The sequence below is a fragment of the Chanodichthys erythropterus genome, chromosome 19 (genome assembly GCF_024489055.1).
Source record: "Chanodichthys erythropterus isolate Z2021 chromosome 19, ASM2448905v1, whole genome shotgun sequence".
NCBI lineage: Eukaryota > Metazoa > Chordata > Actinopteri > Cypriniformes > Xenocyprididae > Chanodichthys > Chanodichthys erythropterus.
The window spans coordinates 26,517,513-26,621,168 of NC_090239.1; the positions used below are offsets into that span (position 1 = coordinate 26,517,513).

General features: G+C 38.8%; 3 protein-coding genes across 3 annotated transcripts; all 3 read right to left on the bottom strand.

The window, feature by feature from the left end:
* Positions 1-1,303: 1,303 nt before the first annotated feature.
* LOC137007550 (carbonic anhydrase 4-like) lies at positions 1,304-3,682 on the bottom strand. Its single transcript, XM_067369089.1, has 8 exons — positions 3,610-3,682; positions 3,462-3,488; positions 3,161-3,331; positions 2,580-2,731; positions 2,360-2,461; positions 2,169-2,241; positions 1,640-1,806; positions 1,304-1,510 (listed from the first exon to the last, which is right to left on the bottom strand). The coding sequence occupies exons 1-8, from the start codon at positions 3,680-3,682 to the stop codon at positions 1,304-1,306; spliced, it is 972 nt and encodes a 323-aa protein (XP_067225190.1).
* A 22,290-nt stretch (positions 3,683-25,972) lies between these two features.
* Positions 25,973-37,646, bottom strand: LOC137008060 (sarcoplasmic reticulum histidine-rich calcium-binding protein-like). Its single transcript, XM_067369854.1, has 6 exons — positions 36,389-37,646; positions 27,467-27,567; positions 27,127-27,195; positions 26,884-26,938; positions 26,665-26,701; positions 25,973-26,509 (listed from the first exon to the last, which is right to left on the bottom strand). The coding sequence occupies exons 1-6, from the start codon at positions 37,170-37,172 to the stop codon at positions 26,488-26,490; spliced, it is 1,068 nt and encodes a 355-aa protein (XP_067225955.1). The 5' UTR covers positions 37,173-37,646; the 3' UTR covers positions 25,973-26,487.
* A 16,156-nt stretch (positions 37,647-53,802) lies between these two features.
* Positions 53,803-56,818, bottom strand: LOC137007984 (carbonic anhydrase 4-like). Its single transcript, XM_067369755.1, has 9 exons — positions 56,771-56,818; positions 56,601-56,673; positions 56,418-56,444; positions 56,117-56,287; positions 55,610-55,761; positions 55,378-55,479; positions 55,217-55,289; positions 54,629-54,795; positions 53,803-54,312 (listed from the first exon to the last, which is right to left on the bottom strand). The coding sequence occupies exons 2-9, from the start codon at positions 56,671-56,673 to the stop codon at positions 54,112-54,114; spliced, it is 966 nt and encodes a 321-aa protein (XP_067225856.1). The 5' UTR covers positions 56,771-56,818; the 3' UTR covers positions 53,803-54,111.
* Between the last annotated feature and the right edge of the window lie 46,838 nt (positions 56,819-103,656).

Here is a 103,656-nt window from a genome sequence, read left to right on the forward strand (position 1 = left end):
GATATATTTTAAGATATTTCAGTGCAATACTTTCAGTTAAAACAGCTCATGCACTTTAATCTAGGACTATCTTAAGCCTTGTCTGTGAAACCGGGGGTATATGTTTTATAAGATCATTACTTCACTTTATATGATTATACTTCAAATAGTTTTCTAAAATTGATAAAGCATACATATTAAAAAGAATACATTGCCTACATGATGTAGGCATCATATCCCTGGTACAATGGAGAGGTTGGCACATGTTAATGATAATATCTAAACTGTGAACTCACATATAGACTTACAGTGTCATGTGCTCATATTGACCAAATCATACCATCAAAATATGCTGTATTTCTAGCAAAATTATATACAGGCATGCCGATTTTCAATCTAAACAGAAGAAAAACTAAAATATGTGGATAAAAAATTTGGACTAAACTCGATTCATATGGATTAGTTTTATGATCTCTATGAACATTTGAAACCTCAAAGTGGTAGTCATGTGGACTGTCAGCTAAGGGACAGAATAAATCTCTCAGATTTCATTTAAAATATCTACATTTCTGTTCTGAAGATGAACAAAAATCTTTTGAGTTTGGAATGACATGCGAGTAAATGATGACAGAATTTTAAGTTTAGGTGAACTAACCCCTCTAATTATAGTACACACACACACACACACACACAAGCACTTTGACTGGGAGACATTTTGTTATTGAACTGAAAACATTTATTGTTTTCATTTTAATAACTGAGGTCCGTCATTGCTGTCAAGCTTTAAACATTTAAAACATAAGTCCTCTTAAATACTACATGTCATCTAATCATCTAATGTTGAATATAATTACAGATACCATATTATAAGCTTAAAATAAAACATTAGCATTCTATAGGCCCGGCTTCACAGACAGAACTTAGACCAGAATTAGGGGCATTTAGGTACCTTTTATAAACGTGCCCTAGAAAAAAAACATGGTGTACTGGTGTGCATCTTGAGACAAAACAATGGCACTGACATATTTTAAGATATGTCAGAGCAAGTTACTTTCAGTTAAAACAGCTCAAACATGCATACATTTTAATCTAGAACTAGCTTAAACCTTGTCTGTGAAACCGTGGGTATATGATTTCAACTGTTTTAAACTAAGCGTTTTGGATCATGTTATTGTCACAGATAGGAAATTGTGCGTTTAAAAATACAATAAGAACAGCTAAGTATCACCAAGATAAGATACACAAATGACAAAAATCAATGTACAAGAGAAATCAATTGAATTAAACACTCCTATAGCTTATAAATGTGCACAAATGTTCTTTTTCAAATGTACAGCCAACACAAAGTTGACAAGAGAAGTACTGTGATAATAGATGAAGTGGATGTGGTTGCTGATGAAGGCATTGTGGATTTTACCACCTGTGATGTCACAACTCTGCCATTCAAGGGCTGAACTCCTCTGAAGTTGTTGGTCACCAGAACTGAGGTGCTTGCTGCTTTGAAATAGGTAGTTGTGCTGAAGCGGTTGATCTGTTTGGAGGAATAAATTCAACTGAGTGACTTTTAGGGTTTAACTCAAAATATGAAAAATGCTGTCATCCAGTAATATATGAATATGATTTTTATGAATTACTCTACCATAGAGTTGCCTTGACTTACCAAGTTCTGACTGACTTTGATGGGCTCCTTAAAAACAGTCCAGATCACAACTTCATTGCAGTTCGGTGTGGTTAGGGAGCCTTGGTAACGGTAATATTTAGTCCTGTCCACCCCTTCAAGCAGACTGTCCAGTGTGATTTGATCCATGATGTCTGTGGTTGTATTACCTAGAGATACCAAATATACCACATGTTTAATGGTTTGAAGAGCACAGAAGATCCTCCATATACTGAAAAAAAAATGTTTCAAGATTCACACAAAAATGAAAAATCTGTCATCATTGTTGTTCCAAAAACTTTATGACTTTCTTTCTTCTGTGGAAAACAAAAGAAGATTTCTCTGCGATTTGTGTCAGTGTTGTTTTGGACCCCACTGACTTTCACTGTATAACAGTTGAAACGTTCTTCAAAATACCTCATATTGTGTTCCAATGGGGATGGACAGTTTTGGAACGGCATGAAAGTGACCAGTTAATGATGACAAAATGTTCATTATTGGGTATACTATCAACAAAGAGCTATTACTTTACCTGAATTAGGTATGCTTGTCAAAAAGGAGGTTAGTGTATCCCAACCTATTGGTTTGCTTTGTTCACTCGTTCCCTGTTGGTTAAATAAAAAATAAATATGTAATACATAGACATGAGCACACAACCAAAGCCATTAATATACTTTTAGGTTTGCGTTTCCCTCTAGGTTTAACAAATGTGGTCTTACTCACCTCAATGAAGAACCCAAGAACAGCCAATCCTGTGCTGTCATTAGCAGCTAGAGCAGCTGACACACTCCCGTTGTATTTTGAATGGACATTCACAATGTGCAGCTGAAGGGACAGAATCGGATGTAGACAGAGAATACAGTGAATGGTCATATATTAATTCTCATGCAGGTTTTGAGGGGATATATTTGTGCATTTGCAGGGAAATCTCATTCATTCATACCTCCATTGGGTATTGTTTGCCATCCACAGTGTGTTCGGAGCCAGATGAGGAGCTGCCGTTACCCCAGTGGAGATGGAATTGTTTAGTGTTGTACACACCTGGAAGATCACCTCCTTGCACAGTCATTTTATCATCATCCAGGTTGACCACCACTGTGAAGACCATGGACATATTAGATACCAGATCCAGGACATACAATACATTGATATTGTGCATCACTGATGCTTGATCTGCACCCTGTACCTCTTTTGCAAATTTAAGTATCCTCTTTGTAGTCAGTGAGTCTCGTGATATGAACAAAAAAAGAGGAATCAAATCACTTTTGTCCTCCTATTGTATAACAGTTTATCGGCTACATCTCTGTTTTGTACTTTTCTAAACAATCCTAGACCTTTTTAATGTGAAACTTCTCATGTTACTGTCTCCTAAGGATTGATTGCTTTTGTTAGCCTATTCCTCATTTTGAAGCCACTTTGAATAAATCTGCAAAATAAATTTAGCAACTATATTTTGTAAAGAAAAACAAATCCTGTAAAAAAAAAAAAAAAAAAAAAAAAAAAAAAGTGTGCAACGCTTCTTACCAGAATCGCCTATGTTTGCAATTGAAATGAAGGTGGAGTTGTCATCGAAACCAGTGAAGTTAAATGAGGTCAGCTTAGAATTTTCCTGAACACTTGCAGTCACAATATTGATGGGAGATTGCTTGGATCCATTACAGAATTGTGAAGCAATTTTGGGCCAGGTGGTAAAATCTATTACAAATCAGGAGTCACAAAGATCCACTTCAGAACAAGTTTTAAATATATTAATTTTAAAATTTTATAATAAGATTAACTTTCATGCAGTGGAATATTAAAAAAAAAAAAACAATAAATAACTTACTGCATGTTGGCTTGTGATAGCACCAATCTGTTTCGGATTAAATGACAGCATTAATAAATGAACAGCAGAATTTACATCAAAAGAGACTTTAGTGTTTAAGGGGAGTCATATAAAATTATAAATAAAGTTGATCTTCAGTTACACTCACCCACTGAAGAGCCCGCGCCATGGACGGAATGACTCAGAAGAGCAGCAAGGCAAGTTACCAGCAAGACAATCATCTAAATCAAACAAGAGTTCATTACAATGAATAACAACGCCGCTAACAGAATTGAAACTTATTATACGTTAATTAAATTTGATGTGAGAAACGAAATCAATAGGGCAAAATAGTTACGGTCTTACTGTACCTTTTCGACTTGATACACCTGTTCAGGAAAATGATGAACTGCCTTCATTCCCGCCTTTAATACCCTTCGTAGCTAACGTGTGGTGGGTGTGTTACTTTCATCCGTTCATCCGTTTGCCTAAGGAAAAACTACATTCCGGTCAAACGCATGTGATCACATTATCCATTATCCACATATCTTTATATCTCTATTCGATAGTAATCTCCAAGGATAATGGAGCGCGTTCCTGTTCACTAATCCTCTCGTGATGAGGGAAAAAGCACAGTTCATTGTCGCGCCTTAGTTTGTAAAACGTCGACTTAAAATGGTTGTAAATAGCACCAAAGTTTATTTTGATTATATAAACAGAACCCTTCATAGGCAACTGAAGAACCGATATTTTTGGTAGGCTATCATTCGAAACTTAAATGTCATCGAAAAAAATTCATTAAAGGGGCAGTTTACTCAAAAATGAAACTTTTATTAATTCCCTCATGTTGTTTTAAACATAAGTAGGCTATCTTTCCTCCGTGGCAGGCAAAAGCAAAGAATATAAACAGAAAACATTAGCCTGTATTGCTGCTGTTAATCATCTTTATTCTTCATCAGAGGTTATTGTAAAGCGCGTTTCAATCTAACGAATGGTCAGATGAATGACATAATTTGATTTATGTCATACTTGTCTGTCTATTTTTTATTTTATTTATTTTTTATTTTTTTACTTGAACTCTTTATTGTTAATCTTTTGATCTTTTTTTTTTTTTTTTTTTGGCCCATTCAGTCAATATCCAACCCGATCTCATGAGAAAACTTATTAAAAATTATTTCACGATTCGATTTTTAACTTATGTGATTCAAGATCCATTTTACATTAAAATATGGGTAAAATTTATAATTTGCTATTCATATGTTTCTTGCAACAAAAAAAATCAGAAAACACATAGTTTTTAATGGATGTCAATGGTGAAAGATGAACCAGTGGAATTCAAAACATCTCAGGGGTTAATGGGAACATGCAAACCAGAAAAACCTTAGTTAACAATAAAATACAGGTAAAAGTCATGCAAGAGAAAGCAGTGCCTGTCCGAGAAATTGTCCTCCTGATCTTATGAAAATGTACAAATAAGATCTTACAAATTCATATGAATTATCCACCAATTCATCAAAACGTACAGTACCTGAGGAGTAGAAAGAGAGATAGGGAGGACAGATGTGACGATGACAATGGTCAAAGTAATTTGAAATATTGGGTATACATTATGTACATCCAGAATTCATCTGACCACTTATTGCTTTTGTATGAGCTGTATGAGATACAAAAGTGGGATAGTATTATGACATAATAAAATAATTATATGAAAGGAGGTTTAATTGATCAAGGAATTAACCACCTTGTCGTTATTACTGTGTACACAATCCTTTAGCAGTAATTACACCTGCTAATTTTAAGGATAGGCAAACATTTCATAATGCAAATGTGTCCAACCTCAGACAAATCAGATGTGTGTCATAATTTCAACTCGATTCATGTTCAGACTTGGATGCTGGGATATTCCATGAAATAACTTCCTAAAAAAATGAATCATAAATCCAGGCTCACTCAAGTCAGCCTCTGCTTGTTGATGTCAATACAAGACCAGCCATGCAAAAGTAGCAGTGTATTCTGATGATATATATATATATATATATATATATATATATATATATATATATATATATATATATATATATATATACACAGGTGCTGGTCATATAATTAGAATATCATCAAAAAGTTGATTTATTTCACTAATTCCATTCAAAAAGTGAAACTTGTACATTATATTTATTCATTACACACAGACTGATATATTTCAAATGTTTATTTCTTTTAATTTTTATGATTATAACTGATAACTAAGGAAAATCCCAAATTCAGTATCTCAGAAAATTAGAATATTGTGGAAAAGTACAATACTGAAGACACCTGGTGCCACACTCTAATCAGCTAATTAACTCAAAACACCTGCAAAAGCCTTGAAATGGTCTCTCAGTCTAGTTCTGTAGGCTACACAATCATGGGGAAGACTGCTGACTTGACAGTTGTCCAAAAGACGACAATTGACACCTTGCACAAGGAGGGCAAGACACAAAAGGTCATTGCAGAAGAGGCTGGCTGTTCACAGAGCTCTGTGTCCAAGCATATTAATAGAGAGGCGAAGGGAAGGAAAAGATGTGGTAGAAAAAAGTGTACAAGCAATAGGGATAACCACACCCTGGAGAGGATTGTGAAACAAAACCCATTCAAAAATGTGGGGGAGATTCACAAAGAGTGGACTGCAGCTGGAGTCAGTGCTTCAAGAACCACTACGCACAGACATATACAAGAAATGGGTTTCAGCTGTCACATTCCTTGTGTCAAGCTACTCTTGAACAACAGAAGCGTCTCGCCTGGGCTAAAGACAAAAAAGACTGGACTGCTGCTGAGTGGTCCAAAGTTATGTTCTCTGATGAAAGTAAATTTTGCATTTCCTTTGGAAATCAGGGTCCCAGAGTCTGGAGGAAGAGAGGAGAGGCACACAATCCATGTTGCTTGAGGTCCAGTGTAAAGTTTCCACAGTCAGTGATGGTTTGGGGTGCCATGTTATCTGTTGGTGTTGGTCCACTGTGTTTTCTGAGGTCCAAGGTCAATGCAGCCGTATACCAAGAAGTTTTAGAGCACTTGATGCTTCCTGCTGCTTCCTGCTGGAGATGCAGATATCATTTTCCAACATGACTTGGCACCTGCACACAGTGCCAAAGCTACAAGTACCTGGTTTAAGGACCATGGTATCCCTGTTCTTAATTGGCCAGCAAACTCGCCTGACCTTAACCCCATAGAAAATCTATGGGGTATTGTGAAGAGGAAGATGCGATATGCCAAACCCAACTATGCAGAAGAGCTGAAGGCCACTATCAGAGCAACCTGGGCTCTCATAACACCTGAGCAGTGCCACAAACTGATTTACTCCATGCCACGCCGCATTGCTGCAGTAATTCAGGCAAAAGGAGCCCCAACTAAGTATTGAGTGCTGTACATGCTCATACTTTTCATGTTCATACTTTTCAGTTGGCCAAGATTTCTAAAAATCCTTTCTTTGTATTGGTCTTAAGTAATATTCTAATTTTCTGAGATACTGAATTTGGGATTTTCCTTAGTTGTCAGTTATAATCATCGAAAATAAAAGAAATAAACATTTGAAATATATCAGTCTGTGTGTAATGAATGAATATAATATACAAGTTTCACTTTTTGAATGGAATTAGTGAAATAAATCAACTTTTTGATGATATTCTAATTATATGACCAGCACCTGTATATATATATATATATATATATATATATATATATATATATATATATATATATATATATATATATATATATTTTTTTTTTTTTTTTTTTTTTTTTTTTTTTGTAGCCAACATATAAATCACAAGGACTTGAATGATGTAAAAAAATAAATACATTACCTCACACATCTTGAAGAGTTATCAGTTGGCTAAGGTTCATTTATTTAAAATTTGTAATACAAGTTTGAACACATTTCTTTCATTTTGCCATTCATACAGGAAGTAGAAGGATAAAAAAGGGAGAGGAAAGATACCTGCATTATGTCACAAGTGCAACTCATGATTTAAGCCACACCAGTCACCCTATCCATATCAGTTTGATCTCTTTCAGTCTCTTGGCTTACTGACTACAGTTTCTTCTGACACGTATGACTGACTATTTCAACTCTTACATTAGATCTTTATAAACTACCTGCCGCACTGGCACTGCCTTCTCTTAACTGACTTTTATTGTTACTTCTAAGGTTCTTCTGCTTAGAATGGTCACGACCATTCAAAAGTATTTGTGTATTGTGATTAAATAATCTTTTTTTTTTTTTTAAGAAAAATATAATTTGCAAATATTTAGTCATTTTATACAGATTTTTTTTTAAATGTAAAATGGACCTATATTTTTTCTGTCTGCTGCCTTATACGTCACAGCTCAAAATAGGCTCTAATCTAAGGTTTATGCATTCTTGTGCTGCTATCAGCCAATCAGTGTAGTCATTTTCTCAACAAAAGAAACAAACAAAAAAAAAAAACAGAGCAACTGCTACGAGATGAAAATGTGCGATAAATGACCTCAGATTCACATCGAGCTCAAAAGAGACAAAAGTGAGGCTTCCCTCTGAAACTATATCCACCTGTGTCACTGTTAGGCACTTGATGAGCGCATAACACGCTATGTAATCTTATATCTTGTAATATTTTGTTTTTTTAGTTATCCTAAATGTATTTTCTCACTTTCCAAGGTGTCAAATACTGCCACTTGTGTAGGAGGCCTATGCACCACTATACAGATGCCAAAAACGCCATTTGGCAGCAGCAGTTGCTCTAAGTGTAAATAGCAATAGATGTGATTTACACTAAGTTTAAATACCAAACACATACCTCCCTCCCTTGGGAAAATTCCACAAGGTACATTTTCAACAGGATATTGAATCATCTGAATCTTTCTGAAGGCCATTTGAAGACCTAATGTATGTGATCACGTTTTCTTTTCTCTATCCGTTTCTGTTTCTATTTCTGTTTGTATTGTATCCGTTGGTGTCTTCTTTTCTTTTTTTGGCTCTAAAAGAGCCAATAGAACTGCTTGAGGGAAAGTTATGAAATTTGTCGCACTGATAGAGGCCAGTCAGAAGTATAGCAAATTTGGAGTTTCCAACTCAATCCCTCTAGTGACGCCAACTGAAAAAACATTGAGGAATTGGATTCAATTTATCAAACACATTTTCAAAAAACATGTGAATTAATTTTACATGTAATAGATTAAAACATATATATATATATATATATATATATATATATATATATATATATATATATATATATATATATATATATATATATATCCTCAGCAGGTTACATCCTGCGTTTTGGCGCAGCGCCACAATTGTCTCGTTTGATTCGGGGCATCAGGCCGAGCTGAATGATATTCAATTTTCCCATATCGGCCATTTTAGGCATCTGCCATTTTGAATTTAGTAAAATGATGTATTTTGCGAACACATGAACTTATCATTACAAAACTCGGTATGGGTCATCGGTATGATGCCCTGAAGGAGTCTGAGATGTTTCAGACCAATGCCACCTAGTGGTATTTTTTTTACATGCTTATAACGGAGTCCAACGATACCAAATATGCTAGGTGTCGCCTTATGCTAAGTGCAATGTTGTGATTTAGTGTTTAAACAACATTCACAAATAACTTAGAAACCGTTAGTCCGATCGAGACAAAACAACAGGAAACAGGTCATTGACCATATGCTAATTGGCAAATGTCAAAATTTTGATAGTGAGTGGCAAAAAAAAAAAAAAGTCAGGTGTATTTTTTTATGTGTTCATATATATAAATATCTATAACACCTAAACGAAAAATGTAATATTTTCACTAAATTTGACACTTATGTATGGGGCACTCTGAGGACACACACAAAAAGCGGTGGGACTGTGCCACTTGTTGGCGATATAATTGAACAAAAGATGAAATTGGCTCTAACTACTGTTTGTCTGATTGACGTCAAAATTGACATGTAGTGTCTGTCTCAGTTGCTATCATAGTCCATTATGGCAGTGTTGGTCTGATGCTAGCTTCTTTGTTTGCTTCTGTTGTGCTTGGCCCAACGTTTAATCTAAATTGTTGTGGATGTAGCAAAACTAATGAATGAATACATCAGAGGAAACTAGTCACTCCCATTACTGTACTCAATCCTGTTACTTTATATATATATATAATTTCTTTAAAATAAACATCTCCTTGAGGGGAAAAAAAAAAAAAAATAATTAGTTGACATGTTTTTAAACATGACATGCTTTTTAAAAAAGACACATGCTTTTTCTGTGAGTTTTGTTCACAGAACTGAGAAAATTAGCTTCCACTTAAAAACCTTCCAAAAATGAAATAAAGATAATAGAAGTTTTTAAAATGATAAGTTGAAAAATGAAGTTTCAGTTGGAAGAATTACAAGCAATTATCACCCATTCGGTGGAATGAACCATTTATACTTAATGCAAATAGTGTCAGATATTCAGTGCAATAATAACAACATATTCAGTGGATATGATTACATTTATTAAAATCATAAACGGATGCTGCCTCATTGGGACATTACTTGCCCCTCTCCCTAAAGCCCTACCCTAACCCTACCCATTCGTTAGGCCCTTCATTTCCACTTTTAGAATATTTTCCTAATTTTTATTTAAAATAAACTTCTCTCCAAGTTGATATGCAATGGGAAAAGGGAGAAGAATGAGTTTGGGAAAAGGCAGATTTGAACTCAGCTGGGTTTTGTCACATCAAAAGCTAACGGCATACACCTTGAGCTCCACGCAAATCCTGTTATCAGTGGGATTTCTTTTGTAGTTTTGTATGGCTCAATCAGACAATTAGGGTGCGTTCACACTTGTAGTTCGTTTGGTTCATTTGGTCCGGACCAAAGAAAAAAACATTTAGTCCTGGTCCGACTAGCATTCAGATTGGCAATTTTATCACCGAACCAAAAGATACCGAACCGGCATAGGGATACATTCACAACGTGATTGGTCGGATTTTATGACGTATTGCCTATTTTGAGACGGAACTTACTGAACATCCAAAACAGTGCTGTTTGCTGAGGTAAATGCGCTCGTTGTGTGTGTAGCGGTGCGTAGCCTGCATGTGATGGTATTTTGGCCAGCTGGAAACTGAAGAGCTTATAAAATGTGTAAAGTAGTAAACAGCGGCGGAAATCCATCCGTCATACACACAAATGATCTGCTGCATGGAGACGCGCGTCTGATGCCTGTGATGGGCAAACTCGCGTCGATGGCCCTGTCCCAAATGGCACACTCCGGACTTGTGGACTTCCTCAGAGTCCACACTTTGGTGACGTCATGTAGTGCAGACCTATAGGGCCCTTGGCGCGAGTCCACGAGGGTGCATTGAGAGGTATTTTTGGGACAGACTCGATTGTCACGCCGGAAATAACGGTCTGGTTGTTTTTTGACAGGAGCTGCAGGTTCGGGGAATATGCGGCCTATTGTTGTTGTTGTTTTTACCATTTTACCTCTCCATACAGAGCCGAATAAACTGAAAGATCATCTCATCAGTCCCTTTATTAGATAAATATCACAAATATCTTATACAAATATTATAATATTTAGCATTGAGAACAGGGTTTTTTTTTGTTTTGCAACATATCTCCATGTCAACTACACAGCCTGCTTTTGCTTAATATATACATATTTAAATAATATATACATATTTAAATAATGTATACAGTTGTAATAATACATAATAAACATGTTCGTGAGTTTCAGATGATTTTACAGGTTTAAATATAAATACTAGGTTTACATATGACTCAGTAAAGCCCTGAAATTCGGTTCTATTTATTTAATGAATCCTAATGCGATCGTATTATTAAACGTGCTATTATTATGTTTGAGATATCAACCACTGGTCGATGACCATAATGTTTGTATAAACTGTAGGTAACAACTGGTAAAATGTACACCTAGGTCATAAAAACCGTAATAATACCTACACTTAAATATTTTCTTTCCATGTCATCAATCTCCTCCCATCCGTTGTCTGATTGGCATTTCGCAAGGATTCCTGGGTAGTTAAAGTGTGCGGAGCCTGCATCTATGTGAGCTTCGCTGAAGACCGTTTTAAGGGTACAAAGGAGGCGCTGCTGAGCACACTTCAGAGTGTTAAAATGCTGAATGGGACGGCCTACAGACCCGTAGACTCGAATTTAAGTCCACGAGACCGAAAGTCCACATGAAGTGCGCCATTTGGGACAGGGCCGATGACGAGAAAAACCGACATGCGTAAGGATTCATTAAATTTTAGGGTCTTGTCTTCCTGTTTTTGGTTCGTTTACATGTCTTTGGTCCGCGTTGCGTTCATATATCAACCGCACCAGAGTTCGTTTGGAAACGGACCGAGACCCATCTTTTCAGCGGTCTCGGTCCGCTTGTTGGTGCGCACCAGGGTTCGGATGGCAGCGTTCACATATGTTCAAATGAACCGCACTAACAGAGCAATCGCACCAGGGTTCGTTTTAATCGAACCAAACATGACAAGTGTGAACGCACCCTTAGTGGGTGGAGTTAGTGTAAATGTGTCAAGTCCATTACTTTAAACAAAAACCCAAATGACCTCAAAAAACTGATGTGAAGTGCATCAAAATTTTTTGAAATTATATGTTTAATTCCTCTGTGTATTCATGTCTTCCTAGTCAAACCGATACAAACTGCCACAGACTTTCATTTATTTTGTGACCGATTGTGGCCAATGCTAAACTTTGGGTTTATCTTTTGAATGAGATGTGACTGTTTTCATGCAGGGGGAAAACACTTTTCAGAGATTTTTTTTTTTTTTTTTTAAAGAACTAATTATCAAGCTCATCCCTGCTGAAAAAATCTGCATAAACCAGCTTGAATTCTATGTTGGTCCAGGCTGGTTTATACTGGCTCAACAGCTCTCCTGACCAGCAAACCAGCTGGTCCCAGCATGCAAAACATACCTCATGCTGGTGACCAGCAATGCTGGATTTATCAGCAGGGGTGTGAAATAATACACACCTGATTTAACCTCTTCTTTCCACGGCATTAGAGATCATCAGTGGAGAAAGTAAGGCACAACAGTGGCATTTTCAAGAACAGGGTGTCCCTACTAAATTCACTAGAAGACAAAGAGAAAACCGGTCTGGGAGGCTATCAAAGACCTACAGCAACATAAAAAAAAGAGTTGCAGCTCTTCTTTGCAAGTACTGGTTGCTCACTACATGTTCCTTTATTCTCTGTCTGGTGTATGTGGCAGGGTGACAAGTTCCTTCCCTAAATGTGTCCCTTTGGTTTTCAAAGGCATGGCATAGGTTGTAATTTTTTTACATTAAATGCAAAAGTTCTGATATGAATTATCTTTTTAACAGGGATGTGTAGACTTTTTTTTTATATCAACTGTACTCATGGTATAACAGGTTTTCCCATTTATGGAAATTTAAATCTTAGTTCAGATTTTGGATGTAATTTTTAAGTAAACTTACAGACATTAATTTGTTGATTGATGTATGTTGGAAAGAATGGAATATGTTCTTAATATGATTAACCCTTTGCTTAACTATGTCATCAAACAGCTAATGCTATTGCTAATGTTACACAAACCATGTTCCCGTTAATATCAATATCCTTAGAAAACACTTTGAACACCTTAGAACGTCAATGGAGAAAGGCATATAGTTCATCATAGCATCGTAATACACCTGCTATATTGCTAAATCTACCCGATTTTTCATATTAACAGAAAAATAAACTGGGATAACATGGCTTCTTTTGAGACATTTGACATGATTGGTTACAAGGTAGTTTGTCACAAACACCAGCGATTTCAAACATGTCTTTAGATCACTGCAGTTTTAAAGAGAAAATACTCAGCAATGGTGCTGACTTATGAATTTACACATGGTTTGTCTTTATGCATATTAAAAACACCACATATACATATAAACAACATTAAAAACTTGATTTTCACCACAGGAGGTCTTTAAAATATTACAAGTTGTGAAGGAATTCCAGTGATGAAAAGAAAGTCATGTCTATTCTCATTAAAACATAAAACAATCACAACAGAACTATATAAAGGATATTCACACGAGCATGTTTAAACTAAAAGATTTATACTTTCATTCATTTGATACTCTAGTCCACATAGGAAGAACAGACATGCCAACTAGTTACTGAACTGATGCAGACTAATAATAACATAGCTGAAGCGGATTGATATCGTTTGGTCTGGAGCAAGGTTTATGTAAGGTATCGCCCCTTTTTGGCAAATGCTATTTACGTTAGCTCCGCCCACCAATGCCTGGTTGGGCCACTCAAGTTTTAAAAAAGACGCAGAGAATTCAACGTCTTCAACAACGCTGGTAGTGACCATTCTCTATGACCAATTAGTGATCTGCAGTGTTTACACGTCACATTTAGTATCGTTTCGGCTTGCTTGGTACTATTTAAGTGAGTCGTACCGTGCCGTACCGTTCCGTACCGAGCGGTCCCATGCAGTGGAAAAGTGCCAACAGTGAGTAAAGGCTGATTTATACTTCTGCATTGGACCTACGCCAGAGCCTCTATGCGTTGGCTATGCAGCTGTTTTCATTTATACTTCTGCATCGTTGTCTGCTTCGACGTGCATGCAGACATCTAGGAGGCAATGTACACGGTCATGTTGGGTATCAAGGCAAAAGCCGAAGAAGAAGCAGCAGCTCGTCATGTACGTTGTCAGAAAAGCTTACAAACAGAAACGGCAGAGAAGCGGCAAATGACTTTTGTTGCAGTTTGACTGTATGCGTCCCCTGAAACAAAGCGTTTTTTCATTCATATAAGTTGAAAGTGCTCGCTCTTCTCTGATTGCTCCGCGCCAGTTTTTTGACCCGAGGGAGGGGTTCTAGCAGACCACTTACGGTCTGCGTAGAATTGATGCATTGTTACATTTGTGAAGAGTTGCATTTCAGGCTACATCGTAGGCTACGGCATACACTCGGGTGTGCCTCATACGTCCGGAAAAGTAAAGCTGCGGGCTCTTTGATCGCCCCCTGGTGGCTGGATGCAGTACAGGTAATAAACCCTGCCCTCTCAATGCAGACGAATGAGACTTAAGTGAAAACATAAAAATAAATTATGCTTCAAATAAAATTTTCCGAAAGATGGTTTTGGTCATTTAAGGTAGTTGTTATCAAGCTGATTTATATTAAATTGTTCGTTTTTGTGATAAGTTTGATTTTAGCTAGCAATTTGGTGCTATAGAAACGGGGCGTGTCGTCATGATTCACAGTTGATTGACAGCTTCTCTGAGGACTGTCGGAGCTTCGAGGGGAGATTGAAGATATATAACTAACTATTAACTATCAATTTCTGTGTTCACACCGACAAAATTAGCTGTTCAGCAGTAAACTGTACTGACCTACAGGATCTGACGGATCCTGAGCTTTTCTCTGTAACGTTAATTGTGGGCATTATAACCTAATTAATAAATGTTATTAGCTAAGATAACACGCCTAATGTTAGCCATGACGGGAAAAAAAGCAGGTGATCGTTATCTGGCAGTTACTTATTATTTTTATGGGTATAAAATAATAATTAGCAGGATAAAACTAATGATAGCCTACTCTAATTACAGCAGTCGACCTCCTGTAATGTTAGTTTAACTTTATTTAAAATGGCTGGACTGTTTCTGACATTTTAAAGTTGTTTATAGTGGCATATTATATTGAGTTTATCTACTGAATTTGCTGTTTCAAAAATATTATTGCTCTAGAAAAAGAATAGCCTATTATTTTATAGGTAGAATTTTAAATTGTGTGTAATTTATATAGCCTATTTAAAATACATCAATGATGACGCAGTCGTCTGGGCGAAAGTTTAATATCGCGACTCCGCCTCGTCAGTGGAGCCCAGAGGCATGTGCAGAAGGAATCTCCAGGCTCCACTGACGATTCCTTCTGCACATGCCCAGGCTGCAAACTTTTTTTTTTTTGCGTAATGCGTCAGCACCCATCGCCGTCCGTTTTGGCTTCAGTTCATTACAGTGGAAGGAAGCGGCGTTGTTGCGTCCATCTTTTTTTACAGTCTATGCGTACACTCGACACAGAGGTATAAATCAGCCTTTAAGCTTGCAAAACTGGCTTTTAACACGATCAATGTGGGCTCGAATCCGCCTTTTGCTGAGCTTGCATTTATTTTCAATAAAAATAAAAATAATGTTCTAAAAGTGGAAATAAACTGCGAATTAATGTTTAATAATATTAAAAGTGTTTATTGGGTAGGGTTAGGGGAACATGTAGGGGGGAGGGTTTTTATTCTTCCAATAAGGCAGCATCCATTTAATAATTTTAATAAATATAATCATTTACACTCTATGATATTATTGCATCCTGTTAATGTATAAAGATTGTAAATAGAATATATTGCTATCTTCACTTAGTGTAAATAGAATTAGCTATTTGCACTTAGTGTAAATAGTAAGTTAGTCCTCTAATTTATTTCTTCAAAACTGGTCCTAACTTTTTGAAAGTCAGTTACATAAAAAAGTAGATCAGCCTATTGTGAATTGGAAGAGCAAGACTGATTACCTCTTGTCTAACTGCTAGTTGGTCAAACTTGTTCTTAAGACACAATATTAATGTAGTGGCTATGTTTATGCAACTGGCCCCTGTTCCTTGTTTTACCCTCTGTGTATGTAAAGCCCTCACTTTCAGTTGTTTGTTGTCTTTTCATATGAATGTATGATTTGGTTTTCCATGCTTCTAGGGTTTCCAGTGTTCCCTAATATTTAAAGTAACCACTAAACAGAACTTTATAATATGGTTCTATCAGTGGTTCATCTCCTCCTCCTCACCCAAGGGTGATCACTTCCTGTGCGAGTTTGTGGACCTGGTATTTCAGATGCATTACCCTGAACGTTCCCCGGTTTTGTTGTACATGAGCCAATGACACATTAAAATCACTACTCCCCTTCGATTGTCCTCGAGGGACTTTTTGTGAGTTTGTAGAGCCAGGCACTGATTTCACAGTGGGTGAGGTGGAGGACGTTTCCAACATTCCGGTGGTCTTCGATTACCCACACTTATTCCTTGTTTTACCATCATTTAGTCTGTATTTACAGTCCTCAGTTTTAGTTGTTTATCCGTTCAGGTCAATGTACAGTATGATTTGGTTTTCCGTGCTTCAATTTCCAGTGCTCCCAGGTATTTTGTTTACTTTTAAACTAACCACTTGCAAACAGATAATTTCCTCACCTTGTTTGGGTCAATACTTGACACATAAATAGGTATTGCCAAAAATATGAAAGAAAAAAAATTAAATCCTATAGATATAGAAAATCTGTGGGAGACACGATGAACATGAGATGCCCTCGTGATTGAACAGATCTGAAATGTTCTTGCAAAGAAGAGTGGAAAAATGTTACCAAGTGGGGTGTGGTGGAGGGGGGCATTCCAGACTGCATGTTATGTGACATATCCAGGTAAGTTTACGGATAAGTAAACGGATAACCTAAACTAACCACTTGCAAACAGATCATTTACTCACCTTTTTTTGGGTCAAACCTTGCCAAAAATATTAAAGAAAAAAGATTCAATCCTATAGATATAATAAATCTGTGGGGGACACGATGAACATGAGATGCCCTCGTGATTGAACAGATCTAGACAGCGTTTCCCAAAAGCATCGTAAGCCTAAGTTGATCGTAGCTCCATTGGTTTCAATGGAGCTACGATCAACTTAAGCTTACGATGCTTTTGGGTAATGCTACCCTGGAATGTTCTTGCAAAGAAGAGTGGAAACATGTTATCAAACTCCAGAATGCAGGTTATGTTTTAACCTGAGGTAACGTTCATTTCATAGCAACTTCCTTTCCAGGATTAGTTTACTTCAGAGGTATTCAGCACATACGTATATTTATTTATTTATGTGCAATGTCAACTGTCATTTAATCATGTATTCAGCTATAAAAGCACTTTCCCATGTCAATAAAAAATAAAAGTATGTAATTGACACAACATGCTGTTTTTATGTAAAACCTTATTAGAGAATACGAGACATTATAAGGCCAGGCAAATAACAAAACATTTAATTATATTATATTATAGAAATGTTATTTTGCTTATAATTTATTACATTTATTACTCATCTCTTAAATAGATTTTGAATAAAAAATGGGAGATTTTCTATATAATGTACAGTGTTTCTATAATAAAATACTGTACAAATGTGGAAGTAAAATGGCTAAACAAAAAAATGTAAATAAAATTTAAATTTAAAGCACAGACTTTTTTTTTTAGTTCAATATATTTTTCTTTTTATAATTTTATTATTTAGCATCAAACAAACCATATAAGTCTTGTTCAGAGAAATAAAAAAAAAATTATTAAGGATTAGAAGATAAGATTGTTTAAATGATTGCACAACTGCCCAGTAGGAGGCGATATGCAATAAGAACGTAAGTCACAATTAAACAAAAGAAGAAAAAAGGACACTGGGGAATGAAAGAAATGAAAAAAGTGTGGAATGTTCCTTTATGCAATCAACTGTCACAGCTTTGATTACATAGCGGAGGGTGAGGGGCAACCAGACTCCAATGTTGAATGACAAAATAACCTTATAAAATTTAAACGCAACGCTGTTGAGTACATAGTGCGCAAGTACATAGTGTATAAGTGCATAGTGAGTCCTTTGGGTCACAACTAATATCTTCACTGTGAACATACCCTGGGTTGACTGAACTTACTTCCATCCACGTTTTTGAAACCAGCATAAGTAAGCAAGGTTTGGGTTAATTAATGAGAGGTCAGGGTTAATGTAAGGGTAAGCTAACCTTGCTTTCTGGAATACATTCCATAAATTTAGTAGCCCCTCACTGAGGAACACACGAGATCCAGGGAGCGGAGACGGGTATGGTTAATGTATATATAAAGTGGGAGGAGTTGGATCTAGATCCATCCCCTGGATTTTGTGTTCTGCAGTGAGGACCATCTCGGGTTGCATCTCAATTCTTATTTGTGCATCCTCGTTTCTTTTCCTCGCTGCCTTTCCTCGCGTCTTAGCTCCACCCCTTCAGGACTCGAGGGAAGGAAACAAGGAAAAGAAGCGAGGATGGAGGAATTGAATAAAGTAAAATGATATATCCTCACTCCCTTTAGCGTCATTCCAAAGCGTCATCAGCTGCGCATGAGGGATCTGACCATATGTTGTTAAAGTTTGGTTATTAAAAAATATAATAAATATTAATAAAGCAAGATGCCCCATTGAAATATGTGACATGTAAAGTTTATTTAAACTGCATACATTAAAGCATACATTTAAATTCTTGTGACAGATATGAAGGGGGAGGAGAATTTATGCGTGCATCAGGTTTCTCGACGAGAAAGACTTCCGCAAAGGATGCACCTGTGTATCCTCGCTCGTGACTCCTCGGGAAGCTTCCTCACTCCTCGTTCCGCACCTCCTCGCGGTGCAATTAGAGAATTGAGATGTCCTTCAAGATGGCTGAGCTCCATCGGTTTCCGGGTCATAGGATGGAGGACGGAGGAGCGAGGAAACGAGGAGGGATATTGAAAAGCACCCCTGGTCTTGGAGTCTCTACTAACGAGCTGATGATCTGAATCAGGAGTGTTAGATTACAGAGACTTGGAAAACATGCAGTGTTGGGGGTGCTCCAAGAAAGTGGTTGGGAACCCCTGGTTTACACAACACTGTTTTCAACTAAAAACACAAACCTTTTAAATGCAAAAAATGCAAACTTTTGTGTGTACAAAGTGCTGTTTTTTTTTTTAAACAATACTGTTATCATCTCTGTTTGAGCTACAAAAACGCTAATTTGTTAAAACGGTGATGACATCGCCAACTACTGGCTTGGCATGAATAATACAGCTTTTTGAGTTGCTTCCGTGAATCTGCATGAATTATTTTGACAATAATGTAATCTGCAGTGTTGGGGAAAGTTACTTTTAAAAGTAACTAATTGCGGTTTAATGAAAAGTAATCCATTACATTACTTTTGCATTACTTTTTCTCACCTGGGCTGGGATTGCTTGTTTGTTTTTTAATAACAACAGAAAAAAAAGTTAAATTTTTGGCAAATGTAAAGGCCCTTTCACACCAAAAGTGAAATTAATAAGCCTCAGGCTGAAGGATATGTACCTGTACAGTAGAGGGCACGGCTCAAACAAATCTTTCAGCTGTGCTTCCATTCTGGATTAAACAAGAACAGGATACAGGAGAAGGAAGTTCAACGGTCTTATTTCTAAATGTAAAGTAATTTTTGCTTATTAGTATGGTTGAATTAGATCATTGAAGATCAGCAAACAAAAACATTGGTTAATAAAGTGAGATTAAATGCATAAAGTATGTGTGTAATTTAATATAGTTAATTATTACAGGTTTGCATACAATTCTGAGATTGCATTTCACTGTTTTTATTCATTTTGAAGAATACTGAATGTTTTAGTGCAAGTGAGATGAGTAAATGCATGTTCACATTTAGTCTAGAACTACAATAACCATCATGTTCACACAGCGCACACAACACCTCTGACCTTTATTTCTCTCAACATGGGGACAGGAGAGCTGTTAGTCAATAAATGGGAAAAAGTAACTTGCATTACTTATTTGAAAAAGTAACTTAGATATTTTGTTGTAAATTGAAAAAGTAATGCTTTACTTTACTGGTTACTTTTAAAACTAATCCGCTTACATAACTCAAGTTACTTGTAATGTGTTACCCTCAACACTACTAATCTTTATGCGACAAGCACAACTTTTCCATTCCAAGTTTCCTTTGTTTCTGTGTTTAGTTCCAGTGTCCTTAGAGCTATTTTTCTGATTTGTTCCATGTTTTACCCTTGTTTAGACTGTGTATTTATAGCCCTCACTTTCAGTTGTTTGCTGTCTGTTCAGGTCAGTGTATGATTTGGTTTTTGTTTAATAAACATAATATATAATATTATCAAATAATATTTCCGCTTTGTTTTCAACAGTCCAATCCGGAAGCCCAGTGATTATTAGAGCATGTAGTGCACTGGAACTGCATACCATTGTTGCACTCATAATATCACATGACGTCATGGCATTTTAACTAGGATCATTAAAAATGCCTAGTTTGGCTAGTGGCATCACTAGCCCAAATCTTCTTAACTATTTAGACTGTCTTTGTCATGAGAGTCATGTGAAAAAGTGAAAAAGTCATGTGATGCACCATCTGTTTCATCTGTGCATATTTTTAGGGCTGTGCTGTGACAGCGGTGTCATTGTTATGAGGTTCCTGCCTCATAAATGAGCACATTAATTTCTTTTTTTTTTTTTTTTTTCAATAAATGACCCTATGACCCTAAAAAGGACAGGCAGCTTGAAGAATGGATGAATGAAAAAATCGGTAATTAAATTATACTAATTATATTAGTTACGTTTACATCATAAATTTACATGATCCATTATAAACCAGGATTATTGCATGCATAATGAATGCTTAATTATTAAATATTTGAGATTATATATTAACTGTCTCAGTATTGTTGTATTGTCAAAAAGATTGGTTGTAATTTTTTATTCTAGCCATTTCCGTCACAGACACAGTGTTTTAAAACAAAGTTTAGTCTGGTGAAGTTGAGCTGTTATCAAACTCACAGCTTTTCCCGAACTTTTTTATTCTCCTCGTCTCCTCTTTCATTCTTTTCATTTAGCGTGTATATGCGCATACAAAGGAAATAAGGTCATGTGGTTTCACTTTGTTTTGCACAGTGGAACGCAGGTTTTATGTGACCCATAAATGCACTTTTGGGTGTGTGACCTGTCATTAAACCTTTGCTTATTCAACTTGTTTTGATTAAACATACAGTTCCCTCCAAAACATATTGGCACCCTTGGTATATGAGCTAACCAGGCTGTGAAAAAAAAGTCTTTGCTGTTTATCTTATTTGTCTTTCATTAAATAAATAAATAAAATTTATAAAAAAAAAAAAAGTTATTTTCTCCAAAACGTAGCAGGTGGTCAGATACAGCAGCTAGTCTCTCATCAAGCTGGTGTTTAGCTTGTATAGTTGGTCAACCAGCAGAAAACCCCTCTAAAACAAGCAAAACAGACCAGCATAACCTGCTTAGGAGTTTGAACATATTGTAGACATGTATAACTACAGTAGATGATAGTCCTTTTTTGTCAATAATGTACCATTAAATAACCTTTTTTTATGGTGGCATTAAATTGCATTGTTGTTGCCAAATGACAACAATTAAAACAGCAGCTTTTTATGTGCACCAGCAGTAACATAAATCATAAATCAGTGCCTGTATACTGCATACATTTCAAGTGAACAATTACCTGTAGGCGATGAAACGTCAACTGTGAGATTGTGATGGCTGATAAACGTCAAAAGAAATTTTTGTCAGGAATCTGAGCAGCTTCAGAGAAAGAAGAGAGTCACAATGAAATGATTTAAATGAAAAACGATAAGACAACTCGCATAATTTTACTGATTGTACTGATTTAGCAGAGGCGCGTGTGTATGTGGATGTGTATGTGTATGTGCAGGACGCTGTAAGAGATGAGTGTGGTAAGAAAAGACACAGACTGCTGTAAAGATACAAGAGGAGATAGAGTGAAAATGAAGGAGGGAGATGCGGGAGATGGAGGGATAAATAATATGAATAGATAAACAAATGATATACATATCACCTGAGCAGAGTTAAACACACAGATATCCTATAGGGGCAGTGCTCAAATTGACTCAAGTACCCACTTGAGGGGTTGTGGTTATCTGGCAATATACAGTGGGTACAGAAAGTATTCAGACCCCCTTAAATTTTTCACTCTTTGTTATATTGCAGCCATTTGCTAAAATCATTTAAGTTCATTTTTTTTTCCTCATTAATGTACACACAGCACCCCATATTGACAGAAAAACACAGAATTGTTGACATTTTTGCAGATTTATTAAAAAAGAAAAACTGAAATATCACATGATCCTAATTATTCAGACCCTTTGCTGTGACACTCATATATTTAACTCAGGTGCTGTCCATTTCTTCTGATCATCCTTGAGATGGTTCTACACCTTCATTTGACTCCAGCTATGTTTGATTATACTGATTGGACTTGATTAGGAAAGCCACACACCTGTCTATATAAGACCTTACAGCTCACAGTGCATGTCAGAGCAAATGAGAATCATGAGGTCAACGGAACTGCCTGAAGAGCTCAGAGACAGAATTGTGGCAAGGCACAGATCTGGCCAAGGTTACAAAAAATATTCTGCTGCACTTAAGGTTTCTAAGAGCACAGTGGCCTCCATAATCCTTAAATGGAAGACGTTTGGGACGACAGAACCATTCCTAGAGCTGGCCGTCGGGCCAAACTGAGCTATCGGGGGAGAAGAGCCTTGGTGAGAGAGGTAAAGAAGAACCCAAATATCACAGTGGCTGAGCTCCAGAGATGCAGTCGGGAGATGGGAGAAAGTTGTAGAAAGTCAACCATCACTGCAGCCCTCCACCAGTCGGGGCTTTATGGCAGAGTGGCCCGACGGAAGCCTCTCCTCAGTGCAAGACACATGAAAGCCCGCCTGAAGGACTCCAAGATGGTGAGAAATAAGATTCTCTGATCTGATGAGACCAAGATAGAACTTTTTGGCCTTAATTCTAAGCGGTATGTGTGGAGAAAACCAGGCACTGCTCATCACCTGTCCAGTACAGTCCCAACAGTGAATCATGGTGGTGGCAGCATCATGCTGTGGGGGTGTTTTTCAGCTGCAGGGACAGGACGACTGGTTGCAATCGAAGGAAAGATGAATGCAGCCAAGTACAGGGATATCCTGGACGAAAACCTTCTCCAGAGTGCTCAGGACCTCAGACTGGGCCGAAGATTTACCTTCCAACAAGACAATGACCCTAAGCACACAGCTAAAATAATGAAGGAGTGGCTTCACAACAACTCCGTGACTGTTCTTGAAACAAAACTTAAATTTTAGTTTAGTATTTATAGTATTTTTATGATTTATAAAGCACATTTCAAAACAACAGAGTTTGCAACCAAAGTTCTGTACAGAAAAATTAAAACACACAAATGTACACACACTCACACACAAAAAGAACACACTGGATCAAAAACCTTGAGGACAATCGAAAAATTCACAACCTCAATTAAAACAAAGAATACAAAACAGAAGGGGAAGATCTAATATTGAGAGGGAGAATGTTCCAAAGTCGAGGAGCAGCCACCGAGAAAGCCCGATCACCTTTAGTTTTGTAACGTGAGCGGGGAACAGAAAGAAGAAACTGATTCGATGAGCATAAGGATCTTGGGGCATTGTACACGACAAGAAGATCACTGATATACTGAGGAGCAAGTCCATGTACCCTGATAAGCGCTCATTGTCACAGTTGTAAACACAATGACATTGTGTATATATTGAAGCAGCAGTAGATTCAAGATTTAGTGGATTCCCTAGGCATGACATCTGAGGCTAAGACTGGAAGGAAGTGGAGACATGTTGAGCATCATTTTTTACATGTTCTGCAGTAGCAGTCTATGAATGCATGTTTCTGCCATGAAAAAAAGTTTAAATCTTACAATTATGATGTGTGTTTTTTTTCACAATTCTGAGTATATATCTCACAATTCTAAAAAAAAATTGAATTGCTGAATATTAACAATGCCATTATTTTTTTCTCAGAATTTTGAGTTTATATCCCACAATTGCAATAAAAAAGTCTTGTGAATTGTGAGATTCCATGGATCTTGCTTTACAGAAGAAGAAGAGTTGTTTTAGTCGAGTGTTGTTGCCATGGCGTCATTTTACGCCGGACTGCTTCACAAACGAGGATCAATTCAAAGCTGGATTTGCACAAAAGATTAACATGACGGCACATGCTAGTGGATGAGTTGAATCAACTCCACAGCAACTACATCAATTTATCCACTAACCATTCAGAAACATCCAGCTTCATTCTAAAAGTTGTAACTTCTTCCTGAGTCTCTCCATCAGTGTCAATTTCGGTTTGAACAATGTAAGGCTGAACAACGTTAGTTACAATCCTCATTTTGGCTGCGTGAGATTCTCCAGCTTTGTTGTTGTTGAGCAACCAAAGCGTGAGCTGTTAAAGCTCCGCCCTCTTCTGGAAAGGGGGTTGGAGCAACAGTCATTTGCATTTAAAGGGACACACACAAACAGCATGTTTTTGCTCACACCCAAATAGGGGCAAATTTGACAAGCTGTAATAAATGATCTCTGGGGTATTTTGAGCTAAACTTCATAGACACATTCTGGAGACACCTAAGACTTATATTACATTTTGTAAAATATATATATATGTTTGTTCTGAGCAGTGAAACAGAGCTCTGTTCTTCAGAAAAATACTTCAGGTCCTGCAGATTTTTTATTTTATTTTCCAGAATCTTTTGCATATTTGAACCTTTTCCAGCAGTGACTGTATGATTTTGAGATACATCTTTTCACACGGTGCATTAAGAGCTGGAGATGTAAACTTTTTGAATTGAATGAACAGGATAAATATTACTTTTTTGTCTTCTAGAAAACATGTAAGTATTTTTTGTAGTTTCTGAAGGCCAGTACTAAATAAAAAATATGATCTTTCAACAAAATAAGAAAAACTTGCACATCATCTTCCTGTTCAAAGGTTTTCACCCCCCGACTTGTGTTTCCTTCTGGAATGAATGTTTGAACCTTTTTTATTAGTTGTGTTTGAGTCCCTCAGTTGTCTTCAGTGTGAAAAGATGGATCTCAAGATCATACAGTCACTGTCAAACAACCAGTCGTGGATCATCCAGGTAACCACACAGAGGGTCATTTTTATAAATTCAGCTCTTTTTTTTTTTTTTGTCTCGTGGATTTTCTGTAAACATATTATGTTAAATAGCTTAATCAGGACAGTACTAAATAAAAAATAATGTGCAATTTTTATTATCCTTCTTATTTTGTTAAAACGATTAGCATTTTTGCAGGTTCTGTAAACTTTCGAGCTCAGCTGTAAGTTGAGTATGGTGGAAGTTTACCATTAGAATATAAAATAAAATAAACAATAAAATAATAAAATAAACTTAAATTGTATTGTTTTATTATTATTATATTGTATTATTTTAGCCAGTTGCCAAAGCAACATTTTCCATTACTTTCTAACTAAATTGTGAATTGAAAAGTTAATACTGCCCTCTAGTGGATGTACACTGCAAATGGAAAAGAAATTACAATGAAGCTGGCTGGAACTTTTTTTGCCATGCTGTCTGTCATTATCACAAGTTTTTCGGCTTGCAATGAACAAACCTGACAACAAGAGTCTTTTTCAGCATTCACTGGCTCTATAATAACAATAAACAGCTTATTTCAATGCACTATCCATTACATGACTTTCAGAGAAGGCTAGAGCTCAGAAGTTTCATACTTCAACCAAATTTCCATGCCTTTAAGACAGAGGATTCTGTTGTATGAGCAAACCATAGAAAAGTGTGGGTGTCATTAGTTTTAATAAGAACTAGTGTAACAAGTGTAAACAAAAAAAAAAGTATGAATATAATATGCTGAGGTTTCTGCACTACACTCTATTGTGTTTATTTAATACCGTATTGTGTTTATTCTGTTAATTCACACACTCATAAATTGTACCCATTTACTGAGATTGACACTGATTAATCTGAAACCAGGATGACACTTTCAAATTTTGGGTATAAGACCAGACGGAACTGATACATTACATTTTCCCTATTATTATGTTGTTGCTGTTGTTGGGTTTTTTTAAAGAAGAATCTTATGTTCACCAAGGCTGTATTTATTTGATCACAAATACAGTCAAAAATAGTAATGTTGTGAAATATTATTTAAGAACCTTTGCACTTAATCATATTTAATTGTTATTCATTTAATGCAGCATGTAAAGTCACCTTTAGAGTTTCATTAAATGGTAAACATTAGGGTCCTGGCAGTTCCTCAATTATATCTAAGATATAGTAGATTGTCCACTCCCATTATTGGCCTCAGTGTGAAAATCCCCAGATCTGGTCTTCAAGTGAATTATTTGACCATGAGTCTGTAATTCCTCTTGTCACCAAAAGATGGCGCTGTGAAGAACACCAAACGTATTCAGAGTAATGTCTTCACCGTCCTGAAGGTGAAGTGGTGGGCAAAAAAAAAAAACAAAAAAAAAAAAAACACACAAGTAAGGCTCAATATGAAGTTATGCTGATAGCTGGTATGAATATTGAATATATGAATGTGATTATACTGCAAGTAAATTTTGGATTAATGTTGCATCCTTACTGGTAGAGAGAACCGCTTATTACATCAAGAATTCCACCTAAAAACAAACATTGAATAAAATATAATCCAAAAGGACAGAAAGTAATTACATAAAATATAAAAAGTGCTGAAAATGTATTTGGATCAGCATTAGCTAAATATATACATTCAAATTTTCCAAAAATTTGAAAATCTAGCATTAAATCGAGAGTGTGCATCCTATTCATAGCAGTGTCCTACCTGGCTGGCAGACTGTCTCACAGATCACAGGACAAATGTAACAGTAGGAACAATCCTGGAAGGAGAAATGAAATGTAAGAGGGTAGTTGATACATAAAAGCTCTCAGATTTCATTAAAAGATCTTCATTTGTGTTCTGAAGATGAACAAAGGTCTTACAGTTTTGGAACAACACGAGGGTGAGAAAATAATGACAGAATTTTCATTTTTTGGGTGAACTAACCCTTTAGCCTTTAACACTTACCTCACAGTGATGGCAGTGTGCTGATGTGTCTCCTTCCTCACAGGGACATTTGTCACAGGTGCTGCAGTGCTGAGAGGAAAGGGAGAGGCAGACACAGATGGAGTAGTAAGTTACACCTCTGCTCTTTACTGGGGAAATTTAGGAAGGGATCTATACTTCAACACACTAATGGGTCATGCAAGTGGGTTTGGCACATGCTAAAAATAATACCTCATGGACTGATCATGGTGACATGTCATGATCTTTTTTCCAGAATTGTTGAGTTTGTTTGAAGCTCCTTAACATATGTTGGGCTGTGGTATGCATAAGTCAGTAAAAGTGTGGTAGAAGCATGATTTACCTCACAGACTGAGCAAAGGCCACAGAAAGAGCCTGATCTATACTGTTCATCCTCCATGGAGACCACTTCTTCTGACTCTACATTTTCCTCCTCAGCAGTTTCTACAGCACAAGGGAAAGATGAGGTTTAACAAAGTCTTCATTAGTAAGGCACCAGATTTATGTTCAACAGTAAAGCTAAGAGTATACTTCAATTTAGTTGCACATGGGGCCTGTACCATGATGGTAGTTGAACAAACTCAGGGTTATAGGATTAGTTTCAAGTTGACAAAACCAAACCACTCCAATCCGGCTTTGTTGGAACCATGACGCTGATCATCAACTTTGTCTGTCAACTCGGGCTTTGATCCTGAGTTTGTTGAGCATGTGCACGACTGTGTGACATCTGTGGCAAACAGCCAATCACATGTCTTGCAACAGAGATAAACTATGATTCACTTTTCATGAGAGAGTCAGCGTAATTCAAAACTCTTTTGAGTTTTAAAAATGAAGAATTTAAATGCATTTACACTGACAAAAATACTTGTCCATGAAAGAGGACAAATAAAAGAAATTATCTTGCTCTATCAGTGCAAGTGAAACTTGTGAAGTTAGTTTATATAGTTGATTATATATGGCGATAGAGACTCAAACATGTAAGGTCACATGTAGCCATTTTTAAAGAGTTATCTATTGATTCTACAGCTTATTTATATTAAATATGATCTGTTTATACAAACCCGATCTCAAAAAAGTTGGGACACTGTACAAATTGTGAATAAAAACAGAATGCAATTAAAGCTGCAAGCAGCGATGAAAGGGCCCTCGCACCTGGGCTCACCGCCACCCATTGGCCTTAGGAAAACAGTGAACAGTGGGCGACATGCATGTAAGCGAGAGAATACAGGACAATTATGCCAAAGTCATTTCGAAATGCCACACTTCCTGTGGCCAACAGGTGGCGCTTTGACCGTCACTGAATATTGCCATGTTGATGTCTTCAGGCAAGGACTATCGTCGAACATGTGAAGTTTGAAACAGATCAGACATTGTATGCCTGAGTTACAACAACTTCCTGTTTCTTTCGTGGCGTTATTTGCATACATTAGCACTCAGCCAAGTGTTGCATAATTTAACATGTTTCTAGCATGTTTGGTACTTCGTGGCATAATGAAACGTGAATCTGGTAGTGAATTACAGTGTAAAGTATGCCATTTCCTGTTGCCAGCAGGTGGCGCTATGGCTAACTGAATATTGTCATATAGATGTCTTTAGGCCAGGACTCTTATCACACATGTGAAGTTTGGAGCAGATCAGATATTGTATGCTTGAGTTACAACAGCTTCATCATTCTGGCGAAACATCAGAATTTGTCAGGCCACCACGGACACGAACTTCAACGAAAACTATAGATCTTCACAATTTAACGTCTCAAAGGCCTTTAGATTAGACTGGCCATATATGATGTGTTTCTGGTTTAATCTCTATGAGGAGTTAATCACAGTGTAAAACATGTCATTTCCTGTTGCCCCCAGGTGGTGCTATGACTGTAACTGAATATTGTCATATAGATGTCTTCAGGTCAGGACTCTAATAAAACATGTGAAATTTGGGGCAGATCAGACCTTGTATGCCCGAGTTACAATAACTTCCTGTTTCATGGCGAAACATCAAACTTGGCCAGGCCGCCATGGACACATCCTTCAGCGAAAACTCTAGATCTTCGCAATTTAACGTCTCAAAGGCCTTTAGATTAGACTGACCAAATATGATGTTGATCTGATTAAAGCTCTAGGAGGAGTTCGTTAAAGAACAACATGTGGAAATGGCAAAAACTGCCAAAATATTGTGGAGAAAATTCAAAATATCTCACTTCCTGTTGGGTTTACAAACCTTGCACCCAGGGGCTTTTTTGTAGGTACTGGACTGTTAAATCTGTCTACCGAATTTCATAACTGTACGTGAAACGTAGCACGAAGGGCGCTTAATTGAAATTTTGTAGGTGGCGCTGTCGAGCCATTTTGCCACACCTAATTCTGAAACCCATATCAGATGTAAATTTTCACCACTTCTGATGTGTGTGCAACGTTTAGGCCCTCAAAAATGCGATTCATTTTGGAGAAGAAGAATAATTGGCTGAGCAATTCCAATAGGGTCCTCACACCATCGGTGCTCGGGCCCTAATGATGTGGCACGAAAATATTGTGTGTATATGTATATGTTCCTTATATGTATATTTTATTCACTATACAACATATATGACATATCAAATGTTTAAACTGAGAAAATGTATCATTTTAAGGGAAAATTTTTCATGGCATCAACACACCTCAAAAAAGTTGGGACAAGGCCAAATTTACCACTGTGTGGCATCCCCTCTTCTATTTATAACAGTCTGCAAACGTCTGGGGACTGAGGAGACAAGTTGCTCAAGTTTAGGAATAGGGATGTTGTCCCATTCTTGTCTAATACAGGCTTCTAGTTGCTCAACTGTCTTAGGTCTTCTTTGTCGCATCTTCCTCTTTATGATGCACCAAATATTTTCTATGGGTGATAGATCTGGACTGCAGGCTGGCCATTTCAGTACCCGGATCCTTCTTCTACGCAGCCATGATGTTGTAATTGATGCAGTATGTGGTCTGGCATTGTCATGTTGGAAAATGCAAGGTCTTCCCTGAAGAGATGACATCTGGATGGGAGCATATGTAACTTGGATATACCTTTCAGCATTGATGGTGCCTTTCCAGATGTGTAAGCTGCCCATGCCACACGCACTCATGCAACCCCATACCATCAGAGATGCAGGCTTCTGAACTGAGCGCTGATAACAACTTGGGTCGTCCTTGTCCTCTTTAGTCCGGATGACATGGCGTCCCAGTTTTCCAATAAGAACTTCAAATTTTGATTCATCTGCCACAGTCCATTTTAAATGAGCCTTGGCCCAGAGAAAACGCCTGCGCTTCTGTATCATGTTTAGATATGGCTTCTTTTTTGACATATAAAGTTTTAGCCGGCAACGGCGAATGGCACGGTGGATTGTGTTCACCGACAATGTTTTCTGGAAGTATTCCTGAGCCCATGTTGTGATTTCCATTACAGTAGCATTTCTGTATGTGATGCAGTGCCGTCTAAGGGCCCGAAGATCACGGGCATCCAGTATGGTTTTCCGGCCTTGACCATTACGCACAGAGATTGTTCCAGATTCTCTGAATCTTTGGATGATATTATGCACTGTAGATGATGATAACTTCAAACTCTTTGCAATTTTTGTCTGAGAAACTCCTTTCTGATATTGCTCCACTATTTTTCACCGCAGCACTTGGGGAATTGGTGATCCTCTGCCCATCTTGACTTCTGAGAGACACTGCCACTCTGAGAGGCTCTTTTTATACCCAATCATGTTGCCAATTGACCTAATAAGTTGAAAATTGGTCCTCCAGCTGTTCCTTATATGTACATTTAACTTTTCCGGCCTCTTATTGCTACCTGTCCCAACTTTTTTGGAATGTGTAGCTCTCATGACATTTTGAAATGTCTCATGACATTTAAAAATTTCTCACTTTCAACATTTGATATATTATCTATATTCTATTGTGAATAAAATATAAGTTTATGAGATTTGTAAATTATTGCATTCCTTCTTTATTCACAATTTGTACAGTGCTTTATTGTGTTGAATGTGTCTGTCACTTTTCTCAAATCTAATTGGTCCAATTTTTCGTATATCTTACCCAGAACAAAACCTGCCCCAGAGCAGGTTAGCCGTGGAGCGTAAGCTACTATGGCGATGAACACCGCTAAAAGTCACTTTCATGGTCCTAAAACACAGGATCGGCGCAAACTAATCTAAAACTTACCTGGTTAGACAGCTAATCTGGCTTCATGGTACAGGCCCCAGGTTAGGACAGTGTTAGGTTTACTTGTAAATAAACAAGTACTAGTAGTTGATTCTTAAGAGAAAGTTGTTGCCCTCATCATGTCAAAACCTGCAAATCAAAATACATTGCTCTACCCAGCAATGGTGCTGCCTACAGCAAGGGGTGTCCAATCCTGTGCCTTTCAGCAGAACTTAGCTCCAGCCCTGATTATGCAAGTGATGCAAAAATGTTGGGATTGGGACAGGCCCACCAGAAATTTTCAGGCAGGCAGATGTATTGCAGCTAAAAGGTGCAGTATGGAATACTGACAGCTGGTGGTTGAAATGGGTACTGCAGAACAAATTAAAAATATTAGTGAGAGTCGTTTCCCCTTCTCCTCTTCCTCAGACTCGATGCTCACGTGAGTTGCCAGATTGAGAACACACAATAGTGCAATTAACAATGGAAGGCGAGGAGACTTACATACTGGGTGTTTCTCATCTCTTATTTGTGCATCCCCGTTTCCTTTCCTTGCATCTTAGCTCCACCTCCTTAGGATGCGAGGGAAGGATACACCCTGTGTATCCTCATTCATGACTCCTCAAGAAGCTTCCTTGCAGGAAGCAATACGTGTTTCCCCCAACTGGCAACCCGGTGTGTCAAAATACTGTTGGGTAAATTGGCAGTGGGCGGAATCACACAGACCAGAACAAAAACAGACATTCCGACACATTTGAAAGTAAAATAACTGGCTGTAGCATAAAATAACTCATGTAGCATGAGTAGAAGAGAAATGAGTAGGTGAATGTAGCATGTTCCTAAATATCATATTGGTACATATGGTATTTTTTATTTATTTTATTTTTTTCCTTTAGTACATTCAAAAAATTACATACAGCACCTTAAACCAGGGGTCTCCAAACTCGGTCCTGGAGGGCCACTGTCCTGCAGAGTTTAGCTCCAACTTGCCTCAACACACCTTCCTTGAAGTTTTCAGTATGCCTAATTAGACATTAATTAGCTGATTTAGGTGTGTTTAATTGGGGTTGGAGTAGCTCTGCAGGACAGTGGGCCTCCAGGACCGAGTTTGGACACCCCTACTTTAAACTCTCCAGCTAAATGCTGCTCCAAGCAGTGTGGGAAGCTTTGGGATGTTTGCTAATATTAAAGGTTTTTTTTAAAGTTTTAATAAGAACTAAGCGAAGAACAAAAAAGAACATTGCCATTAGTATATTGGGGCCTTTACCCATAACTATATCCCTAACATAATCTTGTAACTTTCTTGTATTTCTCTGACCACCTCTTTCTCTAGTTGTCTGTCATCTCCCTTCATTATTGCAGACTAATGCAACTAATGTAAATATAAATCTCTCATCTCCTCCTTCTCCTCCTCTTGTTTCTGCTGCCAAGGTCAATTACTACTGAAACAAGATCAGCAGCACTTCAGACACATGCTAACTAATCACAGGATCTTTAATGAGATCTCTCCAACTCCACTCTCTCACATCAATGCATCTCTTACTACTGACTACTTTCCCACCTCATTTCGGCAGGCTCAGCTACAACACTCAACTCTACAGCAGTTGAAAGCTACAGAATAGTCCTGTCAACTTTTCTATCACAAGCTTTACAAAAAGAAATTGTGTTCAGTCAACTCTCAGGTTTCCTGGAGTGAATTTGTGTCCAAGTCATATCAGCTAACCACTGAGGTGCAAGGTTCAGTGCTTAGACCTTTCTTCTTCTTGATATACACTGATCAGGCATAACATTATGACCACTGACAGGTGAAGTGAATAAAATCTTGGTGTCAGATACCACAGCACACCTTCAGGGGTCTAGTGGAGTCCATGCCTCGATGGGTCAGAGCTGTTTTGGCAGCAAAAGAGGGACTAACACAGTATTAGGAAGGTGGTCATAATGGGGTTAGTTCACCCAAAAATGAAAATAAGGTAATTTATTACTCACTCTCACTTACTCTACACCCGTAAGTCCTTTGTTCATCTTCGGAACACAAATTAAGATATTTTTGATCAAATCCAATGGCTTAGTGAGGCCTGCATAGACAGCAATGGTACTTCCTCTCTCAAGATCCATAAAGGTGCTAAAAACATATTTAAATCAGTTCATGTGAGTTCAGTGGTTCTACCTTAATATTATAAAGCGACAAGAATGTTTTTTTGTGAAAAAAAGAAAAAAAAAATGATATTGCCATCACTAGATATTGTACTTTTTAACAATATCTAGTGATGGCAGATTTCAAAACACTGCTTCAGAGCGTTATGAATCTTTTGAGTCGAATCAATGATTTGGATCGCGTATCAAACTGCTGAAATCCCATGACTTTGGCGCTCCGAACCACTGATATGATTCGTAAAGCTCCGAAGCTTCATGAAGCATTGTTTTGAAATCGGCCATCACTAGATATTGTTAAAAAGTCGGTATTTTGTTTTTTTTGCAGCACAAAAAAATATTCTTGTCACTTTATAATATTAAGGTAGAACCAGTGTACTCACATGAGATGATTTAAAGGTGTTTGTAGTGCCTTTATGGATCTTGAAAGAGGAAGTACCATTGCTGTCTATGCAGGCCTCACTGAGCCATCAGATTTAATCAAAAATATCTTAATTTTTGTTCCGAAGATGAACGAAGGTCTTAGGGGTGGAGAACGACATGAGGGTGAATAATAAATGACATTATTTTCATTTTTGGGTGAACTAACTCTTTAATCTAAACCATCAGTCAACAATAACATTATTGTACAGCTGGGTTCAACAACTCTAATGCCAGCCTGTAGTTGATTTTATTTCTTAAACTGCCAATTAATTGCTATTAAGTTTGGCACAAAATATATTCATCCAACAGTAGTTAGTTTAATAGATATGGTTGCTTTGTTCTAAGTTAAATGACAGCCAAAACTGAAATGTACTTTGTACTTGTAAATTGATAACAGATCCTAGGTTTCACTGCTGGCCATACAGTCATGTGATACCTTGTAACATATATGCTGTGTGTTAAGTTCATGTCAACAGCATTCAACCAGAAAGGACATAAAGTGGTTGGAATATTTCAGCTGCTGTAGCTGTTCAGATATAGTGAGCTATTTTAGGGCTGATGTGTGACTTCACAGACTCACTGAAGGGTATGCACAGGACTTTAGACAGCCAACAATGGCTCTGTTCCAAAAACCTAGAGAAATGCCTATGTAGACAGCATAACCCTATAAAGCCTACTGTATCATATTTGATACACACATTTTCCAAGACCTCTAAATTATCAACAAGATCAAACACTGCTGAAAAACATTGTGTCATCTGATAGTTCTTATTTTAACAAGTAAAAGGCCTTTTAGTATAATTCATGTTCATCTTCTGGCCGTGGTTCACGTGTCTTTTTGCTGTAAAATCTGAAGTGATTTTTATAAAGTAAGCATAATAACATTTATATTGTTAGTAATATTTTAAGATAAACATTTACTTGACTGAAGCAGCTATTAGATTATCCATACTTAATTTTTTAGATAAATATCAAATAGGATACAAGAGGCTTTTGAGGATTTGTTCATCTCTCAATCATCATTGTGTTGTATTATGTTTTGCCCCCACAAAAAAAACTATAGAGCTTTGATCATAAACCCAAGCATTTAAATATCATTTTAGTAGGACATTATTGGGAGATATACAGTGACAACTGATATTTATATGCATTTTAAATAAGTAGTTTGCTATATTGTTATAAAAGATCTCACTGATTTACATTAAAAGCTATCAGAATTCAATCTTTCAGGTCATAAAAATAACAGCATCTTCACTAAATTTCATATTTTGTGTTTTATTCCACTCGATTGTGAGCTCCATATTTTTACTATGCGAGACTCAAAATTAAAACAATATAGTATTTTTCTCAATTTTTCTGACTATTACTTACAAAACGGTTAGTTCCTGTCCTTGATTCTGATTCACAATAAAACACGGCTATGACCGCTTCACCCACCCGTTCTGTGTATCACTACACAACACCCTTAGCAACCACTCTTCGCAACGGATACTGTTTATTCTCACTTGATATTGTTCATTGAAGCTTACTGTATTATGTAGAAGAGTGTTGTGAGAAAGAGATGGAGTGAACGAGTTTATTACCTGCATTCAGATTTAGCATTTTCCTATGTTCATAATTAAAAATATGTTTAAATGTCTGATGTATTATCTTGTCCTTTTAACAGTTAAAGGGTTTTCCTATGACTGACAGCTCTAGTCAAAGCAGTTGCGTCTTGTTCCGTGTTCACAACAATTCAGTCTTTTCAATGTAAAAGTCTTCGCTAATGACTGACACACTCAAAGACGGTGTTGTAATGGCGTAATAATTTAACTTCTGTTGCTGTTCACGGTCAGGGACTATTTTTTCAGGCGGAAAAACTTTACTTGAAAGTTGTATTGATACATATTTTTGGCTTTAATATTTGTACTGTGTGGAAACTGTTTTATGAAAAGCAATAAGGTACTCGAGGCTAATGCTGTATCGTGAATAAGTCATTGTTAGGCATGACGCAAAACGAAGCAGCACAGCCGCAGCGCAGCCACTCATACCTTATTGCTTACATATATCAGGCTTTACAGGGTCAAGTATATGCCCCAAAATGTAGGCTCAATAATTATTTTGCCTTCAAGTTAACTTCCTTTGGCCAATCCTATTCAAACTAGGTGAAAAATCCTTTGAAGATAGTAGATTGTAAATATAGTCCATTAAATAATAAAAAGCATTGATTTTTAAACTGAATAATTTGATTACAGTAACCGTGTTATCCAATATTCATGTTTTTAGAGCCTGTTAGAGTATCACATTGTTAGCCTAACAACATGTTAATGGCAATTCAAGAGTGCTGTTTAGCTGCTGTCTATGCAGAGCATTCCAAATCAGTAACTTATAAGGTTCAGTTTCAGTTAGGATGTGGCCTTGTTAGGCAGCTCACTAAGAGCCAGTGATTATTGTGATATACAGAAAAAAACTCTGCTTTTTCCTTTGACCTAAATTGCATGCATATGTAAGATCACTTGACACTGATTCTCTGTAAAGGCTAATTCTGTAGTTACCTTCAGCATTATCCTCAACTACAGTCTCTTCATCTCCAGCCTCCTCATTATCTTCATCAGCAGCTACCGTTTCCCCATCTGCCTCTTCCTCATCTTGTGCTTCCTCTTCTGCTGCAGTTTCTTCTTCCTCTGCTGTCTGTTGTGCTGAATTATCATCTTCTTCTAATGCTTCTACATCTACCTCATCCTCTGCTACTTCATCTGCCTCTTCCTCCTCTTCATCTTCTTCTTGTTCATCTTCTACTCCTGTCTCCTCATCTTCCTCTTCTTCTTGTTCATCTTCTACTCCTCCTGTCTCCTCATCTTCTTCTTGTTCATCTTCTACATCTCCGGTCTCATCATCTTCTCCTCCTTCTATCTCATCTTCCTCTACTGCTGCTTCTTCGTCATCTGCTCCAGTCTCATTATCTTCCTCTGCAACGTCTTGTTCATCTTCTACTTCTCCTGTCTCATCATCTTCCTCTTCATCTGCTCCTTCCTCCTCAGCTTCCTCCACTTCAGCCTCAGTGGCTTCTTCCTCCTCCTCCGTTATCTCCACTTCTGGTGACACTTCTTCCTCAGGAGCTCCCTCTGCTTCCCCATCTCCTCCTGCGTCATCAGCTGTGTTTCCACCTTCCTCATCATCAGCCACCTCCTCTTTCTCACCTCCAGTAGGCTCCAGACCTCCCAGCTCCTCGGCTTCCTCACTTTGCAGCCTTTCTTCGGCCTGTACAGAATCCCTGAAAGCTCCAGTGCAAAGCAGAGCTACGATAAGCCCCAAAAGCCAGCTGCGTAAAACTGCCATCTTGCAGTCACTACCTCACACAAGAGCAGCAGGAAAAACCAGACAGTCCACTCTATAAAAACGTGTTCGTATCCACCCAAGATTCACAAGTCAAGATCACACAGAGGGACACCCTTCAAACCTACTTGGAGCTGCAGTTGCCAGATCCACCAGAGTTAGCTGAGTGAAAGAGAGGGGCTGGTCTTTGTTGTGCGGTCACATGTACACTCACACCATTCTCTGCATGGTGTAGCACAGAGGAACATACTGAGATGATTGACAGGGCCACATGCACGAGACACACTTCTAACACCCTGTATTATTACATCTTTGTCTATGTGAATGTGTGAGAGAAAGTGAGGCAAATAAAAGGAAGATTACAGGGAAGCACAAATTAACTTTAGAAACCAACTTTTTTCAAACATTCACACAACTGAGTGAAGCCAGACCCATTTCGACTCTCCTTAGGCCTGGAGGGTGGGAAGCTATATAAAGAGGCTCTCAATAGCAGCAGTACACTGCATGATCTGACCTTCAATAGATCACTCAGCTGGTGAAACTCCATCCGTTCCTCACTCGCTCTCTCTTTCCCTATACCAGGTCCATTTCTAAAGGTCAACTCCGTACTCTATACTATATCTTACAATCTCCACTCTCTGCACCTGCTACCTTTCAGGTGATGAAAATTAAATTAATTTGTATTTACTTTCCAGAAGATTTTCACATCTAAAACCCAGCCAGTGGAGTTCTCCACGGGTTCCTCTAGTATACTGTACCATAAGATCGAAGTTTAACTAAAAGGGTTAGTTCACACAAAAATTAAATCCTACAATTGTCCTATAATTTGCTCACCCTCAAGTCATCCTAGGTGTACATGACTCTCTTTTTTCAGTCAAACACAATGTGAGTTATATTAAAAAGTATCCTGGCTCTTCCAAGCTTCATAAGACCAGCTGAACGCAGTTTATACATTAGGTCAGTAGGCGGAGAGTAGACAGTCCTTAGTCGCGGTTCGAACACATTCGACCACATGAGCACAGTCCACTATGAAAGCAGTCCAGTCAAATGCATTTTCAAAAACCTCTGGAAGTGGTTGAAAGTGAACAAACTCAAACCCATTTAGACCTCATTGTATTTTAGTGTCATCCACTTCAGATTAGAACTTCTTAACACCAGGTGGAAACAGGCCCACAGTCTGCTTCTGGCAGTGGAATGCTCTCACCCAAAAAGTAACTATAGCATTACTTATAGTGTGGAGTTTGAATGCTTTTGTTATCAATGTATGTATAAGCATTTGACTGATTCTTGATTCACCACTAGGTCTCCAGATCATCATACGGCTGCGCTAGAAGAATGTAACGGCTATTGTGAACACTTGTATTCCTTTTCTGGCCTGCTTTCTGCCATCTTTCTCTCCCTGTAGGAAGTCGAGTGAGTTTCTTTGAAGACAGAACATTTAAGGAAAATTTACCTACCCTCTCCCTGGATATAATATATAATTAAATGTTTTGTTGAATGCAATTGGTTGCCTTGTATATTTTTCACTGTTGACCAAACTTCTTTCTTGACTTAAACTGAGCAGCTTCATTCATTGATATTAAATTGTTGTGCATGTTTATGTGAATGTATCTTAACATAACGCAACATTAGGATGTTAGTAATATTTATGACCATAGAAGCATGAGAAAAATATATACAGTACATGCTGTAAATGTATACCTTATGGGAGCAGCCCCCTTTAACACTCACAAAAAATTAATTCAATTCAAAAGGCTTTATTTGCATGAAAATAAATAAATAAATATATCATATATATCAATTAAAAATGTATTCAATTCAAAGGGGCTTTATTTGCATGGATATATATATATGTATATATATATATATATATATATATATATATATGTGTGTGTGTGTGTATATATATATATATATATATATATATATATATATATATATATATACACACACGTATGTATATATATATATATATATATATATATATATATATATATATATATATATATATATATATATATATATATATATATATATATATATATATATATATATATATATATATATATATATATATATATATATATATATATATATATATATGTGTGTGTATATATATATATATATATATATATATATATATATATATATATATATATATATATATATATATATATATATATATATATATATATATATATATATGTGTGTGTGTATATATATATACACTACATACATATGTTTGTATGTATTTGTGTGTGTTCTGATTAATGGTTTAGCCTATGTTTAGGGAAGGTCATGATGAAGGGGTACAGTAGCCATACTGAAATGAATCTAGTTAACAGAAATGTTAACGTTATGGATCGTATTGTTCCTCCATAGACAGCCTACGCAACTGCAACTTTGATGCTTCAAAAAGTTCATGAAGAGATCTGAAAAACTAATCCATATGAATTGAGCAGTCTAATCCAAATTTTCTGAAGAGACGTTTTAATCACTTTTTAAAATGAACAGATTTAATTTAGGCTTTTACTCACATATAAACATTGATCAGCAAAAATAAACAGAAGCTCAAATGAACCTGAATGATGTGCAAGAACAAACCTCTTTTTTGTTGTTGCTCGTGTGCTAGGCAGCATGTTTGAGCTTCCGCAAGAGGTTTGTTCTTGCACGTCATTTAGTTTTCAGTCAGTAATAGTTTCTCATGGGGATGTAAGGTATTTTCAACATGAGCAGTATGCGTGTTCCTGGGTTCGCAGGATCACAAAACTCGCACCTCCACCGTGAATAAATCCCCATCAGAATGCATGTGTTTTACATTTTTAATCATTTAACAGACACTTTTATCCAAAGCAACTTACAAATGAGGAGAGCAACAGAAGCAGTCAAAGCACCAATAGGACTTTAAAGTACACATTTTTGTAGAACATATCACATAACATTTCACAATCCAAACTGATTAATCGCTGATTCAGACCTCTTTCAACACCTGTCGGGGCCTAGAAGGCCTATATACTAGAGTGCAGTCTGGATGGTTAAAAAGTTTCAGAAGTCCTGGTCAGGCCAGTGTGCACATGACAATGGAAGTAATCTTTTGAGAGACCCAGTTCCCTTTCGTGGGAACTATCGACGCTGCGTGAAACGCATTGGGAACCTTCTGCGTGATATCGTCATTGAAGCACTCCTGTTTCCAACCAATCGTGTAACGAGACGTCAGAGACCGGTGACGTCACGGACCAGGAAACTATAAAGCATGCCCGGATGCAGAGAACACTAGCTTCTGCTATCTTCAGCAAGCGCTCCATGTTATCCCGTGTGTCTTATTTAGTGTTTGTCTGTCCCTCCATTATTTTGGTTTCACTCTTCGTCTGAGGACAAGAGTCTCAGCAACACTTGTGTATATATTTGTGATCGCTGTTTGTGCGTCCTATTTAGTGTTTGTTTGTCTTCTCTTTGTCTGAGGACAAGAGTCTCACAACACTACATACATATACACAATAAGACACAATATATATATAGGAAGTGTGCTTCTCCCTGCACTCGTTACATTCCTGACGGGGACACACACGAAATCCCAGATAGCAGACCAACATTGATTCAACGTTGAATCAATGTTAATGCCTTAACCAAAATAACGTTGAATCAATGTTGATCAACGTTGAATTTTAAGTTGATTTTTCATCAGGTTTGCACCCTGAAATAATGTTATTTCAATGATGAAAAATACCAATGTTTTTTCAACCTTAGTTAAATCACCTATTTAACATTAAATTAACGTCAAAACAATATAAAATCAATCTTGCTTTATGTACAGCAAGATTCTAATTTCAATCAGAGACAATGTAAGGGCAGCAGTAAATATGGTTTTAATGAAAAATTCACAACTTCCTTCAGTTTACATACAAATGTATTCATTTATGACCACACACTGTTTGAACAGGAATTAACATCACATTCAGGAAAAAGTGTCTGTAAAAATGGCATTTCATGGTGACTAAAACAAATAGACCTGGTTTCACAGACAGAGCTTAGGCTAAGCCAGGACCAGACCTTAGTTCAATTATTTAAGTAGATTTTAGAGACATGCCAAATTGTTTATCTTAAGACAAAACAATTGCAGTGACATATTTTAAGACATGTTTTCAGTTAAAACTGCTCAGACATACATTTTAGTCTGGGACTAGATTTAAACCTTGTCTGTGAAAGGGGTTAAGCAGTAATAATAAAAAATATATAATATAATAATAATAATAAAAAAACATTATTGGCATTCATCTTGAGACAAAACAATAGCACAGACAAATTGTAAGATGTCAGTGCAAGTTACTTTCAGTTAAAACAGCTCAAACGTGCATTTTAGTCATTGGAAAGAGCCTGGAAAACTGTGACAACAAATGCAAACTGCATCTGTAAATTTTAAGTAAATACAAATGGAAACTCACCAACAAAGACAGAAACACAGTACTACAGACTGAAACACTACCACAGTTCACTGTTCAGGACTTGAAGCTTTAAGGATTGAAGCTCTTCTGATGCAAAAAGTATGTCCTTATTCATTAAATGGATACTCTGACGAACACCACGAGCAATGCCCGAAAGCTGATCAGGAGGATAAACAGAGCCAGTTTTGCAGAAACAGAAAATACAAACTTTGAGGACTCCTTTTCTCAGCCTTCACTTGTTGTAAGGCATCTAAAGAAAACAAAAACCAACAGGAAGTTAGAACTACACAATGTAGTGTATGACTGTCAGAAGGTGGGTCATATATATTTGCAAATGTGACTGTTACAATGTACTAAAAAATTAAGTGAAACTTGAAATATGATTTAAAAAAAAAAAGGTTTAAGTTAAAACACGCTGAATTCAAATGTATGACTATTTAATATAAACCATTATAGGTTGATGTATATCATACCCAGAAGCAGGGCACAAGCTGATGTGACTGAAGTGAATTGATTCAAAACTTTCTCTCCCTCGATCACAATGCCAAGGTTAGCAGGTGGTTCATGAAGTTCTCCAGCTCCTTCAGAATAATGAACATCACCACGAAGAGCTGCTCAAGGTCACCCTCACAATCATCTGTCTGGTTACCCTAAAGTTGTGCACATAAAACAAACCAGTTTCATCGCCTTTTGCTAGAATGACTACAAAATAAACAAATTTATACTTTTTCTGAAAAAATAACATTGGAACACAGGCAAAACAAAACACAAAAGTCACATGAATCTGGGTGAGTTAATGAACATCTGGTTTGGACATTAGTAATTCATTATCTATTAACAACTATATCAGTTTTTATAGAAATTACTTACCATGTATTGTAAAGTGTCCTCAGTCATCAAACATCATTGAAAAGCTTTAGCCCTAATTAGCGGTCGATAGTTGTTTGCCAGGTCAATTAATTAGTTGTGCAAATACTATTATTATAATCTACTATTTCTACTACTGCTATAAAAAAAAAAAAAACATGATCATGATACTAAAAAAAATCCTAACATTTTTCCCTGGGCGAAGCAAAACACCAAGTTAGGCAAATGTAACGTTAGCTCACAATGTCTTTACTTACAGATTTGGATCATCATTTTTGGGAAAACATACATGAAACTCAGAGCTAACATGTCAAAGACAAATAAAAGTACAGACAAATATTAATTTAAAAACTTAACTCAATATTATAACGCAGGAATCTTCACAGCCTCGGGCGTTTTCTCCCGCACCACGCGCACTTCCCGCCCACAGCATTTCAAATATCTCACGCTGCATACAGGATAAAGGAGGAATTCATTTTAATTACGATTCTGTTAGGATTCATGTCCACAAACAACGTTAATGAACTATAAAACTAGTGATGGCCGATTTCGAAACACATGCTTCATGAAGCTCAGAAGCTTCATGAATCATTTGTTTCGAATCAGTGATTCGGAGCATGTATCAAACTGCCAAAGTCACGTGATTTTAGTAAACGAGGCTTCATTACGTCATCACTGTTTCGAAACATTTCAAAACAGTTCGAAATTTCAGTGGTTCACCGGTAGAGGGCGATGATAAAGTTAACCCATGAATCATGCAGATTCACTGAGAAGCATTGAACAAGTGTCTATGGGTTTTACCTGATCTCTGATCAGTTTTATAAATTTGTAGATGTTTTAATTAGACATTAGAATAATTAAAATGAATAATGGTAGTTATTAATCTCTTATTGGCCTGTTTAGCTTGAGCCATGGAACAGAGAAACAAGCCTTGAAAATTGATAAAAGAACAGATATGCAGTCACTCTATATGTAGCCTAATCTTATTTGAGAATTAGTTAATTGCATTTAATAGATTTTACTTTCAATAAAACATTTGCAATAGATTTGTAAAAAGTGTTTTTACTGCATGTTTAGTTTGAGTTTTGTTGCATTTACACTCTTTTGACCACTAGGGGTCACCGTGGAGTCAAGTGTCAGATTGTTTCGAAGCCTCGAATCATCACGGCACATTTGATTCAACTGCTTCAGTGTTTCACGAAGCCTCGCTCTGCCCATCACTATATAAAACACACATTCAAACGCTGCATTATCGAATATATAGAGTAAAACAAATTTCCACCTACCTTTGAGTCCGAGAAGACGCTCGTGCGTCGTGACGTCAGAAAAACGTCTGACGCGGGATCCTTAAAGTGCAGATGATGAGATGTTTGAGTAGTTGTGATATTAGTGTTTAAGTTGAAAGATTGTAACGTTATTAAATTAATAATGTCCAGCTTTTTCATCTCACTGACTTCCAACCGGTTGGAGTTTATCTACACTTCAGTTGGCAGGATTTTTTTGTGGGACTAGAGGGAAGGGTCATGAGGAGCATGAATGCTAATGTGAATAAAGTGTTGTATGAGGGGACAGATGGATTGACATAGTCTAAGTTCCTCCAGTGATGAAGCTGACCAAAAATCAACGTCGATTCAATGTTGTCTTTTTCAACCCTGTAAAGCATTGAAAGTTCAACATTGATTCAATGTTATTTAGCATTGAATTTTCAATCTCAACCAAAATGATGATTCTGATAGAATTTCAACATTGAATCAATGTCACCTTGCTATCTGGGATGTGTGTCGTTTGCCTGGGGGTTGAGCACACGCAGGCAGCACTCGAGGGAGCTGTCTGCGTGTACTGTGAAAAGCTCACCCTTAGAGTGTTGAGATCTCGCCGGGCACTCTTTGATAATAAAGGGGGTGCCTCGGTCGGTGTTCCCCGCGGATCGGGACCCGCTGCTGCCGAGGCGGAGCGGGTGGGGTTCACAGATGGATCTGGCGGCGGGGGTTGAGACGGGCCCTGCCCTATCTCTCCCTTTAGCCACCAGACACAGTGTCTCTCCTGCCGTGGTGGAAGCACGCCCAGCGGTTTCTTCCCCGCGGGGATAGACATCGGCGCTTCATCTGTCTTCATCTGAGGATGTTGATGTGATGAGCGTCGAAGCAGGGGAAGAGGAACCGCCATCCTCTTCCCCCGCACATGAGGAGCTCTTGGAGGTAGTGACCAGAGCTGTAGCCAAATTGAATATCAGCTGGCCAGAAGCAGAGCGGGGAGATGTAAAACCAAAAAGCAAGCTTGAGCAGACCTGCTGGGGGAAATTGATACCAGCGGGGAGGCCACATTCGAGTGCATCCAGGAACTGCGCAAGGCGACAGACCTGGCTCTCCGTGCCACCAAGGAGACGGCTAAAGAGGTGGGCCATTCTATGGCAGCCCTGGTGGCCACGGAGAGGCACTTGTGGCTGAACCTCTCTGACATAAGGGACAGAGACAAAGCTGCCCTTATGGATGCGCCGCTGTCTCCTGCGGGCCTCTTCGTGACGCAGTTACAACTGTCGTCGAGAGGTTCCAGGAGACCAAGAAACAATCTGCGGCGTTTCAGAGGTTCCTCCCCCGCCGGTCTAAAGTCCGCAGCGAGCTCCTCAGCGCACCACAGAGCGCAACAGAAAATAAGTGTGGCCGCCCGTGTTCCCCCATGTAGATTCTGGGGAAGCCTTCCCAGGGCAAAACGGACCTGCAGGCCGTCATTGTAGTGCGGAAGGCTGGAGTTCCCAATGCGTTTCACGCAGCGTCGATAGTTCCCACGAAAGGGAACGTCTCGGGTTACGATTGTAACCCTGGTTCCCTGAGTAAGGGAACAAGACGCTGCGTCTCTTGCTGTACCCCTGCATGCTTGCAATAGTAAAAAAGTAAAATATACTTTTGTCCACGTCCTTCAAAGGATGCAACCTCTGAATTGGGACACAGCTTAGGTTTCCTTACCAAAAGTTCTGAAGATCAAAATACAGCCTATATCACGCGAGTCAACTTACCACACATGACATGATATAGATGTTTTGAAAAAAAAGAAAAAAAAAAAAAACGTATGTAAGGAATGGGCCGTTGAATTCGCCGTGGCCATTACACCTTGGGTGTGCATTATTTTCTAAGAATTTAACGAGAGTCTTTTTTCTAAGAGTCAATTATTCCGCTTATTCCACCACGGTTACCACACCTCAAGACACTGTGAGACAATTGTCAGTTTTTTGTCCCTAAAACACTCTTGTGTATGTGACTAATTTCTTACACATATCATCCCAAGCCTCCGTTGCCAATTCCAAAACGTCATTTCAGATCTAGTAACGAAGGCTTGAGCCTTGATAGCAGAATTATACCATTGATACAGTTGGGTCAAAATCACTATAAAGTGCCTTTGAGACTTCACAATTTCCAAAATAAAAAGTTCAAATTTTCCATTTAACTTCATATTTGTTGTATTAAGGAGATGTTAGGATGTTAGAAATGCATGTTGGTCAAGCTCCAGAACTTTTTGTAAATTAACTGTAAGCAGACAATGTACGAGCAAACCACAAAATATGTCCACCCTGTCATGGACAAAATCAAAGCAGTTTAAATATATTTTCATTGCATAGTGATTTTAAAATGTAGATTTTCCGTAAAATAGATGGTCCCTTTCTCAACAATAAATTTTAGTTAATCAGAGAAGTCTTTTGATAATAATGGAACTGCAGAAAATTTTTGTTTCCCTAAAAAAAATGCAATACTTGCAATTTACTTTCTAAATAACATCTAACAACAAATATATCTGGTCAAACTTTCAAACAATATTAACTGGCCCTCTTTTCTTTATAAAGAAATCAAAAAAAGTTTTCATAAATTTTCATAAAAGATGAAGTTGACAGGGTGGACAATGACAGGGTGGACAAAAATATGACAGGGTGGACAAAGACTTGAATGGGTGAATAAAACAGGAATATCAGAGAAACAACAGGAACAAGAAGAAACCCTTAAGCAATATATGATATTCTATATATAAAACTAAAACTGCTCACTTGATTCGTTTAAAACCGTGGCATAATTCTTAACAAATCACCCCTTTGTGTTGCTCAGAGATGCACAACAGTTCCGCTGTGGCTTTGTTTGGAACTATTTTTGATTGCAAAATAGAACAAAAACAGACAATATTGACGATATTGTGTTTATTAACTTGTTGTTTATTTTACTGTTGTATAAAATAAAAATCACATTTTCAAATCGAGCAGATATTCAGGAAAACAGCACTTTTTCTTGTGTGATTGCTTAACTATATCATATGATATAAATATAAGACAAAACCCCATTTGGGGCATTTTTTACCCTCATATCTTGAATTTAGGCACATTTTAACTACATTCTAACAGGCTACATCACACAGTGAGTCATTGTCATACATCATCCTCAGTCACTATGAAACTGCATGCCATGTAAGATGGTGCACAGGTCTGGGCCGGAGCAGGGTGCACTAAATGTGTTCATTTCAACGTATTATTTTTTCCATAATTAATCACACCAAATCAACATGTTAAATCGACAGCCCTAGTGGAAATATTATCATAATGTGGCAAAAACTATGCACATGTCCACCCTGTCATGTACCATGTCATGGAAGAAAGACCAAATGGGGGTGATGATGATACTGTCAACATCAGGTGGTTTCTTAAAGGGGCGTTTACTCCAAAATGACAGGGTGGACAGCAATTTCAGGAAATGCTTAATATTATTATGAAAATAGAATATAAATGATAAAAAATTTCTTGTTTTATTAAATAACTTGTTGAGGACAATTCAAAAAAATTTTGAATTTTATGTCATGTACTCACTTTTTACACTCATTGGAGTTAGCTGAGCAGTGTCTGGGACACGCCCAAACTGCATACATCCAATCAAAGAAAATGGTATAAAATGCGAAAAAAACATTTCAAGAGATTTATCAATGTACTTGTATGTGTGAAAGTGTTTGGCCATTTATAATAAAACCTCCAAATTTCATTATTTTACATTATATTCATGATGACTGAGCGATTCTGATGAGGACACCAAAAGGCACATTATAATTATATTGACCCAGTTATTAACACACTTAGAGAGAGAGAGAGAGAGAGAGAGAGAGAGAGAGAGAGCAGCATAAGTGAATTAGCCTACCTGATCCGTGATGGCAGCAGTGTCTCTAATAGTTTTATCAAGTTTATCTCAGGAACCGCACTCGCTGGTGAGTCATGCATCTAAAGTTGCTAAACTATTTTACTCTGATTAATTTGTCAGAGCAGCTCTGATCAAACATTTCCGTGCAAGTGTGTGTATACAGTAGCCCACGTACGTTTGAAAGAGAGAGAGAGCGCGCCCGAGAGGTTTCAGGACACAATAAAATGTATTTTGTGGCAAAAACCATGATAATAATTTATCGGTATCATCCTCTTGTTTTCTATAATGCGAAGTGATATGGAACTGCATGCGATCAAGACCTTTCCCTAAATATAGGCTGCGTCCGAAAACCTAGGTAGCTGTCTTGCTGCCACGCTATCTTATAAGAGAATGACTTGTACGACAGCATTTGTGCATGAAGGCACCTCACGAAATTGATTTCGGACAGACTTCTGAGGCAGCGTAACAGTTTAATGATCTACAGCAATATAGCCCGAGCTTTGGTGAGAACTAAACAAGTATTTAATTACTACAGTAGTAATTTCTCGATAGAAATGATATCAAAATTGAAATATGTTGATCAAAATCGTACGTTTAGCCTATACACAAACTGAGCAGCAAACGCAACTTTCGGACGCCATCTTTATTTTTCTAACTCAACTGTCACAGAATGGAAAGCACAGGATTGTGGGATATCAAAGGCAGCTAAGGATACATCTATGCTTCCTTCAAAAATCGATCTGAGGAAGGTATCTCATGAGAGAGGAAGTAAAGCTAACATTGGATTCGGACGTGCCTTGATGCCTTACTACCTTGAAATATGTCCTCGGAAGGCAGCATTTTCCAGTTTTCGGACGCAGCCATAATTGCACGCCTTATAACGTTGGTCAACCAATCAGATTTGAGCATTCAACAGCCCCCTAGTATAATTAACTATATTTCAACATAAACATACGCTACATAGGTAGTGAACATAATCTAGAGAACATAGAATTAATTATATAAGATACCATAGGGAAAACTAACATTGATATTTTTTCTATTATCTCATAATTGACCGTTCACCCGCCTCCTTAGTTACTGTTTCTATGTCCGACATGCCATTCACACCACACATCATGTTCTCACAGTGAAAAATACATCGACAGACAACACAGAGCAGGTTACTTTTGATATGAAAGAAAGTCTCAAATTTCAAATTTTTTAATTTTTAAAGAAATTTATACAATAAATACCGTTTTGTGCCTCTTATGTGTTGTGACAGATCCGCTGTAGCGCCTCAGCTCAAGTGGCTCATGAAACGATCATCTATTCTTACTAGTTAATTTATATAATCAAATAAACATGAATGAACCACATTTCAACCACAGAAAGACGTCAGTACACATCATTTTTCAAGTCTACCAACATAAGATATGTTAATCTACTAACTCCCCTGACTGCTTTGTCAGACAAAATGGCAGATTCGGTGTTATGATTGGTTAGATTGCCTGTCAATCAAACTCCAATCAAAGCATTATTAAGGGGGTTGCACACCAGACGCAAAGCTCAGCGCCGCGGCACGTCTTTAAAATTCAAACACATTGTTTTCTATTGTTTTCTGAATCGTAGCTGGGCAGGCGGCAAATGTCGCCACCGGTGTGCGTACACTCATAGAAAACAACACATTCGAATTTTAAAGACGTGTCGCGGCACTGCACGGCGCTGAGCTTCGCGTCCGGTGTGCGAGCCCCTTTAAGCCCCGAGTATACTTCACTTACCGCGCCCGGACGCTGTCACGCGCGCAGTCCTGTCCGCGCGTCTTTCCAAGTATACTACACCACGGATGTGCGCGGGGTGTGCCGAAGTATACCCGGGACTTTAGGCTGCTGTCATTTTAAGACATGATGCACGGATCCATTATACAGTTACACCTTTTTCTCTCTTAACTGTTTACGTTTACTTAAAACATAACTGACTGTATGTATGTGAATACATTCACTGCGTACTGAAATTTGAATTTGAACTTACTTTGTAATGGGTAAAAAAGCATGTTTTATATAGAACGGAAAAAGGTAGATTGAATTAAATTCCAACGTACTACAATCGCATTGTTGTTGTTGTCACGTGACCTACCAATGTCAGTTGCATCACTTTACTGCCATTCATAAATCTTATCTAGTGGCCTCTTGGGATAGTAAAGTGTCATTCCTTACCTTGCACACTTCAAAATCTCGGAAGCAGTAGGTCATCTGTGTATATTTTGGTCTATGAATACCTTGTATATCGGGCACACCACTCTGTTGTCCTAATGTTGTGTATAGTAGGGAAGTATTATGGATGCAGCAATTGGCTCGATTCATTCAAAAATGCTATTCATTCAATAACACAACACCACTGTTGCTTGGAGATGCACAAAGGTGGCTTTGTGGGGAACAATTTCATTGGTGAATTGGATCAAAAAACAGACAAAAGTATCTCAAAAATTTAAAGCACTCAAAACCTCCAAGACCAAATATTGACAGGTGTTGCCCTTTAGGGCAGGGGTGTCAAATTAAGCACTACTGTAGAGTTCAACTCCAACCATAGTTAAACACACCTGAACCAGCTAATCAAGCAGGATTACTGGAAACTTCCAGACAGGTGTTTTGGAGATGGTTGGAGCTAATTTGATAATTAATTATCTTTTCATAATTGAATAATGTTCAATTATTGCAAAGCTGCTTTGAAACAATCTTTATTGTATAAAGCGCTATAAAAATAAAGGTGACTTTACTCTCTGACACTCTGCAGGACAGTGGGCCTCCAGCTTTTTGGTGTCATGTAATTAAGGCCAGTTTGATTCAGGTGTAGCAGGTCTCCACCCGCTAGAAGATGTGAAGCTTAATAAATAGCCTTCCAAATGCAATTAACATCAGTTCATAGTTTTTGGACATGGAGCCCTGGAGGGTAAAACATCCACAGAAATGCATTACAGGTGTTGAAAAGTCTTAACTCTTTTTCAGAAAATCTCTCAAGTCAGGGAGTTCCAGATGCCATAAATCAGACTATTGTTTCAGTCAACAAAGCCAAGATCCCAAATGAACATCTAACAAACTTACTTGCAGTACCCTATTTTATACAATTCATAACCAATGATCTCAGATCACAGATGTTTTCCTCCCTTTCCTTTTTGGCTCATCCTCAAACTCTCACCACATCTTCTTTGCATGGCTATCTTCTTTGCACTATTTGCTACCAGATTATTACTTCACTTTATATGATTATACTTCAATGATTTTCTAAAATTGATCAAGCATACATATCAAAAAAATAATACTTTGCCTACATTATGTAAGCATACGACTGAGAGACTTGTGCATGTTAGTGATAACTAAACAGTGAGCTCACATGGACTTTCAGTGTTTTTTGATGCTTTTAAACTGCATGGTATGGCTCACTTTAAATAGTACCACCTCGTTTGAGGTTCCAAGCGAGCCGTACCACTACTAAAATGTGACGTGGAAACACTGCAGATCACTGATTGGTCAGAGAGAATTGTCACTCGCAATGTTATTTGATTTTACGACATGAGATGCCAAACCAAATGGCAGTAGCGGCAGTGCAACTATAACGATATGTCTATATTCCCACCCACTTTTTAAGTGGTACCAAACTGCAGTGGAAAAGTGAGCCAAGCCAAGTTGAAACCAACACTCAGTGGAAAAGTGCCATTAGTTCCCTTTCAAATGGGAACTCAACACTTCTTCAGACGCAGTGCATCATGTGCTATATCTTGCATCATCTGATCCACAGATAGAGCTCTTCTGGTTTCCAGCCAGGAAGAGCAGGATATGGCTGTGGAGGGTGAAGACGCTGGTGAGCCCTCCCAGCTGGTTGTGGCTAGAAGGGATACAGCAACAGTGGGAAGTGAGACAAAATCTCACGCTAAAGTAACAAATTAAATTTGCTATTTATCAGATTGTGTTTTATTAACATCTACACCTACCCCAACCCTAACCCTAAACCTACCTTTACAATAATGCAAATACTGTAATTATATGACGCAATATTAATGTGCGCATACCTCGTGGCCGTAGCTCTAAGGCCCCGTCCACACGGAGACGCGTTTCTGTGAAACCGCACAATTTTTTTTCGGATAGGCGTTTCGTCCACACGGATCCGGTGTTTTTGAAAGGTGAAACCGCTATTTTTTTGAAACTGGGTCCCAGAGTGGAAAAATTTTAAAATGCCGTCGTTGCGTTATCATGTGGACGGGGCAATCTGTATATTTTCTGAAACGATGATGTCATCACCCCACGTGTTGACCCCTGGTTGACCCTAGTCAGACGCGCTAACACCACAAAACAGCACCAACAACAGCAATAGCAGACTCTACATGCTTGTGTTCGTGCTGCAGAAGCTACTGAACCAAAATAAAGTGTTATTTTTAAGCTTTGATATAGTTTGTATTCAGCGCGCAAGGTTTATGCGCATGCTCCAAGTCTTCTTCGCTGTTTTAAGTGCATTTCTGCGGTAGAATTACAGCGCCACATAATGGTCTGGCATGTATACTACATCATTTTGAGTCGTTTCAGTGGTTTCGTGTGGACGCAGAAAATTTTTGAGACGAGAAAAAAAAAAAAGATCAGTTTACGGTAAGCCCCGGCTTCGTGTGGACGTAGCCTAAGCCTTCTAGTCTTTACCCTCCTAGACTGCTTGCCCAACATATGAGGAGCTTCTCGAGATTATGGCCCATGCTACAGAGTGGCTAGATCTCCCTTGGAGGCGCATACATGATGGATATTCAACAAAATATAGAAATGAGAAGATTAATAATTAAAGGAAAACAAACTTGCTATATCACATTAAGCAGTAAAGAGTTTTATCTGCAACACATAGTTTGTCAGCGGTGCTCTGTCTGGACATGTTCCACACACATGCACATTAAGTTGTTTACAACTTTAAAATAGCTTAAAACAAACACTTTGACAAATAAATTGCACTGAAATACAAATGAAATACTGTATACATTAATAGCATCAATATAAACAACTAAGCATAAAGATATGTATATATAAAGCGACACCATTCTAGACATGATAATTTCCTTTCATTAGCCTTAACTAATGCATGTTGTAACATAAAAAAATATATATTAGGATGAGACACTACATTTTGTTGCCATACTTCAGGTTCCTTCAGACAAAGAAGTGTATGACATGTATACAGGTTCCCTTTTATACTCATGATAGTGAGTATAAAAGAGGTAGTGACAATACGTTTAACACGTTTCAAACACTGGTCACGCTGGATGCAGTACCCAGACAGTGTCTCGTTGCCCTTCTCACAGAACCGGGGTTACATTTGTAATCAAGATATTCTGCTAAAAAATATACTGTATTTCTAATTAAAAATATACTATCTGTCAATTTCGGCCTGTCAATTTTCCATTTCAACAGAAGAAGAAAACGTGAACAAAATGCAAGATTTGTGCACTTGTGATCTATATACAACTGCTGCAATAGCCTATTTCAAACACTAAAAACAGCTTGACACTTAAAGTTCACATTAAACAGTTACATTAAAAGATCAAATTCAGTATACACCTTTTTTATGATGCATACAAGCAGATGCACTCAGAATAGGAATGCAATGCACTAAATGGTTAAGCATTTTCTTATGGTTTTCTTTGGGAAAACACTTAACGATGCGTTTATTTTCGGTGTTCATCTACATAAAATGTATCATCAATAAGGTCTATCCTGGACTTGGTCTTTTCATTTTTCATTAGTACTTGGCACAAACTTGGTAAAAATGACTGGCAGGCGATGGAGGAAAGCCTCCAAGTGTTTTGCCCTCCAAGTGGGCATTCCTACAAGGATGTGACATCACAGGAAAACTGAGCGAGTTTTTGATGATATTTACATATACATATATAATGTAGAACCAAAAGTATTTTCAACATCAATAATAATAAGGAATGTTTCTTGAGGAGAAAATCAGCATTTTAGAATAATTTCTGAAGAATCATGTGACACTGAAAACTGACACTGAGTAATGATGCAGAAAATTCAGCTTTGCAATCACAAGAACAAATTACAATACCCCAAGTTGGCAATTAATGGGAGACATTGTGTCATTAAATAGTATACATTTATTATTTTCCTTTTAATAACTGAAGTCTGTCATACAGTAGCTGTTGTGCTTTAGATATTTAAAACATAAATCCTATTAAATATTACAGAATCATCTAATGCTGAGAAAAAAATATACTCTAACTCTATGCCTCATATTATCATCACAGATAGCATATTGTGCATTTAAAAATACAATAGATAGAATTAAGAACAGTTAAGTATCGCACTTAACTGTACACAAGTGACAAAGTTAACATATTATTGAAAAAAAAACATGATCAAACATGATCCATAAAGCTGACACATAATGTACAAAAAAATCAATTGAATTAAAGATACATGTATTGCTTTTAAATTTGCACAAATTATTTTTTTACATCCCACACAAACTTGACAAGAGAAGGACTGTGATAATAGATAAAACGGATGTGGCCGCAGATGAAGGTGCTGTGGATTTTACCACCTGTGATGTCACAACTCTGCCATTCAAGGGCTGAACTCCTCTGAAGTTGTTGGTCATCAGAACTGAAGTGTTTGCTGCTTTGAAATTTGTGGTTGTGCTGAAGCGGTTGATCTGTTTGGAGGAATAAATTCAACTGAGTGACTTTAGGGTCTAACTCAGAATATGAAGAATGTTGGACAAATGTTTTTTTAAGAAAAAAATATTTGTCCAACTTTCCTGTAGCCCATGCTTTCCTGTAGCTCAGTGGTTAGAGTGTGGCACTAGCAATGCCAAGATCATGGGCTCGATCCCAGGGATTGCACATATTCAGATACAAATGTATAGTATAATGCAATGTAAGTCGCTTTGGATAAAAGCGTCTGCCAAATGCATAAATGTAAATGATAATGTAAATGAATTACTCTACCACAGAGTTGCCTTGACTTACCAAATTCTGACTGACTTTGATGGGCTGTTTAAACACAGTCCAGATCACAACTTCATTGCAGTCGGGTGTAGTTAGAGAGCCTTGGTAACGGTAATATTTAGTCCTGTCCACCCCTTCAAGCAGACTGTCCAGTGTGATTTGATCCATGATGTCTGTGGTTGTACTACCTAAATATACAAAAAAAAAAAAAAAATCAAGAGGGTGTAAGGAAACTACTTTGTGCTAATTGGTACAGAGAGATTAACAAAATATACCGCTTTTTTTTTATGAAGTGCACAAAAGACCCTCCATATTGATAAAAATGTTTAAAGATTCTATCAAAAGTGAAAAATCTGTCATCATTGCTGTTTTTCTAAAACCTTTCTTTTGTTGTAAACAAAAGAAGATATTTCTCTGTGATTTGTGTCTGAATGCCAGTTTCATTTTGGACCCCATTGACTTTTACTGTACAGTTGAAACATTCTTCAAAATACCTTATTTTGTGCACCAAAGGGGATGGATAGTTTTGGAGCGACATGAGGGTGACGAGCAAATGATGACAAAATGTTCATTTTTAGGTAAACTGTCAACAACAAGTGATTTCTTTACCTGAATTAGGGATGCTTGTCAAAAAGGATGTTAGGATATCCCAACTTTTTGTTTTGTTTTGTTCACTGGTTGCCTGTTCATTGAATAAAATATACACATATAATACTCAGACATGAGTATTTGGTTTTCCCTTTGGGTTTAATAAATGTGGTGTTGCTCACCTCAATGAAGAACCCAAGAACAGCCAATCCTGTGCTGTCATTAGCAGCTAGAGCAGCTGACACACTCCCGTTGTATTTCGAATGGACACTCACAATGTGCAGCTGAGAAACAGAATCAGATGTAGTAGGATTACACACAGTGACATGATCACATACACTTTCTCAAGCTGTTTTGAGAGGATATTTTTGGGATAATGCAGTGCATTTGCAGGGAAAACTCATTAATTCATACCTCAATTGGGTATTGTTTGCCATCCACAGTGTGTTCGGAGCCAGATGAGGAGCTGCCGTTACCCCAGTGGAGATGGAATTGTTTAGTGTTGTACACACCTGGAAGATCACCTCCTTGCACTGCTACTTTTTCATCATCCAGACTGACCACAACTGTGAAGACAATTAACATATTAGATACAAGGTCCATGGCATACAATACATTAATGTTGTGCATCACTGATGCCTGATCTGCACCCTCTACCTTTTTTGCAAATTTAAGTTCCCTCTGTATAGTCATTGAGTCTCATGGTATGAACAAAAAGAGGAATCAAATAACTTTTATCTTTCTGTTGTCTAACAGAATATCACCTATCTCTGTTTTGTACTTTTCTGAGCAATTCTGGACCTCTTTAATGTGACTCTTCTCTTGAATAGCAATTGTATTTTGTAAAGACAAACAAATCCTATAAAAAAACAAAAACAAAAAAAGAAACAATCAAAGTTCCAAGTGTGCAGCACTCCTTACCAGAATCGCCTGAGTTTGTGATTGAAATGAAGGTGGAGTTGTCATCAAAACCAGTGAAGGTAAATGAGGTCAGCTTAGAATTTCCCTGCACATTTGCAGTCACGATATTGATAGGAGATTGCTTGGATCCATTACAGAATTTTGGAGCAATTTTGGGCCAGTGGGTATAATCTATAACAAATCAGGGGTCACAAAATTCACTTCAGAACAAGTTTTAAGCATATCAATTTTAACATTTTAAAATAAGATTTATATTAACTTTTATGCAGTGAAATGTTGTCTATACCTAAATCACACTTACCGCATTCTGGCTTGTGATAGCACCATTCTGTTTAGGATGAAATGACAGCATTAACAAATATAACAAATGAAACAGCAGAATTTCCATCCAAAATGAGCCTTTAGTGTTTAAAGGGAGACATAAGAAAATAAAAATAAACTAGACATTCGTTGAGTCATAAAGTTGACCTTCAGTTACACTCACCCGCTGAAGAGCCCGCGCTGTGGACGGAGGGACTCAGAAGAGCAACAAGGCAAGTTACCAGCAAGACAATCATCTAAATCAAACAAGAAATCATTACAATGGAAATCAATGCCGCTAACAGAATTTAACCTTATTATAAGTAGGAAAAGGTAGTTACGGTCTTACTGTACCTCTTCGACTTGATTCACCTGTCGATATTCAGAAAAATGATGACTCGGCTTCATTCCCGCCTTTAATAGCCTTCACAGCTCACCTGTGGGTGTGTCACTTTCATCCATTCATCTGCTTTCCTGACGAAAAACTACATTCCGATTAAACGCATGTGATAACATAAACATTTATCTTTGGACATTACTTTCGAATTGCAGTCAATGGGCTCTTTCAGTTAAATTATCGCGTCCCTATCTCTCAGCATCACTTCTTCATGTCTCTAATCCTCTCGTTTTTTTTCTCTCTAATCGCCTCGTGATGAGGGGAAAAGTTCACTTTTTTATTTTCTTTTCCAGCCTTTTAAAATGAGCCGTCGACACAAATATTGTAAATAAGTGCACCAGTTTTAATTTATTTCGATTAACAGTTAAACCCTTCATATTCATTATTTATAAATCTAAATTTAAATATTATTGTAAAAAAAAAAAAAAAAAAAAAATTATAGGGACAGTTTACTCAAAAATTAAACTCGTATTACTTCCCTCATGTTGTTCCCAAATAAGTAGGCTCTCTTTCCTTCATAGCAGCAAAGCAGAATATTAACAGACAACAATAGCCTGTATTGCTACTTTCAATCATCCCTATTCTTGATTAGAGGTTATTGTAAAGGGCGTTTTACAATCTCACGAATGTTCAGATGAATGACATCAGTGAATCTATACCCTATTTTTTACTTTAACTCTTTAATGTTCCTCTTTTGATGCTTCTCATTTTTAACACATAATTGGCCATTCCTCTCGGCACATCAAAGAAGTAAATGTCAAAGAAAAAAACGTCATCGAAATGTGTACATTGTGATTCAAGATCCATTTACATTAAAAAAAAAAATGAATTATTAGCGATTCATATGTACCTTGCAAAAAAAAAAAAAAAAAAAAAATCAGAATACACATATAATAGATGTCAAAGGTGAAATATTTCAGAACCAAATGTTGGGATTCGCGTCATTTCAGGGGTTAATGGGACCGTGCAAACCTGGAAAACCTTATAGGTAACAATAAATTACTGGTAACAGTCAAGGAAGAGAAAGCAGTGCCGGTGCATGTGAGCTTACAAAGATCTTATGTAAGACTATTAGAACAAAATTAAAGTAAATCTATCCAAAATTAAATAAAATCTATTCTACAAATTAGATCTTATGAATTTAAGTGAATTATCCACCAATTCAGCAAAACTTACATGAGCCAGAATACGCAGACAGATAGGGAAAAAAGACGTGAACTGACAAAAGTGAGATAGTATATATTATGACATAAGAAATTACTCATATATAAAAGGAGGTTTCATTTCTCAAGGAATGAGTCATTATTACAGTACATGTCCTTTAGCAATAATTAGCTGCTTATTTTAAGGATAGGCAAAACATTTCATAATCAGATGTGTGTCATAATTTCAATTCGATTCATGTTCAGGGATGGGATGGGGTGTTCCGTGAAACTAACCTCCTACAAAATGAATCATAAATGCAGGCTCACCCAAGTGATCAGCCTCTGCTTGTAGATGTCATTACGAGATCAGCCATTCCAAAGTAGCTGTGTATTCTAATGATTTTTTGTTTGTTTGTTTGTTTTGCAGTCAACATTTACTGTAAATCAAATCACAAGGATTTTAATAAATTTGAATAAATTTATTCCATTTTGCCTGTTTTAGTCATACACATACTGAACAGAAAATGGAAAGATACCTGCATTGTCACAAGAGTAACACATGATTTTAGCTACATGAGTCACTCATATCAGTTGATCTCTTTCAGATTCTTGGCTTATGGACTACGGGTTCTTCTGAAATGTATAAATGACTCTTTCAACTCTTACATAATATCTTTGTAAACTATCTGCTTCACCGGTACTGCATTCTGTAACCTGACATTTATTGTTATCTCTAAAGTTTTTTTGCTTAGCATGATCCCATTAACCACTGCTGGTAGATGTAGTAAGTCCCACAATTTTGGTTCTGAAAGCATCTTTCACAACCACTTTTTTGCAGATTTTTATTTTTTTTTTTAATGTACAATTGCCCCCTATTTTCTCAGTCTGCTGCCTTTCATGTCACAGCTCAAGATAGGCTCTAATAAAGGGTTTGGGACTGTGTGCATTCTTGTGCCGCTATCAACCAATCAGTGAAGTCATTTGCTCAAAAAACCCACCGAGCAACTGCTATGAGATGAAAATGTGTGATAAATGACCTCACATTGACACCAAGCTCAAAGGGCACAAAAGTGAGGCTTTCCTCTGAAACTTTATCCACCCGTGTCACTGTTAAACACTTAATGAGTGTGTTGCATGCTATGTGATCTTATAACTTGTATACTGCCACTTGTGCAGGAGTTGGGACACCGTATAAATTGTGAATAAAAACAGAATGCAATAATGTGGACTTTTCAAATTTCAATATTTTATTCAGAATACAACATAGATGACATATCAAATGTTTAAACTGAGAAAATGTTTCATTTTAAGGGAAAAATAAGTTGATTTTAAATTTCATGGCATCAACACATCTCAAAAAAGTTAGGGCCAAGGCCATGTTTACCACTGTGTGGCATCCCCTCTTCTTTTTATAACAATCTGCAAACGTCTGGGGACCGAGGAGACAAGTTGTTCAAGTTCAGGAATAGGAATGTTGTCCCATTCTTGTCTAATATCTGTTCTATCATTCTTGTCTAGAATCTGTTCTAGTTGCTCAACTGTCTTAGGTCTTCTTTGTCGCATCTTTCTCTTTATGATGCGCCAAATGTTTTTTATGGGTGAAAGATCTGGACTGCTGGCTGGCTATTTTAGTACCCGGATCCTTCTTCTACGCAGCCATGATGTTGTATTTGATGCAGTATGTGGTCTAGCATTGTCATGTTGGAAAATGCAAGGTCTTCCCTGAAAGAGACGACGTCTGGATGGGAGCATATGTTGTTCTAGAACTTGGATATACCTTTCAGCCTTGATGGTGCCTTTTCCAGATGTGTTAAGCTACCCATGCCACACGCACTCATGCAACCCCATACCATCAGAGATGCAGGCTTCTGAACTGAGCGCTGATAACAACTTGGGTTGTCCTTGTCCTCTTTAGTCCGGATGACATGGCGTCCCAGTTTTCCAAAAAGAACATCAAATTTTTATTCGTCTGACCACAGAACAGTTTTCCACTTTGCCACAGTCCATTTTAAATGAGCCTTGGCCCAGAAAAAACACCTGCGCTTCTGGATCATGCATAGATATGGCCTCTTTTTTGACCTATCCGTTTGTTAAGTTGTGACGTAAGGAACGCCGTTTCCGGGTCCAAGCCTTGGCTCATTTCACTTGAGAATGCCATCAACGGCCGTTTATGAGTGTAACACAGTTCGTAAATGTGGGAAGAAGGAGGCGGGAACCGGCGAACGTTGAACCAAACTTTAATATAAAATAAACAAAGAACAAAACGAAAGTAATGCCGGCAGACCCTCGCGGACGTCTGCCGGCCACACAAACATAATAAAACATAAAATAATATCCAGGCCTGGTCCTCTCTCGTCCTCCACGGTCGTCGCTCCTCCTTTTATGCTCCCGGAGCTCCTCCGTGAGAGACTCAAGGCCGGTGCGCCTCCCAGGTGATGCTTGTTATCACTTGCGTCACCGGCCTCGCGCCGTTCCCTCACGTCTCTCGCCCGCCCTGGTCGCCACAATGAGCACTATTTATTCATTTTAAACATCAATAATTTTAAAAAGTTAAACATTTTAAATACTTACAGTCTACACAACAGTCTCTGTGATCACAGCATGACAGATATTAATTTACCTTTCGAAAGGGAACTCCACTCTGCGCTGACTGCGCTATGGGGAACGTCCTCCGTGACCCGTGCTCGAAATGCCAAAAATCACCACACTCCTATCCTATTGGCTGGCGACAGCCTATCACGTCAAGCGGCGTGAACCGCGACGTATAAAGGGAGCGCCTGGGGAAACAGCCGACATCCTCTTGTCTTTTCGTGACTGCTTTTGCTCGTGCCATTTTCACTCTGCCAAAAGAAATTAGGTCTGCTAAATCATTCAGGAAGTGTGCTGATCCTTGTCCCAGGTTTCTTACACCAGAGGACACACACAACTTGTGCGTTTTCTGTCTGGGCGAGGAGCACTCACGGTCAGTACTCGAGGGTGCTGCCTCTGCTAACTGTGAGCGTTTTCCTATGAAAACGCTCCGTTCTCGTTTGGCCCTCTTCTCGAGGGGAGAGGTGCCACCACCGCTGCCTGGTGGTTCTGGCCCCGCTCGTGCTGAGGCTCAGCGGCGATTGTAATCATGGGACTCGCAGGTGGAGCTTGCTGAAGAATTTGAGAGGGGTGTCAATCTTTCTCAAGCTGAAGCGACTGACGAGGACGCGCTTCTGGCGGATGATGTCGATGTTTTATTTTTAACATCCTCGGACTCAGGAGCGAGTGCTCTCTCGGTCCAAAGCCCCGAAGAACAGAAGATGGCCGAGGCGGGAGAAGCGGGCCTCCCTGCGCGACGTTTTTCGGAGTTGCTGGAGGTTATGGAACGCGCTTCGAGCAGACTGCAGCTGCCCTGGGAGCGCGTGAGGAGGGAACCCGCTCGCAGCAGGTTAGACGATCTTTTTCTCTCTACCCATGGCCTGGCAACTCCGGCGAGGGCCCTGCCATCCAAGGCCGCTGCAGGTCAGGCTGGTGTGGCATTGCACACGATGACGGTGCTTCTGGCTTACCAGGCTGATCTGCTTACGGATCTTGTTCAGGGAGGCGAAGACGCGCTCTGCGGCGTTTAGATCTTGCATCCTGCTCAGATCCAGCTCTGGGCCCAGACAGCCGGGAGATCCCGGGCCGCCTCGAGCCGAGGCTCAGAGGCAGGCCCAGAGGGAAAGTGTCGCCGCTCGTGCGCCTCCTCCTCCTCGGAATAAGTCGCAGAGACGGCGAGATGCTAGAAGGAAGAAGCAAGATTTGCCTTTTAGCCTCTCTGTATGCAGCTTGTTTGGATACAGCGCTGTTGGTCTACGATGCTGGTTACGCTCACGCTGTTTAGCATTTTAACATTGCCTGCTGGAATGTGTATGCCTAGGCTCAGGTTGTGTAGCTAGTTCCCTTAAAATTATCATTTTAGGTTATACTGGCCCTTCCTTGTAGCTAGGGCCCTGTCATGACCACGGGCTGGTGCCACATGGTTCTTTAAGTAGCAGGCCTTTCCAGGCCTCTCTTATAACCTTTGTATGGGTTTCTGTATGTCTCATCCCCCTTGGGTGTTGTATAAACGCACTAGCTATCACCGCGTGCTTTTAAGGTTACAGGCCACTTTTAGGCCTTCCTTTGCTAGCATGTCGGAGTTTAGCTTAGTACTCCTCTCGCTGAGAGTAAAAAATGTTTTTACTGAGTAAATTGTGCGTTTATTCCCTTTAGCTCTAGTTGAGCTAAAATATTTTCTGTCTATCTAACAAGTTCTATTTTTGCTCCTAGAACTTTAGTGGCCGCTGGCTGATGTCGCATGTGACAGGTAGGCCGTAAAGGCCTCCTGTGGAGCATGCTGACCTTTGACAAACAAAAGGGATGGTTTCGCCGGCTGGCCGGGTCTCAGGTTGACTATGACCTCCTGTGTAGTCGGTCTGTTTAGCTTGAACCCTGATAACACTGCCACGAGCTGATGCCACGTGCCTGCTGGGATTATAGTATGGGATATACTGTACTCCTCTTGCTTAAAGAGTAGAAGGTACTTCACCGAGTGCACTGCTCATTGGTTTGTGTTGGACGGGCTATCTCGTGGGCACTTGCAGCTGTTATGTCTTGGTGTTTGCTCCACCTTGATATGCAATAGGGTGTGGCCCTACAGGCCATCCTGGGCTACCGCCATCTGCATTCAGTTCTAGTTCTCTGGTGAACTCTGGTTATGTTGTAGGCCCTTTTCCCGGCCTCCATGACTATGTGCCCGCCTTACAGTCTGTCTGTTAGGTTGAGCTTTGTACTTCCCTTCGGGGTTAACTGCGTAATTGTGCTTAGCTCCCTAAGCTGGTATGGTTGTAGATTTCAATGAAGTCTCCCGTTAGACCGGCCCCCAGGCTGGTTTGTGCTCCCCTGGGTCAGGGGTCTTTAGTGCACAGCCTCCTCAGCACCTTGTTAACGGCTGAGAAGATCCTTGGATGAGTGGTTGTACTCCCCTCATACGAGGGTCCAGAGCGTTTAGCTGAGTTCCGCTCTCTAGGATGCCCGTCTCTGCATGTGGGTTTGAGTTGCTTACTGCCCTTTCGCAGTCGCTCTTTCCTGCTCTCCTCTCTGGAGTTTGCGTTTGGAGATTCTGTATATCAGACAAGGTTGGCTAGGCCAGATTTAGCTTTGCTGGATCTGGCTAGGCCTCCTTGGTGGCAGCGGGATGGATTTTTCCCCCCGAGTGACTGGCCGAGGTTCCTTTGGTTCCTTGGCCACATTCCCTTAAAGGGACCACCCCCTCTCGGGCTGTTGGTTCCAGATGCTTGAGCAGCCTTGGTAGGCTTTTTTCGGAAGGCCTCTTTTAGGCTCAGCTTGGGCTGTTGGCTGTAGGGAATGCTGTCACTGACAGCCTTGGAGTTCTGCCCCCGGTTTTTCCCTGGAACTGCCGGATGTGTGTCAAGACATTTGGACTGGCATTCTCCTCTAGCATTGCAGCGTGGGTATATCGTTCCCCATAGCGCCGTCAGCGCAGAGTGGAGTTCCCTTTTGAAAGGGAACGTCTCAGGTTACGTGTGTAACCATGGTTCCCTGAGAACAGGGAACGAGACTCTGCGCTTTCATGCCATGCTGTGGGATGCCTGCTACAGTCGCTCAAAGACAAGAAGATGTCGGCTGTTTCCCAAGGCGCTCCATTTATACGTCACGGTTCGTGCCGTTTGACGTGATAGGCTGTCGCCAGCCAATAGGATTGGAGTGTGGTGATTTTTGGCATTTCGAGCACGGGTCACGGAGGACGTTCCCCATAGCGCAGTCAGCGCAGAGTCTCGTTCCCTGTTCTCAGGGAACCATGGTTACATACGTAACCTGAGACGATTTTAACGATTTGTAAAAGATGAATCATTGTCTGGCCATCTGGAATTTTGGTATGGTGATAAAGGTTATAATTATATATTTTTTCTAGTATTACACCACATAGTGTATGTATATTAGCACCATTTGTTGCTTTCTTGTGGTATGAGATAGAGCGTTAGGACCCGAAGCGCTGCCGCGTAACGTCAGACTTAACAACTGAATAGAAATTTAGCCGGCAACGGCGAATGGCATGGTGGATTGTGTTCACCGACAATGTTTTCTGGAAGTATTCCTGAGCCCATGTTGTGATTTCCATTACAGTAGCATTCCTGTATGTGATGCAGTGCCGTCTAAGGGCCTGAAGATCACGGGCATCCAGTATGGTTTTCTGGTCTTGACCCTTACGCACAGAGATTGTTCCAGATTCTCTGAATTTTTGGATGATATTATGCACTGTAGATGATAATAACTTCAAACTCTTTGTAATTTTTCTCTGAGAAGCTCCTTTCTGATATTGCTCCACTATTTTTTGCCGCAGCATTGGGGGAACCGCATTGGGGGCGGTTTCCCAGACAGGGTTTAAATTAAGCAAGGATAGGCCTTAATCCAGTATAGTTAATTGTGGTTTAAAAAATTGCTTTCTGAAACAAATATTAAGTACAAATTACTAAAACCTGGACTATGGAGTCTTGAATTAAAATAAACCAGATTAATTTAAAACCAACTGTGCAAATATGAATTAGCATGAGAGAGGTTATCTGTAAAACATGGAATGAACCAAGAAAAGCTTAAAATTCCATGGAACTGAGAAGCAAATCCATGGAAAACAATGGCAGCAAAAAATATATAATTGTTACGATCCCCATCTGCTCCTGTCAGTTCCCGGACTACACTTCCCACAATCCTCCCTGTCAGTCACATGTTCACGTCACACCAATCACCCTAATCACACTGATCACCACACCCAGCTGCAGCTCATTTACAGGACTATAAAGGATTGTCACACACACCACCTCACTGCGAAGTCTTGATTACTACTGTGTCATTTCTGAGCGTTTATATCCTGGCTGCCTGCTTGTTATCGTTCCTGCCTGTTTCTCATTATTGACCCATTGCTGCCTGTCCTGATCATTGCCTGTCCCTTGACTACGACTCTGCCTGTTCCTCACTGTTCCTGTTTGTTCCTGTTTTGACCCTGCTGTACCCTCGAGGCCCATATTCAAAAGTTCCTGGAGATTGCTCACCTGTCTGATCTGCCAGACTATGCCCTCATTGACTTTTTTGTTTATGGATTAAACTACTTAAGGACTATGTACTCACCAATGGTCCCCGAGGGTCGTTCGTGGAATTCCTGGACTTTGCCCTGCTCACAGTTGGTTCAACTTTTACTGTGGGGGTAGCAGAGGAACGCGACGCCACGCTGAACCACATAATGGCGGCCGCTACAGACTGCGCACATAAAATGGCGGATGCTACAACGCCCCATCATGTCTCCGCTGATCACCCACTGCAACGCCACATCTCCGCTGATCACCCAGAGCGACGCCAAGTCTCCGCTGAACGCACAGAGCAACGTCACGTCTCTGGATCAATCAGAGAACGGCAAGGATTACGTTCTGGTGTGGTTGACCCACCGCTGATTTCAGCGCGAGCGGCTGGCATTCCCAAGCATCAGCCGGCCGCTTCGCACTCAAGCCCGGTGGCCACTCCGCTCTCAAGCCCGCCGGCCGCTACCCTCTCAAGCCCGGTGGCCGCTTCGCTCTCAAGCCCGGTGGCCGCTTCACCCTCAAGCCCGGTGGCCGCTTCACCCTCAAGCCCGCCGGCTGCTTCACACTCAAGCCAGCTGGACGCTCCGCTCTCAAGCCCACCCGACGCTTCACACGTGAACTTGCTGGTCGCAACGCACTCAAGCGCCCTGGACGCGATGGACAAGATGGCCGCCCCTGCAGTTTCAGTGAACAAAGGGGTCGCTCCAGCCGTTGAGTCCGCTCCAGCCAGTGAGTCCGTTCCAGAATCAGCATATTGGTGTCATCTACGCCGCGAGGACGCGCCTTCCGGGAGGGGGGCGTTATGTCACGATCACCGTCTGCTCCTGTCAGTTCCCGGACTACACTTCCCACAATCCTCCCTGTCAGTCACAAATCACCTGTTGCCACATCCACCCTAGCACACTGCACTGATCACCACACCCAGCTTCAGCTCATTTACAGGACTATAAAGGACTGTCACACACACCACCTCACCGCGAAGTCTTGATTACTACTGTGTCATTTCTGAGCGTTTATATACTGTCTGCATGTTTGTTATCGTTCCTGCCTGTTTCTCGTTATTGACCCATTGCTGCCTGTCCTGATCATTGCCTGTCCCTTGACTACGACTCTTCCTGTTCTTCACTGTTCCTGTTTGTTCCTGTTTTGACCCTGCCTGTACGACCACTCTTGTTATTAATAAAACGCTGCACTTGGATCCTCTGCCTGATCCCCCTTTCATAACAATAATATCGGTCCCACTTTATTAAGTGGCCTTAACTACTATATACTTACATTTAAATTAATAATTTGATACAATGTACTAACTTTGTACATACATGTTTTTACATTGTACTTATATTTTAAAAACACCTGCATGTAATTACATTTATAATTACACTGTTGACCCATCCCTTACACCTTACCCCTACCTTTAAACCTACCCATACCACCAAACCTGTCCCTAACCTTACCCTTATCCCACCTCAATAGCAGCAAAAGTGTTTTTAGAATTCAATATGTACCCAATAAGTATATAGTATTTATTTTTTTGATGTAAGTACTTAGTAGTTAAGGCCACTTAATATAAAGTACTAAACTTTTAGTTTAGTAAACCAAAAACTAAACAAGAGAAATGTATTTTAAAGCAAGCAAAATATATCAGCTGTGAAAAAAAGAAATGCCTGGAAATATGTTTGATATGAATTCCTTTTAAATAGATGAATTCTATATATAATAATAATCATATGATTATTAATGCTTTTGTTTTGTCCTTTACATAGCAACAAACTAAACATAACTATTTACACGTGATAATCGGTGTTGGCAGTCTAGAAATGATACTGGTTTGATCCAAAGCACTATCATAGTGGTTGCTTTATTATATATAAAAGAAAGTTCTTGTTAGCAGGTCCTCAACCCAAGCTCAAGCTTAACACTTCACCACAGCGGTAATCTCCAAAAAACACAAACATAACAAAAACTTTTACATAATAGAACATGAAATAGTAAGAAGTCTCTCCATATTCTCATCTTTCTAAAAAAAAAATGCATAAAATAACACTTTTTAAACATTTACTCTTCCACTTAAGCCCAGTGCAAAGCATGATGGGAAGTGAAAGTCCTGTTTGATTGGGTTACTTGACTGAAACATGTTATTTCAAAATGAAAATATCAAGTGAGTTCTAGTAACCGTTTCAAGTCAATTTAACATGAAGCAATCACATTTGAACCAGAAACAATGGTGTTCAATCAAAATAAATTGTTTAAATAAAGTGAACAGCACCAAAAAAAACAAAAAAAAACACAATGTTAATCTGAAATTAAACCTGCCTCCTGGTAGGTTTAATTTAAACCTTGGAGTAGCTAGTCTTCCTCCAGAAAATCAGCTTATTAAACTCTGGACTAGACTAATTCTAGGACTATTTTAAACCGTGACAGATTTCTGTTATTCTGGTTTAAAGGGCCATTTTATTTTAGGACTAGGCTTAATCTCTGTCCAGGTAAACACCCCTAAATGTACAAATGAAAATGTACAAATGCATGAAAATGAACTCTAAAATTCATTTTATTATTAAGTTCTGAAACTGTGTTACAATACAGATGGCTCAGAGACAGAAGATCACAGTTAAGGTATTTATTTGACACAAGCAGATGAATTGTCGAACACAGGTGAGTGAAACAAACGTTGTATAAGTGACTGAGTGATGGATGAGATACTGTCCTTTGTGAGTTGTAGGTGGTTATCCGTGGAAGATCGCTGGAGCAATGGAGAGTTGGAAGACTGGCACACTCACACACACGATGCAGACACGCTAGGAGATCGGGAAGCACTGGAGACGGGTAGGTATCAACAGGAGTCCTTGAGGTAAGCATTAAGGAAGAGTCCATTGTGCGAACGAGACCGGACAGTGAGTTTGTGTGTGTGAGTGTCTTGTATGTGCGTGCTGATTGCAGAGGTGTTTATGTGCAGGTGTGAGTGATCAGTACTCGGGAGAGGGAGTGCATTGTGATTGGCTGATGATGGAGCCTGGCGTTTCTGTGACAAACTGCAAATGTAAATATAAAATTTAAACATTAATAAAAACTACATAAAATACTGAAAAAAATTATTTGTTAACTGCCCCAGCACTCATTAATACACATTTTAGTTGTATCCCCGGGACTTCTCTCAGTCCTGTTTCCCTACACATTCCCCCCTCTGAAAAACTGGGAAAATTCCACAAGACACATTTTCAACATATTGCATCATCTGGATCTTTCTGAAGGCCATTTGAAGACCTACTGTGGTCTCATTTTCTTTTCTGTATATTTGATATTGTAACTACTACTGGGAAGGTCAATCTTAATTATTAAAAATATTTCTTAGATGTTGTTTGTTTATTTAAAAAACAATTACATTTTTGGTAAATCACTAGAGATTGCTCAGTGTCCTCACAATATTAGCATGTGCCGCCATGCATAACCTGATATTGCTGAGGTCAACATGTTCCTGGGTCAACATTTTTGTTGATCCTGGAACAACATTCAAATCAACCAATCAAATTTACAGATTATGTCAAGTTAAGGCTTAAAATCATGAATTGGTGCTTCTACATCAGTGTTATTCATCTATCATTTCCCTCTGATTTTTGGGATAGCTTATGGGTAGGATTAGGTTTAGTATAAAATATGTTGACCCCAGGAACGCATCTAACTCAGCAATATCAGGATGTGCTGTACGCCATTATTTGAATTTGCTGCTGCACAATTAATCGAATTGCTAATCGCGATTACGATTACGGATGCCTCGATTTCTTAATCGTAAAGGCGCAATTACAAGGAAAAATATCCACTTACATTATTCTGCATGTTTAAGAGGTGTGTTATGAGCATGTCATGTTGTGAGAGGCGAATCACGACTACTTCAGAGTGTAAAAGGTCTAACCCAGCACAAAAGGAGCTACCTGTGATGTAGGTGTAGGCCTACACTGATATGTCGAACGCACACGGAACACCAGGACTTGCCATTTTCAAAAAGCTGTGTACACAGCCTAGTGCTGTCAAAAATATCTATATTTCTATATGTATCTATACTGAAATATCAGAAAGGATACAATACTCCTTTCTGCAGTATCGATACACCGATACCAGCTGCGCGTTCTTGCTCTCCTCTCTGACAGCGAGTTGAGACGCACGCGCTCTTCTCATTCAATCGTCTCATGCTCTCAGGTTTAAAGGAACACTCCACTTTTTTTGAAAATGGGCTCATTTTCCAACTCCCCTAGAGTTAAACAGTTGAGTTTTACCGTTTTCGAATCCATTCAGCCGATCTCCGGTTCTGGCGGTACCACTTTTAGCATAGCTTAGCATAGTTCATTGAATCTGATTAGACCGTTAGCATCGCGCTTAAAAATGACCAAAGAGTTTTGATATTTTTCCTATTTAAAACTTGACTCTTCTGTAGTTAAATCGTGTACTAAGGCCGACGGAAAATAAAAAGTTGTGATTTTCTAGGCTGATATGGCTAGGAACTATACTCTCATTCAGGCGTAATAATCAAGGAACTTTGCTGCCGTATCATGGCTGCAGCAGGCGCAATGATATTACGCAGCGCCCGTGAGCCCCTGCTTGCACAGGGAACGTGCCTTGCAACCATGGAGACGTATGTGAGAGACGCTGCTTAATATCATTGCGCCTGCTGCAGCCATGATACGGCAGCAAAGTTCCTTGATTATTACGCCTGAATGAGAGTATAGTTCCTAGCCATATCAGCCTAGAAAATCGCAACTTTTCATTTTCTGTCGGTCTTAGTACACGATTTAACTACAGAAGAGTCAAGTTTTAAATAGGAAAAATATCAAAACTCTTTGGTCATTTTTAAGCGTGATGCTAACGGTCTAATCAGATTCAATGAACTATGCTAAGCTATGCTAAAAGTGGTACCACCAGAACCGGAGATCGGCTGAATGGATTCGAAAACGGTAAAACTCAACTGTTTAACTCTAGGGGAGCTGGAAAATGAGCCTATTTTCAAAAAAAGTGGAGTGTTCCTTTAATAGTGTTGGTGTGACCGTGTCTGAATTTCGGCGCGGGATTGCGCTTAATTCTATTCATTCCCGCAGATTTCGCACCCACACGAAGCGCAGACACATAATAAAGCCACCTTTGACATACAAGCGCCAAAATAAGCTCTTTTTCGCGGATTATTAATGGTTAAATACACTCAGAAACAATGTCACAATGCCCATCATGGTGAGTATTAACGTAAAACAGTTCAGGAAGAATGTGTCTGTCAAATCTTAAAGGGACAGTAGCCGGACAAACATGCCGCTCTCTATGTTGTTAATGCTTATCAAACAACAAAAGAATCAAACAACAACAACAACAAAAAATCACTTACTGCTCTTGACTGATTAACTTCTGTCACTTTAATTGATAAATCTGTATTAAGTTTTTACAATGAAGATTATCCAATGTTATTTTACATTTGATTAGCCTACTTTTGTTTCTTTATTCAGTTTCTTACCCGATCACTACTATTATATGGGCAGTCCATTTAATTCCTATCTTTAATCTATTGTATTTATTTGTGCTATTGTTAGTAATTTGTTATTTTTTTCTTATTTTATTACTGTTAAATTGTTTTGTTTTTTTAATTCAATTTACCATTTGAAATCTAGCAGAACAAGTAAAAAAATATTATTGCTTCGAACAATGGTATAAAGCTATTCAAAACATCATTCAATGTAAATTGTGATAATCGTAGTTAATAATCGCAATTACAATTTCAAGGGAATAATCACAATTATGATTTTGTCATAATCATGTATCTGTACAAGATGCTCAGGATCTCTGACAGAAAAATAGGCCCATAACATTAAAGATTCAGCATTATATTTCATTGTACACATGGGGTACTTTTTACCCCTGTGTGCACCAAACCCATCTTAAAAGTTCTCTAAGTGATCCTGGGCGGAGTAACTTCCTGTTGACGTTCGAAGTGTTGTCAAACAAATCAGAGGCTAGCTAGACCCTCCCTCCTCCTCCTCCTCCTCCTCCTCCTCCTCCTCCTCCCCCTCCGTGCTTCCTGAAACAGTCATGAACGCGCATTTAAAATCATTCTTGTCGTTATTGGCTGGAGCATGTTTATTATGTTGTCCAGGCTGCACCAGTCTGTTTTTATTGCTGTTTTCAGAGCTTGTGGCGACTACAGAGGCCGTGTTTTTTTTACAGTGTGTTCAGGGGACAGGCAGCTAGCGGATAGTGAGGAGATGTTTGCTGTATGTGACAAAAAATGTTTTGGCCTAAAAACATGTGACATCACTTAGCGCACCTTTAAGTGTTTCTGCTAAAAAAGCAAATTGTTTTGTTTGATATTAGCGTGAGCTGAGTGGAATATAGAAAGTGATCATAATGATATTCAAAACGGTAAGCAAGCGCTGCTTTTTTTACGTTTGTGTATCTACAGACTGCAGTGCTGGTCTCCCTTTCTTAATTATGAATATAAATGAATATAAAAAATAGTCAACGGTCTCCTTGCACGCGGGCGCAGAATTCGTGTGCTGGCTGACAGTCGGCTGTAGTTCTCAGTGTGTTCAAAAGCAGTTTTTTTGCTCCGAGGCGACTTCACAGTCGGCTTTTATCCGTGCTAGTTCTTATCATGGTTTCATTTTTTTTTTTTTTTTTTTTACATGAAAAAATAGCTGTTTAGGGGTGTGTAGACAATTTAAATACACTGTACTCATGGTATAACAGGTTTTAATTCTTAGATCAGATTATGGGTGTAATTTTTAAGTAAACTTGCAGACATTCATTTGTTGAAAGAAAGAAAGAAACTCTACAGGAAAGTGTCCCTTGAAGAACAGGAATCCTAAACTCTGCTCAATAACGAACCTATACTTAACAAAACAAGACACACCTGGAAACCATGGCAAAACCAAACAAATGAACAAATGAACACACAACCAAAAACTCCTATAACACCCAGAAAAAAAGAAAAGAAAAAATACAGGGGAAGACATTAAAGACTGGAGACCATGAAGTGACACCCATAAAGATTTTGTCCTAAATCCAAAACAGGAATAAGCTGGTTAGCATTTCCCTTAGACCCTGCTTGTAGATTTTAAAACTACACCAAATGATAGCACAAGCTTGTTTGTCCTTTTAACTAAATTTAAAGGTGCCATCAAACGTTTTTTTACAAGATGTAATATAAGTCTAAGGTGTCCCCTGAATGTGTCTGTGAAGTTTCAGCTAAAAATACCACATAGATTTTTTTAAATTAATTTTTTAACTGCCTATTTTGGGGAATCATTAAATATGATATGAGCTGATTTATGCTTTGCGGTCCCTTTAAATCTCATGTTCTCCACACACGGAGTTCGCGCTTGCCTTAAACAGTGCCTAAACAAAGTTTACACAGCTAAATATACACAGCCATATAACCCTCAAATGGATCTTTATAAAGTGTTCGTCATGCATGCAGCATGTATGCATTGGATTATGTGAGTACTGTATACTGTTATATTGTTTACATTTGATTCTGAATGAATTTGAGGCTATGCTCCGTGGCTAACTGCTAATGCTACACTGTTGGAGAGATTTATAAAGAATGAAGTTGTGTTTATGCATTATACAGACTGCAAGTGTTTAAAAATGAAAATAGCGACGATGGGAACTTTAACCACATTTAACCCTCTGGAGTCTGAGGCTGATTTGGGGCTTGGAGAAGTTTTGACATGCTCTGACATTTGTGCTTTTTTCAGTTTTTCATAAACATATTAATGGAAAAAGTGTCATTACACTGTATTCAGCACAAACTAGGCTACAATAATATGTGAGGAACATGTATGTACATGTTTGTGTTTTTGAAGGAATAATGTTTATCCGTGGTTATTGAAAAAACAAAAAACTTAAGTCACTGAAATAAGGCCAAAAAAAAGTATATTAAATCTGTGTTCACAAGACTTCTGGTTATTGCGGGTTGTAGACTAGAGTTTTTGCTTAAGAATTATGTAAAAATTATGCTGACTACTCTTTCATATAAAACAATAGAGAGATTTAAATTTTGTAAGACACTTTTTGTCAAGAAACACAGTATGGGAGAAGGCGTGAATCTGCATAAATAATTGTCCATTTACACCTGAGAATACAAAAGAATCACATAATAATGACCTAAAATGACTTGCATATTAATGAGGTCTTTCAGTCAGGTAGGCTGTAAAAAAACCCTCTGTAATAATGTCTAAGCTCATCATAAACAGCAATATTGTGAAATATTATTACAATTTAAAATAATGGTATTCTATTATATTCTTTAAAATATAATGTATTTCTGTGATGCAAACTGTCTGAACAATTATGTTACCTCTGTGGCATTTCATATAGGCTTTTAGCTTAAAAGCATGCACATTTGGAGAAATATTGATGGATTCTTATATATTTATGTCAATTTTCTATACTGAGAAGTAATATTTATTGTCATCAATATGAGTGCTGGATACTGTGTTTTTAATTCATACTTGCAGCCGGAGGGCGCTCTCTGTGCACATTTAGTCCACAAATTATTCTAATGAAGAAGAGGAAATTTCAGGAATGGTGTTTTTAATTCATACTTGCAGCCGGAGGGCGCTCTGTACACCTTTAGGCCACAAATTCATATAAAGAAGAAAAGGAACTAGGAACTAACGGCATGTCTTCTACAGATCGCTAACCATGGCTTTACCATCCAAATAAACACTTTTCAAGACAATAAATACACAATTGAGACGATGAATGCATGTATTGCCTCTGAATTTGCGTCTGAATAGCGCTGGCTCTGTGGGCGTGGCCGCATTAGTGGATAATGAGCTGAATCACAGACTTCTGACACGGCTCTCTTTTCATACAGATTACATAAACACAGAATGTTTGTTTTCGATTTGACTTACATGATTTAAAACCTGACATTTCAATGTTTCTTTAGACGTAAGTGTCATTTTTTTGTCATTAGTATTCATAAGTTACAGTTCATTTTCTGAGAACTATCAGATTGGAATTCGTTCAGAGGGAGAGGAGAGATCACGCATCATGTTAGTTTTCTTTATTTTACAAAAGCACAACATTGTGTTTTTACTCTGAGTGTACACAAATAAAAGAAGATATTCTATAGTTTCAGTTGATATATTACTTATGTCTCTATGACAAGAAATGACGGAGTAATTTAAGTCTGTTTTGCTGCAATGTGAAAAAAATCCTACAAAACGCGCCGACGTGTTTTTCAGACCTCAGGGAGTTAACAGTACATAAGGAACATGCTAACGAAACATTTAGAAAGACAATTTACAAATATCACTATCACTATTGTCCTTGCTTACTTACCTAGTCTGATGATTTGGCCGTGCACATCCAGACGTTAATACTGGCTGCCCTTGTCTAATGCCTTTCATAATGTTGGGAACATGGGCTGGCATATGCAAATATTGGGGGTGTACATATTAATGATCCCGACTGTTATGTAACAGTCGGTGTTATGTTGAGATTCGCTTGTTCTTCTGAGGTCTTTTAAACAAATGAGATTTATATAAGAAGGAGGAAACAATGGAGTTTGAGACTCACTGTATGTCATTTCCATGTACTGAACTCTTGTTATTTAACTATGCCAAGATACATTTTTAATTTGAGGACACCTTTAATATTTTTCCCTTTCTTCTTTCTTTGACCAATAATCTGATGTGATTTTGGAACTAAATGCTTGCAAAGATTAGGTTTGTTTGAGATTTGCACAGAACCGATCACCAGTGATTACCGTGAGATGAATGCCGGTGTCTTGCTGACATATGTAAAAAAAGTCTCATGATGGCGAGGCGGCCTAATCGAATTCACCAGTAAGGCGCAGTTGCTCTCCACCGACTTCACTGATCAAAAGCACATTGGTTTGCTCATTGGTTTAAACAGCTGTGATGTATTGTTCTCTTTTAAAATGTTTGATTTGAAACTCTGATATCATGTTTTTATGTGTATAGATTATGTGTGAATATTCCCAAACTCTCTGACAGTTCAATATGGGTTATGTGATTGTTGTCATAATTCTAAAAAATATATAAAAACATTTCTGTATTAAAGTAAAAATGATTGATGAACATGTCTTTCAAATGGAATTAAATACCAAGTACTTTGGGTGTCTTTTGTATCAAACTTGCTTAGACAAATCAAAATTAAAACCTGCGGCTCTTGACGGCACATTGATGTCCTAAGACACGAAACGATCGGTTTATGCGAGAAACCGAACAGTATTTATATCATTTTTTACCTCTAATACACCACTATGTCCAACTTCGTTCAGCTTCCGGTTAGTGAGGTCTGATCGCTCTGACAACGGAAGTGATGTCTCGCGCTCATTGAAGTATATGGGCGAGACATCACTTCCGTCTTCAGAACGCGTTTTTTGACCACACTAACAGGAAGCTGAACGAAGTTGGACATAGTGGTGTATTAGAGGTAAAAATTATATAAATAATGTTCGGTTTCTCACACAAACCAATCGTTTCGTGTCTTAGGACATTAATGTGTCGTCACGAGCCGCAGGTTTTAATTTTGATTTGTCTAAGCAAGTTTTATTTACTGTTATAGTTGAAGTTCCCATCTACTGCTATTATTTGACTGACAGACGGCAGCGGTTGCAGTTAAAAATCATAATTTGCGTTCGACTGAAGAAAAAAGTCACCTACATCTTGGATGCACTGGGGGTAAGCAGATAAACATCTAATTTTCATTTTTGGGTGAACTATCCCTTTAACTACTATAGAAACAAGCTTAACTAATCAGTAAGTAATATCAAATTTAGAAGATAGTTCCTTATTAGCTAATCAATAAGTACCTAATGAGATTACCATCATTAATAACTATTAACTAACGGACAAATTGTAAAGTACATTATTGTGTGTCATTAACTCTGAATATAGTCATAAAATGCATCATTACTCAAGTGTTACCTAGTCACTATGGTAACTATTACCTATATTAGTTAATAGAAGTAGCTAAAGTGTTAATGTAGTACTACTCATTAGTCCTGCATAAATTCCTACATAGTTACTTATTAATGACGGACCATTATTCTAAAGTGTTACCCTTTACTGTTATAAAGCAAATAATTACTTTATTCACATTGTAAACACAGTGCAGTGCTTCCAGGTTCTAATGCTAGTGGCTGATGCTGTACACATGCGTGTGATGTTGACATAGGAGCTGGACAATAATGAGCTAACGTTCTGACATAGAACCCCGGGAGCACTGCACTGTGTTTACAATGTGAACAGCGAAGGAGACTGACAGGGAAGAGAAGAAATTGTTGAATAAAGTAGTTTTTTGTTGTTGTTGTTTTGTTTATGTGCACAAAAAGTATTCTCGTCACTTCAACAATAAGGTTGAACCACGGTATTTATGTGGACTATTGTAACAATGTCTTTACTAGCTTTGAAAGTGGTAATAATATTGCAGTCTATAGGGGAGTCCGAAATATAAAAGTATCTGTCACAGACACGTCAGGTTCCAACATCCACCAATCACAGCGCACACCTTCACCAGAGTACTGATCACCGCCACCTGCACCTCATCATCTCACTCATCAGCAGCACCATGAAGGGCACACGCACACAGCACTCCATGTCCGGTCTCGTTTGCATATACCTGTGTTAATGCTTACCTCAAGGACTCCTCTCTCCATACCTACCAGTCTCCAGCATGTCTCCTTCCCTCTGTGTGCCTTGTCTACTGTGTGTGTGTGCTTCAGCCAGCTCCAGTCACCTCCAGCGATCTCCAAGCTATAGTGTATTCATTCATCTCCGCATCTGAAAGAAAAGGACAATAACTATCTCCATTATTATCATCATAACATCCATTGACTCACCTCTGCTTACCTGTTGAATGCTCCTTGCTCTACTGGTGTCAATAAAAGCCAAGTTACCTGTTTACATCTGTGTCTGCCTTCTGTGTACCGTAACAGAAGACCGGACCAACACCGCAGACCCAGTATGAGCCGGATCCATTCCAGGCCTTGGTGGATGCGCTTCGGCGAACCCTCACCACCAATCCACCGCCACCATCTCCAGTCACTTCTCCCTCACCTGCACCAGCGAACACCACTGCCAGCACCATAGGACCTTCTTCACCGCCGCCGTACGCCAGTCCCATGGCCAAGCCGGCGCCCTACTCAGGATCGGCGGAGGATTGCAGCGGATTCCTGCTGCAATGCGAACTGGTCCTGCAGATTTCTAAACTTCTAAAATTGCCTTCATCATCTCTCAGTTAAGTGGCAAAGCATTGAAATGGGCCGATTCCATCTGGTCACAACATGGTGCCATAACACAGTCCTATCTGGCGTTTATTTCCCATTTCTGGGAGGTGTTCGGAAAACCGATTACAGATTCGTCTGCTGGTGAGAAACTCTACAATTTAAAACAAGGATCAATGTCTATTTATGATTATGCTTTGCAATTCAGAATGCTTGCTGCAGTTAGCGGATGGAACGAACAAGCTCTCATCACTACATATCGTCAAGGATTGGAACCTCGGGTACGGCTGCATCTCGCTGCATGCAAGGACTCCATCGGCCTTGAGAAGTTCATCCAGCTCTCCATTCGTTGTGCCACTCGCATGCAGGTGTGCCTCCAAGAGCACCAGGACCCGTCTCTTCCCAACATGCTCCTCTGCCGATCCGAACCTGTCAGCTCCCCAGAACCAGCCAACGAATCAATGGAAGTAGAAAACTCCCGTTTGTCTCCCACTGAGCGCCGCCGTCGGCTGACCCTGAACTTATGTTTGTACTGTGGCGCTCCTGGGCATGTGATTGCGGCGTACCCCAACCGACCTTCTCGACCCATGGTGAGTGCCATCATTCCTTCTACTCGTAAGATGAAACCACTCACCACTATCATCAATCTTACTGCCGCTGATATCTCCCTTACAGTGGTCGCGCTCCTCGATTCAGGGTCAGCAGGCAACTACGTCTCCTACGTCTCAAGACCTCTCCGTCTCCGACGATCTACCAGATCAACTCCATAACAGGCAAGCCTCTCAGCCGCAAGAGTGTTCGTACAGTGGCAGGACCTCTCAAGCTTCAAGCCGGTCTACTTCATCAGGAAGAATTACATCTGCTGGTTCTGGAGGATTCCACTGCTGACGTGGTTCTAGGGCGCCCCTGGTTGGAGCAGCACAACCCGACCATCTCCTGGAAGACGGGCGAAATCCTGAAGTGGGGCGACACCTGTTTCTCTCGCTGTCTAACTGAACTTCCTGTGCCATCTTCTCCATCTTCTGATCTCTCCCTCTGTGCAACTTCCATCGAGAGTCCAGTTGAACAACGCTCCATCGACATCCCCAAGTGTTACGCCCCCTTCAGCGATGTCTTCTGCCAGCAGAGGGCTTCCAAGCTGCCTCCACACCAGCCATGGGACTGTGCCATCGACTTGCTTCCGGGTGGACCAGTGCCGAAGGGTAAGATCTACCCATTATCCATCCCGGAGGAGAAGGCCATGGAGGATTATATCAAGGAAGCCCTAGCCCAAGGATACATCAGGCCGTCTACTTCCCCTGCTGCTTCCAGTTTCTTCTTTGTGGCTAAAAAGGACGGAGGCTTGCGGCCATGCATAGACTATCGCTCACTCAATAAAATCACCGTCAAGTTCAGGTATTCCCTTCCTCTCATCCCAGCGTCCCTGGAACATATCCGTGGTGCCACTGTGTTTACGAAGCTGGACCTCCGCAGCGTGTACAACCTCATCCGGATACGTGAGGGGGACGAGTGGAAGACCGCCTTCATCACCTCTACAGGGCACTACAAATGTCATGCCGTATGGCCTGGTAAACGCCCGACACGTTGCGGAGGTCCTCACCTGTCTACGCCAGTTCCATCTATTCCTCAAAGCAGAAAAGTGTTCCTTCCATCAACCCACCGTCTCATTCCTCGGAGATGAATCATCATAGACCACAGTGGCATCCGGATGGACGAGAGGAAGGTGGAATCCATCACCAACTGGCCAGAACCCACTACCATCAAAGAACTACAACGCTTCCTTAGATTCTCTAATTTCTACCGTCGATTCATCAAAGACTACAGCTCCATCACCCATCCACTCACCAGCCTTCTCCGTAACAAGCCCAAGTCTCTGTCCTGGAACCCAGCAGCCACCAATGCATTCAACCGCCTCAAAGAAGCCTTCACCACCGCTCCCTTGCTCGTTCATCCCGATCCAGAACAACCCTTCATCGTAGAGGTAGACGCCTCTACCACCGGAGTGGGAGCGGTGTTGTCGCAGCAGCAGGGGACACCAAGTAGACTCCATCCATGCGCTTTCTTCTCCAGCAAGCTCAGCCCGGCGGAAGTCAACTACTCCATCGGTGACAGGGAACTCCTAGCTGTAAAGCTTGCCTTGGAAGAGTGGAGTCATTGGCTGGAGGGAGCCAAACATGCGTTCCTGGTGCTAACCGACCACAAACCGACTGTCTGCCTCGCTGCCTCTGCCTCGCTGCTGGTGTTTGCGTCTCCGTCTCTGTATAGCTTTGTTTTCTCTTACTTTTATTGAATCTCTTCCTTTTATTCATTGCTGCTTATATTATTATTGCCTACCACATTAATCTGACGTCACTAGCCTGTAATCTTTGAATCTAAATCACTGTTACAACGCGTTTGCATCTCGCTTGATAACTTGTCATCAGTCTTGCGCGCTCCTTTTCAACGCGTTCACCAAACAGCTGTGGTAACTCGGATCAGTCTACAGTGGTAACTCGGATCAGTCTACAAACACGGTGAGTCATGTCATCCTTTCCCACTGTCATCTCCTGTTCAGTTTGTCACATGTTCAGTGTAACTTTCTCTTTCAGCGACGAGGGATTTACATGTCATAAATGTAGGGAAATAGTCAGGCTGACAGAGAGAATCTCAGAATTAGAGACACACATCCAAACTTTAATCGAGGATAGTAAGAATGCAGGGGCTTCAGAAACTGTTTTGGATGCATCTAGCTTAGTGAACTCTGTACATTGTTTGGTTCCAGCTGTAGAACCCACGCAGCAGGGCACTTGGTTAACGGTGAGGCGGCCTAGCCGCGGAAAACACCACTCTTCCGTTCCATTAAGAACATCAAACAGGTTCTCCCCACTCAGTAACGCACCCACTGAGAATCCTGTTGAAAGTGCCTTAGTTATTGGCGATTCTATTACATGGAACGTGAAAATAGAGACACCAGCCACCATAGTCACATGTTTGCCGGGAGCCAGAGCACCTGTCAAAGCAAATTTAAAAGTGCTGGCTAATGCTAATCGTAAATACTCTAAAATTATTATTCACGTCGGCACAAATGATGTTCGACTTCGCCAATCGGAGATCATTAAAATTAATATTAAAGAGGTGTGTGAACTCGCAAGTACAATGTCAGGAGAAGTAATTTGTTCTGGCCCTTTTACTGTTCGTAGGAGTGATGAGATAGTTAGCAAATTATCATCACTCAATGGCTGGCTGTCTAAGTTGTGTCTGCAGAATAATATAGGTTTCATAGACAATTGGAAAAGTTTTTGGGGCAGACCTGACCTGTTGAAAAGAGATGGTATTCATCCGTCCCGGGATGGTGCTGCTCTTCTCTCTAGTAATATGGCACATAGTCTCAGAACTAAAACATGACAAACTGGGGCCCAGGACAGGAAGCAGACAGACTGGCTAAACCGACTGTCTGCTGGCTGCCTCATGTTACAGAAGTCAGATAATTCCCAACACATAGAAACTCTTGCACCTAGATATTATCACATAGAGACTGTGTCTGTACCCCGAATTAGTAAAAACAAAAAACTTCCAAACCCATTAAATGGTAAAAATGTATTTGATGTTCAACAAATAAAAAATAGAGATAATAATAATAAACAAATGATAAAGCTTGGGTTGTTAAATATTAGATCACTTTCTTCAAAAGCACTTATTGTAAACGATATTATCACAGACAATAATCTAGATGTGCTGTGTTTGACAGAAACCTGGCTAAAACCGGACGATTACATTACTTTAAATGAGTCTAGTCCTCAAGGTTATGATTATCGACACAATCCTCGACAGAAAGGAAAAGGGGGAGGTGTTGCTGTAATTTATAGTAATATTTACAGTATCAGCCAGAAGTCTTTCAAATGTAATTCCTTCGAAGTGATGGTGCTTTACGTAACATTATGTAAGTTGACATTTGTGTTGGCTACTGTATACAGGTCACCAGGACACCATACAGACTTTATCAAAGAGATTGCCGATTTTCTATCAGAATTAGTACTAGCTGCAGATAAAGTCCTTGTTGTTGGTGATTTTAATATCCATGTAGATAATCAAAAAATCATTGGGATTGGCATTTACAGACATTCTAAACTCTATTGGTGTTAGACAACACGTGTCGGGACCCACTCACTGTCGTAATCATACTTTAGATCTAATATTGTCACATGGAATCGATATTGATGCCGTTGAAATTCTGCAGCAGAGTGACGACATCTCAGATCATTATCTAGTCTCGTGTATACTACATTTAGTCAAAGAGGCTAAACTGCCTCCCTGCCATAAATATGGTAGAACCATCACTTCTACCACTAAAGATTGCTTTATAAATAATCTTCCTGATCAGTTTCCTTGCCTTAGCATACCAGACAGCTTGGAAGACCTCGATATTGCAACAGAAACTATTGCCTCTGTCTTTTCCAGCAAATTAGACTCAGTTGCTCCTTTGCGTTTAAAAAAGATTAAGGAAATTAATCCAATGCCATGGTACAATGAGCACACTCGGGCCCTAAAAACAGCAGTTAGAAAAATGGAGCGCAGTTGGAAGAAAACAAAACTAGAAGTATTTCGCATTTCGTGGAGAGAGAAAATGATTGAGTACAGAAAGGCCTTAAAAAGTGCTAGATCTGCCTATTTTTCAAAACTTTTAGAAGAACATAAACACAACCCTAGGTATTTATTTGATACAGTGGCTAAATTAACAAGAAATAAAGCTTCAACTTCTGATGTTTCCAAAGAGCACAGCAGTAATGACTTTATGAACTCCTTTACTTGCAAGATTGATAATATTAGAGAAAAAATTATAACCATGCAACCATCTACTAAAGTCTTGTGTCAGACAGTGCATTGTAGTGTCCCTAAAGAAAAATTCAATTCATTTACTGCTTTAGGAGAGGAAAAATTGTCTAAACTTGTTAAATCATCAAAATCATCAATCATGTATGTGAGACCCTATACCGACTAAGCTATTGAAAGAGATGCTTCCAGAGGTCATAGATCCTCTTCTTAATATTGTTAATTCATCTTTATCGCTAGGATACGTACCAAAAACATTTAAGCTGGCTGTTATTAAACCTCTTATTAAAAAACCACAACTTGATCCTAGAGAATTAGTCAATTACAGGCCGATCTCAAACCTCACTTTTCTGTCAAAAATACTAGAAAAGGCAGTTTCATAACAACTATGTTCCTTTTTAGAAAGAAATAGTATTTGTGAAGATTTCCAGTCAGGATTTAGACCATAACATAGTACTGAGACTGCTCTCATTAGAGTTACTAATGACTTGCTCTTATCATCAGATCGTGGTCGTATCTCTCTGTTAGTGTTACTGGATCTTAGTGCTGCATTTGACACTATCGATCACAATATTCTTCTAAACAGACTCGAAAACTAGGTTGGCATTAGTGGAATTGCATTGGCATGGTTCAAATCATACTTATCTGACCGTTATCAGTTTGTAGTAGTAAACGATGAGACGTATATCAATCACAAGTTAAATATGGAGTACCGCAAGGCTCAGTACTAGGACCATTACTTTTTACTCTGTACATGCTACCGTTGGGAGATATCATTAGGAAGCATGGCGTTAGTTTCCATTGTTACGCTGATGATACTCAGCTCTATATTTCTTCGCGCCCTGATGAAAATCACCAATTCGCTAAATTAACAGAATGTTTAGCTGATATAAAAAACTGGATGACCAGTAATTTCCTACTACTAAATTCAGGAAAAACAGAGATTCAAATTTTTGGACCGAAAACTTCTTCACGCAATAATCTACAATACTGTCTAACACTTGATGGCTGCTCTGTTAAGTCTTCGTCGTCAGTTAGGAACCTGGGTGTGCTCTTTGATACCAATCTTTCATTTGAAGGCCATGTTACTAGCATTTGTAAAACTGCATTATTCCATCTTAAAAATATATCTAAACTACGACATATGCTCTCAATGAAGAATGCAGAGCAGTTAGTTCATGCGTTCATGACCTCAAGGCTAGATTACTGTAACGCTCTACTGGGTGGTTGTTCCTCCAGCTTGATAAATAAACTACAGCTCGTACAAAATGCAGCAGCTAGAGTTCTTACTAGAACTAGGAAGTATGACCATATTAGCCCAGTTCTATCGTTACTGCATTGGCTTCCTGTTAAACATCGTATAGATTTTAAAATCTTGCTAATTACCTACAGTACAAAGCACTAAATGGTTTAGCTCCCCAGTACCTAAGTGAGCTCTTAATACATTATAGTCCTTCACGTTTATTGCGATCTCAGAATTCAGGCCAGCTGATAATACCTAGAATATCAAAATCAACTGCAGGCGGTAGATCCTTCTCCTATTTGGCACCTAAACTCTGGAACAATCTTCCTAGCATTGTTCGGGATGCAGACACACTCTGTCAAAACACATCTCTTTAACCTGGCATACACATAACACATTATCAATTTATATTTTCAAATCCGTTAAAGGATTATTAGGCTGCATAAATCAGTTCAGCCGGAATATGGGAACACTTCTTATAACACCAGATATACTCGTTACATCAGAAAAAGAATGACATCTACGCTAATATTAGTCTTTCTGTTTATCCCGAGGTTTACCGTAGTCAACCGGATCTGGGCCGTATCCAGCTGAGACCAAGGACTGGTGCCATGACACGACCACAACGCAGCCATGAAGTATCAGCAGAGATCGAGTCCACTAGATCATCCACTGTGAAGACATCATCAACATGACAGCCAGTGCCACAGTTCCTCAACAGACCGTCCATACCGGCGTGATGAATACGATCCTCAACTGGACACGACCACAACGCAGCCCTGAAGTATCAGCAGAGATCGAGCCAACTGGATCATCCCTTGTGAAGGCCCCATCGACATGACAGCCAGTAGCACAGTTCCTCAACAGACCGTCCATACCGGCATGATGAATACGATCCTCAACTGGATGGAACTGAAATAAATACTTTGATTGTTGCGATCCTATCAGACTTATGATAGCAACCTGATTGTAACAAAGCACTGTTCGCCAGAGGAGAACTGGCCCCCCGACTAAGCCTGGTTTCTCCCAAGGTTTTTTTTTTCTCCATTTTAACACCTATTTGCCACTTGTTTGCCACCTGATATCACCTGATGGAGTTTGGGTTCCTTGCCGCTGTCGCCTCTGGCTTGCTTAGTTGGGGACACTTGACATTTGTTTTTTAATAGTATTCTTGACATTTATTCAACAGTGCTTCTGATCTGCCTGCATTGACACTATTATTTAAGAGCTGCTGTGCAGCCAAATTATGTACCAGTTATCAATGTAAAGCTGCTTTGACACAGTCTGCATTGTAAAAAGCGCTATATAAATAAAGGTGACTTGACTTGACTTGACAAAAACCTGGAGTATCTTCGTTCTGCAAAAAGATTAAATCCAAGACAAGCCCGTTGGGCCATGTTCTTCTCCCGATTCAACTACACCATCTCCTATCGTCCAGGCTCAAAGAACATAAAAGCAGACGCTCTCTCCCGTCTCCATGCTCCAGAAGAAAAGATAGAAGAACCCGAGCCTATCATCCCGGCTCACTCATTGTAAGCCCCATCATTTGTTCAGAGGAGACCATTACCTCCTCCAATGCCTCCACAAATACTCCGCCTGGCTGTCCACCCGGCTTGCTCTACATCACCCGGACACGACGCACTTAAACCATCCACTCTGCTCACACGTCACTAGGCACTGGTCACCCGGGGGTCAATGAAACCCTCTCGTTGCTGAAAGGACGCTTCTGGTGGCCAGGGATGGCATCTGATGTCAGAAGGTACGTGCAGGGTTGTCAGGAGTGCGCCATCTCCAAGAGTCCTCATCATCTGCCAGCTGGGAAACTCCTTCCTCTGCCCGTTCCCAACCGACCATGGTCACACCTAGGAGTGGACTTCATCACAGACCTCCCTGTTTCTGATGGATACCTGCATCCTAGTCATCGTAGACCGTTTCTCCAAGTCCTGTCGTCTCATTCCACTACGAGGATTACCCACTGCCATGGAAACCGCAGAAATGCTCTTCAACCATGTGTTCAGGTATTTCGGAATACCAGAGGACATAGTATCAGACAGAGGACCCCAGTTCATTTCCAGAGTGTGGAAGGCGTTCCATTCCCTCCTAGGTGTGGCCGTCAGCCTAACTTCGGGATACCATCCGCAGTCGAACGGGCAGACGGAAAGGAAGGTCCAGGAGATCGGCCGCTTCCTCCGTACCTTCTGTCATGACCACCAGGACTCTTGGAACCAGTTCCTGGGTTGGGCCGAGTATGCCCAGAACTCTCTCCGGCAGTCGACTACAGGACTCACACCATTCCAGTGCGTACTCGGCTACCAACCCCCACTGTTCCCCTGGACCGGGGAACCCTCTAACGTTCTGGCAGTGGATTACTGGTTCCGAGAGAGCGAGAGGGTCTGGGACTCAGCGCACCATCAGCTGCAACGAGCCCTGCGCAGACGTAGAATGACAGCTGACCTTCGCCGTTCCAACACTCCAGTCTTCCAGCCCGGTCAGAAGGTTTGGCTGTCCACCCAGGACATCAGACTGCGTCTGCCCTGCAGAAAGCTGAGTCCCAGGTTCATTGGCCCATTTCCCATCATCAAGCAGGTCAACCCAGTCACTTACCAACTCCAGCTGCCACAAGGGTCCCGTTTTCACTCCACTTTCCACGTCTCACTCCTTAAACCTCACTACCCTTCTGCTCTCTCCACAGGACCTGACATGGATCCCGCCGAACTCCCCCTTCCACTCATCCTGGAGGACGGCGCGGCATATGAGGTTCATGAGATCTTGGACTCCCGGCGTTGTGGTGGTCAGCTGGAATACTTAGTCGACTGGGAAGGATACGGCCCCGAGGAACGCTCCTGGGTCCCAAGAAGCGACATCCTTGATCCCAACTTACTCCAAACTTTCCACGTCACCCTGATAGACCGGCACCACGGGGAAGAGGACGACCACCACGGCATCGGGGTCCTCAGCCCTCAGGAGCGGGCCGTGGAGGGGGGGGTACTGTCACAGACACGTCAGGTTCCAACATCCACCAATCACAGTGCACACCTTCACCAGAGTACTGATCACCGCTACCTGCACCTCATCACCTCACTCATCAGCAGCACCATAAAGAGCACACGCACACAGCACTCAATGTCCGGTCCCGTTTGCATATACCTGTGTTAATGCTTACCTCAAGGACTCCTCTCTCCACACCTACCAGTCTCCAGCGTGTGTCTCCTTCCCTCTTTGTGCCTCGTCTACTGTGTGTGTGTGCTTCAGCCAGCTCCAGTCACCTCCAGCGATCTCCAAGCTCCAGTGTATTCATTCATCTCTGCATCTGAAAGAAAAGGACAGTAACTATCTCCATTATTATCATCATAACATCTATTGACTCACCTCTGCTTACCTGTTGAATGCTCCTTGCTCTACTGGTGTCAATAAAAGCCAAGCTACCTTTTTACATCTGTGTTTGCCTCCTGTGTACCGTAACAGTATCTTAAATTGTGAAGATGAACTATTTATTATGAGTAATAAATGACAGAAATTAAATTTTTTTTAGTGAACTCTTTAAGACAATTCTATGTGTGTGTCGTCATGTGTAAAGCCTATCAATCACCCTCAGGCTGAGTAACACAACCTCTGCAAAAAGTGTTCTGTGTGTGTTCAGCGATTAGAATATAAAGCTTCCAAAAAGAATGCACTGCAGTTCCATTTTTCATCACAGATTTACATTGGGAAACAGTGGGTGCTCATGCACCCGCTGCCCCACTTAGTATTATAATACTCACCCGCCGAAGCCATACGTTCAATTTAATTATATCCTGCTCACTTTACAACTTAAGTTCATGAAATTATATGATAAAGAATGCTGAACACATTTACAATATATTATTGATTCAGTTTATAGAGGTCTTTGTTTTGGATGAATATTTTGGTGCCCTTAGCCATTCCAGCATGTGTCCTTAGTTGCTATTTTTCTTATTTGTTCGAAAGCCACACCTTGTTTTACCCTGGTTTAGTCTGTGTATGTAAAGCCCTCACTTTCGGTTGTTTATTTTCTTTTCTTGTGCATGTATGATTTGGTTTTTTCATGCTTCGATGGTTTCCAGTGTTACCTAATATTTTGTTTTCCGTTAAACTAACCGTGTGAAAATAGATCCTCTAATCATTTGGACCAGACCCTGACAAAAGAACAGACCTCTAAAATATGGTTCCCCCTCCTCACCCACTGCATGGATATGCAAGGAACATATCTGCAGGTCTTTGGACCTGGCATTTCAGACGCATTACCCTGAATATTCCCCGGTTTTGTTTTATATGAGCCAGACTCATTGACACACAAAAATCCCTCCTGCCCTTTGATTGTCCTCGGGGGGCATTTTGTGAGTTTGTAGAGTTGGGCACTTCGACTGAGTGCATCTGATTTCACAGTGGGTGAGGAGGAGGATGATTCCGACGTCTTGGTGGTCTTTGATTACCCACCCCTATTATTTATTTTATCATCTCTATTTATAGTCCTCAGTTTTAGTCATATGTCCGTTCAGGTCAGTGTATGATTTGGTTTTCCGTTCTTCATTTTCCAGTGTTCCCTGGTATTTTGTTTACTTTTAAAATAACCACTTGCAATTAACCACTTGCATTTCCTTTCCTTGTTTGGGCCGAACTGTGACACATAAATAGGTTTTGCCAAAAGTATTAAAGAAAAAAAAAAAATTGAATCCTATAGATAGAGAAAATCTATGGGGGGAACTGAAGAGGGCTATGAACACGAGATGCCCTTGTGATTTGACAGATCTGGAATGTTCTTCTTGCAAAGAAGAGTGGGGAAATATTTCCAAGTCCATGGGGGCATTCCAGAATGCAGGTTATGTGACATATCTGGGTAAGTTTACGGATAAGTAAGCCGATAACCTCTAGGAGCAGGTTATGCTTCAGGATTTGTTTACTTCAGAGGTTTTCAGGGCACACGCCATACTGATGATGCTCCAACTTAAAGCAATGTTATTTTACTCTAATTCATTTTTTATTTTATTCTCATATCACACATTGTAGATGTGCCTCATAAGATTTTGAATGAAAATAGAACAATTTCTAGATAATGTATTTCTATAGCAAATTACAACTGTGGTAGTAAATGGCTAAACAAGAAGTAAACATATACAGCCATATTATCTTTTCAAACACAGACATTTTTTACTTCAATATATCTTTTTTAAAATATTTATTATGGGGGCCCAGTAGTGCACAACACAACGAAATTAAAAAAGCAAAGTTCACAACACAACCGAATCGAGCCACAACACAATGAAGTCAAGCCACAACACAACGGAAATGCTCCCGACCACTATAGGGAACTAACAACCTTTGGAATTTGAACATGTCTGTTTTTAAATGTTTAAAATAATTTTAATGAATACAAATTATACGTTTCAACCACTTGGTGGGATTGGCAGACGTTAACTTCATCATGCGCCGTGGTAGCGCGTCAAATCATTCACAAGTATAAATATGAAGCTATTGTGAACGTGGTTGATCTTTAATTAATATTTCATGTCGATATGCAATGCTTACATACTTAAAACCAATCATGGTATTGATATCTTTGTAAAACTGTCGACTTTATAGAACAGTGGCAAGGAATACTAATATTACTGAGCTCTGAGAGCCCCCAAGTGGTCGGGAGCATTTCCATTGTGTTGTGGCTTTATTTCGTTGTGTTGTGAACTTATGTTTGCTTTTTTAATTTCATTGTGCTGTGCACTACTGGGCCACCGTAATTTATTTATTTAGCATCAGACAAATAACATAAGTCTTGTTCAGAGATATAAAAACTGATAAAAGATTAGAAGATGTTTTTTTTTTTTTTCAAATGATTGCACAACTGCTCAATAGGTGGCGATATGCAAGAAGAATGTAAATCGCAATAAACAAAAGAAGGAAAAACAGTATGGCGCTCTTTTTGTTAGTGTGTCCCTGCATCCCAATGTCCATACTATCCATCCTAAATAGTATGTGAGATTAAAATAAGTGTGTCCCAAAGCATAGTATGTTGAAAAGAGTATGCCAAAAGTCCCCGGATGGTCTACTATTTCCGGTAGATTTTCAAAGTGTGGATCCGTGCACACTATAGAGGCTAATATTGCCCACAACCCATTGCGCATTGTACGAGGATTCAGTTCAGAACTACAAACACGAGTAAAAAGTGTTAAAAACTACAAAACATGGCGAATATGCACAGTCGACGCTGAGAGGTTGTTTGAGTGACTAATAATCAGTTCAAACTGATAGAAAATATTTATTTTAATGTTATATGTGTTATTTTTCATCTGCAAATACCAATGTGGACTTTTATAAAGATCCGATTGGCCATTAACTTTTAAATGCATCATTATGCATTGATATGAGGAGAGTTCTCCACATGAAAGACTCGCGACTGCATATCAATTCCCACATGGAAAAAACCTATATAAACATATATGTTTCAATATAGGTTTTGATATAGGTTTTTAATATATGTGACATACATAAAATTGGCCGTTTTCCTATATTATATGTACATATATGTACGCATATATATATATATATATATATACACATATATGTACGCATATATATACACATATATGTACACATATATATATGTGCATACATATACCTATATAGGTACATATATGCATCTATGATAGTAAAATTAAAATCCATAGCTGCTAGGCAACATAAATAAAAGTCCAAAATGTAGAAATGTACATCATTTATTTACCCAAGATCAATCAAATAGTACAAAACAAAAAATATAGTACAAGAACAAAAATAAGACAAAAAACCTGCTAGGCAACATAAATAAAAGTCCAAAATATAGAAACTAACATTTTTGTAAGTCCTTCATGATTTCAAAAACAATATAGAAACTGGAACTAAAACCATAAGAAAGGGAGCAAGAGAGAATATTTACTCCGAAATTCTACTCACAGATTGAGTTGTACACTCAATTTACAGTGACAGGAAGTCCGTCTGCATCCTTCAATTTCAAAACGACACACTTCAAAAAGGTCAGTGTCTTTTTCAGTCCTTTAGGATACTGGATTGGATTCGATTCCAAATGCAAAATATACACACAGGAGGAGGTCCAGTGCCATCAAGATGTCCACACTCTACTCTGTGATTAACTGGCCATCCAACGTGAACAAAATGTGGTCATACTGCATGATATGATCCTCCCGCAGGCTTTAGGCACTATCTTAGGTGTTGGGATGACAGGAGGGCTGGTCTGAGCATGGCCCTGGAGAAGAGGGGATAATAGCATTAACCATCTTCACATATTTATTTGAAAGGCAAACCTTATAAGCTAAATTAATTTCAACTACTGTCATATACAACTGCTCAAATACTTTTGGCCATTAACTGAAAATGAATGTAATTTTCTCTTCACATTGAGAGAATAATTTGTGTATTATCATTTGTATAGCAAAATGTGCAATAAGTGTCGTGCTTTGATTAGATTGTGCTTCACACACTGTAGTCACCTGTTCATGGCTCACCTCAATGTCAAACAGCAACCCCAGGTCCACCTTGAACAGTGCAGGCAAGAGGAGAACAGCTGCTTCCAACTGTTGGCCTTTAAACAAAATAACATCATTAGGTTTATATAACATGGGGGATGCTTTTACCAAATACTTTTTTTGTTTTGTTTTTTAAACATTCATTACTGTGTGTAAAGCCCAAAGTATACTTCGTATTTTATGCGTATGCTTTTACTGAACTCAAAACAAATTAAGATCTTTTTGATGAAGTCTGAGGGGTTTCTGTCCCTCCAATGATGAGGGTGAGTAATTAATGACAGAATTTTAATTTTGGGTAAACTAATCCTTTAAAGGTGATTACCCTTGCACAAATCAAAGCAATTCTCAAACAACACAACTGGATATTCATACAACTACACATTTGTACGAGACATACACTAGAGCTGCAGGATTCTGGATGAAATGAGAAACATGATTTTTTGGTTGCAAATAGAGATCGCAATTCTCCCACGATTCTAAATAGACAACTAAAAATAACATTTAATTTACTAGTTCTAGCAAAATATTAATTGCTGGAAAATGTTTAATTTGAATGAATTATTTTTAAAAAATGGTTTTGAATATATTAATGGCTCATTAATAAATACTTGTTTCACTACTGGATGAATCAGGGTTTAACCTTAACGAATCTATAGAGTCTGGGAACGTGACGTCAACAACACATTGCATTCTGGGACTTTAGGTCACGGACAGTACAGTAGAGACTGGGAAATAGTGGAGGAAGATGTTAAAATTTATATTATACAGTTAAAAACATATTAGAATGGTGAACGCTGGCTGTGTTATGAACTATCTGCATACTGACCAGCGTGGAGAACGGATGTGAAATGAAGCGCCATTTTGTCCCATTTTCGGGACATTATAAAAAGCTTAACGTGGCGTAATGCTGGCGTAATGTAAGTAAACATCATACTAATAGCCCAGAATTTGAACGCAACGCGTTTAATTTCACGTTAAACGTTCTCCTCCCCTAGAAACTAAGCAGATGAGCCCAGAATATGAACAGATTGTTTTAATTTAGCATTTTTCCCTTTCTGCTTTTTTTTTAGTGATCCAACACGTGATTTTGGAAGTAAACACAAGAAAAGTTTGTCTATATATGTGTTGTATCGACCTTAGTTCACGCAAAAATGTTAAAAAATTATGTCATTTATTACACACTCTTGTTTCATTCCACACCCGTAAGACCTTCGTTCATTTTCAGAACAGAAATTAAAATATTTTTGATAAATTCCAAAGGCTAGGTGAGGCCTCCATTGCCAGCAAAATAATTAACACATTCAGATGCCTAGAAAGCTACTAAAATTAGATTTAGTATAGTTCATGTGAGTACAGTGGTTCAACCTTAATATTATAAGGCCGGGGAAGGTTTCTTGCGCATTCAGTCTTTACAGTGTGGAAAAAAGTAGTTTAATTCCAATTAAACCCTTATCTGACTCCATTTTATTATGACCTTTAGGTTGGAATGCCCATTGATTATGACCATATATATTTATATTTATAATTTATCTAGACAATTGACATTATTCTATTTAACACTTTACCCTTATTGCAATAATAAGGGTACATTCATTGTTCATTTGTTTCTCAGAGTCGCACAGGGTCCTCACACCAGCCGTTCATTTATTATGCGGGCCCACGATCACAAACTCACCAGTCTTGGTCACTAGAAAGAGGTAACTGACTCTACTGTTTAGAAAGCTGCTTTCATGCTTTGTCTATCTAAAAGCATTTTGTTTAGTCCCCATAAATCTGCACACACTTGAATTAATGTAACACTATCTCTGAACTTACAATAGGAATTTGCATTGACTAGGGTCACAGACCTAGGGAGTTTGCACCTTGTTGGGGAGGTAGTTTGCTTGAAGGATCCTGGGAAAGGGGCACAATCACGATAGCAGCAAAAAAATGTCCAAACTCTTAAAATCTTTTGGTTTACTTCCATGTAGAGACCATTGTACCAGTTGCACTGAGGCATGATACCAAATGATACCAAACATGACTGCTACTTCACTTGCATTGACAGAACATAATCTTTATATTATCTTTAAACTGAATGATGGGAAGAATGTGTAAAGGGAAGGAAGTGGGGGAGAAGGAACAAATGTGAAGGAAGGACAGGATGGAAAGAAGCTTTCCCGCAACTTCACTCTGTTTGGTGTGGAGACAAATGGCTGTGTGTGTTTGTACTGTCCACATCTCAGGAGATCAATGTATTTGAAATCGGCCATCACTAGATATTGTTGAAAAGTCGTTATTTTGGGTTTTTTGGCGCAGTATCAAAACATGAGACAATGGATTTTATCAAAAATATCTTCATTTGTGTTCTGAAGATGAACGAAGGACTTACGGGACTACGGGACCACGGGTTACAATAAATTACATAATTTTCATTTTTGGGTTAACTAACCCTTTAACTATACCTGTTATGAGAAAAGATCAGTGAAAAAACTTTAACCATCTTTGTTAATTGGGCAAATATTTAAATTAAAATATTTGAGAACAGCACAGTGTAGTCTGTTTAGTCTAGGCGCCATTTACACAACACTGTTTTCAACTAAAAACTGAAAACTTTTTATGCATTTTAGCCGTTCGTTTACACGACAACAGTGTTTTGGGGACCTGAAAAGGCAACCACTTTTTTTGTAACAAATTTAAATTTGTGAAAACCGCGACATCATGCACATGCGTATTATGTGTTCAGTCTATAGGTGTGTGTGTAGTGTACTTTATAAAGTGACAGCGCCAACTACTGGCCTGGCATGAATAATGCAGCTTTTTGAGTTGTTTTCCGGAATCTGTGTGAAGGGGGGTTATTTTGACAACTTTGTAATTTATATGTGACATACACAAGGAAAAACTTTTGCGTTCCAAGTTTCCTTGTTTGTGTTTAGTTCCTGTGAACTTAGATGCTATTTTTCTGATTTGTGCTTTGATTACACACATTTGTTCCATGCTTTACCCTCATTTAGTCTGTGTATTTATAGCCCTCACTTTCAGTTGTTTGCTGTCTGTTCGGGTCAATGTGTGATTTAGTTTTTGCTTTCCTTTAATAAACTAACCGCTTGCAAATAGATCCTCGTCTCTCCTAGTTTGGACCAAACCCTGATAGAAAGTTGGGTACTACCAAAAATGTTAAAAAAAAAAAAAAAAAAAAAAAAAATATATATATATATATATATATATATATATATATATATATATATATATATATATATATATATATATATATATATATATATATATCAGCTTTTAATATTTGAGGTTTGCTTTCAACAGTCCAGTCCGGAAGCCCAGTGATTACTAGAGCATGAAGTGCACTGGAACTGCACACCATTGTTGCACTCATAATATCACACAACAACTGTCATTTTAACATCAGCTTGTAGTTAGTCTGGGTTAACCCAGCCTGATCTGCCGGCGATTTGATTTCGCTCGGCAACTCAGCCTGGAAACCCGTGCATTCATTTCTGCTGCGCTGTTACACTTTTGCGGGAACCAATCACAGACTGGCTTATTCACCTTGGTCTGGTGATAGCCAGACTAGCTTGTAGTGGCATCACAAGCCCAAATCTTTTTAACTATTTAGACTGGCTTAGTCATGAAAAAATGTGAAAAAGTGTGTCTTTAGAAATTAAGGTCATGTGATGCACCAGCTGTTTTATCTGTGCATATAGGGCTGTGTCATTGTTTTGAGGTTCCTGCTGCATAAATGAGCACATAAAGATTTGTTATGGGGTCATGCTACATATATCCTGTAGATTAGATCATATTCATTTATATTTTTTAAATAAATGACCCCATGACCCTAAATAGGACAGGCTTGAAGAATGGAAGGATGGAAAGATGGAAATTATACTGATTATATTAGTTACATTTACATCATAAATTTGCATGATCCATTATTCTACAAACCAAGATTATTGCGTGCATGAATGCTACATTATTAAATATTTGAGATTATATTATTTTAACTGTCACAGTATTATTGTATTGTCAAAAAGGTTGTTTGTAATTTTTTGTAATTGTAATTGTTGTAGCTATTTCCATCACAGTCACAGTGCTTTAAAACAAAGTTATGTAGGATGAAGTTGAGCTGGTATCAAACTCACAGCTTTTCCTGAACGTTTTAATTATTCTCCTTGTCTCCTCTTTCATTCTTTTCATTTAGCGTGTATATGCACATACAAAGGAAATAAGGTCATGTGGTTTCACGTGTTGTTTTGCACAGTGGAGCGCAGATTTTATGAGACCCATAAATGTGTTTTTGGGTGTGTGACCTGTCAGTAAACCTTTGCTTATTCAACTAGTCTTGATTAAACATGCAGTTCCCTCCACTAATATTGCCACCCTTTGTAAATATGAGCTAACCAAGCTGTGAAAAAAGTGTTTGTTGTTTATCTTATTTGTCTTTCATTAAATAAATAAATAGATTGATAAAAGATAAACATGCTATTTTTATTTCAGGTGGTCAGATGATTTACAGCAGCTAGTCTCTCATCACGCTGGTATTTTGCTTGTAGCCTATAGTTGGTTAACCATCAGAAAATCCCTCTAAAACAAGTAAAACAGACCAGCATAACCTGCTTAGCTGTTAGAACATATTGTAGCCATACTGTATAACTACCATAGATAGATAGTCCTTCTTTTTTTCTTTCCTTTAATCTTTTTGTTCTAGATTGTAAGAACATATATCAGTAATATACCATTAAATAAAGAGTTAGTTCACCCAAAAATTAAAATTATCCTATTATTTACAACTCAAAGTTCAGAAATGTTGAGATATTTTTTAAATTTGAATCAAATGAAAACTAAAAGACTTTCATATCACATGAGACAATATTTTATTCCCAATAGAACATAGATAACATTAATGTTTAAACTGAGAATTTTACAATTGTATGCACAAAATGAGCATCAAATTTGTTGAACCCAGAACCCAGACTCTTCTACGACGAAGCCAAGCTGTTGTAATAGCGGCAGTATGTGGTTTTGCATTGTCTTGGTGAAATACACAAGGCCTTCCCTGAAATAGACATCATCTGGAGGGGAGCATATGTTGCTCTAAAACCTTTATATACCTTTCAGCATTCATAGTGCCTTTCAAAACATGCAAGTTGCCCATACCGTATGCACTTATGCACCCACAATCCATCAGAGATGCTGGCTTTTGAACTGAATGTTGATAACACGTTGGAAGGTCTCCTTTCTCTTTAGCCCACCGGCAGAAACATAATTCAGCACCTGTTTTCCTCATACATTTCAAATGAACAATTACCTGCAGGTAATAAACGTCAAAAGAATTTTTTGTAGGAAATCTGAGCAGCTTCAGAAAAAGAATATAGTCACAAGGGAATGAGCTGAACTGAAAACGATAAGACAACTTACACAATTTTACTGATTGCACTGATTTAGCAGAGGCTCATGTGTATGTGGTCACATGATCAGATCACAAGTCTGCTGCACCTGCTGCCAAAAGGAATTTTGTTCAGATGTGCAGGATGCTGTAAGAGATGAGTGTGATAAGAAAAGTCACACACTGCGGTAAAGATATAAGAGGAGACAGAGGGTGAAAATGAGGGCGGGAGACGCATGAGATGGAGGGATAAATAATGTGAATAGATGATAATCACATCACCTGAGCAGAGTTAAACAGGCTTTTGCATAGATCAGAAGCATAACAAAGAGAGATAAGCTATCCTTCTTTTAAAAGGCTTACCGTATTACTCAATTTGTGTATTGTGTAAAGGTGACAAAGCAGCAGACCCAAAAAGGCAACCATATCAAAATAAACATGTAAGCTAAATTTGAACTGAGTAACTACACTATTGTCTTTTAGAGCTGCTTTACGGCAGAATCTTCAGACTTTCCATAATTGATTCTGCTATTTTCCTGTTTATCACTGTGAAGCTGCTTTAACACAATCTGTAAGCCTACTGTATAACATGCTATAGAAATAAACGTAAATTGACTTGATAGCGCATTCAGACTCACAAAAAACATATAAAACTCACTAAAAGCAAACTTTACAATATATTGAAATGTCTTTAAAAAAAAAACTGTATAAAATAATCAGATGGCTTCAAAACTCACTGGAGGGTCTCACTGTCAGATTCAGCAGAGGCACAAGGATCTCAGAAAACAGTGATAAAGGTGTAGTCAGTAAAAGGACTTTGAATGAACTGTTTAATTTATTTCATTATTTTATCTTCAATTACAAGTGAAAATTCCAGCCCTAGTGGTGCTAAACGTCCGAAAAACACCCATGTGTGGGGCTAATTTCTTACGCATCTCATCCCAAGGCTCCCAATTCCAAAACGTAATTTCAGAACTAACAGAGGTTTGCGCCTTGACAGCAGAATAATACCATTGATACAGTTATTAACACACTTGAGAGGGAGAGAGAATGAGCAAATGTTAATTAGCCTACCTGTGTATCTGTGCCTCTCTCATACAGCATTGTAATAGCGAAACAAAATTATTTGAGGTAGTATATCTACCTCAAGAATCGCACAGTAATTACCTCACTGGTGAGTCATTTACAGGTGCTGGTCATATAATTAGAAGTTGATTTATTTCACTAATTCCATTCAAAAAGTGAAACTTGTATATTATATTCATTCATTACACACAGACTGATATATTTCAAATGTTTATTTCTTTTATTTTCGATGATTATAACTGACAACTAAGGAAAATCCCAAATTCAGTATCTCAGAAAATTAGAATATTACTTAAGACCAATACAAAGAAAGGATTTTTAGAAATCTTGGCCAACTGAAAAGTATGAACATGAAAAGTATGAGCATGTACAGCACTCAATACTTAGTTGGGGCTCCTTTTGCCTGAATTACTACAGCAATGCGGCGTGGCATGGAGTCGATCAATCTGTGTCACTGCTCAGGTGTTATGAGAGCATTAGCCTTCTGCATAGTTGGGTCTGGCATATCGCATCTTCCTCTTCACAATACCCCATAGATTTTCTATGGGGTTAAGGTCAGGCGAGTTTGCTGGCCAATTAAGAACAGGGATACCGTGGTCCTTAAACCAGGTACTGATAGCTTTGGCACTGTGTGCAGGTGCCAAGTCCTGTTGGAAAATGAAATCTGCATCTCCATAAAGTTGGTCAGCAGCAGGAAGCATGAAGTGCTCTAAAGCTTCCTGGTTTACAGCTGCGTTGACCTTGGACCTCAGAAAACACAGTGGACCAACACCAGCAGATGACATGGCACCCCAAACCATCACTGACTGTGGAAACTTTACACTGGACCTCAAGCAACGTGGATTGAGTGCCTCTCCTCTCTTCCTCCAGACTCTGGGACCCTGATTTCCAAAGAAATGCAAAATTTACTTTCATCAGAGAACATAACTTTGGACCACTCAGCAGCAGTCCAGTCCTTTTTTGTCTTTAGCCCAGGCGAGATGCTTCTGTTGTTCATGAGTAGCTTGACACAAGGAATGTGACAGCTGAAACCCATGTCTTGTATACGTCTGTGCGTAGTGGTTCTTGAAGCACTGACTACAGCTGCAGTCCCCTCGTTGTGAATCTCCCCCACCTTTTTGAATGGGTTTTGTTTCACAATCCTCTCCAGGGTGTGGTTATCCCTATTGCTTGTACACTTTTTTCTACCACATCTTTTCCTTCCCTTCACCTCTCTATTAATGTGCTTGGACTGAGAGACCATTTAAAGGCCTTTGCAGGTGTTTTGAGTTAATTAGCTGATTAGAGTGTGGCACCAGGTGTCTTCAATATTGAAACTTTTCACATTATTCTAATTTTCTGAGATTATGAATTTGGGATTTTCCTTAGTTCTCAGTTACAATCATCCAAATTAAAAGAAATAAACATTTGAAATATATCAGTCTTTGTGTAATGAATGTATATAATGTACAAGTTTCACTTTTTGAATGGAAATAGTGAAATTAATCAACTTTTTGATGATATTCTAATTATATGACCAGTACCTGTATATGTCAGAGCAGTATGTGCGTACATTTGAAAGAGAGAGAGAGAGAGAGAGAGAGAGAGAGAGAGAGAGAGAGAGAGAGAGAGAGAGAGAGAGAGAGAGAGTGCGCGAGAGAGAGATTTGCCCCTATTTGGGTGTGAGCAAAAACATACATTTTTTCTGTGTCCCTTTAAATGCAAATGAGCTGCTGCTCCCTGTATCCTTTCCAGAAGAGGGCTGAACACTAATAGCTTGTGTTTCAGATACTCAACAACAACAGAACTGGAGAATCTCACACAGCCAAAAGGAGGATTGTTCTTTGTTCAAACCGGAGTCGGATACTGATGGAGAGACTCAGGAAGAAGTTACAACTTTTATAATGTACCTGGACATTTCTGAACAGTTAGTGGATAAATGTGCTGGCTTTTGCCAATAAACATTGCCTTTTAATGTCTTGAAGTTGTCTTTACAGAAAACGTACACAGTTTTTTAATCACTTTTTACACCAGTGGTCTTCAACCCTGCTCCTGGGGACCCACTGTCCTATAGAGTTTAGCTCCAACTCTAATCAAACACACCTGAACCAGCTAATCATGCTCTTCAGGATCGCTTGAAAATCATAGGCAGTTGTGCTGAAACAGGTTGGAAATAAATTTTGCAGGACAGTGGGTCCCCAGGAGCAGGGTTGAAGACCTCCGTTTTACACTGTTCTTCACACACACACACACACACACACACACACACACACACACACACACACACACACACACACACACACACACACACACACACACACACACACACACACACACACACACACACACACACACACTCAATTTGAGCACTGTCAAGGGGTACAGTCTATGATGATTTGATACATATGATGATACATTTACAGCACTATAGACCATTTAGATAGAAAGTGAAGCTGCACATGTCCTGAAAAGTGAAGCCAAACATTTCAATCGTCCTCTGGTGGCTGGCTGGAGTATAGGTTGCGATCACTACTGCGCAGACTTGAGCTCCAAATGACGTCTTCGGTGCAAGATGTCAACAGCAATTTTTGAGATATTTTGGCTTCATTTTTTTTTTTTTTTTTTTACAGTGGAAGGAAGTAGTGTCACATAGCCAGACCTTCAGACTGACAGCAGTCAGTAGTTTTCACACACACACACACCCCCCCCCCCCCCCCCACACCCCCAACCCTCAAATCATGCTGGAAAATCAAAGACCTTGCAGGTCATAGAGGATTTTTTTTCCTGAAGAACAGAGCTCAGTTTAACTGGACAAACAAACAACTCATGAACAACCATCACAAAACAGTCTTAGATCATGTAGGTAACCATGCACAGTATTGAGAATCAAGGGTAAACTTTCAGCTATTTTAATAAATAATAATAAATATAAAAACATAATTTGCAATTTTTTTTATCCATCTTCTTTTGTAAAATGATTAACATTTTTGCAGATTCTGCAATGGGTATGTAAACTTTCGAGCTCAACCGTAAGTTAATTGGGTAAGGTGGAGGTTTACCATTAGAATATCAAACTAGAATATAGTTACCTAGTTACCTATAACCCTATTTATTGCAGGGTTTTATCAACCTGTTTTTCCAAATGAATGAGAGCAAAGGTGGGAGAGAGTGAGCATTACATTTAGTTTAATCACTGCACTGTAATAATACATTTATACAATACATTTAACACAATTATAATTAGTTAACAACAATTGTACAAGCATTGGCTCATTTTATAAGATGTTATCAGCAGGATTATTATAGTTAATTAAAACTATTAAAAAATCTTGCTTGAATAAAATAAAATAAATTCAAACTTGAATTTTATTTCAGCCCGTTGCCAAAGCAACATTTTTCATTCCTTTCTAACTAAATTGTGAATTGAAATGTTAATACTGCCCTCTAGTGGATGCACACTGCAAATGCACCTTACAATGAAGAAAAAGAAAAAAAAAAAATCACAACGAAGCTGGCTTGAACTTTTGCTGCCATGCTGTCATTAAGTTCTCCGGCTTGCAATGAACAAACCTAAACTGACAGCAAGAGACTTCTTCAGCATTCACTGGCTCTATAATAACAACAAACATAGCTTATTTCAATGCACTATCCATTTCATGACATTGAAGGAATTTGCGGGAGCAATTTCTGAGAAACGCTATTGAAGTGGATCGAACCAAGTAACACAAGGCACTTGTACCCAATCAACAATAGGGGGCGTGTCCACTCATTATGAGGGAGGAAAGAAAGTGAGCAAGAGGGGGATTTGATGAAAGACTGTGGAAAGAGAGATGGCTGAGAGACATTACAAAAGAAAAAAGATCAGAAGAATATCACTAGAAAGAGAAGTGTTATGATCAGGCAAGAGTTGTAGGACCCGCATTAAAGGGGCTATAGAATGGAAAATTGAATTTACCTTGGCATAGTTGAATAACAAGAGTTCAGTACATGGAAATGATATACAGTGAGTCTCAAAAACCATTGTCTCATCCTTCTTATGTAAATCTCATTTGTTTAAAAGACCTCCGAAGAACAGGCAAATCTCAACATATAACCGACTGTTACATAACAGTCGGTATCATTAATATGTACACCCCGGGTGTGTCTCATACGTTCTGAAAAGTGAAGCCACGGGCTCTTTGATCGCCCCCTGGAGGCTGGATGCAGTACAGGTCATAAACACCGCCCTCTCAATGCAGTCGAATGAGACTTCAGTGAAAACTTAAAAATAAATTCTGCATCAAATAAAACTTTCTGAAAGATGGTTTTGGTCATTTAAGGTAGTTGTTATCACACTGATATATATTCAATTGTTCGTTTTTCTGATGATTTAGATTTTAGCTAGCAATTTGATTCTATAAAAACGGGGCGTGTCGTCATGATTCGAAGTTGATTGACAGGTTGTCTGAGGACTGTCGGAGCTTCGAGGGGAGATTGAAGATGTATTAACTAACTGTTAATTTTCGATTTCTTTGTCATTAACACCAACAAAATGAGTTGTTCAGCAGTAAACTGTACTAACCGACCTACAGGATCTGACGGATCACTGAACTTTTTTTCTGTAACATCAAATGTGGGCGTTATAAGCTAATTAATAAATGTTATTAGTTAAGATAACACACCTAATGTTAACCATGTCGGGAAAAAGCAGGTGATCGTTATCTGGCAGTTATTATTTTTATGGGTATAAAATAATAATTAGCAGGACAAAACTAATGATAGCTTACTCTAATTACAGCAATCGATCTCCTGTAATGTTAGTTGAACTTGATTTAAAATGGCAGGACCGTTTCTGACGATTTAGAGTTGTTTCTAGTGGCATATTATATTGATTTTATCTACTGAATTTGCTGTTTCAAAAATATTATTGCTCTAGAAACAGAATAGCCTATTATTTTATAGGTAGACTTTTAAATTGTGTATAATTTTTATAGTCTATTTAAAATACTAGAATGATGACGCAGTCGTCTGGGCGGAAGTTTGATATCGCGACTCCGCCTCCAGCTCAACTGACGATTCCTTCTGCGCATGCCCAGGCTCCAAACTTTTTTTTTTTTTGACGTATTGCGTAACGTGTCAGCGCCCATTCATCAGCCCATTTTGGCTTCAGTTCAATACAATGGAAGGAAGCGACGTCGCGTCGTCCAACTTTTTTTACAGTCTATGGTACACCCCCAATATTTGCATTTGCCAGCCCATGTTCCCAACATTATGAAAGGCATTAGACAAGGGTAGCCAGTATTAACATCTGGATGTGCACGGCCGAATCATCAGACTAGGTAAGCAAGCAAGGACAATAGTGATAGTGATATTTGTAAATTGTCTTTCTAAATGTTTCGTTAGCGTGTTGCTAATGTACTGTTAAATGTGGTTAAAGTTACCATCGTTTCTTACTGTATTCACGGAGACAAGAGCCGCCGTTATTTGAATTTTTAAACACTTGCAGTCTGTATAATTCATAAACACAACTTCATTCTTTATAAATCTCTCCAACAGTGTGTAATGTTAGCTTTAATAGCACAGCCTCAAACTCATTCAGAATCAAATATAAACATTCAAATAAATACTGTACACACATGATCCGATGCATGCATGCAGCATGCATGACGAACATTTTGTAAAGATCCATTTTGAGGGTTATATTAGCTGTGTGAACTTTGTTTATGCTGTTTAAGGCAGTCGCGAGCTCGGGGGCAGGGAGCGCGAGGATTTTATAATTATGCCCCAAAATAGGCAGTTAAAAAATTAATTTAAAAAAAATCTATGGGGTATTTTGAACTGAAACTTCACAGACACATTCAGGAGACACCTTAGACTTATATCACATCTTGTGAAAACACGTTCCATGGCACCTTTAATATAAGAAGTGCTTTCCAGAGCTGGAAAGACCTAAGCGAGAAGGCCTGAAAACGGATGCAGAGGTTGCATTGTTTCTGCTCCTTACGTGAGTAACATTGGTTTTGCTGTTTCACAGAAGACCAAGATATGCTGTTGTTGTAATGTTAGCTACAGTAACATCATCGTTTGTCTGGAGCTAGTGTTCTAGTGTACAGAAGAGAAGATATTGTTAAATAAAGTTGTTATATTTGGTTTGCACATCATAAAATTAAGGTTGAACCACTGCAGTCACATCAACTTTTTTAACATCTTTAGTACCTTTCTGGACCTATGGACAAGTCATATACCTCTCGGAAAAAAATTATCTTCATTTGTGTTCCGAAGATGTTACAGATTCGGAACAACATGAGGGTGGGTAATTAATGACAGAATTTTCATTTTTGAGTGAACTAACCCTTTAAGAGAGGTTTCTGTTGCA

What these genes read in the sequence shown, in the direction of transcription:
- LOC137007550 (XM_067369089.1), bottom strand. Translation starts at nt 3,682, where the DNA reads ATGATTGTCTTGCTGGTAACTTGCCTTGCTGCTCTTCTGAGTCATTCC. An exon ending in TGGCGCGGGCTCTTCAGTGG is followed by an intron (nt 3,489 to 3,609) that starts GTGAGTGTAACT and finishes AATCCGAAACAG; the next exon opens with ATTGGTGCTATCACAAGCCA. An exon ending in GACAAGCATACCTAATTCAG is followed by an intron (nt 1,807 to 2,168) that starts GTAAAGTAATAG and finishes TGGTATCTCTAG; the next exon opens with GTAATACAACCACAGACATC.
- LOC137008060 (XM_067369854.1), bottom strand. Translation starts at nt 37,172, where the DNA reads ATGGCAGTTTTACGCAGCTGGCTTTTGGGGCTTATCGTAGCTCTGCTT. An exon ending in AGTTGAGGATAATGCTGAAG is followed by an intron (nt 27,568 to 36,388) that starts GTAACTACAGAA and finishes CTTGTGCTGTAG; the next exon opens with AAACTGCTGAGGAGGAAAAT. An exon ending in CACACTGCCATCACTGTGAG is followed by an intron (nt 26,939 to 27,126) that starts GTAAGTGTTAAA and finishes TTCTCCTTCCAG; the next exon opens with GATTGTTCCTACTGTTACAT.
- LOC137007984 (XM_067369755.1), bottom strand. Translation starts at nt 56,673, where the DNA reads ATGATTGTCTTGCTGGTAACTTGCCTTGTTGCTCTTCTGAGTCCCTCC. An exon ending in GCAAACAATACCCAATTGAG is followed by an intron (nt 55,480 to 55,609) that starts GTATGAATTAAT and finishes TCTGTTTCTCAG; the next exon opens with CTGCACATTGTGAGTGTCCA. An exon ending in TCAAAGTCAGTCAGAATTTG is followed by an intron (nt 54,313 to 54,628) that starts GTAAGTCAAGGC and finishes TCCTCCAAACAG; the next exon opens with ATCAACCGCTTCAGCACAAC.